Raw genomic sequence first — 144,179 nt, 5'->3', positions numbered from 1 at the left:
TTAGAAATTCGAGATTTTCGATTTTGGAGAATGAAACTCTCGTATGACTAAACGGTTAGTCTAGGTAGCCCTGGTAGGCAAATTGGGAGATATATAGCTAAGTGATGTCAGCAAATTAGGTTATAAGGAGCCTGTTGATTTGTTGTACCTGCATTTGCGGTCAGTGAAAAGCCGTAAGAAAAAATAGAAAATACCAGGAGATATTCTCAGAAGATTTTTTCATATTTATTTTGATGAGATTGCCAATAATAGATTGAGGTTATTAGATGCTTAGCTATTAGTGGCTTGATTGAAGACGTAAATTATCGGGTTTTGGAAGAAGTGATAATTAAGAGTAGATGTCTTTTACCTCGGAATTAGCAAATAGCTGCAAGAGGCTATGATAATTTCTAGGATTGATGCGCGATCAAGGAGTAAAGTAGACCATTGCAATATTAAGGTTAAGTGTGACGCTCTCCATTGTGATGCTTGAGGGTAAATGGTCCCGAGATTTTGATTGGACGATAATGATGTCACAAATTGAGTGGACGTTAGAGTCGAGGAACAAGTCTAAAGATTGCAAGTGAACCTGTGCTGCAATTGACTGGAAGTCAAAAGAGCCGATGGTCAAATGCGAGGAAAGTAATTAGATGATTTCTTTATGATTGGCATAAGATGGTGCCTTAAGGATTGAGCATGATTAAAATGAAATGTTATTACTCGGGGATTAATTCAAGCAAATTTGAGGATCAAATGATGATATAAAATGTTATTTGAGGATCACTTTGAAGAGTACGAGGACTTATTTGAGTTATGAGTATAGATATTAGTACTGTTAGATTTGGAAGACAACGTAAGATTTCAATTAATATTAAAAGTAAAGTTACGGAAGGAAGCTTTGGAGACAGACAGCATCTATTAATAAAGATTTCTGGAGAAAATAATTACATAACATGATTAGAAGATGATTGTGGTCAATTAGCAAAAACTTGAAGTTATATCAGGTGATGACTTAAGATGAGGCATAGCTAATTACGATGATATGTGTACCGACTTGGATAGAAGCTCCGGTTAAGACTCGTGGCCCAAGGACCGAGTTATGTGGTTAAGATTTGAAAGGTATGCATGGTTGACTAGTGAACATGTCTATGGGTTGGTGAGCATGGTCAGTCCAAGGGTTCGGATTTTGATATGCGCGTTGGTATTCACAAGTTTCGATCCTCTTTAGTTGTTTGATCAGTCAGGTGTTAATTTCAAGGATGGAATTTTGAGATTTAGGACATGTGGCAAATTTCGAGGACGAAATTTTTGTAAGGAGGGGAGAATGTAATACCCCATGTTCGTGTGAGCTGCCACGTAATTTCGATGGGTTTAGGATACCGAAAAATTAGTTTGATAGTAGTTATTAGTACCGAATCGACTGTAGGGAATTCCTCATAGTGAAATTATCTAAGGAAAATTATATGGACTCGACGAGCGTATCGAGATAGGATTTATGGTATCGAAAGAAATTGAATCGGAAATAATTTTTGGTACAGCTAAAATACAGCTGCCATTTAGGCTGAAAAACTGAATCATTGTAGGAGACTCCCAAAAAATTAATGGAACCCTAGGGGGGCTTCGGTTTTGCATAACAAACAACCCTTCAGTGGTTTTGGGATGAATCGGCAGCCCGGTAAGGTTATTGGGGCAAAAATATCTATATCAAGTAAAATTTAAGTTATTAATTGTGGATTTTCGATATTAAAATGCAAGTTTAATCAGTGTTTGAGGGCTTGGTTGCAATAAGAAAATTACCTAAGTGATGTTATGATAAAATTGGGGTTTAATATATAATTTCTCTTAATTTAAAGTGTAATAAATAGTTATATATATATATATGCATGTGCATATGAGCGTGAATGGCAGAGGCAGCTTCTGTGAATGGCCGAGATTTTTGGCTGAAAATTGGGAGATTGTGGCAGCGGGATTTAAGGTTATCGCAGCAGGATTTGTGGAGATTTTCATGGCCATGCCTCTGCAAATCTTCTGCAAACGGCGTGATTTTCGTGCTAAGAGAAGTGGCCAGAGGAGTTAAGGGTGGACGTTGCCTATAAATTGGCAGTGACTTTGGTTGGATGAGAAGCAACAAAGCAAAGCAAAGTAAGGGAAAGTAGAGATTGAGAGAGAGAACTTGGGCTAAGCTTGGCCGAGAGGAAGAAGATTGAGAAGGAAAGCTGCGCGGCCATGGCCGCAAGCAACCAACTTGCAACAGCCATCGCGACGAGCAGGGGAGGCCGACGAAGCAGCAGCACGGTGGCAGCGAGTAGCTTTAAGCTGCTGATCGGCCAAGGGGGTGGCTCACGGTGGCGCAAGGAGGCTCAAGGGGGCATGCAGCGGCGGCCGGGGAAGATAGGCGTAGCCATGGCAGCCATGGCCGCAACCGATTGCAGCGAGGAGCAACCAGCCGCGGCTACCAGCGGCGATGCGGCGGTCGCGGTCGTGTCCAAGGAGGCCGACAAAGGCGCCGTGGGCAGCGAGGGAGGCGGCAGCAAGTGGTACGGTGGCTGTGCGCGCTGGTACGTTACAGCAGAGGAAGAAGAGAATGAAGGGAAGAAGAAGAAGAAAGAAAGAAAGAAAAGAAAGGAGAAAAAAAAAAAAAAGAACAAAAGATGGAGTTGCAGGCGGGAGGAGGAAGAAGAAGGTGGAGAAGAAGAGGAGAAATAAAAGAAAAAAGAAAAAGAAATAGAAAAGAAAAGAAAATGGAAGAAAAAATAGGAAAAATAGAGGAAATGTGGAAAAAATTTATGAAAAATAGAAAATAGAGTTTTATGGTTATTTCGGATATTTTAGACAAGAAAATGATTCAGGCACGCATTTCGAGATCCAGGCACGCATACCGAGGAAGCCAAAGATGCTAAGTTAAGGTGAGTAAAATTTTCTAGAAAATTCTAAAAATTTAAGAATATTATTTTATGAATTTTCGTAGTGAAATATTTGAGAAAATATTTTAAAAATATTTAGTTTGGATTTATTGAGGAAAAATAGGAAGAAATAGAAAGAAAATTAAAGAAAATACCAGAAATTTATGAAAAAATAGGTTTTAATTTTTATTTAAATAATTATGGTGATTAGGATGCTTTGAGGCGTAAGTTGAAGTGACTTGTGCAAATTTTGAGGTTGGCACATAAATCGAGGTGATGTACGAGGCAAGGCACAGATATCGAAGTAGCCCGAGAAGCTTGAGAAGGTAAGTGGTATTTCCCAATTAAATTTAATTTTATAGAAAATGCTTGGTTTATATTCCTCGAAAATGTTTTCATCATATTGACATGCCCTGATATGTATCCATCACTTAGACTGCATACATGACATGACTATGAAATGCATAAATACACGTTGATATCATTGATCACTCGCATTTGAGGTCGTAGGGAGTACGAACTGGCACCGCTACTTTACCAAGGGTGCACCCATACACCTCGGCTTCGAAAGAAGGGGGCCGCAAAAATGGTAGGTAGCATGAGGGGTGCAGTTGACACCTATGAGGTAAGACATTGCATACACACATGATATAGCATTATGTACCCTTAGATTATTCATCATCTAACTTGGGTTTTGCCCATGGAATATTCAAACGTTCCAGGTGGAGATTGTAGCAGATTTCGAGGATAAATGAGGCATGAAATGGCACTTAGCAGGGTGTATGAAGATTGAAATGTATGTTATGTAACCCATGTATTCAAGTTCTGCCACTTTGAATTCTGAACGTTTTAAGGAATGATGAGTTTATTTATGATTAATGTTAAGATATCAGGTTTCGATCTTTGCTTCCGCATTTGATATGTATAGTGATTCTCTTTCGAGATTAATAGATGGAAATTTTGGGACGAGTTCGAGGTATGATGTGATTTAGAATTAAGTTTGAAAGAAAAAATTTATTGTCCCGGAATTGTCCCAAGTCATAACGCACCTGGGAAATGGGGCATTACAGCTGTGCTAGCGGAGTACCCGTAGTGCATGCATGTGTGTATCTTAGCTTCCGTTGTTTTCATTCTTGTGTATGCATGCCAGGGTGGTTTCTGTCTTGTGTTTCATTCTTTCTCCTTCCGTAGGCGCTCCCGTTTGAGTAATCTAGATGGTTGGTATATCCGGGCGGGGTGCTTACACCCACCATGTCCCAATCTACCCTATGGCCATAAGTCTAATGTACATAATAGAACATGCAAAATGCAACATACATTTATGAACCATACATACAACCCATTGCAAGGCCACCTCCCCATGGGTCCATCCCTTACCTCTTATCCTTTAAGCGTTTCAACATCTTTAACTTTCAAGACTTTCTTACTTTCCATCCCCCTTAAGACAAAATAGAAATTTTGATCATTAAAGCTTTCTTGAAAACTAGAAAAATAAAGAAACCATTTCTTTTTACTTGAAACTAACCAAGCTAAGAGCTTACCTCTTGCTCTATCTTTCTTCTTCTTCTCCATTCTTTCTTTCTTTCTCTCTTCAAATGGCCAAAGAAGACAAGCCTCTTTACACTTACCTATTTATGTTAACTCTCCCATCTTTCAAGAACCAATTCTAGCCTATGGATCTTTTTGGATTTAAGAGAATAAATCTTGACCCTTCACCAAAAGCACAATCCATGTGCTTTGATAAAAATAAATCTTGGCCATTCACTTCCTTTAGCATTTTAATCTCCACCATCCAAAATTACTCTTTAATTTAATTCACTATTATGTTGGCGATCCTTGCTACTTTTAAGACTAATTAGTGGCTCTTATATCACTTTCCAAATTTAAGAATAAATCTCATCCATTGAAATTTCATTTCTTTCTCATTTAAATTAATGAGACTATTTTCATCCATCATGCATATATATCTCTTGAAAGACATATTTCAATTTAATTTTTGGGAGACTAATTTCACCATGACAACTTGAGAGACATAATTCTTTTTTCATGGGCATTTATTTTATCTCTCCCATTTTCTACCATAAATCCATGACTAATTTCTTTTTCTTTTTGTATTTTTCTTTATGCAACATAATGATTACACTCACATGGGCCAAAAATGACCCATTTTCCTATTTTCTATTTGATTTATATAAATCATTCTCCAACTCATAAATTCACATATATATATATATATGCACTCATATTTTTAAATACATAATTTCTCTCAAATTTTCAAAATTTTGCCTAGTGTCACAATTCACCACTTACTTGGCTTTACCTCTTAAATCATAGCCCTCCATTCATTTCTCCATAAATGATCTCATCGCTTACCATAAATATGAGGAGAATTTCACATACATAAATATCTACACATTCTCCTTAAATTTCCATGGCAAAAATAAATCCTAATCCTAGGATTTTACTTAAGTTGGAAGAATGCATCATAGCCTTCCAATGAAGCACAATCCATGTGCCCTTGCAAGACACAATCCTATCCATCCATTTTGGAAGAATTAATCTCCTCCCTAAGAGAAAACACACCCTTAGACCATTTCAATCCACTTGACAATCCATGCCAAGTTGAAGGATTTTATCTCATCCTTTATATCACTTCCCATTTTCAAGAATAATCCTCCACCCTTGGATCATCTTGAATTTCTAGTTCATTTCCAATTAATTAAATCTCCATATTTTCAAGACATTAATGGTGACTAATTACTATTTTCTTTTGAATTTTTTTTAATTCACCATAATTATGCCTTTCAATAAATGGTTGAAAGACTAATATAATTTCTTTTGCATTTATTTAAATCTCTCCATTTTACTTGAATGAGACCTTACCAAGTGTCATCTCTAGACACTAACCTTAGATTCCAAGCTTCCATCTCAACCATCCAATTTTTCACTATCTTAATTCACCATTTTAGAGAAAAATAATTTCTTCTCACATAATAATAAATTACAATTACTTTCCCTCTCCAATAATTAAATTCCCTCATGAAATTTATACTCCCATTTACCAAAATGCCATTTGTGAATTATTAATACCATTTATCTCCACATAAATACAAAAATGAGAAATTAATTCACTTCCATACTTAATTCCACCTAGGAATTATTTCTAATTTACCAAATTACCCTTTATTGGACTTCACTATCCAAATTACTAAAATGCCACTCTCATAGGGCACCATTATTCTCAAAGATCTATCACCTTTTCAAGAGCATTTTTTGAAGTTTTTCACTTCTTTTTCCATTCTCCTAACACCAGAAACACTGGGTGTTACAACTCTCCCCTCTCTTCCCCCTCCCCTTCTCTACACTCCATTTTTCCCTGCCTCTATCACTAAAAATAAAAAATTAAAAGTTTTGTCCAATTTTTTTTATTGCAGTCTAGTCTTCATTTGGAAGAAACAAACATCACCAAGATTTGTAAGGTATTTTAATCTTTTTATTCATTTGAGAAAAAAATTAAAAATGTATGTTTGAAAGTGTAATAAAAAATAATATTTATAAACTTCAATACTTAAAAAATAAATTAGAAATTATTTTCATTATGAAAATTTAAAAATTAATTAAATTTAACTAGATTATAGACTATTTGGCTTTTGTAATTATTTATAAATAAATTAAAATTTTAATGTTATTTTAAAATGATAAGTACAAATATAATGTTATAAAAATTGTTATTGAGTTAGTTATTTAGTAAATATAATTTTAAAATTAGAAATACAAATATAATATTATAAAATTTAATAAAAAATTATTTTTTGGAGAAAAATTGAAAACTATGTATGTCTGAAAGTGTAATAAAAAATAATATTTATAAACTTCAATAGTTAAAAAATAAAATAAAAATTATTTTCTTTACGACGATTTAAAAACGAATTAGATTTAACTAAATTATAGACTATTTAGCTTTTGTAATTATTTATAGATTATAGCTGACACGGACAGTCACCCAGATAATCATTAAGAATGTGTATCTACGTCAATGACAACAAGAGATAATTGCATGGAAGAATCAGATGAATAACATGATATCCATAATATTAAAACAATCTACAACTACTATTAGACCGTCGACAAGCTCGTTGCGTAAAGACCTATTTTATGATGACAAGGGTAATGAGAGTAATGAGGAACAAAATGCAGGTATCAATAATGATGATTGCTAATTGTAACTGAATATTTATGATTACATTTCATTAACTGAATTAATCGACTTGAATTTCATATTCATTTTTGTTATCTTACATATTTATATGAATTTAAATTTAAAATATTTTAATTTAAATTTTTATCTCTAAATTAATTATTATATAAATAAATTTTCAATTTATGTTCAATTAATTAAAATAAATTGCTAATTATCAGAAATTTTATTTGTATATATTTATATTAAATAAATATAAAAATTTACATTTCAATTTTTATTTATATAATTTATATTTTTTATATATATTTTTATAATTTTTCTTTACATTTTAATTTTTATTTTTTTCTTGAATTAGCGACGGCAAAAAATTCTATTACTGATTCAACGACGGGAATAATTCCGTAACTAAATCCATCCGTTGCTAAATTCCATCTCTAAAATTTAGTGATAGCGATGAAATCTCTCCGCCACTAAATCTGTCGCTAAGTAAATTAATGGCGAAATTTAAAATTTTAGCAAACTAAAATAGATTTTTGGTAGTAAAAAAATCTACCACTACTCACCAGGAGGTGATCTTATGTTAATGATTGTAAGTCTCTCAGCTACCTGCCACCACCTCGCCCTAGAAAATACTAGTCAAAGTCTAATCAATATGTTATGAATTTCAATAGCATAGAAAAAATGATATTATTGTTATAATTATCTCATTCCCTCACATGAACGTACTTCTTTGGACTCATTAGTACTACTAGCCGCGATTTCTCTACTCGCTTATCCCTTTTGGTGGACTTATGGTTGGAAGTTATATCTTACGACAATACATTTCGTAGTAATTTAATTATTATATTTTAATTTTTGTTATTATAGTTATAAAACTTTAATTTGTGTTTAAAAAAATTGTATTTTTATATTTTTGTTAAATTTTACTAATAAAAAATTAATATGACATTCATTAATATAAATTTTAAAATTATTTGATTGTTAAATTTAAATTAATTTTAACATCAAATAGTTTTAAAGTTTATATTGGCCAAATTTATATTTTTATTTTTGTAATTTCATATTTTTTTCGTGTAGCTACCAAAAAATTTTGTTATTTTAATTACACTCTTAAACTTAATTTTTGACTCAATTTAACTGCTTGTACTTTGACATTTCTTTCTGTGTAGTAACTTGAACTTTTTATTATTTTAATTATACCTTTGAATATACATTTTTTAGTTAAATTCAATCCCATATTTTTATTTGTAAAACAAAAGGTAAAGTAAATTAATAACAAAGTATATATCATATTCTATTCACATCAATATATATAAGTTAAATTGACTAAAAAATACAAATCTAAGAGTATAATTGAAATAATAAAAAATTTAAATTGTTGTACGAAAAAAAAAATTAAATACAGAGATTAAATTGACTCAAAAATATAAGTTTAAGGATGTAATTAAAATAATAAAATATTCAAATGATCATATAAAAAAATAAAAATACAATAACAAAAAATATAGGTTCAGCCAATTTAGATTAATATATACCAAATCAAATTTTATTAATAAAATTTGATGAAAATAAAAAAACTAATAAAGTAATTCACCCTCTAAGAAAAAGTAGTGGGTTATTATCATGACGTGAATAGAGACGATAATTTGAATCAATATAATTTGAGTAAATATGATTGAAGCAACGAGTCCTGTCGAGATATTCTCAAATTTAACGAAGATAAAGTGGGAATATTCTTTTATCCGGTCAAACTTAGAAGATAAATTTGAGAGTTGTCATTTAAAATTGAAGAAGACAGTGTCGGCACCTCCCCAGACTTGAATACTATGGATACAGAGTTTTTTTTTTTTTTATCACGCTCCGTCATGGATGGTCCGTCGCTCAATCTTTTGATTTTTGATAAAGAAGATAAATTGTAGAAGGCTGCGCACCCAAAATATCGAAGCCGTGCACAACTAGTTGGGGGTGGCCGGCACAGAGTTTGTTTTGATCAGTATTTACGTGGAACTTATAATAACTACGTGTCTTCTATTGGCTCTTTACACGTCACTCATATTAGTTGGCTGACTAACTGCCACTGGCCAACTAAATTTGTTTGAAGTTGAATGTATATTTAATTAATTGAATATATAAATATTGGAAAAAATTATATTGATGGTGCGTTTGACATTACGCATCGGAACGTTCTTGATAACATTTTTTGTTCTACATATATTCATTAATTATTAATTATCCTTTATTTCAATATATAATAGTATATTGAATTTATATTTGTAAAAAAAATAAATTTAGGCCTGAAATCTTAACCCAATAAGTTAAATACCCCCCCCCCCCCCACCATCTCAATCAATCTTAATTTACCATGTCTTAGAAACTTGGGTCGGTCCATCTATATGTTTTTGATTTTTTTTTTTTTTTAAGAATCAGAGTCAAGTGGAGATATATTTTAATAAACCAATTCAAGTTACGATTGAATTTATCATCAGCATTTTTTGTTAGAATTAAAAGATAAAGTTCATAAAATTTAATGACTAATTTTAATTTTGATAGATTTGGGATAAATATTTTCTTTCAAATTTTAAGATATGATCTTAAAAAACAAGTTTTATCTCTTCAAATTCATAACGAGAATGATTAATAAGTAAAAAATTATTTCTAAACTACTATAAATAGAAAACAATCTCTCGTTCATAAGAAAAATTCTCAATTATGATCTCTACCTTACTTGCTCTATCTTTATTATTACTTCACATTTGTCTTAGTCATCGAAGAGGCTTTCTTAGTAAGCCTCTAAGGCAATTCTTACGATCCTTGTTTCTAGCTAGGTTCATTAGCTCGAAGTTCTACTAGTAGTTGATAAGGGTCAATATTTCCTATATCTTAATGAATTATATTCTTATTTTATTTTTATATTTATGCTTAAAGTAAATAATTATTCGTATTACATATTATTTTAGGATGAAGCAAGGAAGTTGGCTTCTACAATTAATTAGGGACATAATCGAAGACATTGGATTACCCATTTTTTATTGCTCAAATTCAAAGGCCAATTATGGAGTCTAGAGGATGTTTCAAGTGCACTTGGCCCAACTATCAAATGGAATCTAACCAAAGGCCCAAGACCAATCAAAGGCCCAACAAAACTCAATTTGTAAAAGACTTTTCTTTGTTTTGTATTTTTTTTATAAGTGATTTACCACCTAAAGTCTTTTGTATTCTTATGAGTAGTCCACCACCTAAAATCTTTGGTATTTTTTTGTCTTTTACCTAATTTTCTTCCATTAGTTAGGTGAATGTTTTGTGAGTGTCCATTAGATATAATTATGTTTAGTTAAATAATTGTGTGGTTTGTATTGCATTTTGTGGGCTATAAATAGCTCACTTGGGTGCATTTGTGAAGGATGTGGTTATTACTTGAATCAAAATTTAGTTTTGTTCTTAAAGTTTCTCTTAGAGAATTGCTCTTATTCTCTCTCTTGTTTTCTCTTGTAATCTTACTTCCTTCTTTTTTTCTTTTAAATTCTTATGTCATTTATTGTTACTTTATTATCTACCGCCTAAATGACCAGTTAATTTCTGCATTTAAATTTCTGCAATTTTAATTCTTGTCTTTTAATTATCCACCGCCTAAATGGTCGATTAGTTTCTGCAATTTTAATTCGTATCATTTAAATTCTGTTATTTAAATTACGCCATTTAAATTCTTGTTAATTAACTTTTAAATAGAAATTAGTAGCTAAATCTAATCTTGGGTTAAGGCAAGGACAGTGTCCAACGCCAATGATTCCCAAAGAAAGATGCGTTTTAAATGAGTAACATTAATTTAAATTTCAGTATGAGTGTGTTTTAATTATTAGAAAATCACTAAATTTGGATTGAAGCGTAAGCCTAACTTAGAGCTTTCATGTCACGCATGGGAGTTACTAGAACTGGAAACGCTATTATACCCAAATTTGGATGATTAATTTAGTTGTTTTGTATTTTAATTGTAATTGGATTTATGGTAGTTGCTTAAATTAGAATCTCACATATCATGTATGGGGATTGCTTAAACTATAACTATCACCATCTCTAATTGCATTTAGTAACAAACTCTCATATCTGAAATTAAATTAATGTTACTAACCTTGTCTGCTAAAATTTGGGAATCAACGGGTTGGTACTGAAATTGTCTTAACTCAAGTAATATCAAATTTTATATCCTCACATTAAGTATTTATTTCAACTTTTACCTTGCTTTATTTTCTAGTATCTGTTATCTAAAAATCATAAAAAAAATCTTGTTACTAATCCATCTAAATGTGTGTGCGTGTGTGACATTCTTTTTCTTTTGCCATAAATAAATCTCTCAGTAGACGACCTGAACTCATTCAGAAAGTATAAATTTAAATTTGAATTACAACTGCACTCGTATACTGACGAGTATAAACCTCTCACCTAAACAAACAAAAAAAAAAATATAAAATTTTTATTGTGTTTTGTTTTGTGTTTTAATTATAGGGTGAGAGTGCAGCCAGTAGTTTGAGCCAATTATTGTCACTAATAAAGTCACTTGAACAAGGGTAATGGGTATACCAACAAGATTACCCCTAAAGCGCTTGATAAATGACGAACGATCACTAAATCATACTAACTGAGGATATAGGCCCCCTTAGCCTTAATATTCATAGGACCCTTCAACCTCAATATTTACAAACCACCTTTGCCTTCATAATTTAAGTGAGAAAGGTGACATACTTTTACTTATTTCAATTACATTTAATCTATGAAAGTAGTGGACTTTTGATAACACTAGTACTCAAACATAATTGACATGTGTCAAGACATCTCTTAGCCTCAACCCACCATGTCAAGCCACCCTCGGTCTCAAATCGTCAAGCTATCTATGGCCTCGAGGATCCATTTGGGTCTGGCTCAGCCCACAAAGGAGGTCTTCCACATATTCGAAGACAAACTAATTCAACTTAGGATTTAATTACCTAATTCGACTAGTATTCTCACTTAGAATGAAGCAATAAGGTCAATCATGATTTAGAATTACTTCATAAAATCTAACAATTAATTAATCCTTATCTCAATAAATATGGGATAAATCCCTTTTCGTAAGGTTTAGGAATGTGATCTTCAAAGATAAGTCTAATCTCATTAAATTTATCTAGAATCATTATTCATATGACATCTAATAAGAAAACCTAATTTTAAGTAAAAAAATTATCTCAAACTACTATAAATAAAGAAGGATCTCCCTTATAGAAGAAGCATTTTCAATTATAACTCTATCTTAAGTGATTTATCTTTATTATCACTCTAAGTCTAACTTATATATCAAAATAGCTTTAGGAAGAAGCCCTGAGTAGTCTTTACAATCCTTGTTTTGCAAGTTTGGTAATCTAGAGGGTCTACCCTTGGTTCAAACCAGCTATCCCACACTCCAAACAAATATATTAATGGTTAATTTTTTATTTCATCAAATATTAACATAAATTCATAATAAAAAAAATTAAGATCAAATATTTAGACCGTCAAACGTTATCCATGTATTGACAAAATCATGCATGGTATTCATGGTGATATTAACTTTTTCTAAATATCTTAAATTATTGTTCTATTTTTAATATTAAAAATAAAATAAAATAACAACATACCAAATTTAGTGGTTGAATTGACATAGTTCGACAAATTAATTCACCGTTTCAGCCACAATTGATTAAAAAAATTAAAGGGTTTTTTGCAGTTCGATTTTTCACCTTGAACTGGGTTAGTTTCGAATTTGATCGATCAATCCAACCTTGTTTTTAGAAACCTAATATTGTAGAACAAAAGAAAAAAAAAGAAATATGTTTTTAAAATAAAATAATTTATTAGTAATTCTATGTGAATAAAAATTTAATAAAAGGACTTAAAATTGAAATAAAATACCTCCAAATAGAAATAAATAATAAAGTTATTAACATTTTAATATGATGTATTAAAAATTTATTTTTATGAAATAATAATATTAGTTTGAATTAATACTCTTAATCAAGTAAAATAAATAATATGCACTTAAATAATAAGAGTCATTATTGTTAAAATCAACAGAGTAACATATTAGATATTTGGTCAGTTTTAATTATCAATTTTGACTAAATAGTCAAGTTAACACTCGATGATTCCACATCCATATCGTCCTTTGGGTGAGCCACCGTCTTGTGACCTACTATATAAAAGATACCCACGCGCAGAAGCTGCAGACATGACTCTTTCACTTTGCCGTCACTTCCTTAATTTTCTCCCTCCCTCCATCACCATGGAGCTCTCCCTCCAAGCCCTGATTTTCATCTTCCTCCTCTCCTTGTCCCTCTATCTCCTCTTCCTCCACAGTGGTAAACCCAGATCAAGAATCCATGCTCCTGGCTTCAAACTATACCCACTTGTCGGAGTCCTGCCAGAATTTCTGCAAAACCGCCACCGGTTCCTCGACTGGACCACCGAAGTCCTCTCCCGCTGCCCCACCAACACCGCCTTCCTCCGCCGCCCCGGGAACATCAAAGGTGTCATCACCGCCAACCCCTTAATCGTCGAGCACATGCTCAAAACCAACTTCCACAACTACCCCAAAGGTCCCCGCTTCAGTTACCTCCTCCGCGACTTTCTTGGCGACGGCATTTTCAACGCCGACGGCGAAATCTGGAAGGTCCAGCGCAAAACCGCGAGCTATGAATTCAACACCAAATCCCTCCGGAACTTCGTTATGGACAGCGTGAAGGCCGAAATTCAGAACCGGCTAGTTCCGATTTTCCGCAAAGCCGCCCAAACGAATGGAGTTTTAGACATTCAAGATGTTTTGGAGCGATTTGCGTTTGATAATATATGCAAGGTAGCTTTCAACGTGGACCCCGGCTGTCTCGGCGGCGACGGCACCGCCGGCAGCGAGTTTATGGAAGCGTTCGAGGATGCCACGACGCTCAGCTCCGGGAGGTTTTTGTATGCCTTACCGTTCGCGCATCGCATCAAGAAGTACTTCAACGTGGGGTCGGAGAGGAAGCTGATGAAATCAATAGCCGTTGTTCACGAATTCGCGGATAAGATTATAAGGTCGAGAATCGAAGGGAAGGACGAGAGGAAAGACGAAGACTTGCTGTCCCGGTTCATCGGGGCCGTCGACGAGAGCTCGCCGGAGTTTCTCCGGGACATCGTCATAAGCTTCATCCTGGCCGGGAGGGATACGACATCGTCGGCCCTCACTTGGTTCTTCTGGATTCTATCCTCACGACCGGAGATAGAGAAAAACATTCTCGACGAACTCCAAGCCATTCGGCTTCGGAATTCGAAACCCCTTGGAGACACCTACAACTTCGACGAGCTCCGAGAAATGCATTATCTCCACGCCGCTATATCGGAGGCGATGCGGCTGTACCCGCCGGTGCCGGTCGACTCGAAGGCCTGCCAGATGGATGACGTCTTGCCGGATGGAACCTTGGTCAGGAAGGGTTGGTTTGTTTCGTACCACACATACGCCATGGGAAGGATGGAGAAGATATGGGGAAGTGACTGCCGGGAATTCAAGCCGGAAAGGTGGCTGGAAAACGGGATCTGTAAGCTGGAAAGTCCGTTCCGGTTCCCGGTTTTCCACGCCGGACCGAGAATCTGTCTGGGAAAAGACATGGCTTATATTCAGATGAAATCCATTGCGGCCTCTGTGATGGAGAGGTTCGAGATCGACGTACAGGAGAAGGACACCTGTCCCGAACCCTTGTTATCCTTGACTCTCAGGATGAAAGGTGGGCTGGGCGTGAAGGTGAAGGAGAGACGTGTGGCTTAACTTTTGTGTTAGTTTTATGGTTTGGGTTATGTCCGTCCATCTTGTGACACACTTTTATATTTAGATGGATGCAATAATTATGTATTATTTTTAATATTTTTGATAATAAATATTTTTAAAATATGATATATTTATTATCAATTAATAAAAATATTTAAATATCAAAATTAAAGTATAATTATTAGTTGGTTTTTACGTAGTATTTTACTTGAAAAGTATAGTGTTAAATTAATATCATAATATACCTTGTTTAGGATTTGTTAAAATAATTAAAATAAGATTAGAATATTTTTTGAATTAAGATATAAAATAATTAAAATAAAACTAAAAAAAATATTTTAAAATTTTTATTAAATTAAATTTTTTAAAATATATTGAAAGATATAATAGTTATTTTTTTTATCTGTAAAAATCAATAAATATTTATCTTGAAGAAGGGAGAGATAAACATATTTGTCAAAATCAAGATAAGACGTCACGTGACTTATTTTTTAATAACCGGCAGATAAGTTTAACAAACACATTGTAAATTATAAAATTTTAGAATATTTTTTATATCTTACTTTTTTTGATTTATATCTTAGTTAACAAATACCATCTTAAAAAGTAAGAATATGTAAAAGCAATTAAGCGTTTGTATTTGTGTTTAAACTTGTGTAATTTGTGGGATAGGTCAAGTAGACTTTTATTACAAGTTGGTAGTCACTGTATTAATATGTCGTATGTGAACCCTAAATGAGGATTCCCATTTTATTATTATTATTATTATTTCTTTCACCCCAACAAGCCAAAACCCAACTCCCAACCACTACCCGTACCTTCTCGATAGATAGAATGGCAATCTTCGCTTAGTTTAGTTGTACATAGATTTTGCTTTTTTTATATGGTTAAAACTTATTAAATTAAATTGAACAGAGTACGAGTTGAGTTGGGGTATGTGCATTCAGCCCTCGATCCGTACCCATCTCATTTTATGTAGAAAAATGATTTATGGTGAACCTAGCTAGTTATCCGATTGGGTCAACTAATTAATTTCGTTCGTTGGTTGGAATACATATTAAAAGTACTTTTATATATACTTTCAATTTAATTAATTGCGTCATAAAAGAATTCACAGCAATAGAGAACCCTCAAAGATTGAGAGACCAACTCCAATAATATCTATCTATGGTGCCAATTAAAACGTCTCAGGTTCTTCTTCTTCATTTTCTTTCATACTACTATTCTTTTTATTAAACATTTTTCACTTAGATGGTAAACATGTCGGTTTGATCATGCATGCTAGCGGTTTGTTTAATTTACTCAAAATATATATATATTTTTTTACTTGAGTTCTATCTTCTATAATTTTTTTATTTATTAAAATATTTAATGAAAGTTATGACATATTGTGATATTTATTATGTATAGAAATTATTTTGAAGTAAAAGATTTATTTTAAATGACAAGAAGGGCAGCAACATAGTCGATTTGCTCCGTACTGTGCACAGCGGCAACAATGCTAGCTGTTGCGCAGAACAACAATATTGTGTTGTGTTGCTATTGGAGCACAACAAAACGCTATTGTGTGTTGTATGTAGTAAATTCTTTCACAAGTGCATCCTTAGCTTATTTGTACATCTTTCAAAAAAGTTTTTAGTGAACCAATGAATATAAGGAGGCTTTTGAGGCATTAAAAGGATATTAAAGGAAATCAGGCTCAGTAACTGGGTAATCATTACTTAGCCACTTGGGAATGAGTGATACAATAGGTCTGTGTACTACGTTAGTCCATCGCGAACGGAGAGTCATAGTCTCGCTAAATCAAAATTTAAAGACTATTTCTCAAAATTTTTACTCGAACACTACTATTTATCTGTCAAGTCACTCTTTAAATTTTTGTGAAGTTTCAAATAACTCCCTACAATTAAAGAGTCATGTTTTCACTATAAAAAATTAGTATTTTAACAATAAAAAATTTCATCGCTAAAACATCAAAATTCGTCGCTAAAACTGACGTCACTAAAATTTAGCGACAGATATTTTTTAGTGACGAAATCAGCAATGAAGGTTATACCCGTCACTGATTAGTGATGGAATTAGCAATGGGGTTGACCCGTGGCTAAATTTGAATTATTTTATTTAATTTCTTTTTATTTTTTAGCAATGGGGTTGAGCCCGTCGCTAAATTTTAATTTTTTTATTTATTTATTTTTCATTTTTTAAAGACGAAGTATAGCCCGTCACTAAACTTTAATTTTTTTATTTAATTTTATTTTTATTTTTTAGTGATGAGTGTGTGCCCATCGCTAAATTTAATTTATTTATTTATTTATTTTATTTTTTAGTGACGAGTATGACCCGTCGCAAAATTTTAATTTTTTTATTTAATTTTTAGCGACGGGTGTGATCCCGTCGCTAATTCCATTATTAAATTCAACTGCAAAATTCAAAATTTAACGCTCGCCAGGCCCTGACCTCCTTGTGCGCCATATGGCTACGCTTCTGCTCGCCACGTGGCAACGATGGATTTTACTCCCCCAGCTATTATTTTCAAGTTTTTTATCGAATTCGAACCTCCAACCTCTCATTACCAAGTTTAACGCACGAGCCAGCCGATCTGGAAGCCTTCTTGTTTATTGTTATACATAAAATATATTTATAGTATTCTCTTTCAAATATTTTAGAATTATATTTATACACCAAAATTTCTTAAACTTATTTAATAATATTAATTTTAATATTTAATGTTAGTAAAGGGAGATGATTATTAATTTTAATTTTATTTCATTATTAATTCAAATAAAATTTATTAATTATTATATTAGTAGTGAAAAATTATGTTTTTATTTTAATTTTAATTTTTAATATATTTAAAAATTATTAATTTAATTTTTACTAATATTAATATTAGTAAAAATTATTATTATATGTTTAAAATTTTTAATTTTTACTTATCTTTTTTATTTTTTAGCGACGGGATTGGCCTCGTCTCTAAATTTTAATTAATTGATTTATTTTTTTTAATTTTTTAGCGACGAGTTGAACCCGTCGCTAAATTTGAATTATTTTATTTTATTTTTTTATTTTTTATATTTTAGCGACGGGTGTGACCCCGTTTCTAAATTTTAATTTTTTTATTTAATTTTTTTATATTTTAGAGAATTTGAATTTTTTTATTTTTTTTTATTTATTTATTTTTATTTTTTAGCGACGAGTGTGATCCCGTCGCTAAATTTTATTTATTTATTTATTTATTTTTTATTTTTTAGCGACGAATTACTCCCATCTATAAAAAATAAAAAAATTAAATAAAAAAATAAGATTTAGCGGCAGGGTCAACCTCATGGCTAAAAATTTAAAAAAATTAAATAAAAGAAATTAAAATTTAGCGACGGTTCATACCCCGTCGCTAAAAAATAAAAAAATTAAATAAAAAAATTAAAATTTAGCGACAAGATTTCCATCGCTAAATTTGGTGATGGGTATTCCATCGCTAATTCCGTCGCTAAATTAAAAAAAAATTAAAAAAATTAGCGATGGAATAATTCCGTCTCTAAATATAATTTTTCTTGTAGTGTTTGCTCCTTACATTTCTCCAACGGCTCTCTTTGGCTTCTGAAATTTGAAAAAATGCCTCCAGCGACTCTATGTTCAATCTGAGATTTGAAGAAAAGCAGCAGTAGCAAAAAAAAACAGCAACAACAGCAGCGGTGGCAGTGAGGAGCAGCAGTGGAGAAACGCGAAGAAGAAGGAGCAACGACGGCACGCGAAGAACAAGGAGCCGATAGCGACATGTGGAGAAGAAGGAGCAGCGGCGGTGCACGGAGAAGAAAGAGCAGCAGTCACCTGATCCACCTACCAGTGAAGACGTTTCCCTCCTCCAACAACGACTACGACGACAACGTATCCCTTCTCCTACAACGGCAACAACGGTGGCGACACTTCCCTCCTCCAGCAGCGGCGAGGGCTCCCTCTCCTTCTAAGTTTGCTCCCTTCTAAGTTTGCACCCATCTTCAACGCACAACCAGTTAGTTTTCTATTAATTAAATTAATAGTTAATTATTTAAATTTTATTATTTACATGGTAATTGAAATTTTTATCCACTGTTTTTGTTTTATTTGTTTATTTTTTAATATTAAGAAGTTCTTTATTATTTAAGATTTTTTTAATTATTAATTATTTATTGTCTTGCTTGATTTTAAGTTAAGATGTGTTTGGTTAACTAGAAGAATGCTTAGATTTTGTGTGTGCAAGTATTTTATTATTTTATGTATTTGATTATTTATTTTGTGTATATTTAATTATTGATTATATATACGTGTATCGCATTATTTTAATGTAATGTTTTGAAACTGATCCTAAAAATGGATGTTAAAGTTTCTCAATTAAATTATTTAATGTTGTATTTAAAATAGTAATTTATTGTATCACAATAAGAGTATCTAAATCTAATGAGGTAGTTTATTGTATTTAAAATAGTAATTATTTAATGTTGTATCTAAATCTAATATCATCTCATTTATTATTAAATTATCAAATAACTAATAAATTTTATAGTAATAAAAATTATAAGTGAGGTAAAATAAATAGAATTAAAATTTATTAATAAATAAGTGAGATAAGAAATATGATTAGAGCAAACACAATTTTTTAGGCAAAATCAAAATAAGGAATGAATTATTTATAATATAATAGGAAGTGAGATAGAGAACGTGGTTGGAGATGGACTCATTGAAGTATTACAAAAGCCAAAAAATGATATCCTTGTACCCAAAGGGTGGCATTGGCTTTTGTGATTTTTAGAAAACTGAGACTTTATTTTCAAGTTCATTCCTTTACTATTTTGACAAATCAGCTCCGAAGGCAAATGCTACAAAAGTCAGAACATTCCAAGAGACTCTCTAAATGGCTCATAGAATTGAGTGAATACAACCTATCTTTCCGGCCACAATAGCCCATCAAAGGTCAGGCCCTCGCAGACTTTATATTTGAATGCATGCACGAAAAATAGCCTAAAAATGTAGAAATACCTAAATGAAAATTGTTCATTTATGAGGCCCCAAGCTTGCAAGAAAGTGGATTCAAAATAGTATTAATATCTCATGAGCCAGAAATTTTGGAATACTCATTACGTTTGGCCCTCTTAAGTTCAAACAACATAGCAAATTATTAGTCTTTAATTGCATAAATGAACTTGGTAAGGAAGCTAGAAGTAGAAAAATTAATGGCCATAGTGATTCGCAGTTGGTAGTTCAACTGCTCAAGGTCTTTCAACTATTACAAATCAACAAATCACTAAACAGTTATGCTGATGCGTTATCCAAACTAGATCATCAAAAGAAACGATCTAAAGAATAGTGCATGTCGAAATCCTCCAAAGCCCTAGTATCCAAGAAATTGAAGTTCTTAACATCGACATTGTTGAAGATTAGATAACCCCGATTCAAAAATTCCTGATGACTATAGAAATCCCTACTAACACAGTGGCCAAGACAAATGAAGGTTTGAGGAGCACGGTTTACTCTAATTGATAGAGTATTATATAAAAGAGCCTTCACAATGCCTTTACTAAAATACTTGTGTCCTTAAGGAGGTGAATATGCCCTGACAAAAGTTTATGAAAGAATTTGTGGGAAACGTTTAGGATCAAGAGCATTGACCGCTAAAGTGCTCAAAGCAAGTTGCTATTAGCCAACATTAAAGTAGGATGCTTTGGAAAAAAAGTCAAAAGATATGATAAGTGTAAGAGGTATACCCAGTACAGTCTACACCCATATCTACCATTCAGAATACTTTTTAGCCAACCCCCTTTGCACAATTGTGATTGGATATCTTGGGTCCCTTCTAGTAAGTTACAAAACAACAAAAGTTGCTCCTCATAGCCATCGATTACTTCACAAAGTAGTGGAAGTAGAACCCTTGACCACCATCATTGACAAAATCAAAGTGGAATTAAAGGTATGGAATGACATAATATGCAAATTCGGTCTCCCTAAAATCATTAACACAGACCATGGAAAACAATTTAATTAAGGCATTTTGTGAAAATTTGGGAATACAATTTCCAATAACCTCAGTAGTCTACCCTCAGGCTGATGGGTAAGCTAAATTTATCAACAGAAAGATCCTACATACACTGAAAACTCGTCGAGAAAAGGCCAAGGGAGCTTAAGTAGATGAATTGTCCAGTATACATTGAGCATACATGACAACCAACAAAGTTTCCACTAACTAGACAATATTCAACCTAGTCTATGGAACAAAAGCACTCATTCTTGTAGAAATAGGGGCTAGATCCCCTCTCAATTCAATGAAGGAGCAAATTATGAAGCCTTATATGAAAACTTAAACTTGCTAGAAGAACACATAAATCAAGCATGCATTAGACTAGTTGCCTATCATAGAAGAGTGGTCAGTTACTACAATTTCGAAGTACAAAGCAAGCCACTCAAAGATGGGGCTCTAGTCCTAAGAAAGTCAATTATGACCAATGCCCTCAAATAAAAAAGGAAGTTTTGTGTCAATTGGGAAGACCCTTGTAGAATTCAAAGGATTATTAGGCCCAACACTTGTATACTATAAACACTCCATGGAAGTAAAATAAGCAAGACATGGAATATAAATCATTTTAAGTTGTATTTACCATCTAACGTATGATGTACTTTCAAATTGCCTAAACAAAAACTTTCACCCTATCATAGTTAATTTTTGTGGATTTTGTTTTTAAAAAAAAGGAATGTATAAAATATATCAAAAGAATGGTGAACAAATAAACTTAGAATTAGAAGTGACAAATGCGCAAGAGTAATCTACGGTTCACCAAGAAGACTAAAGGATAGGATGGACTCTAGTATGAGAAGTGTAAAATGTACGAGAATGATCTAGAGTCCACCATCCACAAAGACTTGAAGAATTGTTAAGACATGCAATAAGCTATGAATGAATAGTCTGGGGGTCATTGTATTGCACACAATATAAAGATGCAAAAAACTACTAAGACAAGCAATGAGCTACCTAAACTAGGGTATCAAAAGGGACACACTAAGACTCATTGTGATGCACACAGTATAAAGCTTGGAGAATTGTAGGACCAAAACCTTGAAGCCTATGGCTTAGGATCACTTTAGTCTCAATTGGAAAGAAAAGCATGCATGACCAACTGCTATCCAGGCAAACGACACAAAAAACCAACAAGTTTTCTCAAAGCAGTAGGAAGCAAGCCTAATACCCTTGTTCTAAGAGAATGCTAAGTGTAAGTATTGAGGCAAGTAACATTTCTAAGCTAAGAGGTTTACGATAAGCCTCTAAGTTGTGTTTTTGAATTAAATTTTGTTCTATAAAATACTAAAATGTTATGCCAAAAGGTAAAAAAAAAAAAATACAATAGACAAGAAAATGAACATTTTCATTCCATTGGAAAAAATGAGATGTACATCGCAAAAAAGAAAATAAAAGTACATCGAAAAAACAAAAGCCCCAAGGGCCTAAAAGGTTTTCGAAGTCATCAACTTGACAAGAATTAAGATAAGTCTCCAAACTCTTAGATGGTGTTTTTTTCGTGTTTTAGTTTTTAGTTTTGAATTCATTTTCAATTTTAAGTATTTATTTTAAAAATTTTAAAAATGCGTTCTTTTTGTTATTCTGAAAAACTATTTCTCAAAAAAGAAATCTGAAAAACACGTTTACTTTAGAATTTTGAGAAAAATTATTTTATGATATTTATTCAATGAACAGCCTAAACCAGCCACAAGAGCCGCCGCCAGCAATCGCCAGGGACCATCACCAGCTAGAGATTCCCACAATTAGAACCTACCATTAGAAATGTCAAGCCAATGGGGTTAACATACACAAAATTGAGCCAAATTTAACAGTTGAATTTTCATAAATCTAATTTTTAATTTTCAACCAAAACTGAAAAGAGCATGTCAGTCGCCACCATGGCCGATTGTTTTCGGCGATCAAAGGCAACCACTCGATACTCTCATCCCCATTGAACAACATACCAAAAAACTAGCAACATCCAACGGCTGAATCTCCATAGATAAAAGCTTAAACTTTTGGCCAAACCTAACACTCGCGTAAACACACTGGCAGTCGCCACCGGCCCTATGGTCGGTGGTTTCTGGCAATCAAATGAAACCACTTGACAGATTTATCCCCATCGATCAACATACCCAAAAACTAGCAAGATCCAACGGCCGAATCTCCATAGATCTAAGCTTAAAATGTTAGCCAAACCAACACTCGTGAATATATATACAGCAGTGGGAATAAACAGAGAGGAAGTCAATTTGGACAAAAAGGGCAGAGACGATGAAGAGATAGTGGCCAAAAATCATAGAAGATGCGGAGATGCAGTGGTTGTGGCGCTTCACAATGGTCGAGCGTAGTGGCAAAGGAAGTAGTGGCCCGGCCTCAGCAATGGTTATCGAGCGGCAATGGTGACATAGATGTGATGATTGGAAAGGCTTTGGCTATTAATGGCAGCGACAGTAGCTGGCCGCCTGGAGAATAGATAGGACAAGGAGATGGTAGAGTAGGTGGTGAGTGCATAGAGAGAGATAGAGTGAGAGGGTGTCTGTTTTTCACGTTTTGAGATTTTTCAGCATATTTTTACTTAAAACACTTGGGTTTCCTCTATAAAAAAATTTCTTATTTTCAAAAATGCATTTTTGAATACAACAAAGTAAACTCATTTTTACTATTTTAGAAAATTGAAAACTGAAAATAGCTTGAAAACAACAAAGAGAACAGGCCCTTAGTTTTAAATCGTAATGATGGTAATCCAGAGCATTGAAACACATAACTTTAAGGGTGTAGACCACCTCATCGAAAGACTACCCAAGCCTCTTTAACTCAAAGAAAAAGTAAGCCAAGTAAAAGTCATACTTGATGAAGCCACTTGCATATATCTCCTTCTTGTCAAAATAGTCCTGGGACAACCAATGCTCATGAATGGCTTCAACTCGAACCATTGAGTAATCCCATTCCAACCATTGCCCCACATTCTTAAGTTCTTCTTTTGAAGCTCCAACTCATGGGCGCAATTGGAGGTCATCTCCTTGGTTTGCTCATCTCTCTCCTAAATAAGAGCAAAATAAGACTTTTTTAACATCCTTGATAACTTTATTCCGCTTCTTATTTGCCCTCTTCAATTCTCAAACCTAGTCATAAAGTGCATGAATTTGCGTGGTATGGTTAGTGCTGATATCTGCCAACTACTCACAAAGATCCACATATCTCTTCCCCAACTCTTTAAGGTCCCTTTCTAGCCTTCGATAGAGAGAATGTTATCTTTGGGCCTCTTGGTTTCACCACTCCCTCTCTTTCTCCAAGCTCTCAATCTCCTCTTGAGTGGAGTGGTAGAAAGACCAGCCTTAGTCATTAGTGGTAGCTATCCTATGCACACTCTTAGTAAAGCCTAAAAAAACAAAAGTCAAGAAAAAAAAAAAAGAGAAATACCTACCAAAAAAATAAAATTAGGAAGAAAAAAATCCTTACCTCAACAATGTCTCTCTTGGGTTCTTATAAAACCATGGGAAAGTTTCCAAAACTTCTCTACTCATATTAGGGAAAGATGATGAAGTAGATAAGGCAAGCACCAATTCCCAAGTCTTTAACGAAGTTTGTGTTAATCATTCTAGGATAGACTTGGAAGAGATATCCCCTTAATTGTCGCCAATTGACAAGTAGAATCGAGTAAGAACTAGGAGGGATTTACATCAAGAAGGATATGAGGGGTATGTAGATGTCTCTCCTTCCCTAATGTCCTTCAATTCTTGCAATGAGGAGACCGAGGATGGTTACACTCTACACCACCCAAGTGGTAGTGCTCATTCAAAGTCGCCTGGTTAATAGCAATACAAAAGACATAGCTTTATTACCCTTGCCCCAACTAGGGTAGCACAGAAAATAAGGAACCCTACCAACCTAACAAAGAGCTAAAGAACTTTCAACAACTGCCACCTGAGAAGGGGCTGTGTGGGCTACTAAAAGATGAGATGGAGGAATACGAATCATGGAAGGATGAGAAGGATGGAGAGATGAAGAGTTCCTAATCTCCTCAACTCTAGTAAAAGAAGTAATTGTGTGTAGAGATAGATGGGGTTGTTTGTTTGTCGTAGTAACATGGAATGCCTTACACTTTCTTACCACATTGACTTCCATTATCTTGCACGGGACATCCTCAAAATTACTCATCTCTACAAACAAACGAAAAAAAGACATCAATAAACCAAATTATCATAGAAAATGAAGAAAATTGAAAAAATAAATGAAAAACACCCTCAATACAAGCATGCTCCTGCAAGAGTCTGGAGGTGTGCCAGCGAACCTCCTCCCTTCTCTTGCTCCTTTTCTTCCTTTACTCGCCATTGGAAGAAGAGTGTCAGCAAAAGAAAATGTGGAAGACTCAGAAGGGCCCTCAACAGAGTCTAAAGAAGAATTGCCTCCCTTTTTTGGAGAATTGACTAGCAAACTTTCCTCTATGATTGGAGATGCTGGAAAGGCAATAAAGAACTTAAAAGGGGAATCCATTGAAGGGTAAAAAACCCACACATTGGTTGATCCTCCACACTCGGTAAAAATAACTAAAAAGTTCTAGGGTGGCCACCACTCTCTTCTAATGGCATAAAATCGAGAAGGCCACCAACTAAGTCCATCCATTAGGATAAGGTTAGGTTGGAACTAGGAAATTTTCCCTCAAAAAGTTCATTTTGAATTTAAGAAAGACAAACCAAATACTAATTGCCAATAAAGCCTCATGGACTCCTATAAAGCCCTTATCAACTTAGGCAGCACAGGTATTCATTCCCCTAGGAAGTATTGTCTCATAATCATCTGGGAAGGGATACAACACACAATCCTACTACCACAAAATGAGACCTATTACTTATAATTAGTCATTTATGATATTTTACTCTTGTGATTATAGAGTTTTGATAATGAAAAATTTTCAAGGATTTGGTGCTTAACGGCATTCAAAATCAAATTCATTTTAACTCGACTTGAATTCAAAATAAATGAAGTTAAGTGATTTCAAAATTAAATGATTCTATTGGTTGAAATCTTAAATAAATTAGTTTAAGTAATCTTGAAATGGTTTCAAATGTTTGTGAATCAAATATCTAGCTTTTCTTTCAATCTGTCAACAAAGTAGTCATTTTATGGTGGCATCTGTCGACTAAGTACAAAAATCTGTCGACTATCAGAGTATTGAGATTTGATTCTATCAACATAAAGCCTTGGCTTTGTTGACTAACAGTAAGTCTATTTTTCAAGATTTTTTATTTTGCTCTTAAGTTGTTGACTATGTCATGTTGCTGTCAACTATCAGTATGTTTAATTTTTCAAATTTGAATATTTGCCTTGTTTTGTCAACTAAGCCTATTGCTTTGTCGACTAACAGATTGCTTTCAACAAATTTGTTGACAGATGGCTCTTATCTGTCGACTATGTCTCAAAATTGTATTTTATATCTGTCGACTAACTCATTTGTCTGTCGACAGTATGTTTCCTAGAAAGCTATAACGACTAGTTTTTTAATGCATTAAATGCTCGACCATCCACCCCAACGGCCTGATTTTTGGATTTTTCCACCATCAACTATAAATAAGTGGTTGAAGATACATTGAAGCTCTCTTAGAACATTCATTACCCAACTACCGAGCATTCAAGTTGTCATCATGCTTTAATGTTTTAATCTCTCTATTATTTTCTTATTGAGGCTTTGTTCCTAAGTGTTAATATTCATTCCAAGCCTCTTATTTTCTGTAGAGAGAACTTGTAACTAAGAGTCTTGACTCTCAGACTCTCTTATCTCTTTGTATTGTATTTTACCTAGCATGAGCTAGAGGGCCTACGGGTGTAGGAGGTTTGTATTTCTTCCTAGTCTTGGACTAAATGACCTACTTGGTTAAGTAAGGGGTTTTAATAGAATTGTTTACAAAATTCTTAGTGAGGAATTAAGATAGTGGACTAGGCTTGGAAAGCTGAATCACTATAAATTATTGTCTCTTGCTATTGTTTTAATTTTTCACTTCATTTAACACTACATATTGACATTCATTTTCAGTTTATCAAACTTCATTCAAAATCAATTTTTTCTTAAAACTCAAGTTAAAATTTTAAATAACCCAATTCACCCCCTATTGGGTTTTGGTGCCATTGTTATACGTTTATATCAATTAGTATTAGAGCCACGTTCTCACTATTTTCATTGGTTTAACAACCTAGGGACAAAGATCTTTTCAAATGGCACATTTTGCATCTACATCCCAAACTGAGGGTCAAAGCACCACTCGTCCCCCATATTTTGATAGAACTAATTATAACTATTGGAAAACAAGGAAGCAAATTTATTTAATGTAGGATTCAAGTTTGATGCAAGTTGTCCAAAAAAAAATAACACTGCTCGATATGGAGAAAATGGAGAACTGGACAAATGAAGAAAGGAAAGATATGAAAATCAATGAACATGCTAATTTGTGTGCTATCTCATGAAGAGTTCAATCGCATTTCTACATGCAAAACATCAAAAGAGATATGGGATAAGCTTAAGGTAACACATGAAGGCACCAATCGGGTAAAAGAGACCAAAATTAATCTTCTCATTCATGATTATGAATTATTTTTAATGAAAAAAATGAATCCATCAAGAATATGTATACTAGATTTAATGATATTGTTTCCACATTAGACTCTCTAGGAAAAACATACACTAATGGAGAAAAAGTTAGAAAAATCTTAAAAAGTTTACCGAGATCATGGGATCCAAAGGTCACTGCTATAACTGAGGCTAAAGATCTAGACACTCTTGCCTTTGATAATTTATTAAGCTCTCTAATGACACATGAAATATTGATGAAGATGAATGATGTAGATGAACAAAAGAAAAACAAAATGTAGAATTTAAGGTTGAAAATGAGGATAGAGATTCACAAGACAGTGAAAATGATGAATTTACCATGCTAGCTAGAAAATTTATGACGAAGAATAAATTTAATCAAAGAAGAAACTTTATGAGAGAAAATGATCAAAAGGAAACTAACCCATCTAATGAGTTTCGATGTTTTGAGTGTAAGAAAATAAGTATATATAAGGAATGATTGTTGTAACACCCCACCTTCTCAAGGTGTGCCACTATGCTAAGACTCAACATAAAAATATACATTCTCTTCATACAACACATTTCTTAACACCTCAAGTACCGTATTCCAAAGAAAATCCCCCAACATATCATTACAAATGAAATATTAATGAAGATGAATGATGTAGATGAACAAAAGAAAAATGTAGCATTTAAGGTTGAAAATGAGCATAGAGATTCACAAGACAGTGAAGATGATGAATTTGACATGTTAGCTAGAAAATTTAGAAAATTTATGAAGAAGGGTAAATTTAATCAAAGAAGAAACTTTAGGAGAGAAGAGGATCAAACAAAAACTAACCCATTTAATGAGCTTCGATGTTTTGAGTGTAAGAAAATAGGTCATATAAGTGATTAGTGGTTAATTTTGTAAAATTTTGTTATAATTATAACCCTTGTTTCGATTTTAAATTGGTTTAATTGAATAGTTATTTACAATATATATAAATATATATAATATATATCTATAATATATAATATAATATATAATATAATATATAAACATGATACATATATATATATATATATCCATATAAGTGCACCCCATGCGTGCATATCATATAATCATGCATAATATATAATATATTAATATCACATATGTTCATGCATGAAGCAGGGCTTGCTTGGAGGATAAAATCATTAAAATTGCAATTGAAGCCTAATTTAGAAGACCCAGCAAGGAAGGCCCACATTTAATTGCAAGTTGGAATGAAGAAATGGCCCAGCACATGCCCATTAAATTGAAGACCCAAGGCCTAGTGCATGTTTAAGGCCTAACTTGAGCAGTCCATAGAAGACATCATTTGGAGAAGACCCAATCATTTTTAATAAAGGCCCAAGCATTTTTAATCCTAATGAAGATCAAAAACCCAATTGTAGAATTTTTTTATTTTTAAATATTTGTTTTATGAGTGCTTTATTAGGTGTGTTTTTTTAGCTAAAATCCATTTAATTTTAAGTGTGTGAGTGCCCATTAGATATAATTATGTCTAGTTGAATAATTAAAATTGTATGATTTGTATTGCATTTTGTGGGCTATAAATAGCTCACTTGGTTGCACTTGTAAGGGTGATTATTATTCTTGAATCAAAACTTAGTTGTTTTCTTAAATTTTTACTTTGAGAATTGCTCTTATTCTCTCTTCTTTTCTCTATTATTTTCTCTTGTGATCGATCTTACTTTCTTTCTTTCTTCTTTTGAATTCTTATGTCATTTATTATTAATTTATTATCCACCGCCTAAATGGCTGGTTAATTTATGCCTTTAAATTCTTGCAATTTTAATTTTGTTATTTAATTATCCACCGCCTAAATGACCAGTTAGTTTATGCTATTTTAATTCCTGTCATTTAAATTTTGTTATTTAAATTACGTCATTTAAATTCTTGTCAATTAACTTTCAAATGGAGATGAGTAGCTAAAATCCAATCTTGGGTAAGGCAAGGACAATATCCAACGTCAATGATTCCCAAAGAAAGCTGCACTTTAAATGAGTGACATTAATTTAAATTTTCAGTATGAGTGTGTATTAATTATTGAGAAATCACTAGGTTTGGATTGGAGCGTAAGCCTAACTTAGAACTTTTATGCCACGCATGAGAGTTACTAGAATTGGAAATGCTATTATACTCAAACTCGGATGATTAATTTAGTTGTTTTGTGTATTAATTGTAATTGGATTTATGGTAGTTGCTTAAATTAGAATCCCGCATATCATGTATGGGGATTGCTTAAACTAAAACTATCATCATCTCTAATTGCATTTAATAATAAACCCTCATATCTGGAATTAAATTAATGTTGCTAAGCTTTTCTGCTAAAAATTGGGAATCAACGGGTTGGTGCTGAAATTGTCTTAACTCAAGTGCTATCCAATTTCATATTCTCACATTCAATATTTATTTCAACTTCTGCCTTGCTTTATTTCCTAATATCTGTTATCTAAAAAACTATAAAAAAATCTTGTTACCAATTCGTCCAAATACGTGTGTGTGTGTGACATTCTTTTTCTTTTGCCATAAATAAATCTCTTAGTGAACGACCTGGACTCATCCAGAAAATACAAATTTAAATTTGGACTACAACTGCACTCGTACACTGACGAGTATAAACCTCTCACCAAAATAAAGAAAAAAATATAAAAGTTTTATTGTGTTTTAATTGCAGGATGAGAGTGCAGCCAATAAGGAATGATTGTTGTAACACCCCGCCTTCTTAAGGCGTGTCACTATGCTGGGGCTCAACATAAAAATATATGTTCTCTTCATACAACACATTTCTTAACACCTTAAGTACTGTATACTAAAAAAAATCCCCCAACCTATCATTACAAATGTAGGACCTAAAATCGAAACCTGATATTGTATATAACCGAATTTACTTTAATGATTACATGGAAATCATACCATAATGACACATGAAATATTGATGAAGATGAATGATGTAGATGAACAAAAGAAAAACAAAAATGTAGCATTTAAGGTTGAAAATGAGGATAGAGATTCACAAGATAGTGAAGATGATGAATTTGCAATGTTAGCTAGAAAATATATGAAGAATGATAAATTTAATCAAAGAATAAACTTTAGAAGAGAAAAGGATCAAAAGGAAACTAACCCATTCAATGAGCTTCAATGTTTTGAGTGTAAGAAAATAGGAATATATAAGGAATGATTGTTGTAACACCCCGCCTTCTCAGGGCGTGTCACTATGCTGGGGCTCAACATAAAAATATACATTCTCTTCATATAACACATTTCTTAATGCCTCAAGTACCGTATTCCAAAGAAAATCCCCCAACATATCATTACAAATGCAGGAGTTAAAATCGAAACCTGATATGGTACATAACCGAATTTACTTTAATGATTACATGGAAATCGTACCATAATATAACATCATATCCTCAAACAAAATACATGGAGAACCATCTCTCGGATGAACAACTGTGCCTCAGATATAATCAAAAGATATCTCAAAGTAATATTGAATCATAACAATATTACATGATCGAATCTTAAACATCATTCGTAATACATAACATTCTTACATTTAACAAGACTAATCATCAATGAAACATAAGTTTATCAACATGACTAAAAACATATCTTGAATCCACATGAAAAAGAAAAATATAGGAATAACATGCCAATCCCATCGAACACGTCATATCGTGTTGTTACATCTCAACCACTCCCTTACCTTAGCTGCAAGTCCCAACTGGAACGTTTGAATGTTCCAGGGACAAAGTCTAATTGAAATATGACCCTTCTAGTGAGTGTTTAAATACAAATACATGAATGCATGATGCAACGACATGAACAAACATACGCCTTAGTGTAACTTCCCTGGCAAACTAGTCTAGCATGGAATCCTAGGCAGTAATCCCAACTTGCTTATGAGGTTTTCCTAACGTTGTTCCAACAATACCTTTGGGGAATTACGACTACACTATTAGGGCAACATCCCACCCCGACACAAATATTGATATGCCAATAATATCATGCCATGTGAAATAATCATGACTACTGATGCAACAATATATGTACATATATGATAAGATGTGCATAAATTACATATGCTTAAGCAACCATTATGCTCAATATGACAAAAACATAACATGCACAAGCTTTTGGGGAAAACCACTCATCTTAACTTAGCCTCTCAGGCTTCCTCGGTATGTGTGCCTTGCTTTGATTTTTTAGCCTCAACAATCCCTAGACATTATATTTATTCAAAAGAATATCAATATCTATTTTTCATAATTTCTTCATATTTTCTTCCTTATTTTCCCTCGATAATTCTAAAATAAATATCTGCTCAAACATTTTTTTCAATTTTTCAACACCAAAATTCATAAAATAGAATTATAAAAATATTAAAAAAAATCCAGAACTTACCCCTATCCCACGCGCCGATCATCTTCTCTAGCGTCAGCACCCCGATGATGCTGGCTTTCCATACCACCTTGACCTTCTCATCCAGTCGATCACCATGGTGCATTCCTTTGCTCAAAAAATGCACCGAAAGGTCATCAACCAACTGATTTAATGATCGACTCCGAGGACCACTTATTTTTTCGACAAACCCCATATCTTACTCGATCTCTCACCAAAATGCTCCAAATTCTCCAGAATGTTTCCTCAACACATGGGGAACAAAAGCCCCTTATTCACGGACCTCAATTCTTCCTCAAGCCTTCAAATTTTTTAGTCTAAACTTGAAGAAAATCCTTGGCCTCGGATGGCTATTTATAGCTAATTCTTGGCCGAAAAACGTCCAATCTAATTAAACCCTTTGTCCCTTTCATCATTTTAGCCATTTAATGGCCTTGGAGTGACCTGAAATAGCCAAGATTGCCTCAAGAACTCCCTCAATTTTTTTGGCAACCTCACAACCAAAAATCGAGTCAAATTGACCACTTTCGTGGCCGATTCTCATCTAAAGGCTGGCCATGATAGCCCTAAGCCTAGCCCTGTAGCCCCTACGACCCCTCTAGTAGCCTCCCACATCCAAAATCGATGATAGGAGAGGCGACAACCTTCCATGGCAATGTTCACACTGTCAGATTTTAAAAAATTGCACTTTAGCCCCCCAGCCTTTCGTAATTGCTTTTCAGCTCTTTCCATGAAGCCCCTGAACTTTATAAAATTTCCATTGGGACCTTCAAGTTACAAAATCTTCATTTATACCCCGAAGATTTAGAAATTATGTCATTTCGACCTCCCTTGAGCAATTTTAAGAAATTACACTTAGGCCCAAATGATGAATCAACCATAAATCCTTTTGTTTCACCCCGAAACCACTTAAGAGTTGCTCCATATACCAAATCAAAGTCTCCTCAGGGTTCCATTGATTTTTTGGAAGTCTCCTACAACAATTCAATTTTTCAGCCTGAATCACAACTGTACCGAAAACTGTCTTTGGTCCGATTTCTTTCGATGCCATAAATCTTGCTTTAAAATTCTCATCAATACCATATCATTTTTCTTAGATATATTGGTTCCAGGGTACTCCCTGTAATTGATTCGATCAATTTTTTAGGCTATTTACATACCAATCTTTCCCAAATTTATTTGAAAACTTTACTTACAGCTCAAGATAAATTACACTTGAGTCATTCGAAAATTCTCGAGTATTACAATTGCCCTCAATTAAAAAAGAATGATCGCAAGGAAAATAAGGTATAGAAAAAGGCCTTAGTCGTATGGAGTGAAGGAGAATTATCCTCAAGTGATGATTCTCAAGATGAAGAAGTGGCCAACGTTTGCTTCATGACTAAGTTTGAAGATGAGGTAAATTCTCAACCCTCAAATTCAATTTCAAAATTTACATTTGAAGAACTTCATGATGCATTCAATGAATTACTAGGTGAATATGAGCACATGAATATGAAAAGCACAGATTTAAAGAAGAAAATGAGCTTGCTAGAAATAGAAGTTAAAAACTTGAAATATGGTAAAGAAGTCTTAGAAAATGAAAGAAATACTTTGATTTGTGAAAATGAAAATCTTCTTAAAAAAAAAACAAAGACATGAAGGAATCTCTAGAAAAACTACTTGAAGGAAAGAAAAAAATTAGAAATGATCCTTGGTGCTCAAAGAAATTTTGGTAATAAGCAAGGAATTGGATTTGATCCATTCAATACAAGTTGAAGTAAAACAACTTTTATAAAAGCTTCAAATCAAAGATATATTCAAAGAAAACCATTTCACAAACCAAATTTCTCAACAAAAAAAAAAAGGCATTACATGCTATTATTGTAGTGGGAATGGTCATTCAATCAATAATTGTTTCATAAGAAATAATCCTCATAAATTCAAACAAGTTTGGATTCCTAAGGATGTAGTGTTTACTAAAAAGAATGGACCCAAGATGATATGGGTACCAAAGGGAACAACTTAAAGTATTTTTTTTTGTAGGTGGCTTTGGTTTCAAGTGATTCAGGGAGCAAATGGTTCCTTGATAGTGGGTGCTCAAAGCAAATGACGGGAGATCAAGAGCTTCTCAGCAATGTCATTCTCAAGGAATGAGGTAATGTTTACTATGGTGACAACTCTCAAGGTAAGATCATAGGTATGGGTTCTATCTCTTTTGAAAATCTTGTGTTAGATAATGTGTTTTTCATTGATGGTCTTAAACACAATTTGATTAGTATTAGTCAATTATGTGATATGAATTATGAAGTTTGTTTTGACGCTAATTCTTGCAAAGTTATATATTCTAAGACAAAAGACATGAAGCTAAAAGGGAATAGAGTAGGAAATGTCTATCTCACATTTTTAGAATCATTTTACAAAATTGTTTTATATCTAACACTTCTCAAAATACTTGGTTATGGCATAATAGATTAGGGCATGCTAGTATGAACTTGATCAACAAGTTAGTGAAACATAACCTTGTTAATGGTTTGCCAAAGCTAAAATTTGAAAGAGATCACATTTGTGGTACATGCATGAAAGATAAACAAATTGGGTTGTGTTCTCTTTACTTTTCAATTTTTAGTTTTGAGTTTTGAATTCATTTTCAGTTTTCTGTTTTGCTAGTCTATTTTTAAAAAATTGAAAACACATTCTCTTTGTCATTTTGAAAAACTATTTCTCAAAACAAAAAATTAGAAAACGCATTCTCTTTGAAATTTTGAAAATAATTTTTTAATGACATTTTATTTAATAAATTTGATTATTCAGTAAATTAGAAATATTTAATATTAATATATTATTAAGAATATATATACATTTTAAAGTTAATGAATTTTTTAATATTTTTTCCCATTACAATAATAAAATATGAATAAATAAATGTGTTTTGAGTTTAGAGTTTGTTTTGGATGAAAACACTCAAAACAACTTTTTTGTTGTTTTGAGTTTTCTTTACAATTTTTTTTAAAATATATTTTTAAAAACAGCAAAGAGAATGCGTTTTTATTATTTTAGAAAATTAAAAATTAAAAATAACTTAAAAACAATAAAGAGAACGCAGTTTTAATGTTTCATTCAAACCTACAAATGAAGTTTCAATATCTAAACCTCTAACATTACTTCACTTAGATCTATTTGGTCCAATGAGAAAGTCAAGTTTAGGAGGAAAACAACATGTTTTGATCATAGTAGATGATTATTCTAGATTCTCATGGATAATCTTTCTTGCTTCTAAAAATAAAACTTTTAAGTATTTTAAAATATTTAGTAAAAGAGTTCAAAACGAAAAGGGTTTTTGTATTTCAAAAATTAAAGGTGATCATGGAGGAGAATTTGAGAATGAATCTTTCTAACTATATTATGAAGAAAATTGTATAGATCATAGCTTCTCTTGTGCTAAGACCCCTCAACAAAATGGGGTAATAGAAAGAAAGAATAGATCCCTACAAGAAATGCTTAGAACAATTATTTGTGATAAAAATTTACCTAAATATTTTTGGACAGAAGCTGTAAATACCACTTGTCATGTATTAAATAAAGTCTCTATTAGACCCATTTTGAAGACGATCCCTTATGAATTATACAAATGAAGAAAACTTAATATAGGTCATTTCTATGTTTTTTGTAGTACTTGTTATATCCTTAACAATGGAAAAGAATCTTTAGGCAAATTTGATACCAAGAGTGATGAAGGTATATTTTTAGGATATTCATCCCAAAGTAAAGGCTATAAGGTATTCAATAAAATGACATCAGTTATAGAAGAGACAATTCAAGTAATAATTGATGACATAAATGTTGAAGTTCCAAAACTTAGAGAAGATTGTGAAAATGAGGTAACTTAAAATCTTGAAAAACATTCATTAGATCAAAATGAATCAAATACTCTAGACAATGATCTCTTTGAAAGAGAACAAGAGCATTAAGAAGAGAAAGAACTAACATTTCCAAGAGAAAGGAAATATGTCAAAGAAAATGAAATCATAGGAGATCCATTTATAGGCATTACAATTACATCATCCATTACAAATGAATGCCAATACATCACTTTCTTATCTCAATTTGAACCTAAAAATATCAAAGAAGCTTCAGGTGACGAAAACTAGATCATTGCCATGCAAGAAGAATTAAATCAATTTTAAAGAAGTAGAGTTTGAAAATTAGTTTCAAGACCAAAAGACTTTCCAACTATAGGCACAAAATGGGTATTTAGAAATAAAATGGATGAAAGTGGTATAGTCGTTAGAAATAAAACTAGACAAGTAGCTCAAGGATACAGTCAAGAAGAGAGTATTGACTATGATGAAACCTATGCCCGCATTGCTAGACTAGAAGCCATAAGAATGTTATTAGCATTTACTTGCTATAAAAACTTTAAACTATATCGAATGGATATTAAGAGTGCATTCTTAAATGGATATATTAATGAAGAAGTTTATGTGGAACAATCCCCTGGCTTTGAAAATCATAAGTATGAAGACCATGTGTTCAAACTTACCAAAGCTCTATATGGTCTAAAACAAGCCCCTAGGGCATGGTATGAAAGACTTAGCAAATTTCTCTTAGAGAAAGGATTCAAAAAAGGACAAATAGATACAACCCTATTTATTAGAAATCATGACAAGGATATTTTATTAGTTCAAATCTATGTAGATAATATCATATTTAGATCCACAAACAAATCTCTGTGTAATTAATTTGCAAATCTTATGCAAGGGGAATTTGAAATGCGCATGATGGTTGAATTAAAATATTTTCTAGGATTGCAAATAAAACAAGAAGGTGAGGGTATTTATATTTCTCAACAAAAATACATAAAAGATCTTCTTAAGAAATTTAATGTTCAACATTGCAAACCTATGGCTACACCTATGAGTGGTTTCTTAAGCCTAGACAAAGATGAGTTATGCAAGGTTGTAGATAACAAGCTTTATAGAAAGCATGATTGGATCATTACTCTATTTGACTACTAGTAGGCCTGGTATTATGTTTAGCGTTTGCTTATGCACTATGTTCCAATCTAATCCCAAAGAATCACATCTCAAAGCTGTGAGAAGAATCTTGAGATATCTAAAAGGATATTCAAACTTGGAACTATTTTATCCTAAATCCAACAAGTTTGATCTCATTGCCTATACTGACATTGATTATGATGGTTGTAAAATAGATAGAAAAAGCACAAGTGGGTCATGTCAATTTTTAGGACATTGTTTAGTGTCTTGGTCAAGTAGGAAGTAAAATATTGTTGTTCTATCATCTACTAAGGCTAAATATGTTGCAGCTAGTAGTTGTTGTGCTCAAATACTATGGATGAAATATCAATTAGAAGACTATGGTATAAGACTTCAAAATATCCCAATAAAATGTGATAGCATAAGTGCTATAACTCTAACAAAAAATATTGTATTTTATGCAAGAAGACCATGTTCAAAAAGGGGATATAAGTCTAGAATTTATTTATACTAGCCATCAAACAACTGATATCTTTACAAAGCCTCTTGACAAAGAAAATAAATTCGAATACTTTAGAAGTGAATTAGGTTTAATTATGACATGATGAATGATTTCTTTTTATTCAATGAGTATTTTTTGGAAATTGTCTCTTGATATATTTTGGTGGAAATTAAATTTGTTTGAATACTTTACAAGGCCAAACATCTAATCTGCCAACTAAATAAAATGATCTGTCGACAGAATGTATCTAGGGCAAAATTTATAAGTGATATGGGCACACCTTTGTCAATAAAAAGTCCCATCCTTGTCAACTAAATCACTACAACAAATTTTGCTATTAGTGATAATTTTTTAGTGATGCTGTGAATTTTCATCACAAAAAGAGTACTTTTTGTGACGATATAAACATTTTGTCACCAAAATTCGTGAACTGTTATTTTTTTGTGATGATTTTGAGATTTCGTCACAAAAAAACGTCATGCATAAATTGGCACCAACTTTTAGCGCCAACACCTGATTGCGGAAAATGATTTTGTGACATTTTTGTATTTGTAGGTGACGAAAAATAAAACATCATCATATTAATATTATATTGGGTGATGATATATTTGTGTCACAAATGAATAGATGATCATCTGTGACGCATTGGATATCGTCACAACTGTAAATAGTATTAGGTGACGTTAACTTTGGTCACCCATTGATAGTAATATTTTAGTTTGTTGTATAAGATGACGACTTTAAGAATGTCACTAATGAGTATTAGATTTGGGGACGATATGATATGTGTCACGTATATGAGTATTACAATCGGTGACAATTTTCTTTCTGTCATGTATGTAAGAATACTTATTTGTGACGCATTACATATTGTCACATGTGTGAATAGTATTAGGTGACATTACGTTTCGTCACCCCTTGTTATTAATATTTTAATTTGATGTATATTGTGACGATTTTAGAAATGTCACTAATTAGTATTACATTTGGTGATGATTTATTACGTCATGTATTCAAAAATATCTGTAATACCCCATGTTTAGATAAGGTTGCCACGTAATTTTAATAAGTTTAGAATACCGAAAAATTGGCTTGATAGCAGTTATAAGTACCGAATCGACTGCAGGGAATGCCTTGGAGTGAAATTGTCTAAGGAAAATGATATGGTTTCGATGAGCATTCCGAGATAGGATTTATGGTATCAAAAGAAATCAAATCGGGAACGAGTTTTGATACAGTTGCCATTTAGGCTGAAAAACTGAATCGTTGTAGGAGGCTCCCGAAAAATCAATGGAACCCTAGAGGGGCTCCGGTTTTACGTAACGAGCAACCCTTCAGTGGTTTCGGGATGAAACAATAGCCCGATGAGGACACTGGGGCGAATCGTCCTTTTTGGCTAAGTTTTGAGTTATTAATTTTGGATTTTTGGTATCGTAATGCAAATTAATTTGAGGTTTAAGGGTATAATTGCAATTAGGGAATTGCACAAGTGTAATTGAGATAAAATTTGACATTTAATGTGTAATTTTTCTTAGATTACAATTTATATATACATATATATATATGCATGTGCGCGTGGGTGCGTGGCCAGCTTCTGAGAAGCTTTAATGGCCCCGATTTTGGGCTGCAAATTGGAAGATAATGGCAGTAGGATTTGCGGAAGATAGTTACAGCTGGATTTAAGGGGATATGGCAGCCGAATTTGAGAGATTATGCAATTAATGTGATGTGTATATATATATATATACGCCCGTGGAGAGCCGCAATGGCTGCCTATAAATTGGCAATGACTTTGGTTGGATGAGAAGCAACAAAGCAAAGTGAGGGAGAGTAGAGATTGAGAGAGAGAACTTGGGCTAAGCTTGGCCAAGAAGAAGAAGATCGAGAGGGAAAGCTGGGCAGCCATAGCCGCAAGCAACCAGCTTGCAGCAGCCATCGCGACAAGTAGGGGAGGCCGACGGAGCAGCAGCGCGGTGGCATGGGGAAGCCATGGAGATGGCCGCGAGCTCATCGGTTGCAGCATGAGGCGACAACGACGGCGTGCGCTGGTGCGGTTGCGGCCGACCATGGCTGCCATGGAAATGGGCAGCGAGTAGGGAGGAGCTGCGGCTGCTGCTAGCTAACTGCACTCTCACCCTGCAATTAAAACACAATAAAAACAAATCATAATAAAACTTTTATATTTTTTTTTATTTTAGTGAGAGGTTTATACTCGCCAGTGTACGAGTGCAGTTGTAGTCCAAATTTAAATTTATATTTTTTGGATGAATCCAGGTCGTCCACTGAGAGATTTATTTGTGGCAAAAGAAAAAGAATGTCACACACACGCACACGTATTTGGACAAATTGGCAACAAGGTTTTTTATGGGTTTTTTTAGACAATAGATACTAGAAAATAAAGTAAGGCAGAAATTGAAATAAACATTAAACGTAAAAATATGAATTTAGATAGTGCTTGAGTTAAGACAATTTCAGTACCAACCCGTTGATTCCCAAATTTTAGCATAAAAGATTAGCAACATTAATTTAATTTCAAATATGAGGGTTTGTTATTAAATGCAATTAGAGATGATGATAGTTCTAGTTTAAGCAATCCCCATACATGATATGCGGGATTCTAATTTAAGCAACTACCATAAATCCAAATACAATTAATATACAAAACAACTAAATTAATCATCCGGGTTTGGGTATGATAGCGTTTACAGTTCTAGTAACTCTCATACATGGCATGAAAGCTCTAAGTTAGGCTTACGCTCTAATCCAAACCTAGTGATTTCTTAATAATTAAGACACACTCATACTAAAATTTAAATTAATGTTACTCATTTAAAGCGCAGCTTTCTTTGGGAATCATTGGCGTTGGACACTGTCCTTGCCTTAACCCAAGATTAGATTTATCTACTCATCTCCATTTATAAATTAATTGACAAGAATTTAAATGACATAATTTGAATAACAGAATTTAAATGACGGGAATTAAAATAGTAGAAACTAACCGGCCATTTAGGCGGTGAACATTTAAATGACAAGAATTAAAATTACAGAAATTTAAAGGCATAAACTAACCGGCCATTTAGGCGGTGAATAATTAAATGACAAGAATTAAAATTGCAGAAATTTAAAGGCATAAATTAACCGGCCATTTAGGCGGTGAATAATAAAGTAATAATAAATGACATAAGAATTTAAAAGAAGAAAGGAAGTAAGTAAGATCACAAGAGAGAATACTAAAGAAAAGGGGAAAGAACAAGAATAATTCTCAAAGAGAGAATTATAAGGAAACAACTAAACTTTTATTCAAGAATAATAATCACACTTACAAATGCAATCAAGTGAGCTATTTATAGGCCACAAGATGCAATACAAACCACACAATTTCAATTATTCAATTAGACATAATTATATCTAATGGGCACTCACACACTTAAAGTTAAATAGATTTTAGCTATAATACACACCTAATATTAAATGGATTTTACCTAAAATACATACCTAATAAAGCACTCATAAAGTTAAATGAATTTTAGCTATAATATCCACCTAATAGTTAAATGGATTTTAACTAAAAAACACACCTAATAAAGCTCTCACATAAAAAATAAAAATAGATTTCTATAAATTGGTTTTTAATCTTCATTAGGATTAAAAATAATCCTTGGGCCTTCTCCAAATAATATCTTCCATGGGTTGCTCAAATTGGGCCTTAATTCTTCATGGGCTTGAATTCTTCATGGACTTTAATTTTTCATGGGCTTGATTTCTTCATGGGTTTAATTTTTCATGGGCTTGATTTCTTCATGGGCTTGAATTCTTCATGGACTTGAAGTCTTCATGGCTACAAAAAAAAATAATTTAATGTTATTAATAAATTATATATCATATATATGTATTACACATGGCACATATATATATATTAGATTATATTATATATATTATATGCATGCATATAATGATGTATATGTATTATATATAATTTTATATATTATTATTATTTACTTTAGAACTTCATTTCATTCATCTTTCAATTTAAACTTGCATATAACTATAAAATATATATTAATATCTAATTTAAACCATTTTTATGATCAAAAGAAGGGTATAATTATAACAAAAGTTTTACAAAATTAACCACTAATCACTAGCGGCAGGGGTGGTGGCTGACGGGACGATGGTGTGTGCCGACGACGGCGGAGGGCCAAGCGGCGGCAGCCGTGGGCGATGCTGGTTCGGCCATGGAGGAAATAAGAAACAAAGGAAGGAGAAGGTGGGGAAGAAGAAGAAGAAGAAGAAGAAGAGAAAGAAGAAGGAGAAGAAAAGAAAGAAGAAAGAAAAGAAAAAGGAAAAGAAGAAATGAGGAAGAGAAAGGAGCTGGCATGGTGCTGCGCGCAGGAGGCGAGAGGAAGAAGAAGAGAGGAAGGAGGAGGGAAAAAAAGAAAAGGAAAGAAAAATGGAAAAGAAAAAGAAAAAGAAAGAAAAGGAAAATGAAAGAAAAAAATAGAGAAAATATGGAAAAAAAATTTGAAAAATAGGAAATAGAGTTTTATGGTTATCCTGGAGATTTTGGGCAAAAAAAATGCTTCGGGCACGTATTTTGGGAATATGGCACGCATACTGAGGAAGTCGGAGAGGCTAAGTCAAGGTAAGTAAAATTCCCTAAAAAATTTCAGAAATTCAAGAATATTATTTTATGAATTGTCGTAGTGAAATATTTGAGAAATATTTAGTTTGGATTTATTAGGAAGAAATAAAAAGAAAATTAAAGAAAATGCCAGAAATTATGGAAAAATAGGTTTTAATGTTTATTTAAATAATTATGGTGATTAGGATGCTTTAAGGCTTAAGTTGAAGTGACTTTTTAAATTTTGAGGTTGGCACGCAAATCGAGGCGATGCATGAGGCAAGGCACAAATATCGAGGTAGCCTGATAAGTTTGAGAAGGTAAGTTGTACTTCCCAATTAAAGTTAGTTTTAAGGAAAATGTTTGGTTGTAAGTGATTTATGTTTAAGAAACCCGATCCTCGAGAATGTTTTCATCATATTGACATGCCCTCATATGTATCCATCACGTAGACTGCATACATGACATGACTATGAAATGCATAAATACACGTTGATATCATTGATCACGCTCATTTGTGGTCGTAGGGAGTACGAACTAGCACCGCAATTTTACCAAGGGTGCACCATACACCCCCGGCTTCGAAAAAGATGGCCGCAAAAATGGTAAGTAGCATGAAGGGTGTAGTTGACACCTACGAGGAATGACATTGCATACACACATGACATAGCATTATGTACCCTTACTTAGATGATTCATCATCTAACTTGTGTTTTGCCCTTGGAATATTTAAACGTTCCAGATGGAGATTGTAGTAGATACGAGAATAAATGAGGCATGAAATGGCACTTAGCAGAGTATATGAAGAATAAAATGTATGTTGTGCAGCCCTTGTATTTAAGTTCTGCTACTTTAGATTCTAAACGTTTTGAGGAATGTTGATTTATATTCTTATGGTCAATGAAGATGTAAGAACTGATTTATGATTAATGTTAAGATATCAAGTTTCGATCATTGCTTCTACATTTGATGTGTATAGTGATTCTCTTTCAAGATAAAATGTATGGAAATTCTGGGACGAATTCGAGGAACGATGTGGTTTAGCTTTAGTGTTTGAAAGAAAAAAAATTATTGTCCCAGAATTGTCCCAATTTATAACGAGCCCAGAAAGCGGGGCGTTACAATATCTATTTGTGACACATTACATATCGTCATATTGGTGAATAGTATTAGGTGACGGTAAGTTTCATCACCCATTGTTAGTAATTTTTTAGGTTGATATATAAAGTGAAGACATTGGGTGACGATTTATTTGAGTCAAATATATGGAAGGATACATATTTGTGACACATTACAAATAGTCACATTTGTGAGTATCATTGGGTGATGTTGAGTTTCATCATCAATAGTTATTGATAATTTTTGTGTTGTGCACAAGTTAACAAAACATTAATTGTTACTATTACGTATCATACTAGGTGATGAAAAAATGCGTTATGTATGGTTATTAGTCAAATAATGAGTAATTAATTACTTGTTAATAAATAATTATTAATAATTTTTTGACTATTAATTCTAAATTTTAAACGAAATATTATTAAAATTTATTCTAAATAACATTTATATCATTTATTATTTTATACAATCTTAATATTTTTTAAATTTATTAGTATTCATGTTGAAGTTCTTGTCTTTTGTCTAAGACAGAAACAAGTGAGAAGAATAAACAATGACATATTGACAATAATATAATTTTATTTTAGAAAAGAAACTTTAAGTTGAATGACTAGGGCAATGTTTAAGTATCGATAAATGTATTTTTTTTGTTAGATTATATGCATTTATTGTATTTTATTTTCAAAATTAAAATAATTTTATTGGTGAATGATAAATATATTATGATTTAAATTATTTACTTAACTAATAAAATTATTCAAATGTTAAAAATAATATGTAATAAATGTATCTTATTTAAAAATAAGATTATTTTATTTTTATTTAGCATTTGAATTATATATATATATATATAAAGTTTTACATATTATATATATTGTCCAAAGAGCAACTACATATAGATTGAAATTTTGTTTTGTAACTGCATCCCATGTCTGCATGTCAGTATCCCATAGCTTCTTTAACTCATCTATTAAAGGTCGCAAGAACATATCTATGTCTTTCCCTGGTGTTTTTCGTCCAAGTATAAGCAATGAGAGAAATAAAAATAGCTCTTTCATGCACTTCCAAGGGGGCAAATTATATGGAACAATAATCACAGGCCACATGCTATAAGAAGTACTCATGTTACCAAAAGGGTTGAACCCATTCGTTGCTAAACCAAGTCGAACATTTCAGGTTTTATTTCCAAACTACTCATATTCTTTATCAAAATCCTTCCATACACTACAAGAAATTTAGGATATTGTGACAAAAATAATTGTGATGGATTAAATTGTCATGAAAAGTATCCTTTTGTGACAAAATTGTGACAAAATCGAATTTTCTCATGCAAAATTCAAAAAATGAGGAAAATTGTGACAAACAATATTTTGACATAATATTTTGTCATAATATAGTGAGGCAGATAATTTATAATGACAAAATAATTTTTGCCACAAAATTTTGTCACATCATGTTGGCACCAAATTTTTGGCACCAATCCAACTTACATAATATGACAAAATAATTTTGTCACAAAAAATTGTCACAATATTTAATCATATAAGATGTAATTACAAAACTTTTTAATTAGTCACAATAAGTAATAATTTTTATAACAAAAATAGTTTGTCGCAATATAGTATTATAAAAAAAAATATGACAAAAATATGTACGTCACAAGACATTCAATTTTTTGTGACAAAAATAATTTTATTGAATTTAATTTTTTCATAAAAATACGTCATATTAGGAATAAAAAATAATAATCAAATGACAAAAAAATTTAAAATATTTTGTCATAATAAAAAAATAGAAGACATGTAGTGACAAAAATATTTTGTTATAATATTTTGTCATAAAATATTTAGCTCCAATATTAATTTTGATGAATTCAATTTTTTCATAAAAAACACGTCCTACTAGGTATAATAAAATTATAATTTAGTGACTGAATAAAAATTTTCAAAATATTGCCACAATAGAAAAATAAGACATGAGTGACAAAAATATTTTTTTAAAATATTTTATCATAATGGGGCCAATATTAATTAAATATCTTGACAAATATATTTTGTCAAATATAATTTCAGTTACTATATTTTATCATAATATATATACATATATATCAATCAACCCCAACCATATTTTATCATAATTTCGTTGATGCAAATAAATTTTAACTAGACATGTTATTTTGTTGTTAGACTTTTGATTAAAAAATCACAATCACTTACACATTTATCAATTGTCAGTCCAACTAAATGAGACAAATTAAAATTGATGACAAGTCAAATCAATATATATCATAATAAATTAATTAACTCAATTTGATTGATTGCCCCTACCAATGACAAAACTAGTTAGGGAAAAAGATCTTGGATAATGAAATGGTTACAGATAAATATTTTATTTATGAATACATGAATTTATTATTTTCACAACAAAATTAAATGATCACAATAAAAATCTATGCTATAAAGTAATGTGGTCTCAAGACACCATCTTTTGTAAACCCAATATATGATTTAAGTGACAGTAAAATCTTATTATGTTACAACATGATATCTTGACTTCCAAACATGCCTTTCTTCTTTTACAACTATACACTGTTTTGTTTCTCATATATTACAACACAAATTGGATAAAGTTTAACAAAACACACTGAAAATGAATATCACTATACAGTCACTTCACTCTTTTTTTTTATCAAAGGTAAATATGTATAAATCAAAAAATGTACAAAATATCGATCGGCATACTCAGGAAAAACAAAGAAAAGATACAACTCTCAAAAAGATTGAGAAATTGCTCATAGAACAAAAAGATTGTCCAATTGCTCAAGAACGAACTAGCATATCCAAATGATCTATGAAGATCAAAAAGCTATCCAACCCGTGAGCAAAAACCCAAATGGACAAAACAGCATGCCAAATGAATTAGGCAGGAACAACTCAATTCAAAACCAAGCAAAATACCAATTGAACATAATAGTAAAAAAAATCTCCATTGTAAACCAAAATGGAATTTGCTAAGAAAATAACCTAACAACCACCATCCGCACAACACATTTGAATAATCAGCAACTGTACAACCGAACCACCACCAGCAACCTGCGTTTCTTCTGAAGATCGAAAATCCAGCATCCACCCATGCTTCTGCTTTTTCTTCCAATTAAACTAGAACAGAACATAATAGCTGTCCATCAGCTGTAAAATCGAAAATCCCAGGAAGCAAAAGAGACACCCTGCAAGTAATAAAAATTATTACTTATTGTGACTAAAAAGTTTTATAATTACATCTTATATGATTAAATATTGTGACAAAATTATTTTGTCATATTATGTAAGTTGGATTGGTGCCAAAAATTTGGTGCTAACATGATGTGACAAAATTTTGAAACAAAAATTATTTTCTCATTATAAATTATCTACCTCACTATATTACGTCAAAATGTTGTTTGTCACAATTTTCCTCATTTTTTGAATTTTGCATGAGAAAATTCGATTTTGTCACAAAAAGGATACTTTTCGTGACAAAATTTAATCCATCACAATTATTTTTGTCACAATATCCTAAATTTCTTGTAGTGCATGGAAGGATTTTGATTAAGAATATGAGTGGTTTGGAAATTAAACCCGAAATGTTCGACTTGGTTTAGCAACGGATGGTTTCAACCCTTTTGGTAACATGAGTACTTCTTATAGCATGTGGCCTGTGATTGTTGTTCCATACAATTTGCCCCCTTGGAAGTGCATGAAAGAGCCATTTTTATTCCTCTCATTGCTTATACCTGGACAAAAAACACCAGGGAAAAGCATAGATGTGTTCTTGCGACCTTTAATAGATGAGTTAAAAAAGCTATGGGATACTGGCATGCAAACATAGGATGCAGTTACAAAACAAAATTTCAATCTACATGCAGTTGCTCTTTGGACAATAAATGATTTCCCTGCCTATGGTGATATTTCTGGTTGGAGCATGAAAGGGTATTTGGCATGCCCTGTTTGTAACAAGGACACTTCATCACAAAGGTTAAGGAGTAAAATCTGCTACATGGACCATCGACGATTTCTTCCTCATGACCACATTTGGTGTCAAAGTAGGAAATTTGATGGGAAGCCTGAAAGAAGAGAAAAACCTCACTAATTTTTTGGCAATGAGTTGTTACAACAGTTAGAAGTGTTGCCAGATTGCAAGTTCGGAAAGCATCCAAATAACAAGAAAAGAAAGCGTACTCCTGAAGAATTGAATTGGACTAGAAAGCCTATTTTATTTGAGTTACCTTACTAGTCAAAACTAAAGTTAAGACATAATCTCGATGTTATGCACATTGAGAAAAATATTTGTGACAATATAGTAGGTACTTTGTTGAATATCGAGGGAAAGACCAAAGACACATTTAAGGGAAGGTTAGATTTGCAAGATTTGAAATCAAAAAGGAGTTACACTTGCAAAAACGCCCTGATGGGTCTTTTATGATGCCTCCAACATCTTACACGTTATCAAAGGAGGAGAGGAATGAATTTTGTGAATTTCTACAATCTGTGAAGTTCCCAGACGAGTATGCATCCAATATCTCAAGGTGTACAAATATTAGCGACGAAAAATTATCTGCATTAAAAAGCCATGATTGTCATGTCCTATTACAACGAGTACTCCCTATTGGAATTCGTAAATACTTATCAAAGGAAATTTGTACAACATTGGATGAGTTGGCCCATTTCGTCCAAATGATATGCTGCAAAACTTTGAAATGCAAAGATTTGGAGATTTTAAAAGAAGACATTGTCATAATTCTTTGCAAATTGCAAAGAATCTTTCCTCCAGCTTTTTTTGACATTTCAGTACATTTAGCAATTCATTTACCATTTGAAGCCATGCTTGGAGGACCTGTCCAATATAGGTGGATGTTTCCCATTGAAAGGTAATCTCATACTTATCATTCTTGTTTCAAACTTATAGCTCACCAACTTCAGTTCCATTGAATGACACCGTTAAATATTACTTATTAGGACTTTGGGTCGTTATAAGGGGTTTGTGCATAACAGAGCTCATCCAAAAGGATCAATTGCAGAAGCATACATTTCAACTGAATGTTTAACATTTTGCTCGATGTATTTGGCCGAGATTGAAACTAGGTTTAACGGATAAGAAAGGAATGATGACAAAGGTAAGGAAGATGATATAGATGGAATGTTAGTCTTCTCCCGTAATGTGCGCCCATTTAGAGCTTCAAAATATGATACATTGACACTTGAAGAATTTGAAAAGGTGCAATGATACATACTAAGTAACTGTGATGAAGTGGAACAATATTTTAAGTGAGTTCATTCGTATCTCTCTTTTTTTTTTTCTCTCTTATTTCCTTTACATGTGTTAAAAAGCATGATGTTCTAATTACTTACCCTCTTGGCTATGCAGTCAGCATAAAGATATGCTGAAACAACAAAGAAATACATGTTTAGAAGAAAAGCATCGATAGCAATTTCCAAAGTGGTTTAAAGAAAAAGTCAGTGAAAGCATTAACTTAAGTAATATAGTTATTTAATTTATATCTAAATATTAACTAATTATTTCTTTATGTTAATCTGGCAGATGACATCTTTTCGAAGTCAAGATCAATCTAAATTAACTGAGCAAATTTAAGCTCTTGCTTGTGGGCCTGATAATCGAGTGAGACGGTATAGTGGGTGCATTGTTAATGGTGTAAGATTCCACACAAAAGAGCATGAAACTAATCTTAGAAGCCAAAATAGTGGTGTGGTTGTTGGAGGGATGCATGAAGATGAAGAGATTGACTTTTATGGTGTTGTAACAGACATCATTGAGTTAAACTACATCAAAGATAATCGAGCCATATTATTCAAGTGTGATTGGTTTGATCTTGACAAGAAGAAGAAAGGAATCCATCACGATGGATGGTTAACAAGCATCAATGTTAGCAAGTATTGGTATAAAGATGACCCTTTTGTGATGGCATTGCAAGCAAAACAAGTTTTCTACTTGGTTGACTTAAAATTAGGAAAAGATTGGAGAGTGCCCCAGAACTTTAGCCACAAACACATATATGATGTTCCTGAGATGTCAAGTAGTGCAGTTGAGACAGAAGAACTTGCTAATGTTGAGAATGAGATCATTTACCAAGACATTGAAATATCTTAGAACAGTAGACATGTTCAACTAGAGGAAGAGGAAGACGGGCCACTAATAAGGAATGATGTAATCCCAGACATTGTTAATGCTGATTTCTTAGAGACAAGTATAGGAGCAAGACATGATGTAGACAATTTTCTTGATTATGGTGTGGAAGATGAAGAGATGGACATTTTTTCTCAAGAAAATGAAGAGACTGATTTTACTTCAACTGATAGTGATTCAGATCCAATGGAGTAAAAATGAACTTTTGTGATTTGTGTTCATAATAATGAACTTTTGCTAGATTTGGTAACAATTGTGCTTTTATGATTTGTACTCTTAATAAATATGATTTCTACTCTTAATGAATTGTATTTTGTAAAGTTAAAACTACTCTTACCTGATGCTTTTTGTAGGAAATCATGGCTCCAGGACTGACTGCAAAAAAAAGGTTGGTTAATGGACAATCACATTCAGCTAGTTCGAACCAAATGGCATCTACAACTCCAAGTGGTCAACATGTTGAGAAGATCGTTGCCTCGAATCAAACTAGTCAAAATGGGAGAGTGGAACTAGAATCTTCGCAAGAGAATACAGGTAATCCTTTTTGAAAATTAAAGTATGGATGACGAAAATATAATTTAATTTAAAATTTTAAAACAATGAGATTTAATGAATTTTTTCTTTGGTTAGTGATTGATTACTTGTTTGATATATATATATATATATAACTATCTCCTTTATTTTATATTATTATACAAGGCTTGCAAGATAATCAAAAAATAATTTAAAGTAATGAGGTCTAAAATATCATTTCTTTCATTGTGATATTGATTTTCATTTTGATGTCATGTTATGACAAACAAATTAAATACAGATTCTAACTCTTCCAAAAGAGTAAGAGGACCCACACAAGGTAAGGAACTTGAGAAACTACTCAAGGTGAATGGGAAAATGGTAATCAACATACCACTCGGAAAAGGAAGACCAGTTTGTGAGGTTCAGTCTGCAAAACTATCATCGGAGCTTGGAGTCATCTCTCGACAATTCATACCAATACTAGAAAAGTGGAAAAAATTTACTAAGGACGAGAAAAGGCATGCATTTGAAAGACTTGAAGTAAGTAATTGTTTTATATTGAAAGCTATTTTTGTTTAAACTATGTCACCTATGAAAATTAATTGTTTGCTACATGTTTTAATCATTTTAGACTAGGTTTCAAATTCAAATTGATGACGAATATGTGAAGAGCAGTGTTGAAAAGATTTTACAAAAGCTATCAAGAAACCAACGGTATAGACTCCACCAATGCTTTAAAAAGTATTCATCAGTGCAAGAAGCTCGTCGAAACAAGCCTACCAATTTTAACTTGAGTCAAGAAAATTGGGACAAATTATGTGACATGTGGAGTGATCCCAAATTCCAAGTATGTGATATTACATTTGATTCATTCTTATATATATATATATATATATCAAGACACATGTCACTAACTCTTTTAAATTAAATGTTCTACTTTATTATTTATACATATTGACTAAAATTATAGGAAAGATGTGCAAAGAATGCAAATAATCGCCAGATGGTACAATGGTCTCATAACCAAGGCTCAAGGGCATTTGTAGCAAGTCGTCACAAGATGGTAATATTTTTATTACACATATTTTGATAAGTTATTGGTCGTATTTCATTACTTACATTGTTTGAATATCAATAGTGCATGGATAATGAAGAGCCTAATAGGATAGAGTTTTTCAAGGCCACACACTACTCAACACAAAAGGGATGGACAACACCTACAATAGAAGAAGCTTATGTAAGATTAAATCATTCTCTCTTTATAACTAAAACTTTATATTGAGTATTTTAATTGATGTTGCTTTCTTCCTTCAATGTCTAGGACAAAATGGTTGAGTTGCAAAACCAACCCATAGATAGTGAGAACCCAATGTCTGTAGATGACATAGTGGATAGTGTACTAGGCACTAGGTGTGGATATGTTAAGGGACTTGGGTATGGACCTAAACCTAAATCATTTAAAGCTTCAGAAACAAGGACTTATGAGTTGGAGGAGAAGCTAAAGAAGACTCAAGATGAGCTACAAACTTGTCAAACAAAGTTTGAAACAACAATAACTCAATTAGAAGGGAAATTGGATACTATGATGAGCAAATACAGCCAATTACTAGAATTTTTGGTGAGTTCAGAGACCCAACTGCCTCCTTCGATTCTATCTCCTTTAACCCCAAATCAAGGTAAGAATAAAATAACTACTTTTCTATTTACTTCATTGTTAAATAAACTTTACATGTGTCCAACTTGATCAAATTTTCATCTTACATTGCATGTTTTTATCCTTCCAACACAATTACAAATGTGATTGATTTCAAGTTCAATGAATCGCACGCAAAATCAACTGAAGGGTTGGAGAGAAGAGGTTGAAGTACATTGTGGTGGTACTTATATTGTCACATTTGAACAAATTTTGTGAAATCTACTTCGTTAATTCATAACTTTTACTAAGATACTAATTAGATGTTAATTACTTCTATATTTTTAGATGTGTCTATTGGGATTTATTTTTTGTGACAGAGATTTGATCATCATATATCAATCCATTTTGCGTGTGTAATATGATTTTAGTATTTTTAATTTCAAATTTTGGATCAATTGATAGTGAGTATAATATTTGCCAAAGAAAACATTTACAGGTTTATACAATTTGCTACAAAAATAATTTTGTCACTTATTAGATTGTGCAATTTTGGGTGACAACTTGTTTTTGTCACCAAATTAACAAGTTTAATTTATGAATTTATGACAATTAAACTTTTGCCACCTATCTACGCATACATATTTGAGTGACATTTTATTTTTTGTCACTAAATAAAGATAATATATAATTGTATGAATTTAAGACATTTTTAAATTGTCACCAATTGGTTATCCTATTATTTGACAATTTTATTAACGTTACAAAAGTCATGCCTATAATGACGAAAAGGTCTATATGTGATAAACATTTTCTATTTTTTGTGGCAAAAAAAATTATAAATAAATATATTTGATAGGTGACAATATTTATGCGTCACCAATTAACATATCGACCCAACTTATTAGTGACAAAATCAATATTTGTGACGAAAAGTAGTTGCCTTTTGCAACGATTTTTTGTGTCACCAATTACATGATATTTTGTGACGTTTTAGTTTGTGTCACCAAATCAAACTTGATCAAACTATTTAGTGACGATTTTATCTGATAGTGACGAAATATAAAAAGACTATAGTGACAATATTACCATCACTGTTATCACAGTTTTTTAGTGACGATAGGAATTGTCGTAATAAGAAACCCTATCATAGTTGTTTTATGACGATTTGAACTCTAAGATGACGCAATTTTATTGGTTTTCATGGCAAAATTACGCGTCACTAAAGGAGATGCCTTCGGTGATAACAAAAATTTCGTCACCTTTTCTTTATGCATTTGTGACAAAATATAAAAACGTCACTAATTACTTTTCCCTACGGACCTAACGTGACGATGGCTGTGACGTCAAAAAATCGTCACCAATACAGTTTTGTGACGAAATTCTAATCATACGTGACGATTTTGTTTCGCCACTAATGACCAAATTTCCTGTAGTGAATCCTTTTTTATTCTTCAAATCGGTCGACAGAAGCCCTTCCTTTGTCGACTAAGTTGTCATTTATTCTTTGAGATAGTCAACAGAATCAAGTCTCTATCAACAGAAGGACCATTCGTTGTCTACTAAGTTGTTTCTCTTAAATTGAATCAATCGACATAAGCAAAGCATCTATCGACTAAGCCTATTTTATCATTCTGGTAATTAACAAAACCCATCTCTTTGTCGACTATATAGGTCAATCTATATATATAATGGGTGACCATCCAAATTCCAAGCCCTGTAACTCCTTTTAGTTTTAAATCTCTCTATCTATCTCATCTCTCTTCTCAATCTCTCTCATGCTCTCGGCTCTCTCTCTTTCTTTCTCTCTCTCTCAATCGAGTGTTAAATCAAATCCCAACTCATGCTATCTATATTGAAGATAATCCTATGGCTAGAATGAAGAACTTCAGCAAAGACAAGGGAAAAAAAAAGGAATCGACTTTTTCGAGCCAACCACCATCTCAACCTAGACCATTGGTGTAATACCCCATGTTTAGATAAGATTGCCACGTAACTTTAATAAGTTTAGAATACTGAAAAATTGAATTGATAGCAGTTATAAGTACCGAACGACTACAGGGAATGCCTCGGAATGAAATTGTCAAAGAAAAATTATATGGTTTCGATGAGCATTTTGAGATAGAATTTATGGTATCAAAAGAAATCGGATCGGGAATAGTTTTCGGTACAGCTAAAATATAGCTGTCATTTAGGCTGTAAAACCGAATTATCATAGGGGACTCCCGAAAAATCAACGGAATCCTAGGGGGGGCTCCGATTCTATGTAAGGATCAACTCTTCAGTGGTTTCGGGATCAATCGATGACCCGATGAGGACACTGGAGAAAAATCGTCCAAATCGAGTAACTTTAAAGTTATTAATTTTGGATTTTCAGTATTGAAATGCGAATTAATTTGAGGTTTAAGGGCATACTTGCAATAAGAGAATTATTCCAGTGAAATAGAGATGGAATTTGAGGTTAAATGTGTAATTTTTATTATTATATTATAATATATAATTATACATATATATTTATATATATGCAGCACGCAACAGCCATGCCCTCTATAATCTCCTCGATCTGCAAGCGTTATGGCAATTGGAGTGTCTTCTACGCAAATAGGTAGGGGCATGGCAGTGAGGGAGCGGCCAAGGAGCTTATAAATAGCAAGCAAATAGAGGTGAGGGAAGCAGGGAGTTTGAGAGAGCAAATGGCCAAGAGCTTACGGGAGAGAGAGAGAGAGAGGGGGGGGGGGAGAGAGAGCTAGCTTGTGGGAGCTTGATCGAGAGCTCGAGAGATGGCGAGACCAATGGCTAAAGCAGCCAAAGCTGGCCGTAATGGGCGGACAGCAACCATGGACACAAGTTGCGGCCATGGCAGCTCGAGCAGGCGGAGGACGTGGCAGCAAGCGACGCAGAGAAGTCCGATCGCGGCAAGGGGCCACGCGGCTGGCTGGTGGCAGCCGGAGGAGGCCGCGATGGCGGATGGCAGTGGCGGAGGTAGGCGGCGAGTGGCCGCAGTAATGGCACACAGTGGCTGTGCGCAGGGTGCGGAAGAAGAAGAAGAAGAAGAAGAAGAAGAAGAAGAAGAGAAGGAAAAGAAGAAAGAAAAAGAAAAAAAAAAAAAGGAATAAAAAGCTGGTCCGTGGAAGCATGGAAGAAGAAGGTGAATAGGAGAAGAAGAATAAAGAAAGGAAGAAAAAAAAAGAAAAGGAAAAGAAAAAGAAAAAGAAAGAAAAGAAAAGAAAGAAAATTGGGAAAAATATCAGAAAATCCCAAAAGTTCTAGAAAAATAGGAAATTATGTTTCAAAAATATCCCGGAGATTTTGGGGAGAAAAACGGTTCAGGCAAGCATTTCAAGGATATGACACGCATACCGAGAAAATCGAATATGCTAAGTTAAGGTGAGTAAAATTTCCTAGAAAATTTCAAAAATTCAAGAATATTATTTTATGAATTTTCATAGTTATTTGAGAAAATATTTCAAAAATATTTAGTTTAGATTTATTGAGGAAAAATAGGAAGAAATAGAGAAAAAAATTAAAGAAATTATGGAAAATAAGTTTTAATATTTATTTAAATAAATGTGGTGATTAAGATGCTTTGAGCTTTAAGTTGAAGTGACTTGTGCGAATTTTGAGGTCGGCACGCAAATCGAGGTAGCCCGATAAGCTTGAGAAGGTAAGTGGTACTTCCCAATTAAAGTTAGTTTTAAGAAAAATACTTGGTTTGTAAGTGAATTATGTTCATCGAAAATGTCTTCATCATATTGACATACTCTGATATGTACCCATCACGTAGACTACATACATGACATGACTATGAAATGCATAAATACACGTTGATATCATTGATCACTCAACATTGAGGCTGTAAGGAGTACGAACTAGCACCGCTGTTTTACTAAGGGTGCACCCATACACCCCAGTTTCGAAAAAGGTGGCCGCAAAAATGGTAGGTAGCATGAGGGGTGCAGTTGACACCTACGAGGAAAGACATTGCATTCATGCACGAAATATGTTTTTTGTACCCTTACTTAGATGATTCATCATCTAACTTGGGCTTTGCCCCTGGAATATTCAAACATTCCAAATGGAGATTGTAGCAGATACAAGGATGAATGAGGCATGAAATGGCACTTAGCAGAGTGCATAATAAATGAAATGTATGTAACATAGCCCCTATATTTAAGTTCTACTACTTTAGATTCTGAACGTTTTGAGGAACGTTGAAGATATAAGAATTTATTTATGATTAATGTTAAGATATCAGGTTTCGATCTTTGCTTCCGCATTTGATATATATAATGATTCTCTTTCGAGAAAAATATTTGGAGCTTCTGGGACGGATTCGAGGTATAATGTGATTTAGCTTTAGTGTTTGAAAGAAAAAAATTTATTGTCTCAAAATTGTCTCAAGTTATAACGCGCCTAGGAAAGTGGGGCGTTACAATTAGAACTTAGACCCCATACAAGGTACAAACCCTACTATGTTACCCCATATCTTTAGCATCTGATCGTCTCCCATACAGTCTATTATGATGTCTCGGTCGACGGGTCTCCCGTACCTTACTGAAAACCATCTCTCAACCCTCTACACATGGGTCCTTAGATCCAGATCTATTACTACGAACACTGAACTGGTAGTGCTGCCATGTTACTAGGGTTCCTTGTCCTGTCTCTGCAAGTCATATCGATTGCACCATTGTCGCCATACATCATCATTTTAATCATCTTCGGTCTCTCGCTTGATCAGATCCCTTGGATCCTTGATCTTATTTTTAAAGCCACTAAATGAACCTCGAAAATACTTATCATCTGATCCTAACTCATCAGCTAGGCTATTCCACATCAAACTAATCATTCATGATTCGATCATCCTTGATAACCATCAGTTATCCTATCTTTCATTGTAAGGATTTCAACTAATGACCTCAAATCAATAGTCTCTAAGTCTCCCGGATCCATAATCATGGTTACCGAGTCAACCTTATACCCGAATCATATAATTGGATCCTAACTTCAATAGCTAAGTTAATCTGACCAGTCATTCTATCGCTTAACAAGGTTAGATCCTCAAATCCATAACCTCTGAGACTTTAACCGTCAATCCCCAAATCTCCAAATAGGGATTTCTTTCTTTATGAACCATCAGTCTCTTTTCCCCCCAAGTCTCCACTTGGGGTTCCAACTAATTGGTTCAAACAATATCAGATCCCCTTAAGTCTCCAAGTTGTTATTCCCTAAATCTCCAAATACGGTTTAGCTTTGATACCAACTGTAATGCCCCGCTTTTCTCGAACGTTAAATAACTTAGGAATTTTGAGGTATATTTTTTTTTTCAAGATAAACTCAATATAAATCATTCCCCAACAATTCCGTTCTACCTTCTTAGCATACCAAAATAGTAATCGATAAGCTCATACAGGTAATCATCATAAATGCGGAAGCAATAATTGAAACCTAATATGGTACATACTGAATTCACTTTATTCATAACATGGGAAAATCGTACCATAGTTTAACGTCATGTAGTCAATACTTAAATACATTGAAACTCATTTATCAAAGATAACAACTAAATACCTCGAATAATAATACATAACGTACTTATATCTTACAAGTCTATTCCTTAACAAAACATAAGACTAAAGAATATACATCTCTTCATGATGAAGCAATAAAACGAAACCATATGTTGAATCCGTCGAACATGTCATCATGTGCCGTCACATCTCCACCATTTCCTTGCCTAGCTATAAGTCCTATCTGGAACGTTTGAATGTTCCAGGGGTATAACCCAATTAGAAGATGAATCTTCTAGTGAGGGTTTAAAAACATGATATATGAATGCATGATGCAATAACATGAACAATCATATGCCCTAGTGTAACTTCTCTGGCCCACCAACCCGTCACAGAAACCTAAGCAGAATTCCGACCTACTTTTAGGATAATCCTAACATTGTTCCATCATTTGCCCTTGGGCAATTACGACTACACTATCAGGGTGACATGCCATCCCGACACAAGTATCGATATGCTAATAATATCATGCTGAATGAAATATCATAACCATCGATGCAACAATATATGTACAGATATGACAAGATGTGCATAAAATACATATAACTTAGCCACTTTCATGATTATCATGATCAACATAGGCAAAATTTAACATGTACAAGCTTTTGGGAAAAACCACTCATCTGAGGCCCAAAATCCAATACGTCTCGAAAAATGTGCACCACCTCAATTTGTGTGCTCGACCTCAATTTTTGTGCCAAGATCAAAATTAACACAAGTTACTTCAGTTTAAGTCTCAAGCACCCTAATCATCATATTTATTTAAATAAGTATTAAAACCTATTTTTCCTCATAATTTCTTCATATTTCTCCATTTTTCTCTCTAATATTCCAAATAAATACTTTCTTAAATAAATTCTCCATTATCTTTTCACAACAATTCATAATATTATAAGAACTTTGAAAGAAAATTTCAGAACTTACCCCAAAACTTCGTTTGCACACATAATGAGGCTAGTCGTTGCGAAAATAGAGAGAGCCGAAAGGCAAACACTAAAACTTTGAACACAAACCCCCCTTTGTTTTATTTTTCTTTAGTTTTTGAGATTTTTTCAAATTTTTTTGGCAAGGGACGCCCCTCCACTCATGGGGCCTAGCAGGCAGATGCACTGGACACGCCAGTCTTCTTCCTCGTGCAAACCGTCAGCAACTACGTCCCGCCCTGGTTTTTTAGCGATATCTCCTTCGTTTGAGCTCTGTTCCGCCTCTCGTTTGAACCTACGCCTTCATCTCTTCTTCCTTTATAGAATTATAGCTTTGAATCACTCGATCGAGACATTTTTTGACTGCTCAAACCAATTTTTCGGCGAAGCCCATTTTTTCAACGAAGCTTCGTATCTCCCTTAACTCTCAAGGAAAATTGCTCAAATTTTTCAGAAATGATCCTCTGGACATGGGGAAAAAAAGCCCCTTATTTGTTTCCCTCAATTTTTCCTTGAACTCTCAGATCTGAGAGTTTAATTTTTCACACATTTCAGCCATCTCTTAAATCCTCTATTTATAGGCAACCCGGAACCTTGCCACGCTCATGGCTGGTCAATCCAACCTCTCTGAGGCTTCAACCTACCCCAAATTAGTTCAAAAACACCACCAAACACAGATTCAATGCATCAAAATTTTGGCCAAGAAACAACCAGAAATCATGCAAAATTGGTCACTTTCGTGGCCAATGTCAGCCTAAGCTTGACCCAAGAGCATCCTAAACCACTTTTGTAAGGGCCCACTCCCGAATGTGCCCGCTAGCATAGGACATTCGAAAGGAGGTCATCACAAGGATGATATAGAACAATACCTCATAATAAACCCACACATTTATCTATTTTCACGCAGCGGAATATCAATAACTTTCGTTACAAACCAATGTTGATACATCTAGGCTCTTAGGCCATACAAACCGAATATGAGGCTCTAATGTAAAACAACAATTTAAAATCTCATCAATCTACCTCACCAAAACGCAACTAGGATCTCCGAGTTGAGTGCCTCTGTACACCACTACCCTTGGGTTGTAGTCCCACTGGACTCGCCCTTAATGACTGCTTTACCTTTACCTGGAATGGCATAAGAAGATCAAGTGAGCCACAAGGCTCAGCAAGTTCTAGTACAAAGGAGCAGTATGAAGAAAGAGAAATCATGATGACACCGAGAGAAGTGTACAACGACTTCATATCAATATTCAATTATATGAGTCGGAAATCATATCTCATAGAATTATAAATTTCAAATTTTTGTTCATGTATAATCATACAAGTGCATACATCATAAGTATAAATCCCATAGGCTCATAAGCCACGATGCAAAATATGCGTTAATCATCATATCAGTAAATCAACACATAACGTATCGAGCACAACCTGCCGGGCTATGGCCACCTCGTCCCGCGTCAAGCGCTCCTAGGGTACCCTTTATTTCCGCGCAAAATAATAAGTGCGCTAAGAACATATATATATGAGCATCATGTACATGTATGCATCATGTATGCATTTACCAGCAATGTAAAATTTAAATTCTCGTTCTCAATATACATTTAATACCATTGAAGAATGTTATGGCAAAAATTGTTATTTTTCCACCATACAATCGCTCTAATACATTAAGTAAATGTTTAATTAATATTAATAAAAATTTTCGGATGGGTACTGTAGCGGGGTACTATACGGATACGGTATGGTACTGTAGCAAGATACTGTATGAATACGGTATCATACTATAGCGAGATACTATATGGTATTGTATCGAGATACTGTATAGGTACTGTATGGTACTGTATCGAGATACTGTATTGAGATACTGTATAGGTACTGTATCAAGATACTGTATAGGTACTATATTGAGATACTGTATAGGTACTGTATGGTACTGTATTGAGATACTGTATAGGTACTGTATTGAGATACTGTATAGGTACTATATGGTACTGTAGCATCCGAATTTTTTCACACATTAACTTGATATTTTTCCACAATTTCATGGGACATTCGGGTATAGACATTAATTATCCAGACATCATTCACATATAAGATATACCAATAAATACACTACAATGAGCAATGAAGGTGAACAAACTCCCATCATAATGGAGGTGAAAAATGCCATTCACAGAATAATATTGGGGTGAATCAAACCCCTTTTGAGACATCAAATAGACTCACAATATTTAGGAATTTTATACTATGTAGATAGAAAAAATTTAATAGAGATGCTACACATGGAAGGGGAGAAAAATAAAAGAAGAAGAATAAATGATACTTGCCTGAGATGAATAAATCAAGATGAAGCACCCGCACAGAAGCTCCAATTGCCACAGAAAATTTAACAGAATAGAAGCAGTAGAGAAGAAAAAGAATGCGTATTAGATGAGGAAGAAGAAGAAGAAGAAGAAGAAGAATAGAATAAGAAGAAGAAGAAGAAGTCGGGAGGGAGAAGAAGAAAAGGAGATAAAGAGGAAGAAAAAGAAGGTGTAAAAAAAGAAGTGAAAGAAGAAAGTAGGAGTAAAAGGAAAAAGAAGAAGTAAAAGGAGGAGTGAAAGAAGAAAGGAGAAGTAAAAAAGGGAGTGAAAAACAATAAAGAAGAAGTGAAAGAAAAGGTGAAAGAAGAAAAAGAAAGGGGGGTTGGGAAGTAATGATGCGTAGATGGTGGATGTTTTTTTTTTTTTTTTTTTTGTATTGGGCTTAAGCCCAAATAAATGGCCCATCTTCTATTTCCTTAAAGGCCCAAGCCCAACTCTTAGCCCATTTGCCTTAAATAAATTGAAGCCCAACTCATTATCCCATCCATTTAATTTAAACCCATACATACAAGCCCATAGATCTATTTCAACATTAAGAATCAAATTTGCTCAACTTATATAATAACTAAAATAAGTTAATATATCATTCTAAAATTCTAAACCCAATAATGGGTCGTTACAACTTTCCTTGAGTCTTTTACCACCGAATTCGATGATGGGAGGTGGTGGTGGAAGCTTGGTTGACCATGGAAGATTTCCCTTCGTGCAATTTTTATAAAATTGCACTTTGACCCTAGCCTCTTTTCATTTTGCACTTTGGTCCGTTCCTTAAAGCCCCTGAGCTTCCCAATAGTGTCATTACGACCCACAAGTTCCATACTTTCCATTGCATCCCCGAAGATTCTGAAAAAAGTCATTTCAACCTTGCTCAGGCAAAATTAAGAAATTTCACTTAGGCCCGAATCTACGTTTTGACCATAAACCCTTTTGTTTCTTCCCGAAACTACTGAAGGGTTGTTCTATACATACTAAATATGAACCTACTTGGGGTTCCGTTGACTTCCTGGAAATCTCCTATGACAATTTGATTTTTCAACCTAAATCATAGCTGTATTATTGCTATACCGAAACTCGTTTCTAATCTGATTTCTTTCAGTGTCATAAATCATACCTCGAGATGCTTGTCAATACCATATCATTTTCATTAGACATTTAGGCTCCAGGGCATCCCCTGCAGTCAATTCGGTCACTCACAATTGTACCAAAAATTATCTTATAGCCCAAATCTTCTAAAAATTTCATTTTCGCGCGCCCCAAGATAAATTACTCTTGAGCCCTTTGCAAATTCTCGAGTATTATATAAATCCTACCCTCGAATAAAAAATTAACCACCACCAAAATAAGAAGACCCTTCCCTATGAGAGTCTCCCAAAAAGGGTAAGTTAAAAAAATAATACTCTTCTCTTTGGGAGACCTTACGAAACCTATGAAGGTTAAGCCCAAAAACTAAAAAATAAAGCATAGGAGCCAAAGTAAAGGAGAAAGCCTCACAAAAATGGCCTAAGAGACACTCTAGGATATGAAAGGTCTCGAAGACCCTCCTGACAAGCTCCCACATAGGAGAGCTAAGAAACTCCAAGAGAGTTCATGAGGTCAGGGTAATCTCATGACAAAGATGTGTAAATCTACCTCTAAAGTCTTCTTTGAAAATTGTGTAATGGATGAAAATTATCCAAATCTAAATCGATCTCAAAATATCAAAGATGATTATCACAAATCTCTCAACTCAACTATAAAAAAGTAAATCCTCATTCTTCAAAGATAAAGCACTTTAATTAAGTCATTCAAGAGCTTTGCAATTTCTTCTACCATCTTTGTCATTTGTAACAAGTGTCACAACACATTACAAGAAAAATACTATTTAGCGACGAAATTAATGACGGAAAAAAATCCGTCACTAATTAGTGACGGGCCAGTGACAGATTTGCCGTCGTAAAAATTTAGCGATGGAAAAAGCCGTCGCAAATTTAGAGACAGAATTAGCAACCAAAAGACCCGTCACTAAATATTTTTTATATTTAACGACTGAATTAGCGACGACAAAAATTCGTCGCTAAAAATAAAGAACATAAAAATTAATATACAAATCTTTTAGCGACGATTAGTTCTGTAGCTAAAATTAAAAATTACCTTATAATTTTTAGCAACGAAAGAGATCTGTCGCTAAAAGACATTAAAATTAAAATTTAAGTTTAAATTTTTTAGGCGCGGATTAATTCCGTCGCTAAAAGATTTGAAAAAAATATAAATTAATATTAAAATATTATAGCAACGGAAAATTCTGTCGCTAAAAATGAAGACATAAAATTTAAATAAATCCCCTTTTAGTGACGAAACTGTTCCGTTGCTAAAATAAATTAAAATTTTAAATTAAAAATATAAAGTAATATGAAAATCTCTCGGTGATAAAATAAAAAATTTAAAAATTAAATTATAAATTTTAGCGCTATAATACAAAAAAAATTTAATAACAAAAAATTTAACTGAGTATAAAAAATTTTAGCAACAAAACAATTTCGTTGCTAAAATAGAAGAATATTGAAATTAAAATTAAAATCTTTTAGCGATAGAATAAAATTATATTTATTATAAATAACAACGGACATGAGTTCAATAGTAGAGTAGGAAGTGCCCATTAGCGGATACATATATTTTTAATTATAATATCATAGTCTAAATTATATATTTAATTAGCTAACTAAATTTTTTACTATGCTACACTCCAATTAATTGTATAATTGGGATGAATAATTTTTTATAATATTTTTAATTTTTTTAGTGAAAAATAAAGAAGCAAGATTGCAAAGTCCTTTTTACTACTATATTCTATCTATATTGTTTTACTCATCATTTGAACAATAATATAAAATTTTATTCTTTAATCAATATTTAATGAATGAAAGGATCTTGAAATTTATCTCAAATAGCACTTTTAAAGAGATGATTGTTCACTTTGCTTTCCTCTCAAGAGACTTGTCCGAGAATTTAACTTGTTAAAAATTATTTTTAGTTTAAAGAATATATATTATTATTTTTATTTATAACATAAAAACTATTGATTATTTAAAAAATAAAAGATTAATCTTTACCACCCATTTTATAATTAAGAATAAACTTGCATATTATTGAAAAATATCAATTGCTTGTTGAACCCTGTGAATTACGTGAAAGTTGAATACTCCAAATTCGAGATTTTATTTATTATTTATATATATTATTTTATATTTATTATTGAGTATAAAATATATTTTCTCTATAAATATATATTATTTATATTTTATGATGTTTTTAAAAATATTTGAAATATTTTTTTGAAATTTTTTTAAACCCCTTCCCATTTAGCGGCAGGAAGATGCCCGTCATTGTTTAGCGACGAGCATCTTCCTATCGCTAAATCCTCCCCTTCCCATTTAACAACAAGAAGATGCCCGTCGTTAAACCCCTGAAACCCCACGCGCTCGGGGCCATCCCCCTTTGAATTTCCCCCCCTCCCCCTTTGCACTCTTTGTCTCTCCCCTCTTCACTCTCTGACTTCCCTCTCTTCCCTCTTTTCTAACCCCCTCTGCACTCCGTTCTCTTCACCTTTAATGTTTTTTTTTTTTTTGTTGGTTAGTTTAGATGAAAAATATCCATATTATTCATATTTATTACATGTATATTATTATTTATTTTATATTTATATAGTTGCATGGTATGTATAAATATTATTGTGTATAGTGTATATATTATTGATGATTTAAACAAGATAAAAAAAAATAGAAATAAAAAATTATTATGTTAATTTTTTTTCAATGAAATATTAATTATACACAAAAATAAAATAAATATACAATTTATTTGTTAAAATTATTTTTAAGTAGTTATTTATTAAATATATTATAATAATTTTAAATAAAAATCTTAATATTTAAATTTTTATTAGTTCCCATTTGTATTTTAAAATAAGAAGTATAAATATAATGTTATAAATGTTGTTGTCGAGTTAGTTATTTAGTAAATATAATTTTAAAATTAAAAATATAAATATAATATTATAAATATTGTTAGTGAATTAGTTATTTTAATTAATTAAAATAAATTATTAATTATCAAAAATTTATATATATTTATATTAAATAAATATAAAATTTTACATTCAAAATTTAATTTATAATTTTTATATATTTTATTATTATTATTATTATTATTATATATACATTTTTTTTTTAATCAACGACGAGTTATCCCGTCACTGATTCCTTCGTTAAAAGTATTCATCGCTAAATTTTAGCGATGCATTTTTTAGCGACGAATAGATGCCTGTCATTAAATTCGTTGTTAAAAAATTTAGTAACGAATTTTGATATTTTAACGACAAAATTTTTCGTCACTAAAACATTGATCGTTTGTAACAACACTAAAAAAATGTAATTATAAACTCCTTTAAATGATATTTTAATTGTCACTAGAACTCATTTTTCTTGTTAGATTGTTGCGTTCTATTTTGTGAATGTTTAAATTCTCCTTGAGCTGAAGAGAAATGCGGCTTCAAATTGTTTCATTGGATTCAGATGAAGCATACATAGACTTGTAATTCCTATGATCAGCGAAGACTTTCGCCACTAGAATAAGATTAATCTATAATGGAGAGCTTCCGGCATCGATCTTTGAATGCATCTTATTTTGCACGCCCTTTTGAAACAATTGTTTCTTCGTACTTTTCTTGAAGATCTGAAGAGAAATTACAATCAAGAAACTTTCACTAATCCCTCCCAATTTTCATTGACATCACTCATGTCTTGGATTCGATTTTAGTATCACCATCGCCGGCAAATTCGACATCCCCCTCGCCATTGATTCCAGTCATCTCTTCCACTTTCTTATAAGCATAAAACCCGGCACAAATCACATAATACACCAGATTTATGGCTTGAATCCCAGTCACAAGCCAGTAATAGTTTTCCAGCCTTCCCCTATTCAGATTCCGGTCCGGCAGCCAATTCCTCTCCTTGCCGGAATATTCATGAACGAGTGACACCACCATCGTCCCCAAGTAGTTCCCCACCGAGATCGCCACCCAGTAGAGAGCCGTGCCGGTGCTTCTCATACTTTCCGGCGACTGATCATACAGAAACTCCATGCGCCCCACCGACGTGAAAACCTCGGCCACTCCATGGAGGCAGAACTGAGGAACCAACCAAAACACGCTGATGGGTATCACTGCCTTAGGCTCGTCGAGCAAATTGTGACTCGCTGCCACTGCTTTTCTCTTGATCTCGACGAGTCCGGCAACTACGGTGGCGAGGATGTTCACCGTAAAGCCAATTCCCATTCTCTGTAAGCATGTGATGCCGGTGGGATTGCCGGTGAATCGGCGAGCGAAGGGGACGAAGAGGCGGTCGTAGAGAACTAGGCCGATGGTGACGGTGAGGACGTTGAAGATGGTGAGGCTGGCCGGGGGGATTTGGAAGGAGCGGGAGAGGTGGCGATCCATGGAGCGAGCTTGGATGATGACGAAGCTGTGCTGGTGGGAAAGCGAGGTTACGAGGAGGATTCCGGCGGCCCAGATTGGCAGCATCCGGACGATGGATTTCAACTCCTCCACTCTGTGGACAGTGGCGAGCCTCCATAGATTTGGCGAGCTTGGATCCTTCTCGTCATCTTCGGTTACAATAGCAGCTCGATCAAGCCACCTTTGGTCATTAAAGCATGTCAGTGAAATGGAAAATATTTTCTTTCTTTTGAGAGAAATTAATAAAGCAAATATATTGTAAGATACCATTAAAATTTTTCCAAAAATTTGGAGAAAAGAAAAGAAAACAAAAATCTCAACTTAATTAGTTCATGTAATATCTTACTTGAACTGGTCTGTATGCAGCAGCCTGCCATTGCAAGAAATAGCAGCGTCAAGCTCCCTGCTTTCGTACAACTGGACTGAATCTGTTGGCGTGGCTTCTTTCCTCTTCTTCACAGCTGCGACAATCACCTGAACCAGTCTGATCAATGGACTCCCCCCTGCTTTCACTTTCCTGTAAAGAGGATACCCCAAAGCAAAAACCATTACAGAGACGGCCATGGCGATGGTCGGAATTCCCAGGCCGAGGCCCCATCCCACATTGTCTTGGATGTAAACCACCACTGTAAGAGAAGTCAGCGACGCCATTTCCATAAAAAAGTAGTACCAGTTGAAGAAATTCCATCCCCGAGCCTCAACCTTGTTGAAGATCATAATCCAAATTAATTAGAATTTGTCGGTTATATTTTTTATATTCTTAGTTAATTAGGTTTATCTAGCTAGACTTAAGTTTAGTTTATATATCGTTGTAACCAATCTTGATATCAGATTTTTTCTTTTTCTTTTTTTATATATTTTGTTCTTAGCTACAAACCTTTGTTTTGGTCATGTCGAATTGATCAGCGGCAAAGGTTACCACGCATGGACGGATGCCGCCGGAGCCCAGCGACGAAAGAAGCAAAGAGATGTAGAGAGGAGACAGCTGCAGGGTGGAGGCCTCCTTGCAGTTCACTTGAGTTGGGCATGGCGGAGGCCGGAGATTAGGCAGTGTCGCCGATATTGTGATGCTCACCAGTCCCTGCGGCGAAACGTCATCAAGCAAAAATTATCTAAATGGCATTGATTTTAGTGAAATTAATTATCAGAAGCATCACCAGTTCATATATGATACAGCCAACGAGGATGGTCAAGAAGCGTCCGGCGAAGGAGTCGGCGATGAGAGCTCCGATGAGGGGGGTGAAACCGGAGGTGGCAGCAAAGTAACTGAGAGTGTTGGAAGCCTTGACCATGGGCAGGTTGAGTTGTCCGGTCAGGTACGATATCAAGTTCGCATGCGAACCGCTCGATGCAAATCTATCGCATATCTCATTTGCTGAAACATGACAAATTGACAAATACAATCGACTTATATATATATATATATATCAGATAAACATTTTTATCCCATTATTTGAGGTAATTAAGTTATATATCAAACAGGTAAATTGATACCACCTTAATTCATTTTAAAAAATTTATAATTAAATTAATTGAGTAAATTTTAAAGTTTAATTAGACATGTAAGGCTATATATAAGTGTTGAAAGTTGAAGAAATATATCATCTAACTTCTCCTAAATTTTAGTCAATTAATTAGTCACTTATATTCATTATATATTTTATATTATGTAAAATCCTTATAACCATATCATATGTATTATGTACATCCCTCCTGCTAAATTTTTCAAATATTTTCTATTAAATTTGGGTAAATTTTACATATTACTTATATGAGATTTGTTTAAATTGTACTGATGAAGATGATGATGACTTGTGTGTTTTTAAAAAATTAATTTCTTTAAAATTCATAAAATGTCTTGTCTTTCCCACTCTCTACGTACGCTCTCTTATAAAACAAAAAACAAATAAATAAGGAAAGCAAATTTCGTTGAAAGTTGAAACCCACTGCATAAAGGATTCCATGATCAGAGAAAGGTAGGCAGAGTGTTCTGATCAAATTTGGGGTTCTTCAAATGATCTTTGACAAAATTCAAATCCAGAAATATCAGGTTCGAAACTTTTTGAACCGAGACCCAAGTTTTGGGTGTCGTCGGCAACTGTTTAGAGAGAGAAAGAAACCCAAAGATCTTTGAAAAGGTTCTTCAACTAGATCTAGGTTTTATATATTTGATGAATATCCTTTCGACTTCTTCTTCAAAAAGGTTCTTCAAACCCAAATATTTGGGTTCGAAACTTTTCAAACTGAGAACTAAGTTCTTCGAACTAAGATTTTTGGGCTCGCCAATGATGCTTCAGAGAAAGAGAGAGAGAGTTATCGTTGGGCATTCCTTTACCATTGTCTCCACAACCGACGCATCATCATCATCTATCTCCACCATTATCACATCGCACAGCCATCGCCATTGGTTGGAAATAGGGAAGAAACCCCATCGCTGACAAACGACGATGGGAAGAAACCCAAAAATCCCAAGAACACTAATGGGACGAACAACAATGGGAAGAAACCCAAAAATCCCAAGAACCCCATTGCATAGTGCGTAATAGAAAGAAACCCCATCGCCGACAACCGACAACTCATCACCAGTTGTCGACAGCATGGGACTCTGAAGAATTAAGAAATTGAGGATAAGCAAAGAGGAGAAAGAAAGGGTAGAGAAGAAGAGAGAGAAAGGGAGAAAATATATTTAAATATAAAGACAAAATAATCATTTTGGTTTGATCTGTTAATAGTAAATGAGACATACGCTATTTTTAAAAACACAATAATAATGGTTGATATGATTTAATCAAAACTATTGTGTGAAATTTATTCATTAAACTTATTTTTTACTAAATATTTTTTTCTATTCCACTCAATTTCCTCAAAATCAAATAAAAGATTTTTTTCTTTTTTCAATTATATAAAATTATATTTGATGTGCGATATTAATTAGTACCGTATAACAAAATATTTAATAAAAGGCTTTAATAAAATCTTGATGATAAAGCAAGTATGAATTGATCTCTAGACCTCAATTATCATTTGCTAAGTTCTCTGGATCTCAATTTGCTCTATAATAATTAAATTGAAATTGGGCCGGGGTTGAAAAATTTTAAACACCAATAACTTAAAAGATCTGAATAGATAATGATATTTTTTAAAATAGAGATTGAGAAATTTATTGAATTTTCCAAACTCAGCTAATGTGTCGATGTCTCATTAATAAATTAAATATCAATCAGTAAAATTTAAAATTTACTAAATTCCCAATAAATTTGAGAATTGATTAGGTTCCTCAACTTTATTTTATTTTTTTAAAAAAATAAAATTAGGATTGTTCCTCGAATGTCGTGATTAATAATATCCAACCATGGCCGGGACAACGGTGAAAATGCTAGGGAGACTGGTTGTTGGCAGACAATTTATTTATAAAACTATCAAGGATTAGATAAGCTTTCAATTCCCTAAGTTTTTATTTAGAATAATCTTAGAATCGTAATTGATGATATCGTCACAATCATAAGACGTCTTTTTATTGAAAGAAATTAAGGAGATAACACATCCTCTGATAAACATAACACATTATTGATTATACCTAATTTTATTCTTTTGTTTATAAAATAATATAAAAGTGTTGTGTTAAATATGATCATAATTAAAACAATAGAAGGTTGTTGTGTTAGATAGTTGACGGTTAATTAAATTTTTAATATGTGTGTGTTCTTTTAATGAGGTCTATTATTTGTCTCAAACTTGATGTTAGTATCAGTCTATGTAGTGTTTAAAGTCCGAATCACTAACCATTCACAAAGCAAATTTAGTGAAGCAACAATTAATATCACAGTGATAGGGGGGGAAGTTGATATCATCATAGAATTAAAAAACAAAAGACACTAAATAGAAAGAGAGACTTAAAATCCGAATTCACATTGGGAAAATCCATCCTTGGCATAAAACGAAAATGGAGTCAACTTGCATGTATGAGAGATCCCCTTATATATTCAACTAATATTTCTGGATCGTAATTCTGAAACTCGATTATCAAGGCATCTATGTGTGTGTGTGTGTGTGTGTGTGTGAATATATATATGGCAACTTGAGACGAAGAATGAACAATAATGAGCAACTCGAGAGCAATAAGAAGATGAAAACGCGAACTCACCGAGGATAAATGGCATTGTTTTGATCCCTCCGAGCCGCTGCTTCTTCTTCTTGCGGTTGTTGCTGTTTATAATCTCCTTCTCTTCTTCTCCATGAATATGATCATCAGTCATCTTCTTCTCCATCTTGCAGCAGGGCGAGAGAATATCAAAGCACTTGATGATCTTCTTCTTCTTCTTCTTCTTAATTCTCCATCTTCTTCTGGTCCATAAATGGCCCAACCCAGTGGCAGTGAGCGATATGAAAATGAAGAGAATCAGTGGGGCCTGGGAATTGACTTCATTGGTCCGTGACGCGTAGCCTTATGTCATCTGCGTTGTATTGAGATCTTAATTTGTTTTGCCTTGTCTCTTGTGATCTCTGTTTGAAGAAGTTAATCAGCCGGTGCTGATTTCAAAGGCCACTGCCAATTTTGGCTCGTTTTTATCGATCTATGATATATATGAGAATCTTCAGAAAGTTTCAAGTGAAAAAGGACAAAATATAATATATATATATATATATTGTAAAGAAATATCACTAGCTGGCAGCTGGGTTTCACCCTCTTTCACTTTTTGGTTTCACTCTTCTCTCATCACGTATTCAATTTACACTGATTCAGTACAGTAGACCAAAAATATACATATCCATCAATTTAGGTGCATATGCCAATTAAAAGAAGGATAGAGGAGAGAAAAACAGAAGAAAAGAAAAAGAAAGAAAAGAGATTTACAAACTAGGCCAACAACTTAGGGCAACAAGATGGGCTTCTAGCTAGGTGGAGAAGCGCCACCATACGGCGGCAAATGCGGTACCGGTGAGGGTGGAGGCTACACGGACTTCTTCTAGTTCTAGAGAAGGGTCGGAATTAGAGCAGATTTTTGGCGTCCCAATAAGGGTCGAAAATATTCTATTATAGTTAGGCTATTCAAATTAACTCTCATTCGAGCTTTTGACGGTTCATGCTTAATTCTAACTATACATTAAAGCCACTTTGAATTTTGTAAGATTTTATTCTTTAATAATCACCCCCATTCTTTCACTTCCATGTAAGGACGAATTGATTTATATCTTATCTTTGGAGACAAGGCTAAGTGAAGACCATAGTCTCAATAAGAAACATGGGCATTATATTCTATCAATTCTTTTATCTTACTATAGAAGATAAGGCTTTGTCTAGCGATAGAAGAATATTTTTTTAATTTTCTATTTAATAACTGAATCTCTCGTGAACAAATGGAAAACTCAATTTTTAATCTTTAACTTTATATTATAAATTAGAAAATATTGTTTTCTAACATTTTTAGAAATGATTACTATTATTTTTCAAAATCTAAAATATTATATTATATGAATAAAAATATTTTTAATCTGGACTACACTTGTTTTTTTTTTTTTTTGCGATCTGAGTTATAAAATATTTTAAATATTAATTCCTTAAATAAAGTGTATTCTTATAAAGATTTGTGAGAGACATTTAAACTATTTTATAGTTCGAACTGTAAAAAAGCAAGGGTAGTTCGAACTGAAAATAGGCAATCTCATAATATATTTAGTTATAAAATAAATATTTAAAATTAAAAAATATTTTCTATAGCTGAAGGTAAACATGGCCACGGTTCATGAACCGCCGGTTCCGGTTCATGAACCGCCGGTTCCGATTCAAGAAATCTTTGAACCTGAACCGAACCGCCCAAGGGCGGTTTGGGACGGTTTGGTTCCGGTTCCGGTTCGGTCAACGGTTCCGATTCCGGTTCAAACCGAATTTTTTTAATTTTTTTTAAATATTGTTGTATTCAATCCAACCTTGAGCGGGTGCTTTGTTTGCAAATGTCGGGCGAAAGTACCATATCCACCTCCTTGCTTGAATTTGTATACCTAATTACAATAATTACAAGATACATCAAATTTACCATCTCCTTTTGGTGTTTTCTTGAAATGAATTTTAAAAATATCAGAAGTAGAAATTTTTCCACCTCCCTTTTGTTGAGTTTCACTCTCTTGTGTTTGAAAATTTTGAGTTTCAAACTCAACATTTTCAACATTTTCAAAATTTCTACCTTCACTTGCCATTTTTTTGAAAAAAGTATGATAATAAAAAAATATAATAATGATAAAATAATATAGTAACAAGTAATAAATAATTAACAATATAATTGAATAAATTGATAAATAACAAAATGAGAAGATTGAAGAAATTGAAATTGAAATATTAAATGAGAGACAAAATTGAGAGAATAATAGCTTGAGACTTGAGAGAGAGAGAGAGAGAGAGAGAGAGAAAGTGTGAAAAATGAGTGGGGGAGGGAGGGGTATATATAGATAGGAATTATAAAATTAAAAAAAAATTAATAAAATTGGAATTGGACCGTTGGCTGCCAACGGTCCAATTTTGGACCGTTGGGGGGGGGGGGGGAGAGGTGCTGCACGGGGGGGGAGGGGGGGGTGGTGGGGGGGGGAGGGGGGTTGTTCCGGTTCCGCGGAACCGGAACCGGCAGTTCCGGTTCCGGTTCCGCGGAACCGGCGGTTCCGGTTCCCCGGAACCTTGAACCGGAACCGGACTGAATTTCGCCGGTTCAGTCAGGTTCCGGTTCCGGTTCCGGTTCCGCCGGTTCCGGGTCTGGTTCCGGCCGGTCCGATTCCGGTTCGAACCGCCGGTCCGGTTCAATTTTGGCCATGACTAGCTGATGGGCCCTAATATGGCTTAAAATTCTATAATGGATGTTATTTTTCTCCAAATTTTCAATTTTGTTGTTGATCATGGTTGCATTAAATAATAAGATATCCAATATTAGCAATGCGGCGAATCCATATTTTTATTCTTATATTTTTATATTTTTTTTATGTGATCACCTAAAATTTTTATTATTTTGATTATATCCTTATATCTATATTTTTAAATTAATTTAACTCTTATACTTTGACATTTTTCTCGTGCAGCATTACGAACTTTTCATTATTTCAATTGCACTCATTTACTAACATTTTCGAATCAATTTAACATTATACTTTGACTTATAAAAAAAAAGTTAAATTGACTTATCTTACTTAACTTCTTTTTTTGGTAAATTATATGAAACCCCCTACATTTATGGTCATGTGCAACTTACCCCATGTGTTTTCAATTGTATCAAAAAATCTCTTATACTTTCAAAATGTTGCAATCAGCCATAATCTATTGTTATTTTACATAATTTTGTGCATTCTACTGGTTGATTAATGCAAAATTATGTATTTTTTTGATATATTGAAATTCTATATGTAGAATTATATATTTTGTATGTAGATTATTGTACAAAATTATGTAAAATAACAAGATTGTGGCTGATTGCAACATTTTGAAAATGTGAGGGATTTTTTTTATGCAATCAAAAGCACATGGGGTAAGTTGCACATGACCCTAAATGTAGAGAAGTTTCATATAATCTACCAATTTTTTTAAAAAGTTAAAATATAAAGATTAAATTGAATAAAAAATGTAGGTAATTGAAACAATAAAAAGTTCATATTGCCACACAAAAAAAAATCAAAATATAGACATTAAATGGACTAAAAAATGCTGGTCTAATGGTATAATTAAAACAACAAAAAATTCAAATAACAACCAAAAAAAAGGTAAAATTATATGAATAAAAATATGAATCTAACCATTAGCAACACAAAACAAACACACTAGTGGTAAACTCGCATTATGCAATTTTATTTTTTTTTTTTTGTTCTTTATATTGTTTTTTGTTATTAGAAACAAAACTAATGCAGAAATTTTAAAAAAGAAAATAATTCAAATTGTTCAACTAATGAGGATTTTTATCATATATCTCTATGTAACATTCAACAATTAAAATTTCTCTTTGAAAGCATTATCTGAATAATTTTGTTTAAATTAATTTGGCTAATTAGAAAAGGTGTAACCCCAATAATTTTTTTCTTGTAGGGTTTTCATTTCTCACTTAATGCTACACTACAACATTACACGTAGTTTTATATGAAATTGTTTTCCCATTTTATTATTGAACTATATATATAATATGCTTCCGCTTCCACCCATCCTTTTTTTTTTTTTTTAAATGTTTGAACAGCACTTACATAGTCTTCTCACCACACTCTGATTTGATACGATCGAGACTCTAGCTCCACGCTTATCCTTTACTCTTTATATATGTTAAAATCCAATACATAAAACAGAGAAAAAGAAACAAAAGTTGCAGCAAAGCAAAGCAAAGGGAAATCAAAACAAATGAAAAGAATACAGAAGATGTGTATATAAACGAAAAAGAGGAACCTGAAATGGAATGGAATCGCAAGAGAGAGAGAGAGAGAGAGAGAGAGAGAGCATAGTAATAGCTTTTACCGAGGAGGTAAGGTAAGGTGAGGGGAGGGGAGCCGCAGATACTAGTGATATATGGAATGGGGAGAATTGAAAGTCACACCTGACATGATGATGATGATGAGGCTGATAAATTAAATGACAGATAAAAGAGTATGAATAAATTAATTAATGTGGATCCATTGATGTGTAGTGCATTTATGCAGCAAGAAGGTTGAAATGCGCGGGGTGGTCCCTCCCTCCCTCCCTCCCATTTTAATTAGTTTTTATTTTTGTGATTGAATCAAGTTTTGATCATTACAGACGATCCACTTGGATTATAATAATTTTGTTGAATCTAAATAAATTCGTATAAAAAAAAAAACTTGATTCTAATTAATTAGTTAAATTATACACATCTTACAACTTATGAGAGTGCATGAAAATAAATACAAAATCATGTGAACAAAATTTTTATGTTATCCGTATCAGATAACATAACATTTATCCAATATAAATAAAATCAAAATAGAGACGTGAGCCCCTGCATGGCTGCGTCTGATTGGTAACAGAACAAATCATATCATGTGAATTTGGAGATCTTCAAATTGCTGAATCAGTGACGTATTTATATATTAGTAGTAGTTGCCATGTCACCATGATTGTGATTTTGACCTTGACGATGCTTTGTTGCACGCGTGACAAATAGATAGTTTCGATTAAGAGATGAGTGATGGAGCCATTGCTGCGAACCCCACATCCATTGATTATCTATCATATAACACTTTGAATAAAAGGACCCGTTGCGTTAGATAGCCCAATTCGCAAAATAACCAAAACATCTTTACTTTTGATTTAACAAAAGATATTTCAACTTACAGCCAGCCAACTTTCCAATTCTACAGGCTGCAGCAGCACTATCATATCAAATCACTGTTCTTTATATATATATAAATTAATAAGAGAGGAGAATTTTTAAAAATATATAAAATATATTAGAGATGCATTTTATTTGTATGGCTAAGATAATTTTAAATGTATATATCAATGGCTGAGATTAATGGACACCTTCCCTCTCTATCTCTCCCCATCTCAGCTTTTACCTCTCATTTCTCTGTCTATCTTCTCTCTCTCTCTTCCTTTCTGTTCCTCTTCTTGAATTTTAAACATTTTGTTTCCTCTCTCAAATTTTGCCTTCATCAGAGCTCACTTTGACTGTGGATCACTCTGACCACTCTCACAGTTGTTCATTCCGGTCGCAACATCACTTCATCTGGGTTATTCATTGCAATAATTTTTTTTGTTTTTGCTTTTGTCTCTCCTCCTTTCTCTCTATTTTGGCTTATGGCTGTGTTTGGGAATGTCCCATTGTATTTTCAGTGTGTTGGGTTAGTTTTATTTGGAATGCTTGATAGTTAGTTTAAATATTTTATTTTTCCCATGAATACTTTCAATGTATTTAATCTTTCATCTAGGAACTGTTTAAAAGAAAGCGAAAGTTTAAATATGTTGAAAGTATTTATTTGGAGTTATTAAAAAAGAAAGTGAGGGTAATTTGTTTAGCTGATCTTTCTACAACAAAAAAACTAAATTCACACTCAAGAAAATATATTTAACATTTTATTATAAAAAAAATTATACCATTCAAATGTAATATATTTGTTATATGATTCTAAAAAGAAAATGACTGTTTTAATATTAATGTGTAATATGGCAAGAAAGTTTTTTTTTTTTTTTTGTACCTTTTTAAGGGAATATAATATTCTATATTATTTTTCAAAAAATTCTGGTGAATGTATATGTGTGTGTATTTAGTTGCCTTCATGAAATAATTATTCATTATTACTTATAAAATGACTTTGTTATTTATTGAATTTTCTTTTTTTTTTAGCATAAATTTATGTTTGGACTTTCCAAGTCATAAATGGCGAACTTCAAAATATTTATGATTATAACGGATTTTGATTTTGGTTTTAATTTCATTTCTATAAAATTGAACTCACTTAGGAAAGATAAGAGTTTAAATTTGGACATTGTTGTGCTCCGATTTTAATTTTATCATTTTAATGTGATTGTTAAAATACATCTATTCTAAACATTGGGTTGGCCTTTTTCTTTTTCTTAGATGTTTATATTTTTATTTCTTCTTCTCTTAATTGTAACTCGTTAAGTATTTTATATCTATGACAGTTATTTATTTAAATAAAATTTTAAATTTTATTATCCGATTTGGTAACAACTGATTTGGAAATAACATGTCATTGCTAATGAAATCCATGTTAACTTCTAGTATTGCTAATTTTTTTGTTTCTTGATGTCTAAAATTATATAACCAAACATTTTTAGCTTAAAGCACAACAATTTTAAACAATATCGCTATTTTTGGTCAAGTAAGTTTTTTTTTTCATATAAATTTAAGTACCTCTCTTATAATATAAGGCCTATTTTTTAAAAAAAAAAAACTTATCATATCTAATTTTCTTCTAATAAAATATTTTTTCCTTATACTTTATAGGTAGATGGAGACTTACACCAAACCGTAATATCAACTCCATTTACTAATTTTCTTATTTATGTGTATAAGATTTTATTTATCAATCTAAAATATTTGTATGTATAGGTTCAATTTCTTCAAGAAAGAAATTTAATGTTGTTATCCGCGATGAGCATGACCTTAATACTATTCGCATTCGTGAGGTAAGCCTAAAAGTCATTTGAACATTGGATATGTATTTTTTTATTATTTTAAAAATAATTTATAAATATATTCTACTTATTTTTTATAGACAAAGGAAAAAGACAAAGCAATATCAAAGAAAACAGAAAAAGCTATCCCTTCTGGCAAAGGAAAGGAAAATACACATCCCATGGTATAGTTTCTCAACAATTTTTAAAAATTTCTTTTTTGAATATTATATAAAAAAAATTATATAAATTTTTTTAGAAATTGCATAGTGTCATATACTCGTTTTTATGTACACTTTTTAAAAGTTTCTTTTTCAAATATTTATTCAAAATTCTTTTTATTGAGTGTAAAATATTTTTCTGAAGTATGTTAAAATAAGCATTTGCACAACATGCTAATGCATTTGTATGAACATTAATCTTAATTTTTAATATGTTTGTCTATTTATATGAACACATGTTGCATTTACAATATAGCATAATAAAAATATGAGAAAAGAAAACGAAAAAGGAAAAGAAGAAGGAACAAACATGTGATGAAAAGGAAACTACATAATATAATTTTTTTAATTTTTATTTTTCTTATAAGAAGTTCTTAAGGAAAGAAGAAAAGGACAAAAATAAAATTTAATATAACGAAAAGAACAAGAAGAGTGAAAATGAAAGTAGAAAATATTACAAGCTAATATTCACATTTTATGTACCCAATGATCTAATATTTACCTTTTCAACGTACATTTTGTAAAGAGATGATAGTATTTTTAAACCAACAAATGCATAGTGAGTTTGCAGTATTGTGTGCTTAATGTGTTTTTAAATTATTTTTTCCTCTCTTTTTAAATTTCATCAATACATGCATTGGTTCTTATGTGACTAACAACTCAACCAAGTGAAAAAGAAAAGTTAGTTAAAAGGAAGAAAAAATTCACGATGAAAAGGAAGCAAGAAAGAGGATAATCTTCACATTTTATGCACCTACTTGTATAATATTCTCATTTTAGGCATACAATGATAATGTGTTATCAAAAGCTGCATTGGCCCAACGTGCACGGTGAAAATGTGAAAAAAAATCAAAAGTTATGTTCTGCATACCAATTGAGACAACGCCAACGACAAGAACGAGAAAGATCAAAGAAATGTATTAAGCCAAGACAATCTTCTTTAACGACAATCTTTTTTAACACCAAATTGGTAAAAAACTGTGTTTAATTCTTAAAATAAATACTCTTACTATTATCACTTTATTATATAAATTTTAATTTATTCACAATCCATTTCTGTAGGCCTGCTCCTACAACCCCATCTAGAAATATTGGCGTGATCATCCGTGATAAACACAATCTTAATGTTATCCATGTTCGTGCGGTAAGTACAAAATCAAATCAAACATTATATGTATTTTATTTATATAAGATTATATAAAAAAATAATATTTTAAATATTTTATTTATATTTGTTAGGCAAAAAAAAAAAAGGTCAACCCAATGTCTAAAGGAAAAGAAAAGATAGCTCCTTCTGACAAGAGAATGTCAAATGCATGTCAAGTGGTATGAGTATATAAAATGAATTTGTTATTTTATGTTATTTTTGTAGAATGATTGTATTATGTTTTCCTGTAACTTACTATTATTTGTTTATGTTTTTCAAATTTATTTATTTTTATTTTGCATAGATACATGTGCATTTATAATGTATCATCCATAAGTTACTACTTACATGAAGAGAATAGGAAAAAAGAAATGAAGGAATAAAAACATATATAAAGAAAGGAAAAACTAAATAAGATAGGTTTTTAATTCTTATTTATTTTTTCAATGAAAAACAAAATGCATGAATAAAGAAAGAAATAAAGATAACACTATTAAAGGTATGAAACAAATAAAATATCTAGAAAACAAAATTAAGAGAAATGAAAGAAATAAGAAGATAGTTTCATTTTAAACACAAAATATTCACATATTTTGCACCAATGATAAAATATTTTCATTTTAGGCACAAAATGACAATATAATATCAAAAGCTACATTGGCCTAACGTGCACGGTGAGAGCGTGAAAAAAATGAAAAATCATACTTTGAATTTCAATGCTTACAATAAGAACAAGAGGAATTAGAAGAATGTGTTCAACTAAGACAACCTTTTTTAACACCAATTCGTCGCAATCGCACTCGCTTGGAGTGGAAAACAATAACTGGAGATTCTCATTCAGCACAAAAACGAACAATGGTTACCCATCATTCTACATGTTCGTTTTCTATGCTAAGCACATCTTTAGCTCCACAAAGGAATCGATAAACTACTGTATCTAATTTTGAAATACATACTTTTACTCATACTGTTTTGTTTTACAAAATTTTATTTATACACAAATATTCGTAGGTCTACTCTTATAAATCGATTTCTTCAAGAAGATCTAGTACTGATGATGAATTAGAAGATATGCTTATGAATACATCAATTGACACCCGGGCACACAAAGATTCTTGTCGCCATTATCTTGACAAGATGGATACATTAGGTCCTTATTGTTCAGCCTTATATTGGATTGATGAAAAATTGACAAAATCATCTATGTAAGTGTCCCTTATTCAGAACTTGCTATTTGGAAGGAAAGATTGGGCTACCTTTACTTATTACACCCCCTCAACCACTTCAGGCGCTGTATGATGAGAATAATAATCAATCAAAATTCTTTTGAAATTATACTCAAGTGTACAATGCAGCTAATGCTTTTACGAATCTTAGTGCTACATTGGATCCTAGAGTACTGGGCCCTGCATCATTCACAATTCAGAGAAAATTGCAACATCGAACAGGATCACCACAACCACAACCAGGGCAGGATGCGAGTTATGCTCAACTGTATATATATGGCCCTAATTCAGCTTTTAGAATTTCGTAATTATAGAAATCCTAACTTGAGAAAGGATGTTCTCAAAACTATTCAGGATAGTTTATTGCAAGTCAATGCATTAATAGATAAATTTCACCAGGCTCATGCCATTTTACATCAATTAGACTCGGCATAACACAATCTACCTACTCATCTTCATTACAATTCAACAATTGATCGATGTCGATATAACCTACCAACTGCATATGAGATTGCGATTGTAATACCAGATGATGGGACAAAGGTAAGTGGAATGAGAGATATTATCTTACATTTTCGAGGAAGTAATAAGTTGATGCAAATTAATGAATATCACCCAGCATACTTGACATTACATTATATTCTATTATTTTCATATGGTGAGCTTAGATGGGAATCTGAGTTGAAATTGTGAAACGTTCAGTATGATCGACATTCAACTGATCGACTTACTTAAATAGATTTTTATAATTATCGTTTGTTTGAATGACCCACAAAATATTCAACAATTTTGATAGGTGAGAAATTATTTTAAGAGTTTTTGGTAGATGCTTCAATTGAGCAAAATCGATTAACATACTACAAGCTTAATTAAGGGAAACTTCAGGTTGAGTTTTACTAAGAGTTGTCAAATATGGATCCAGATTATGTGCAACCTAGTCAAATTGGTCAAAGGTTTGTTTTGACATCTTCATTTACTGGTAGTCCTAGATATATGTTTGAAATCTTTCAAGATTCAATGGCTATCGCGGGATATAACCAACACCTAGATATTTTTTTTACCATGACTGCAAATCCCAATTGGCCAAAAATTACTTCAACATTATTACCACTTCAAAAACCTATTGATCGTCCTGATTTAATTACCTGTGTTTTTGAGTTAAAGAGAAAATGTTTGATGAATGAGATAAAAACAAATGAAGTGTTTGGAAATAAAGTTGCATATGTTTTTACAATTGAATTTCAAAAACGATGTCTCCCTCATATGCATGCACTTTTATTTCTCAAGGGTCTAAACAAAATTCGGACATGTGTTCAAGTAAACAAATTGGTCTGTGCAGAATTTTCAGACCCAAAAGATGATCCTATACTTTTTGAAACTATCAAATATTGTATGGTACATGGACCATGTAGTGCTCGAAATTCGCAAACACCATGTATGAAAAATGGTAGATGCACTAAGAGATACCCTCGAGCTTTCATAGAAACAACTATGGATCAAAATGGATACCCTATCTATCGTCGTCGCAATAATAGTCAAGTACTTACTGTAAGGGGGCAAGAAGTTGATAATAGGGATGTCGTACCATATAATGCATATCTTTCTAAACTTTTCAACTAGCATATAAATGTGGAAGTTTGTGCCGAAATGAGATGTGTCAAGTATATACATAGTACATTTATAAAGGTTATGACCGTATAATAATGGTGTTAGGAATGATAAATGAGATTCAATAATATCTCGATGCAAGGTATATTGAACCTCCAGAAGCTGCTTAGCGAATATTTGGTCATCATTTACATGCAAAGATGCCAACACTTATATTGACACTTTATTTACCTAGAATACATCACGTTGTTTTTAACCCAAAAGAGTCATTACAAACGATTCAATCTAGAACTAGTTAATAAATGTCAATTCTTACTGGCTTCTTTTCATATTGTGCTGGCAGTGAAAATGAATGTCCATTCACTTATTAAGAATTTCCACAACATTTTGTTTGGGTCAAGTCGAAAAAAAGATGGAAATCAAGAGAAATGGAATATGCAATTGGTAAAATGTACTTTTCTAGCCCTAATTGTGGTGAAATATTTTATATGTGTTTGTTACTAACCCTTGTCAAAGGACCAAAATCATTTCAGTCTTTACACACGGGCGATAATGTTGTGCATAATACACTAAATAAGCATGTGTTGCAAATGGGCTTTTAGAAGATGATGAAGAATGGATCCAATGCTTGAAAGAGGTTACAGTTATGAAAACTATATATCAATTGAGGAGATTGTTTAGTATTATTCTCACCCAGTGCTCTCCACTAAATCTATGTGCATAATGGAATCAATTCTCAACGCATATATGTGATAACCTTGCACATAATATTCATACATTGTTTGCCATTTCTAACCCAATTGAGGCTCAAATTGAAGATTATAGTCTCTATCTTTTGAATCAAATGCTTCATGAATCAAGCAAAAATTTAATTGACTTCCCACCCATGCCACAACCTACTGCAAATTGGAGTGCAGTAATTGGTAATCAATTAATATTTGAACATCAACAACTGTAGAGTGAGGCACAACAGACAAATCCACAAATTACTATTGATTGTCTCAACAATGGACAACGAAATGCTTCTAACACAATCACTTCTTCAATTTTTCAAAATAAATGAATTGTTTTCTTTTTGAATGGGGGTGCTGGAACAAATAAAACATTTTTGTACAATACGATTATATTAAAATGTCACAACCTTTGGCATATTGTTGTTACTGTGGCTTCATCTAAAAATGCATCATTGTTGCTGGTAGGAGGTTGCACTGCACATTCAACATTTTTCATTTCGTTAGATGTCTTGAAAAATTCAAATTATGGGCTTAGCAAACAATCATTACAATCTAAGTTATTTAGAGAAACAAAACTCATAATTTGGGATGAAGTTCCTATGCAACATAGACATTGTGTTGATGTGATTAATTGTACATTGAGGGATATTTGTGATAGTGAAAAGCCATTTGGGGGTATTACTGTTGTTCTTAGTAAAGATTGTCGACAAATTTTACTAATTATACCCGAAGGAGTTCGTGAGCAGATTTTGAATGGAAGCATATACATATCTTAACTTTGGATTTGAATATCCGCTTGAATTATGAAAGTCACGAAAATGCTAATTTTGTAATTTTTTTATGGAGGTAATACTACTTTAACTTTTTTTCTTATTATATAAATTATTTTAAATTAATAAATTGTGTTTACACTCTTAATTTTTATTGATTTCACTTTTTTTAGATTGGGACCAATCCTCAAGAAATCATTAACCTCTTATCAATAATACACAAATGTCAAGATTTAAATGAATTACTCTTTACAGTTTATCCACAGTTGAATGTGATAGAGATGTCAACTCCAACATTTTAACTAAACGCACAATTCTGTCTACGCGTAACGATAATGTCAATGGCATTAATACTATATCTTTTCAGAGAGATTATGTACTTATCTTGCAATAGATAAAATGTCTGAAGATAATGAAATTGATCCTACCATTATAAATAGATATCTTAATGAATATTTAAATTCATTGGATCTTCCTAAGTTGCCAACTTTTAAGTTAGAGTTGAAAGTGGATTGTCTTATAATATTGTTGAGAAACATTGCACCGAAAAATGGACTATGTAATGGTACAAGATTGATAACTACTAGGTGCGACACTCGCATAATTGAAGCTCAAATTTTAACTGAAGAAAAGTTTAATAATTTGGCCTTCATATCATGGATATATTTAACATCATCTTCTTCAAAAATGTTTTTTCAAATGACAAAACGTTAATTTTTAGTCCGATTAGCATATGTCTTAACCATTAATAAATCTCAAGGACAATCTGTTAAATTTGTTGGAGTTGATTTGCACATACTATTGTTTAGCCATGGGCAATTATATGTGGCATTGTCCAGATGTACATCCTTTGATCGTATAAGTATTCTCCTCCCTAAAGATAGTTTGGATTCTACTACAAATATTGTTTATCCTGAAATGTTGTAGTGTTCTATGTAGATTAAATCACGTTTTATCAAAAGGTAACCATGTAGATTTATTTTTATTGATTATATTTTTTTTTATAAAATTTTAATTTAATAATAATTTGAAATATGGACTTTTGTAGAATTGGATTGAAAAATCTATGTAGCTTAAGAAAAGAAATACAACTAGATTGCTTCGATGGGAATTTGATAAGGTAATTTCAATCTCAAAGTATTTTGATATGTATATTTCCAACAAATGTACTAATTTATATTTTTTTGTTTTTACAAATTATCATATTGTTGTGCATGTTCCGCATTGGGGACACACACAAGTTGATACAAAGACTTTTTAGAAAATAATGAGGAAAAAGTTTGGACAAACACATGTTTAAAAACGTGTTATTGACACGTCTTTTGTAAAGTATATATATTTTGGAAAGCTTTAATCCATTTTTTGTAAAGTTTTAACCAACTCTTTTGATATATGATAATATAATATTTATTTTTCTTATATAATTATAATTTGATGTCAATAGCACTAACTGGTGTGCATTTTAATTTTAATTTTTTTTAGATTACAGAGTACTGGTTGTTGTGCATTATTTAATATTTAATTTTTTTTATATTTGATTTGTTTAGAATTATAGAATACAGGCTGGTATTTTATTATAGAATACAAGCTGAAATTATAGAATACAGAGCACTTACTGATGTGCTTTATTATATAGATTAGTAATTTTTTTTCTTTTAATTATTAAACGTTAACAAATATACAATAACTTTAATTTTTATTTTTTGTTCAGTGTTTATAATTTTCTTTTTACTTACTCTTATATTTTAATTTGTAATATTAATGAATATTATAAATCTTATATGTTTGTTTCTTATTTAAATTTTGTAGAGCGTTTAATACAAGCAAAATTGTTACAAATTTTTCACAAATTTTAACATAATACGTATAAATTATAACTGTATTTTAATCATAATATTATTTACACTATATTTTTAAGCACGGGTATATGTTAGTATATATATATTTTAGTTACTTTGAAATTATAACATCTCATTTTTAAATTCTTAAATTCAGTGGCGTGCATGCATATTTCATGTACTACCAACTCATCTCATTTTTAAATTTAGGTCAATTATATTATTAGTTTTTATTATTTAAATTCATCATTACTTTTAATTTTTATCGCTCACATTTATTAAATTTTTATTTTTGTTTAATTTTTCATTAAATTCAGTTAACAAAACTAATGCAATATATGTATATATATATATTAAAATAAACATCAAAATTCCCTAATATTAAAATTAACCTAAACCAACAATCAAAATAATTTTGACATTCATGGTAATGCATGTAACAATTAGTTTTCATTTACAAAATTAAATGTTAAAATTGGAAGAAGAAGTGACTAAATTTTAATAAAAATCATAATTTAATGATTATAGTAACAAAAACTAAAGTGCAATAATTATAAAAAAACAAAAATATTATTTATACACTCAATTTTAACTCTTAGAATAATACTCATGCATTAATGTATTATATTATATTATATTATGTGACATATCAATATATATATATATAATACACTAGCATATAATGTTATTTTAAGTGTCAAAATTAAATGTTCAAGTAATATTTTTGCACAAAATATATTATAAAAAAATACTACTTAAATAACATTCAAGAGTGACATTTGATATAATACTTCTACGTTAATACATTATATTGTATGTTTAATTAATATAAATAAATAATACAGAAATATAAAATATCACATCACGTTCAAGCAACATTTTTGGAAACGTAAGGAGATCAAATATCATTCCTTTTTATTGTTTTTCTTCAAATTCATTAAAGACCGTTAAAATGTATTAATTTTACATTGCCGCCGAAAACTGCGCGTCAACTTTTAAACACCCAAAGATAATTTCTCTCTCCATACATGAAAAAGGTGAAAGGGTCAAAAAGACAGTAACCCTTCCCGGTTTGACTTCCATTTTAGGACAAAAGTATGAAATAAACATTTTGATTTTAAAATTAAATATATTATTATACTTTTAAAATAATAAAATAAATTATTATACAAATTTGATCATTACACTTTAAAATGATACAAAAAATTATTATGAGTCAAAATATCAACCCCAATGACTATCCTGACATTAAATTTAAAAATATAATAAATTATTTAAAATATAATAATTAAATTAAGTTGAAGCTGGACTAAAGTTATATTTAACTTTCTTAAAATTCAATAATCAAATTAGCCCTGAAATCAAAGTATAATAACTTATTAAAAAATTATATTCACAACCTACAAATTTGCTCTCCGTAGTCCACACCCCCACCAAATTTTTTAATAATTTTAAAATTCATATTTTACCACCACAATCCACTCTCTCCTCCAACCACCCCCGACCGTCGATCGCCGCCTCGCCTCTCTTTCTCTCCCACACCACATACACACAAACACATACATATATATATATATACACACATGAGGCGACCATGGCGACTGATCCACCGCCATCAAGGGACACACTCTTTTTCTATGCGACGGTGGGTCGACGATGGCAACCAACCCACCTTGGCAATGGTAATGGATCGACCGCCATATCGCACCAGGCCAGTGCCTAGTGCAATCGTGGCCACCACCATCATGACTGATGGCAGCCGCGATGCCGCCATCGTCGCTGAAAGGAACCCCCCGAACCCCGAGTTTGACGATTTCTCGAATCCCATCACCCCGATCATGATAGATCGACCACCATGGTTGACCCACCTTGGCAATGGTGATGGGTCGTCCACCATCATCGACCCACCTAACGATCGTCACACAAGGAAAGAGAGAAAGCAAAAGTGTGTGTGGGTGAGTTGGCCGCCATGGCTGACCCAACAATGGCAGTGGGTTGACAGTCATGGATGCCGCACGCGTGTGTATATATATATATATGTGTGTGTGTGTTTGTGTACATGTGTATATGGTGCGGGAGAAAGAGAGGCTAGGCAACGGCCAACAGTTGGGAGTGGTTAGAGGAGAGAGTGGATTGTGAGAATAAAATAAGAATTTTAAAATTATTAAAGAATTTGACCAGGGTGTGGGTTGTGGACTATGAATAGAATTTCCATAACTTATTTAGGATTTTACCAGACATTTTATATAAAAGTTATGCTCAGAAGTTAAAAAAACCCTTTCGAAGTACCAACTGATCCATAATTTTTGCAACTACCCATCTAATTTGAACACAAATTACGTTAAAATCATCAGCCCTTTCAATGCAATCAAACTGGAACAAAGCTTCCATTACTAGTGTTTATCCAAAGTACATCCAATAAAATATAGCAGCACAAAGCCACAGCCTCTAATTTGATGTTCCTAACCATTTAGACCCTAACCTTAAATGTAATCAGTCAAATAGATACAGTTGAGTCGAGGACCATTAGCATATCAAACTCAATAGGGGCAGATCGTCGTCACATTCACATAAGCAAGCAACATAGAAATCCGAGATTAAAAAATAAAAAGCCACCACAATAGCACTAGATTAATAATAGCAGTATCCTAACGTCGACAAATACCCAAAAAGGAAATCAGCAGAAACCAATATGGAAAGAGCATTTTTTAAGAGAGGTGCTTCAAACAAGTATCCTAAAACCAACAGAATTCTGAATAGGAGAAACTAACTTGTTTTTTCACTTCTGTTATACAGACATTTCCCATCTAATCAAAATCAACGATTTTGGGAGTAATCAAAGCTCAGAGGCTGCTGCTGAGAGTAAGGTACCTGCACAGCCAGTTCAAAAGCTCTTAAGATGAATTTATTAGATATTTAAGTTACTCAACTGAACATAAAATGAAATAATGCACGCATATACACATACAGGGATGAGGCATGAAATATATATATATATATATATATTTGAAGTTTGCTTCCATAACAAAGACATGAAATTGCTGATATAACCACCAAATTTCATATTAAAAGACATGACCATTTAAAAAAAGTGAAGCAAGTTATTAAAAAAAAAGGAAAGTGAATGCCAGCAAAAAAATAAATAAATAAATAAAGTTAAAGGCAGATTGGTCACACTAATGTTGTTAAGCAGATTTTAAGAAATTAAAAAAAAAAAAAAAAAAAAAAAGCATGGAATTGTTGACATAACAAGCATATTTTCTACCACCAAGGTGTTAGTCCAACGGTTCAGGAATTCTCCTATGTCCCCCAGATTTGGTGTTCTAACCTTAAACCTCTACTACTTGCAGGATGACCCAGACCATGACCCATGATGCCAAAAAGAGCGATGGATACAGGGCCTAATGTTGTGCTATACAGTGGGACTGGGGTGACGAGCTTGCCTTTCCTGCAATAGCTATGACTCAAACCAAACACTCCCTAACTAGGAAGGGCCCTCCTCATAGTCACACCTAAAGAGGGTTACTAGGCGCTGGTTGCCCCACCTTCCTCTCATTTCCCAGCCAAAAAAAAAAACATTTTCTTGAAAAAATACACTCAAAAAAAGAATACAAAACACTCTCCAGTATACTGGAGAATCAAAATCACTAGATTAATAATTTCAAGCAGAAAATTGAATAATGCCCATATATTTCAGGGCCATACTTGTCCCCAAAACCCAGAGTTTAAGGTAACAACAAAATGATGAAGCCTCACCTATGTTGATTACATATGGCATGCTTTTAGGAGCATGGAAACCTCTAAGGTACCTTATCATGTCAAACAGCAACTAGTTGGAACTTCCAACTGCCGGGACTTGAAGGACACATCCCCACAAAGGGGACTTGCATGCCCATCACCATAATGCATTTGAATGTGCAGCTCTTAAGACCCTGACCCACAACCAAATTCCAGAAAAATGAACACCAGATCTCTCTGAAGAATTGGCATCCTGAGACACCTGAAGATCTACTAGATAGGAACCCTTAACCTATATGCATGGGTAAGTCAACCTAAACTAGGCATTGGGTGTACCAGAAAATACAAATTCTGACGGAAGTGCGCCTCTGAGGAACTCGTTTGCCCAAATAAGTGCATATGTGATCAAACATTCAACAGGCACAACATATTGGCTTGCATGAGCATTTTGACTTTCACTAATTAAAAACTGCCTCAGCAGGTCATAGTCAATCATCCCACAGATTTGCACTAATTTGGAACAAGTTCCCATAGGAAACTCGTCATTCACATTACAAATAGCACATCATGCAGAGAACTGAAAGAATTGCGACACTTCAGCTACTAGTCTGGTCTCCAATTTGTCACAACAATGCAATAAAGTATTAATCTCTAAACTTGACAACTATAATTCAGCTAGTAATTATCCAACAAGATTGTCATAATATCAAAACTCTAATAAGCATTTTGTTTCCATAAGTGAAAACAATAGTAATTATTAATTCTGGAGAAGGGTGCAACAAACTAGGAAGTCCAGGAACAGTAATTTACCTGAAATACAGCACGTCTAAATTGATCATATGACTCTGCATACATCATGGTAGAAGTTGGCCATTGCATATAGACAGCATCCCTGGATGTCTGATTGAATCCTGTGGCACAGAAAGGGTTCATGATTGGGGTCCTGTAGCCAACGGAAGCTTGCGTTCTTAGCACCTGACCTAATTGGGGGAAACCATTATCATACTGCACAAATGGAGGCTGAAACTTCTGCATGTTATAATGTGCTGAGACAAAACTTTGGCTCGCAGGAGAAGTCTTGACATACCTGCATCAATTAAAGATGAATTCACCTGGTAATCTAGAGGTCCGTTTTTCTTCAGCATCCATAATGACAGATGCATAACATGAATGGGAATAGACCATGTCAAGACAGATATCCTGGAAACTATATGAACTGTGCCTATAACCAATAATGCATGGATTGCCAGAGCTTATATACTCATCTTAGTTAAAATTCCACAGCCATACACAAAATCTATTCCAGGTTGAAAATTTCTATATGTAATGCAAAATGATATGTTCTATGTTGATAACCACCTTAGTTTTTAAATAACCAATGAACCTTTTACAATAATGCTACAGGACAAATTAATTTCACTCACACGCAACTTTTCAACCAAACCCCTCAAGAAATAGAAAACCAAAGATATCAAAAAATCTGTTCAGCAAAATTGAATGCAATGCAATACTACCCCTGCTTTAAGAGTCACAGGCACTTAGTTCCCTGCCCTTCCCTGGCATGCCTTAAGGTGCTTATTGAAGACAAGAAAAACCAACCCAATTAGAGAATTGAAAGAGTTGGGACAATTATTGAAAAAAAATGTAAGATCTCAAGCAGAAAATGATGCATAAGAGACCATAAACTAAGCCATTCTGATTCAGATAGAGAAATGGATACTACTACCTTTCATAACTCCTATCATAATCTGGATCAGTACGGTCCTTCTCCCTATCCCTGAAAATGGCTACCCGATAAGAAGAAGTGCCAGCATCCCTGAGACTGGGAAGTTTCTCTAAATCAATCATGGAATTCTTGCATCCTTCGTTCTCATCTCCATTCAGACACATAGTTTTCCCATCCAATGGAGTGTGGGAGGTGGAATCTTCTGACTCAGGGCTACTAGGGCTACTGAAGATGCGAGCCCGTGCCCTGTCATACTCCTCCTTCCTTTCTTCCACAGTCCTCATAGAACTGCGTTTGGCCCCTATTTCACTGGCTTCATTAGAAGCTTTATTACACCTTGGCCTCATGACAATTTTAACTTGATCATGTTTGTCATTCTCTGACTGTTTAGCAAGTACATCTGATAAACAGACAGCAGGGTATCTGCTTTCTGCCAACTTTTTTACCACAATTCTATTACCCAGGCCATCTGAAACATTATCTTGCACCATAGTCTGCAGGCAATAATGTTGAGCAACACGATGTGCTGCAAGGCGAAGGTATGAAGTAGGGAAATGTTGGAACTCAAACTGCTGCTGATCAGAATTCTGCAAAAACTTCTGAATGTCGAGTTCCATCCGTAGAACTGAAAAAACAAAGAGATGGTATAGTTTACGTGTTAGTATATGTGAATAAAATAATGTGTATTCTACCAAAAGTGTGTAATACAAGAAAATATATATATATATAAGTATTTTGAGTTAATTACATTAATACCCCTTACTTATCTTATTTAACACTCCTCCTCAAGCTGGAGCATATATATTGAGCATGCCCAACTTAGTACAAATGTAATTCACACGAGAACCTCTAAGTGACTTGGTGAGTAAATCAATCAACTGATCATTGAAACCCACATGTGTTGTAAATACCTCCCTAGAGAGCATATTTTCTCTAACAAATTGGCAATCAATTTCAATATGCTTAGTTCTCTCATAAAACACAAGATTAAAAGCAATATGCATTGTAGCCTGATTGTCACAAATCAATTGCATAGACTTGATATGCGTAACTCCTTATTCCTTAATTAATTGTTTTAACCACATTAGCTCACATGTTACAGTCATTTCCCTATATTCAACTTCTGCATTGACCTGGCGATAACAGTTTGTTTCTTACATTTCCAAGAGATTAGGTTTTCACCCACAAATACACTGTATCCAGATGTGAATCGCCTGTCACTAGGTGATCCTACCCAATCAACATCCGTATATCTTACAATCTGACTGTATCCATAATTCTGACACAATACACCTAGACCAGAGGCGGCCTTAATATATCAAATAATATGAATCACTGCATCACAATGACGGTCACAAGGTGAATTCAAGAACTAACTTATCACACTCATAGCAAATGAAATATCAAAACATGTGACTATGAGGTAATTAGGTTTCCCAACCAGTCGACAATAGCGCCCAGGGTCAGAAAGAGGCTCCCCCTGTCCCAGTAATAGTCTGATATTCGGATCCATAAGGGTATCTATTGGCTTACATCCAAGCAACCATGTCTCCTCTATCATATCTAAGGCATACTTTCTTCGAGAAATATAGATGTCTTGCGTTGATCGAGCTACCACAATACCCAAAAAATATTTCAACGAATCCAAATCCTTAGTCTGAAATTATTGGTGAATATGTGCCTTCACTCAATGATACCAACATCATCATCCCCTGTAAGTACTATATCATCAACGTATACCACTAGAAGAATATGGCGGCCAAATTAAGAGCGATAATTGAGGAGAGTAGCAACGATACCCCTTCTAAAGACGTGAATAACCCAGAAAAACACATTTGACGAAACGAGCAGATAGCTTATCACGACCTGAGGCAAGATGGTGAACAAAGTAGGTACTCTCAATGATACAAGGAGGAAGAGAATATAAGGCAACCCGAGGAAAAAAAACAGAATGAGGAATCTAGTCATTAAGGACATAAGATGACACTAGGGTCATTAAGTAACATGCAGTTAAGACAGCATCATCCCAGTGTTGAAGCGGAACATGCATATGAAGAAGAAACGTCTAGGCAGTCTCAATTAAATGATGATTCTTTTGTTCAGCCACCCCATTTTGTTGTGGGGTTCTAGCACACAAAGTTTGGTGAAGAATCCCATTGGATGCTATATAGGAATTAAACGGTGAGGAAAAATATTCAAGAACATTATCACTACGGAAAACATGAATAGACACATTAAACTGAGTTCTAATTTCAGCACAAAAGGTAAGAAACAATTAAATAACACAATTCTGAAGGCAAGAAACATTTCTAAACGCGTTTTCATTAAATATAGCCATGTAATTCAAGAAAAATCATCAATAAAGGTTACAAAATAACGAAAATCGTCTTTTGAACTAACACGACTGGGACCCCACACATCCGAATGGACCACTGAAAAAGGAGAACTAACACGTTTATTGACTCTACTTGGGAAAGAACGATGACTATGTTTCCTCAAGTTGACAGGACTCACACTCTAAGGAAGAAATACTAGAGAGACTAGGAACCATCTTCTTGAGATTGGGTAGAGACAAGTGCCCTAGCCGACAATGGACCTGTAGTGGGGAAGCAGTCGTCGTGCACGCCACTGATGAAGCAGAGTGAGACAAATAATAGAGCCCGTAAGACTCAAGCCCCGTGCCAATCGCCCGTCCAGTTCTTTGATCCTACTTCTTCTAATTGCAAAAGAAATTACAGGAAACTAATTGTTCCCCGTAATTGTTTTTTGCAATGTGTTATGTGATAATTTTCTTTTTCCTCTAATCTATTTTGCAGTTAGAAGAAACTAATTTCAAAAGAAATTAATTGTTTTTTCTACAATAATATTAGTTGTTATTATAGGTTTGATTATTTGCCATTTATGATTTTATGAGTTTGCATCTACCTCCTTATAGGTACATATTGAAAAGAATAGTTTATAAGTATTTTATAAGCATTTTTTAATAAATATGCTCCTCATGTGCATGAGGCTCGCGCGTCACCTTGCTCCTAGGCCCCAAGCACTAGTTTGCACCCTAGTGCGCCTTGCGCCTTTGACAGCTATGATCTCAAGAGTGTTTTAGCACAATAAAAGTGTGTCCAGACTCTTTTGAAGGTCAGTTAGCTCATAGGGCAATTGTCCAGGAAATGAATACCTACATTGATGCAAGCTACAATCTCTGTTAACTTTCACCAATATGTGACAATTGTTTAGTCAAAGAACAACTTTTTCAAAGGCCAATTGGCACACTCTGGGAGGAGCTCTTTTCTGTAGGTTATAATCTGTAAAATAATAAAGCAGTATGCAGAACACGTGAAAGCAATACCAAAAATGAAATTAAAATCTAAGAACATCAAATGAATACAAATGTTTCTCAACTTATTTTAAGTCCAATTAGCACTCTGAACAATCATCCAGTCAACAAGCATCTACATACCCTAGCCAAAAAAAAAAAAAAGAGAGAGAAAGCACTTGTATTGACCTAAGCTACAATATCCACAGAATTTCACCAACAAGTACAAGGATGCACATGTCCTAGCACAGATCAAATGATGCTGAGCAGGCACCAAACCAATTAACTCCAGGTCAGAACTCTCCTAATTACACCATCATCCACACTCCCAACCCCATCTCAAGCACATTCATACTGGTATCTAACGTGTTGACTGTCCAACACAATAAAGATGAAAACATGGATGTTCTTGTACATATTATACCATTTTTTTATCATAGATGCAAATTCCATAAAATAATAATAGTAGTAATAGTTTCAGAATGATGTTGCAATATGCCAAGAGGTATCATTGCTAGCTGCTAAGTAATGTGAGACGAGCGATATTACAATATGTCAACATGCACAAAATGTCTAATAGGACAGTGCCCTCAAAATATTTAAGGGGGGAAAAACAAGGTGCAATAGGGGACTTAAGAAATTTGATCATGTGAGTACATATATACTTCATAAGAAGAGAAATAGTGTCTAATAGCACCATGGCCTCGAAATCAGGGGGGGAAAAGGTGCAATCTAGAACTTACAACAATTAGTTAGCTTGATGGAAAAGCTGTATTGTATAAAGAAATTGTAGTTCAAATCTAAACACATGCAGAAGTGCCTGTGATGAACAAGCAAGTCTACTACACCCTCCCAACACTTGATGGGGTCAACCTAAAAAGCAAAAATACAGAAATTGACACAGATATGGTCACAGACATCATAATTTCGAAATGCCATTCAAAAAAATTGTAATTTTATGCATCTGTATTCACCACTATTTTGATGGCATGCTGCAAATCTTACCTTCATTAGGCTGCAAATGTTTTATTTATCACAGAAAAAAAAAAGTAAGCTCTTTTTTCTTCTAAATTGGCATCAATGTGAATGAAAGAAAAAGAATGGATATTATAGTGTCCTCATTCAGATGCACCTTTCTTGCAACAAGCTATTTAACATCAATATGGGATGGAAAATCACAACAAAGATGACAGCGATAATGATTCCATCTAACTGTTCTACTGTTGCAAAGAGATACGCAAGCAATATTGCAGCATCTATTCCACAATGAGAACATAAGTGAGACTTACACTGCATTTAACATAAAAAATGAGTTATGCAGCCAACATGGTGTCTTCATTGTCACGACCTGAGGGCCTAATTGTAAATTTTTTGAATGTATTGGCAGTAGCCACTCGAGTTAGTTACCTGATGATTTACTCTTGTACCCCTCGGTATAGTTGTAACCACAGGGAAGAGCCTATATAAGGCTTAGTTGTGCGAGGATGGGGATTCATGTGTGAAGTAATACAGAATTCTTTCCCTCCTAATTCTTTCCCTCTCAATTCTCTCTCTAATTCTTTCAAACTCTCCATCCAAAACTCTCCTCTTTCTCTCGGTTCTTCTAAATACTCTGATATTTCAAGTCTCATCCAAGAGACTTGACATTCATGTCCACAGCAAAGACATTTAAAGAAAATCTCTTCAATGCCATTTTCTATAATCTTTCATTAGAAAAGGGGGGGGGGGGGGGGGGGGGGGGATGATTGTTATGAAATCATCCCTAGGTACATTCCTATCATCCCAGGCTCCCAAGGCTAGTGCTACAGATGAGCCAGTTTGATATGGGAATAATTTGAACCTGAACTATTTATATAAAGCTAACAAAGATACCCTTGCTAGATTAGTGAATAAGAAGTGGCAAGTGCAAAGCTTATACAAGGAAGATGGCCAGTCATTATTAAGAAACTGTGTGTTTGTCTGTATTGAATAGTGGTGAAATTCCCAATATCTAACCTCTAGCAATTTGTCATGTAGTGAATTGTGGTGAAGTCAATCAACATCTAACTTCAGGAAATTTTTCACTGCATAAGTCAGGGAGAATAAAATGAAGTCCTAGCTAATTGATTTGGATTTTCATAGCAATCTCCATGGAATTCTCTCACCGTCCAGTAATGGCATTTCTACTTTTCCTCTACAAATTGTGAGAGTATGTGTCTTGATATGACTCCAGTTCCAGACTTTCATAGTGAATTAGAGAGCTTTAATGATGCTCTAGAGTCTAGATTCTTCATATGAGTCCAGTTGTATCAAAAAGGGGGTATGGCAAAGGCTTTGTTTAAAGATAACAATAGCACATTTTGTTCCTTTTTTGGACATCTCATCATATAAACCACAAACCTTTGCAATTTACATCACCCATCATAACAAAGAAATAGGAAAAAGAATTTATTCTCTCTGCACATGCGTCCTTAGGGACATGAAAACAGAAGAACAAACCCTCAAGCTGGTACCACCTTTGCTATGAATACAGTTGTCTTTGAAACAATCTACTCATGTATTCCTATTCTTTTAACATCCAACCTAGTCAACCCCTCTTTAAATACTCGAAAGAGAATATGAAGACGATGTGAAAACTTTCATAAGATTGCTCAAATCTTTTGTGTGCTCGCGTGTTTTTTTTTTTTTTTGTGGGTGGGGGGGTTGATTTGGGAGCAGGCTGCATATCCAAATCCCATATGATATCTCATTAGACGCCATGAACCTCAGATCTAGCTATTATAATAACCACAGCTTGAAATCACAATTCTAAGCATATATCTCTCCAGATCTGAGATGGATATGAGTCCCTTGCAAAATGAACCCTAATTCCACGATAATCAAAGCCCTAGCGTAAACAGGATAACTAAAGTTTTCAGAGAAATCCAAGAGACACACCACACGAAAGAACGGGTGCAACTTAACCAAAATTTCAGAGAATTTCAACGGTCAAATCAAAATAAGGCAAAATTAGGGCAAAAAAAAAACAAAGAAGAAGAAGCAACGGATGAATTGGCGAGGAAACTAACTTGTAAGGCGGTGACGGGGGTTTTGGAGAGCCTCGATCAAGAAGGGATCCACCGTAGAGTACGCCTCGTTGCCTGCAGTTCCCGGAGGAGGAACAGAATCCATCTCGCCTCTTCTCTGTCTCTGTGTGTGCGTCTCTCTCTCTGTATATATATGTATGTATCGATCGGTTCTCTCACAAAAAAAAAAAAAAAACTCAAAGAAGTATCTTCTTCTCTCTCCTCCCGAGAGGGAAGGTTCAAGAAGAAGAAACCTTTTTCTCAGAGCATAAGAATACGAAAGACGACGACGACGACAAGTGAAAACCCTTTCTCGCTCTCTCTCCCTTCCCTTTTCTTATCCGCCAACCAAAGAGAGAAAAAGTTGGCTCCAATAAGGTTCGGTTTTATAAGCAAAGATCTTTGTCCCACGCCTCCAAAAGTCTACCCTGCCCCGGCGCTCCACCTCTTATTTTTATTATAATTTGGATTTGAATTTGGATTGGATTATTTTTATATTATGACCATAAATTCGCAATCGGACCATTGAGTAACCCAATAATTCGAAAATTATGAATGTCAAATTAGTCAATTAAATTTAAAATTGAATCATCATCCAATTTACCCTATTCTTTTTAGAAATGAACAAAATTTTAGTTTAATTAAAATAATCAAATCAAATAAATCGAAATCACTACTTCGATTCAATTTAAGTGAAGGGTTCTTTCAGTTTGATTTTTATTTTTGATAATTTTAGTTATTTTAATTTAATTTAATTTTTATATTAAAAAATTTAAAATAATTGAACTATCAAAATTGCTAACGATGTCATTTTTAACTCAAGAACTAAAGAAGAATAGAAAACATAAGAACAAAATAATCAAATCAAATAACTGACCCTTATATCTTCTCTTTCAGCTCTTCCCTTATAATTTGATTCGAGTCTCCCATCTCCAACCAATCTCAACCCTTCCAACTCCCCCCTTTTTCTTTGCTCCGACTGATAATTCGCGATCGATCCTAATCTAGAGACAGGAGTTTGTAATTCTTGTAGTTTTAATTTGTAATTATTCAAGTTAGGTTTTCAATTATTTTAGACTTTTAGAATGAATTTCTGATGATACATATATTATAATCAAATCAACAATGAGTGCATTCTGGTATAGTATCCTTCATATTTCAACGGTCAATCTCCTCATCAGTTATTTCCTTCCTAGATTGTATTGTTAATGTTGTCATAATTGGCATTATTTCTTACTTGGATTGGGTAATAGCTTTCCTTTGAGTTTGGCTCTCACTTTACTCTATATGGTGTACTCCTAGGTTATCCTTTTTCATGTATTGAACAAAAATGCAATGCCAATATGTATAAAAGCTTTATACCATATTGAATTTTGTTAGTGTACCATGTCTTTACTTGTGTAGGCATTTCAAATAGGAAAAAAGAAAGAAAGCAACAACATAAATTATACTCCTAATGAAATATAATTTCTAAGAGATATATTGTCTTTGGATATCTTCGCATAATTTGATCTGTTATCAAAAGATAGTTGTTTGTGTTGTATTTCTCTCACATTTTGCAAGCACATTACATTGCACCCCGAATTTCTCACATAACCATCTTAATTACTCGACTAGAATTTTAACTACTCAATTAATGTTGCATATTAATGAGTATGATGTAGTAATTATTCATATAGTTTTATGAATTATTTAACTAATATTACTTATTACTCAGGTAATAATAGTTCCAAAATCAACTTACTCTTTGTTCTAGAGATTAATTGACTAATATTGCCCATTAATCGAGTATTAATTGATAAATTACTCGCCTACAATCTCAATGATAGTCGAGTAATATTAGTTCAAAAATTAGCTCACTCTCTATTCTGAAAATTAATCTACTAATATTGTTTATTAGTCGAGTAATAATTGAATTACTCGCGTATAATCTCAAGGATAGTCGAGTATTAAATTGAGGATTTTTTAGCCCTTTTTTCGTTTCGAAAAATAATTAACTAATTCTTTTTGTTACTCGAGTAATATCTACAATTACTCGCATAACCTTATTGTTTACTCAAGTAATTATAAAACCTTACTCAAATAATTGAAAAGATTACTCGATTAAGGGAAAAGTTCACTCGATTAAATAGAATAATCAAAGTTTGAATTTAATTTTGTAATATTTGTAATCCTCTCTTATCTACAAATAACCTTATCATTTAGTTACACTAAGTTATATTGATCAAATTTAAGTATGGATATTTAATCTAGTATTCGAAACATGTTGATTAGGTTTTCTTCAGCATAAATTAAGTTGTATTTTTTTCTTTTTTGCTTGTCTACTTGCCTGAAATTAATCTAACAACAAAGACATTGATCAATGAATCAGTGATAATGGTTTTTAAGGATTATAATAATTTTTGACTTCTTCTGACAATCTAATACTTTCTTGATACAAAATGCCCTCAACATTGTCATTTTGCAATGTAAGTATAGTATTTTTAAAATTTCAAGTAATTTCATTAAATTTTTAATAATATTTGATTTCATATAAGTTATTTTAATATATGTTAATTAAAATTATATTTATTTTAAATGTCAAGATAAGAAAACACCAATCACACCACAGACAACCTTATCGATGACAATTCAAGACCTCCACCACTACTAGCACCAAGTCAAGCTCAAGCTGATATTTGTGCACTAGCAATACTACATCACTTGAAAAGGCAAAAAGAAAAGCAATTAAAAAAGATCAGAGATATAAAATCATTTAACAAAATTTATAAATTTTGAGAGTAAGATGAAAGAAAAATTCAATTATTGTTCTAAGAAGTTTCATTGTGATCCAAAAAAATAATTTGACTACTTCTTTAACAAATCATATGAGATCGTGTAAAAAACATCCTAGTGCTATTGAAATCCAACAAATGCAATTACAATTACAATTAACTTCAAAGGGGAGTGAGGGAAAGGGTGAGAATATGCATATGAGCTTGAATTTGGCAAGCTCTTGCTCAACCTCTAGCATGGAAAGGTATGGTTCTTGTCGTGAAGAAACTCTTAAAGAGAAAAACTATATTCTACTGTAACGAAAAAAATCAATGTCTTTCCTCCAATCATTTTCTCTTTTTAAATACAGTATTAATTAGACCCACTAAGTGCACAACCAATTGCACATTACCTAAAAAAGAGGAGAACATGCGAGAATGGAAGCCTAGAACAGCTGAAAAATGTCAACAACTAAACAGTAAATAAAATAATAAAACAAATCCTAAAAAATAGCACAACTATTCACTAGCACGTAACAATATGGGTGCACTTATTAATTGAAAATTTGATCAAATTCTTGATATAAAAGCTTTAACTCATCTGGTAACAATAGATAAGTTTCATTTCAAATTTGTGGAGCGTAAGGGATTTAGGCATTTTATTTTTGTCCTAAATTTCATATTCCCTATTGTTAGACTTTTCTCGTGATTGTTTTGAGCTATTTAATGAAGAAATGTTGAATTTGATGAATGAATTAAAAAATTTATGCCAAAAAGTTTGCGTAACCACTAACACATGGTTCTCAAATCAAATGATTAATTATATGTGTTTGATAACGCACTTCATTAACAATAATTAGAAGTTGAAGAAAAAAATCTTAGGGCCCATTTTCTTTGCATTTCAATTTTCAGTTTTGAGTTTTAAATTTATTTTTAATTTTCTATTTTGGCAGTCTATTTTCAAATAACTAAAAATGTATTTTGTTTATTATTCTGAAAAACTATTTCTCAAAACCAAAAACTAGAAAACGCGTTCAATTTTGAGAATAATTTTTTAATGACATTTTATTCAATAAATTTTATTATTCAGTAAATTATAACTATTTAATATTAATATATTATTAAAAAATATATACATTTTAAAGTTGGTGAATCTTGCAATATTTTTTTCCCGTTACAAGAATAAAATACAAATAAATAAATAAATTGACTTGGCAAAAAAATAGTCAAACTTTGAATCTCGATTTGTAAACAAACCGAGCTTAAACTTAATAAAGTTTAGTTCATTAGCTCGCAAGCTGGCTCGATTAAAGGTTCATGAGCAGGCCTGATAAGAAATTCACGATTAGATATAATAATATATGTGTGTATAATATAATAGATATATATTTTATAAATATATTATTTAACATACATACATATACATACTTATTATTATTATATCATTTATTTATTAAATTACATATTATTATTAATTCCCCCCCCCCCCCCACACACTTTTCTCTCCCTCTCTAGTCCTCTCTCTACCCAAGAAACCCACTATTTCCCCCTCAAGAAATCCACTCATTTGTTATCTTCATTTCTCTAATCTCTGTTTCCCTTCCTTGGCTGCTCATTACTCTTATTCTCCAGTCATTTTCTATTCACTGCCTTTCTCTCGTCGTCACCTCTCGCTGTCGCCTTTTCTTCTCCAGCCTTCTTCCGTTCCTTGCCTTCTTCTCGCTTCTTATCTTGTCACGTCTCTTCTTTTCCAGCCCTCTTCCCTTCGTCATCTTCATCTCACTATTGTTGTTGCCTCATCTCTCACCGTCGCCTCACCTCTCATTGTTGCCTTGCTTCTAGTCGCCTCTCCTCTTGTTGCCACCTTGCCTCTCACCATCTCGTCTTTTGCTATCGACTGACACAAGAAGAGAGATGGCGGTCGACAATGGCTCGCGGTGGTGATAGCGGTGGCGAGCGTGATTGAAGGTCGAGCCTTAAAGAGTAGAGAAGCAAAAAGAAAGAAAGAATAGTCAAACTTGGATATGAGGATGGAGAGTGTTTTCCGCGTTTTAGACTTTAAGAGCTTGTTTTGCCTAGAAACAACGAAAATGACATTTTAATGTTTTGAGTATTGCATACAAAAAAAAAAAAAATTTGTGTTTTGAAAAATGCATTTTTGAAAATGAATAAGTAAATGCGTTTTGAGTATTTTAGAAAACTGAAAATTAAAAACGGACTGAAAACAATAAAGAGAACATGAGCTTAAACTTTTATCCAATTTCTAGTCATAAAAGTGACGTTATTTCATTGGCAATTGAAAAATGTCTAATGGATTATAAACTTGATAAAGCTTTTACTTTGATGATTGATAACACTAGTTCAAATGATCTTGTGGTACATTTTAAGAAAAAAATTACAAAATAGGATTCTATCATTATGAATGGGCATTATCTTCATATGAGATGTGTGGCTTACATAATAAATTTAGTTGTGCAATATAGTTTGAAAAATATTAATGAATCAATAACAAGAGATAGGAATATACTAAGATATGTTAGACAATTACCAACTAGATTGAAGAAATTCAAAGAATGTGTAAAGTTGAAAAAAATTGAATGTGCCAGTTTGTTGTCTTCGGATGTTACAAACTAGTGGAACTTAGAATACTTCATGTTAGAAACTGCACAATAATTTGAGAGGGCTTTTAAGAGTTTTGATGAGCAAAATCTTTGTTTTAAGATAAATCTTGAAACATGTAATTGAAATAAGTCTTACCACAACTTTTTATTATTGGTGGGAGACCTAAGCCTGAGGATTGGACAAATGTTATAAAGTTTGCTACAATGTTGCAACACTTTTTTTAGTAGGTTTCAGGGTCATCATATGTCACTTCTAACACTATCTTTTACAATAATGGCAAAAGGGCAAACATTTTGAGGTGCATGAAACGACAAAAAAGATGAAAGATAAGTTTGACAAATATTGAGGGGATCCAAAAAAATGAACCACTTACGTTACATTGTTGTGGTGCTTGATCTTAGGCACAAATTAGATTTTATGGAATATGCATTTCAAGAATGTATTCGAGTGAAAAAAGGTGTTAGTGCAGTTTTGTCATTGAAGAATGTCATTTATACTTTATATGATGAGTATAAGCAAAACTCGGCACCTCAAGGTAAAGTAGGAGAGATGTCTCAAGTTTCTACTCCAAGTATTATGGAGAGTATTGGGAAAGAAAAACCTCAATACATGAGAATAAATATGCTTATTTCTCTTTACAAAAAGTATAAGTCTGCTAATGGTAGTGATTCTAGTGATGCCCATTCAAAAATTGAATAAGTATTTTAATGAAATGTGTGAAGAAAGTAAGAATGACTTCGACATTTTAAAATGGTGGAAACTAGAGCCAATTTGACCATGAAACCATCTAGGCAACCGCCTAAGGCCCCGCATTTACGAAAACCCCAAAATTTTACTATTTATATATATTTTTTATTTTTTAAATAATAAATATTTTATTAAAAAAAATTGAGTCTAAAATAAAAATCCAACTTTCAGTCCAAATTTCACATAGATACACGAACACTCTGCCCAACAATCAATTTATAATGTTTTGTCTTCCTCATTTTCTCTTTCCAATTTTTACATTTTGTCTTCCCATTATTCCTGATGTGTTCTGCAAAACAAGTGGACAAAGTGGATCAGGGAAAATAAACGAAAAAATCGAAGGAAAGAGATAGTGCCACGTGGCCATGCGTAGCCTACACCCCCGGTGACCCCTCCCCGGGGGTGCCCCTAACCTGCGCAACCATGTGCAACACGTTGCTAGCTACTCATCGGTGCAACCCTACACGTGCTCACGATTCGCATGCCATCACTCCCACGAGACCCGATCAAAACCACCTCCAAGTTACTCGCTGAAGAAATCAAGTCACCCAACACTTGGTTGCCTTTTCCATCGATATAAATAGATGAGTCATCCCCCCTTTCGGTATGCAATCTCTCACACTCACATTTTCTCCTTGCATTCAACTACTCTATACTTTCAATAGGCTAATTTAGGCATCGAAGGGTCTGCGCGGAGATCTTCACTCGCGTCCCTAATCGATCTCCTTTTTGCATAGGTCATCAATCACTCTCAACCTAGTTAGGAAAGTCATCCATCATTGTTGCTCCACTCAAGAGATTCATTCATCATTGTCGCTCCACCCCGAGAGAATCACCCATCGCCCGATGGAGTCATCCATTCTCCGATTGAGTCATTCATCTTCTGAGTGAGTCATCCATCGCTCGGATAAGCCACACATGAGTCATCCATCGGCGATTTCCCATCTAAAAATTTATTGTTGTGATCGTGCAACAACAGTTCCCAATTTTTACCCTTTTTTCTTGAATATCTCATAGATTTTAAGATTGTAAATTTATTTTTAATTATAAAATTTTTAATTGCAGCCCTAAAAAAAATTTCTCAATTACAAACTTCCAAACAAAAGCAATAACAATTATCATATGCTATTGTCCTTCTTGTTTCCATTGTTTCGAGCTGCCTGTGAAAACTGTATCACTATAAGATGAGTTTATCTTTTTTAATTTTTATTCTTTTACTTTGTGTTTCGGTGTAAATTAATTTTTCTTTATCTCTAGAATCTAATCTTCTTTATTTCAAAAGTGATCTTATTTATTTGCTCATCTTCTTTTGATCTCTCAGACATTATATTTTAATTGAAAATTCATTATCATTAAGAGATTATTATATTTTGTAGTTAATTGAACTTTAATTTTTTTCTTTTTTAATTTAATAAAATGATAGAATTTTCCCATACAAAGGTGTATTATTTATTTCTTTTTATAAAAAAAATTAATGCTAAGGCTCTCAAGTTGGTTGAGCCGGCTTTGGTGGAAAACTAATTATCATAGGTTTTCCATTCTTTCAAACTTTTTCAATTTTTTTTTTTTGTTTTTGTTTTGTCAATTTTTTAGTTTGTTTGGTTTTCCAGTTTTTTCGATTTCTTTTTTTTTCTTAGTTTTTTTTTTTACACAATTTCAATTTATTCCCCTTCAGCATTTTGATCGATTTAGTAAGTCACCCCTTAAGTTATCTCCAGCAAGTCTCCTGATTCCACTCTTTATTAAATTATAAATAATTCAATCTCTATTTTAATTTTATCTCAAAAATTGTGCCTACTCTATATTCTCTTCTCTATTTGACTCCCTATTTCATTTCTTTATTAATAAACTTTAATTTTATTATTTTTAAACACTTAATATACAAAATAAATAATCAAATACACAAATTAATCACTTACATATCAACAAAATAAATAATCAAATACACAAATTAATCACATACACATCAACAAAATAAATAATCAAATACACAAATTAATCACATACACATCAATAAAATTAATAATCAAATATACAAATTAATTACTGCACATATACAAAATAAATAATCACATACACATATACAAAATCAATAATTAAATACACAACTTAATAACCAAATAAACAAGATACAATATCAATCATATAATACAAAAAAATATACAAAATTAATCACAAATCACCGGGAAGATGTTGTGAAGAAGACTCCACGAGGAAGACGCCGAAACTGCTCGTTACTACTGCTGCTCGTGGCCGTTGCCGCCGAATCTGCTATTGTCGCCATTGCTCGTTGTTGTTGTTGTTCGTGGCCACAACTGCCAGATCTCTTACTGTCGCCATTGCCCTGCAACTCGTCTCCACCCTTCCTACATTTAGTTCTTTCTTCCCGCCTTGAGCAATTGGGGGGGGGGGGGGGGTGAAGGAGATGTCGCGAGAAGAATTCACTCGCCAACATTGATGAGGCATTTGAAGGTTGTCAAATTTTTAGCGAGAAAATATAACTATAGCGAGCTCTGCTAGAGCTCGTTTTCAGTAACATTCTCGCCATAAATAGCTTTGGCAAGCTAAAATTGGCACTGCTCTAGAGATAGCCATACTCTTCTAAATTTTTTGATTTGGATTTTATTTTATTAACTCTTCTCAAAATATTTATTCTCACATATAATATAAAATATTAAATAAAAAAATTAATGTGTTCGTAAAATAAAATCCTATTGCACGAATTTCTAAAACTCTTCCATCACTATATTAACATAAATAGATTCATCAAATGATATTTTATGTTTCTATTTTTAAATTTTTAAAAATTACATTAAAAATCAAATAATATATTTAGTTTTCGGTTCTCGAAAAGAAAAACTGAGCATAAAAATTTAAAAACTTAAACATAAAATTAATATATTGGACGTTAACCTTATCGTGACACACAAAAATATATTAAAGTCACAATTATGCTCATATTAGCCAGCCACTCAATTTAGACAATGTTTTCTTAAGTGGTGCCCAAACCAAAGGGTCATTGATTATGCCCACGTGTAAATAAGTCTAATCACAATTATATATAATTCCCAATTAAATGACTATTTGAAAAATAAGAACCACTAATAAGATGCATCATATAAAAAAAAAAATAAAAAATCAAATCATGTTGAATTGCTATTGATCATGATCTAGAGGCATGGCAAGTGAAGACATTCCAGTCTATAAACATTAACTTTAAATCGTTGATTATGTATATAAAATTAAGTAATTGGCGAAGAACCTATTGGATTAATAAGGTGACAATCATGTAGTATTTTTTGATTACTTTAATGAATATTAAATGTTAAAAATCAACAAATTAATCTTTATTTGTAGCACCTGCAACCAACGGCATACAAACTGGGAGGTTTTGAAAGTAGAGTGTCAGATAGTAAAACTAAACTGGGAATCCAATTTAGACTGAATCTGGAACAGAGGCCCGTAAAGGGATTCAAACATTTTACTAAATTTAACTTTGAGAGAGAGAGAGAGAGAGAGAGAGAGTTAAAAACTTGTTACAACCAATGATTAGGCAAATAAAAACGACGCCTGCTAAGGATGTAACCAGACCAGATTAGACAAAAACCCAATTCCAAAAGGCGGCGGGAAATCATTCTTCATCTCACAAAACACACAACAAATGGGATTATCACACTCCAAGGGAACAACGTTATACTCACATCAGTCAAGCCTCAAAAAAAATCAGTCAGCTTCAAATGAATGCTACATCCTCTGGCCCCGCTAGCACCACCTGCCATTCAGAATCCAAAACACCAAGAACATTCTGGTTTAAGGATGAAACGTGTTTAGATAATTATATCTTTTCCACTATTTTTGTGATCCCCTATTTCTATGTTTATGCATAAATGATATTTTTTGAATGATGACTGAATAGGCACAGTGCAGCTAGAGGTTTGGTTGAAGGAACAGTTACTAACTTTTCTGGCCCTTTAGATGGCAGATTAAACTTCTTTCAGGATGCATTTTACGAAAGATTTTATCGATGGACAAGAGAAGTAAATAGTAGCAACAGATAGAAGAGGAGGGCTCACATACATTACATTCAAAAGCATATCTCCTCGCAAGCATTATGGCTGCATTTCTATCTCGCTCCGATTCGAATGCTAATACAAACGATTGCCCTTTCCTCGCTTGCCAAAATAATGACTTGGCTGCAGAATTGCCACCACCTCTGAATCCACAAAGCTGGAGGAATAAAAGAGCATAATAAGAAAACGTTCCACATTAATACAAATCTTAAGCCCGTTAAACAGACATAATATGGGAATGTAAACCTTACGTTGCAGGAGAGACACTATTCTTTTGCCGTACAAAGAGACCCAAGATAGCCTTCATGAATGAGGGGACTTAAATATAGGCAATTAATTTGTTTGTAGAAAACTTCTTTCTGAATCAAATATTTTTTCTATGCTGTATATATTAAGGTAGGATGGGAGAGCCTCTTTGGCATGTCAAGAAAACCTTTAATTCCTAGAGAATCTTAAATAGGGCCAGTCCCTCGCTTTTTGACAGAAAAATGAATGGAGCTCTTACAAGACATGGCACCATACAGGGACACATAGCACTTGTAAAAGTTTCATTTATGTTGAAAGTTCTTCCTATATGAGGAATGACAATTACAAAATTTTAAATCCTATGAAGGAAAACATTGTTCACTTTACCACAATATGAAATATAGCAGAATGTCATCCTATGGGGGATACCAACCATGCCTCAAGAAATGTTCATATTTCTCTAGAGTCTCTTATTTGAAGAAAATATGCAGTATCCCAACAATTTAAATACCTGCATTGGTGTTGAATATGATTCTCTAGCCTTTGTAATCCATCCTTTAGAAAGTTTCATTCTCATCTTCCCCACTTGAAACAAGTGGACTGAGTTTGATGAATAATTTCGTCCATTCATCTGGGAAATAACTACCTGTAGAGCTATAATATTAGTAGGGAAAAATAAGTGTACAAGGTGATGCAATAAAATATGTTCTTCAGTTCTTGGGACATATGCAAGAATCAATAGATAAAGTACATTTGAAATGTATGAACAACCTTATTTTCTAAAACTAAAAGAAACGAGAATGTTCCACTAGTATTCATCATGACTCAACCAAGAACGCATAAAGACCACAAGAACTCACCAAGGGGATGGCTCTCAATTCTAAGTTCTGGGACAAATACATAGGTTCGGACATAACTTTTCAAATTATTTGCACAAGTGGTCAACCTCAAATTCTAACCTATGCTCTAACAATTGACAGACTGATGTAAATCACTGCACCAACTACCTGTCAAGAACATAAATCAAAGAACTGAACCAGCTGCTGGTAGAGACAAAAATATATAACTGGATTTTTTGTGCTTGTTCAAAAAATAACTTGGTATTTGTTAGACCTGTATTGGTGGCATCATCCGTCCAGCAGCCCAAGAATACATGTATTCATATCTTCAACGTGTTTTCAAGATTAACACTTTAAGTTCATGCAAGGATTCAAATAAATTATGGCAAGACTTGGTAGCAACAGTAAGGTTACTCCTTTGTGATGTCCTTTGTGATTGGAAGTCACCGGTTCAAATTATAGAAACAATCCTTATTTGCAAAAAAGCAAGGCAAGGGCTGGTACAAATATGACCTTTCCCTAACTCCCCAGAGCAGAAAGCCGGTGACTTTCTGCTTTGGGGACAATCAAATGGATTTAAGCACATGATCCCTTGTGTAGCAGAGACATTTTCCCCTTGCTGGTAGTAGGTGGAAAGCAGCATCGCATGCAAAGGAACAGTAGCATGCAGCTAGGAACAACTAATGATGAATGACACAAAAAAGAAGGATTCAACAAACTAGTAAACTACTGTCGTATAAAACCTAAACAACCAAGAAGGTGAGAAAGTTGAATGCGTGGATTTACTTCGTGTAATGATGAAGGTTTAAGTAGATCTTAGTTCACTAAGCTCTAATGCATGTCAAGAATAACCAAGCCAACACAAGAGACTAACATTAAAGAATGGAACGATGTGTAAATCATGGCCCATGATACTATTTTAATGAAGAAATGAAGTATCATACATTGAACTCAGTGTTAGGTTTCCGTAGAAGCGTATCCAAGTGATTGGCCAATCCTGCAGCTGTAGGGAACAACTAAACTAGATTACTGTCAATTTTCTGTAACATGAAAAAATAAGGCAGTACCAAACATGAAAGTAGTATTTAATAGCTAATGACAGTCATCTTAGACAATGGACAGGATAGGGAGAAAATCAAAGAAAAGAAAATTGAGATCCTTACAGGACTTAGTTCACATAAATCAGATCAACATTAATTCTACTCACCTGCAGCTATAGGGCCAGTAGTTGTCACAGCAACTTTTTGTCCGTTTGAGGCAATATCAACTTCCAAAAATCTTCCAACATCAAAGGGTTCTGGAGCATAAATTGATTTGTTCGCACCTGAAAATGTAAATACTCAAGCCAGTGACTAGGAAGCTAATGTTACATGGAGGGGGAAAAAAATATGTTCAGCACTTATATCTTCATTGTACCTTCAAGAATAAAACATGAGAACTGGCTAAGGTCCTTCTTAATGTCGGACATCAGATCATTCAACTAGAAAAAAGGCAATATTTGATGTGATATCCACTTAAGTACATAAAAGGCACTATGCCAGGATGTGTTGGGAGAAAGGCCCGGTTACGCCCTTGGTTCTGGTCATTCTAAAATCACAGGGTACCTCAGTACAACCCTTGTCACCCATGCATAGAGTCCTTTGATTCAATTTTTTATTCAAGGTGGGGTTCCTTACAGGCATGCACCAAGGACAGCATAGAAAACACACACACATGGAGAGAGAGAGAGAGAGCCAGAGACCCACGCTCCTTATGAGGAAAAGTCATGAGAAGCTGTTAGCTTCAAAGGTTACCTTTACGACAGTTGAGGTCACCTCATTGACAAACCATCAAGTCTGTGTAAGACCAATGCTTCTCCATACCAATCACCGAAGGAAGCACCTGACACCAACTGGTTCTTAATGGCATTACCATCATATGGATACGGGAGTACATTTCCTCTCTCTCTAGTAATATCACCTTTCCCAATGAAAAACCTGACGTCTTTGTACTTCTTCTACTCAGCTCTTCATCAACCATTTAAAACTCCTCCTCTTCAATAAACTTAATGTGGAATTTTCTCTTTTATGCAGACAGGAGGGATAATAAACCATTCAAAGCAATAGTAAGTTTTCCTTTGTGATTTGTGAACCGCAGCTTTTCTTGTCATCTAGAACTACAGTTAGTCTTTGGAAGTAAGTACATGACAGCTATTTGTTGACATTTCAAGGAGTGTGAATGCCATCAAAAGGTGCCGGATGAGAATTGAACATAAATACATTCTTGGGATTTGATTTTTATAAAGAAAAGGTAAACTGACGGATTTATGCCTACAATCCTGAAGGCTCTCCATTAAATTACACTGTATGTGCACCATAATCATCAGTTAGTGAATGTAGAAGATTAATAATTATGCGTGACATGCAATTTGTGCTACAAATGTTACAAGATTAAATATAGAAGTACTCCAATTTAAGGACATGAGAAAGCCCCAGCCATGACTCTGAGAAGGTGGACTGAATACCTGCAATAAACTCTCTTCTGCTACCTTCAGTTGGCATACGATACCATTGAATTGAGCATTTTGAAAGGTCTTGAGCTTCATCTACACAAGGTTGTATTCGCAAAGATGACCCTAGAGTTTCAGAACCAACAAACTCATATAAAGAGAATCCATTCTCCTCGGCCCTCTTGCTCATTGCCAGCTGCAAAAACAAGAATTGCAGCACAAACCTTGAGAACTGTAGAAGCCAAGTCTCTTATGTCTCCATTTCAGGTGTTAAGAATACAGAAAGAACAGGTTAGGAAAGGAGGGTGGAGCATAGAAGAGGGAAAATCAACAAAATAGCAAACAAAAAGTAAACCAGGTGTGAACATTTGCAGAAGACTATCCAAACAAATTAATATTGCAAAGAGCAAAAGCCAACTGGACAGCAAGAAAATATCATCTAGATCAACTAATTAAGCACTCAAGTTTTTTGGTGTGAAATATTTAGCCGGCGGGGTTCCACCTTGGTCTGTTCCCTCTAGATATTGGACCTATTTGAGCAGTGGCCTCTCTTTGCGGTGGGCAAATCTCAAAGAAAGTTCTGGTTTATGATTTTCTATAGCAGTCTATGGACAATTTGGTTAGAACGAATTTGTGTAGTATTTGAAGGAGCTGACAATTCTGGGTTGGATTTCTTCCACCTGATAATCATGAGGCTGGTGGAATGGATTAAGGGATTTGACTCAACTTTCCTTCAGTTAGATTATCCATGGGTTGGCGGGTTCTCACACCCTCAGTTAGATTATCCATTTTTCTTCTTCTGTCCACTCCCTGAACGCTCGTCTGGTAGGATTGTATTTTTTTCCATCTTTTGGCGATGTTCTGTTCTGGGGTGAATAGCTCTGTTTCCTGGGATCTGTTTTTTATGTTTTCTTGTAGCTTTTCTTCTTATAAATAAATCGCTGCCTTTCTATCAAAAAAAAAAAAAAGAAAGCACCCAAGTTTCTTGCCTCAGTGAATTCATGAACCTCTAATATGATAATGCAAAATTGCCAAAAACGAGCCTTATTATTGAAAATAAGCCATAATCACCAAGACAGTTCCCTTGCTCAGATACTCGGTACAATATTAGTGTAGTGAAGTTAAGTAAAACAACAGAAATATCAAAAATGAAATGAAAATAGTCTTCCAAGCAATTCTTCCCCCACCCCCTAATTTCCAACTTCTTTTACATGTTCCATCTCCTTTGACAATCAACTCCACCTCTAATGCCCTCACGAAAACAATCATTATTTTAACTACCAGCTCCATTTATCACCATCAATTTCTGGCATTCAATCATGTCCTGGCTTTTTGAATTTTCCCCTAGAAAAAGTAACGACGATACCATCCCACATCTGCCCGCTTCCTATTGATCCACTTGCATCCAGTTAAAGTAGAAATAAAGCATGAGATGACTCTTGCAACTTATCAAGCTTACCTCACGATTCATCCTTAGCCTCATCATATGGCATGGAATTTTCTTTACTACTGTATCATTCTCCTCTTAGCAACCTTTGTAGACTCATTGTCATCAACTTCCACATCCTTGACATGCACTTCATCCTACTCATTTTCTTCTTCAAGATGTGATAAGTGATTTCATATATTCATAGGTTTTCTTTTTCCTGTCTATATACTTCTTTGCTTATCATATAAATAATACATTACCCAAGCAGGTGGTTCATTGTCGATGGACAGTTACTGTACATGGCCAACCATTGATTCTTATTTTATGCCTATTTAAATTTCAACCATGGTATACTTCATACATTCTTTAGGGATAATTGGCTTTATGGAAAAAGCAAGCATGGAGAAGGATTTATGTACACACACACACACACACACACACACACACACACACACACACAGAGGATGTGGTTATAGTAAAAAGGATATGATGCAGTCACCAATCAAGACCCTGGCCCAAGGCCGACCCGACCAAGCCGGAACAGTAGCAACGAAACAGTAGCGGAACAGTATTTTAATACTTCATATGTTTTAGGATGTTAATTCTATTTCATGTTTGTTAGGGTTTTATTTCTATTAAGATCCTAGTTGGATTTTTTTTTACAAGTATTAGATGGATTAGTCAAACTCTATAAATATACCTAGAAGTTAGGGGTTGTAATCAGTTTTATTATTCAATAAATTCCAGCAAACCAGTTCGGTTTTTTCCAGCAAACAGTTTCGGTTCTTGCGCCTAGTTGAGAGTCCAGCTTTGGTCTTTGAAATTTGTTCTCTCAAGGGTACTTGAAACTTATTGTTTTAAGGGTTTCTTTGTGTGTTTTCTTTATACACGCGCTACCCGCTGTGTCAGGATATATTATTTATATTTTTTGATAGCAACACTTATGAAATAAAGAACCAAAAGGCATATACAAGAAGTACCACTAATCCAATATCTTTATACAAAAAAAAGGGCATCCCAATTCACAAAACTCCCCACTACTTAGGGTCGAACCTGTGACCTTCAAGTCGAGAAGGAGCAACCTTATAGTTGCTATTTAGGCTCACCCTCTATGAAAATATTCAAAATATTACAAATTTACTACTAGTTAAACATGAAGAACCATGCACTCCATAATACCAATAACATAACATCTTTGAACATACAAAATAAAAAGAAGATAACTAGTTCCTATTAGGCCTCACTTCTGTGTTTCTTATATCCCAACCTAAACTTATTATTGGGGATTCTTTCCCAAGCTAAGTTCTAAAAGTTCTATTTAGACACATGTTTGTATCAGGTACCCATCAAACATTGGTACAAAAAACCAAAAATCCATGCTCTCTAGCAAGGAACTGCTTTGAGTGGAAGCTCAAATCAAGAGAAAAAATAGGTTGATGCAGATGGCAGAAATTACAACTTATGATCACTACAAGTTTTGATAGCTTGCCATTGATTTGTAATATGAAAAAAAAAAGAGCAACAAAGACACTCCACAAAAAAAGAATGGAACTAGAAATTCTTCTTGATACTGAAAATTCATCACCCAAAAAGAAATTAGAATGTTGAAGCGCATGTAAAGCAACACCGGAACTCTTAATCATACCTGTGCATCTATTTTTCCAAACACATAAGAAATGTTGCATCTTGAGAACTTCAGCTTATAAGCATTTATCTTACAAGGAATAAATGTAGGCATTAAAACATACAAATCACTAACCTCTTTCTGAAGCTTGATATAAATGGTAGACTTTTCCCGAATCTGAAGTCGTAGCGCACGGAGCTCATGTTCCATGTCCATCACCTATTAAACACACCACATTTTCTCAAATTCCAAACAGGTGACTACTTCTCCCCAACTACTCATCACAAAAAGCTAAACATACAGGCAAAAATAATGAATTGGCATCAATGAGATAGCATTAATGGGGCGAATTTAGTCTACCCTAATTTACTCTATGTTGCCCAAACAATTGTTTGACACTTCAACCTTGAGCAAACAATTGTTTGATGCGTCAACCTAGATAGATCAAAGTTATGTATGAGAAAAACTACTGTCACTTATTGCTGAGGGATTCAGCTCGCAAAAGAGAGAAAACAAAGACATCAAGCAATAAATTGTGGACATCAAGCAATAAATTGTGGGCATCAAGTGGCATCTCGTAAAACACAGTAATTAACAAAAGTGGAAGTTCTCAAGAAGGAAATACTATGATACATGGATATATGCATATACAGAAATATACACATACTAATAATTAGTGAATCTTTTATTTTGTCTAAGATAAAGGAAAAAAGATGGGACTTTCTGAAATTAATTAGAAGCACTCACAGAAAACAAAGAAATGAATTCAATCTTTACATACCTTGCTGGGCTGATGCAACAATTTAATTCTTCTAGCTTCTTGAACCTCCTCCATTAGTTCCTTGAGCTCCTAGCATTATTGACAAACAATTCTAAGAAACAGGTATCCTCTTGAGAGAAGTTAATATTTGGCTTTACCTCATGAAATATAGCTCATCTAAAATGCAAGTTATCGAATGCTGCCAAAAAGCAATGTTAAACATGTAAAGAACTAAAGCATTAGTGTAAATAATGCAATTAAGACCCCTGAAGTTGAGCAGACTTCAGTAAGCTTGAAAGTTAATGTAGATAATCCAGGAACAGGAAAAAAGGTTCCAGTGAGATCTTTTAAAAAATCTAATTTGGCAATAGAAGTACGTGTTCTGTGAACAAACAGCAATATAGTACTTGAGAAGTCAATAACATCAACAAACAGCTGTGAACATAACTTAAAACAAGAAATTTAGTAAATGTTATGAATTATGGAACAGATATGAAACAAGCAACATGTGATAATTGCATCAACAGTTGTACAATTTAAGCAGTATTGTCTATGGAAGTTCTATACAAGAAACATAGTTTAATGAACTATCTACTGGGGGTGAGCCACCAAGTACTCCCACTATGATGCAGCATGTCAATTGTCAAAGAACTATCACAAGATGCATCAAGAACACAAGTGGTTTCTAAGCATTGTTAGTGAAGAACATCCAAAAAATGAAGAACTGAAACAAATGCTATCAGCTATTGTTAGTGAAGAACTAAAGATCAGCCTCTAGGAACTACGGAGTTAACCAATTCAACCCTAAACTTAGTGCTACTACATGAATCAAAATTATCAAATCATTGTTTTATCAAAAGCATATGACTCAATATTTAACAAGAGAGGTGTGAAGGAATTAGAGGACACCCAAATTTTCAGTGCACTACAAGTTTAGGAAACAAGAGAGTTCACTAAATGATTTTGCCTTGTTTTTGTAAACTGTCCAGGAGCATGTGAAGAAAATTAGTGATATAGAACAAGGAGGAGACACGAAAAGTCAATGAATTTCTTTAGAACAAAGATGGAAAGGGCAACAGGGAAAAGAGAAAAGAAAAGAAAAGAAAAGCTATTACACAATTATGCTCAGCAAGGGATCCCTCATAGTTCCTAGGAAACAAACATGTGCATTAATCTTTCTAGAACTACAATAAAATGAATATTTTCCATCCGCTAACTATACAGATGCACAGAATTCCAATTCCACTGTTGATGACTGGCTCTATCATCTCTTATTCTTAACCTTCTGATTTTCCCTATCTAAAATTAAAATATCATTGTTATATTTATGGCTTGTTCATGTGTGAGCCATGTTAATTAGTTGATCATATTTATGCTTTCTGTAATAGCAGAGCAGCAGTAGGATAAAAATCAATCAATCATGAATACCGCTTTACATTAAATTGTATAAACCAATAGTAACACCTGACACACAATCTGCCTAAATAAAAAACAAAAGATTAACGAAAACCACTAGATAATGATCAAGTTCTAACATATATTAAATTCTTAAAGGAAAAAGTTGTCACCTTTAGCAAATGAAAAGATAACTTATCTATTATCCATCAATTTTGCTATTCCAAACTTGAGGAACATTTCTTGAGGCCTAATTCCAAATTTAAGGTTTAATTCCTATCCTTAGCATCAAACTATCATCAAGATTTCTATTTACAAGGCAATCTTAGACGTTTTTCCCAATTCCAAATACAAAACCCATAACAATCTAAACTGGTCAATCAAAATGTGAAAAGGTAAGCTATGAAAGAAACAAGAATCTAGGCCCAACGGCATGACATAAAAAATACATACATAAATGTTATAGGATAATGTTGGGCGTTATCCTATAAGGAAGATGGGATTTTAGACATTTGCTGGCTACACAAATCTAGGCAGGTTCCTGGTGCAACAAGTAAAAGCAAACACTGCCAATCATAAAAAACATGGTTTCAACTCCAACAAAAGGTGGAATAGACAAATTAATGAATAATAATTAAGTCAGATATAACACTTGATAATGAGATTCTCAGGCAGCCACACCAACTTCAGGATTCTATCACATTCTGATTATAAGGCTTCTTCATTATTTGTTTCATCTCCTCATGGAACACTACTTATATACATCAGTTCAGGATCCAGAAGGCAATGTTTAACAGAATTCATAAATACATACAAGCATACATTATGTAAATATATAATACTGATATCCCAGATCACATTCAGAACCTGCTTTCCTGAGGTCTGCGAAATTCGTTCTTCTTCCTCAAGAGCCTCTCCAATTCTTTGCACTACTGCTCTGGCACTCTCAATCTCTGCACAAGCATAGGACCTTTCTTGGCTAACCAGTTTCTTAGCATCTTCAGAAGCCTGTAAAGAAACATGAGATTGAGTTTCTTCATAAACACAAGAGCACAATGCAAAGAATGAACAAATAAAAACTAAACTGGATAGGAAAATAATAGAAGAAATATTGATTTTGATTGCATCATTTAAAACTGCACAGTCAAACTTGAAGTAAATAAATTGATCGTAAATACACTCAGATGCATTTCTAGAAATATATACTAGGAAAAACACAATTTCATGGTTTCTCTAACCTTTAATCCTAAATATGTTTTGTAGCTCATTTCTATATATTACTAAGAGCAATATGTTTTAATCAAGAAAATATATGTTTGCATGTTTATGGCAAGCAATACAAAAATAATTTGAGATACATTCACACATGTAAACATTTTTTATCACTTCATCTCATGCACAAACAGAAGCTCAAGGATGTTCCCTCTAAATTCGAACTCTTTCCTCCAACCCTGTCATGTTATCATGCTATTATCCTATATGTGTGCATTGATTATTGAAGCCATTTCACAAAATTACAGGATAAACATGTGAAGAGGTATAATTTAGTTGGAATTCAATATTTCCTTTCATTTCATTAGTATTTTTTAGCATTATTAAAATTCCTAAAAACATAGACATATAACTGATATTAGATCACTACTTCATACCTACTATAAGAAAATTGAAGCCCTGGCCTCATACATCATTTGAGATCATATTCAATAAAAATCCCCACTTGCAGACCCCTCTCCCAAAAATATATAATATATCAATTCTTTTAATTCACCCCTTGCATGCCTCTTAAAACAAGGTGCTCAGCAATCTTACCAAACTTTGTCTTGATCTGAATCACATAGTTGGCTTCTAGTGTTTCTTAAACAATCGAACCAATTGGATCCTTCTTGATAACTAACTTTTACCTTTGTCCTTGACTTGCATTGTAAGATTGAAAACTGGATTTTTCAAACATGTACAGTTAATAAAATTTTGCTTAAAATGATCTTCAGTTCAAGAACAAAAATGTGATGAATGAGCATGTGAGTGTATTTTCTAGACATATTGCATCTGTTCCCAGAGGGTAGTTGGCTTAGCCAAAATTATGGCAACTTATGTAACACCCAGTGTTACAGGTGTTAAAAAAATGAGAAAGAAAGTGAGAAAAATTCCAAAAATGCCCGTGAGAAGGTGTTGGATCCTTGAGATTGAGAGTGCCCTATGAGAGAGGTATTTTGGTAATTTGGATAATGAAGTCCAATAAAGGGTAATTTGGTAAATTGAAAATAATTCCAAGATGGAATTAAGTGTGGAAGTGAATTAGTTCCTATTTTGCATTATGTGGAGATAAATGGGATTGAAAATTCACAAAGGGTATTTTAGTAATTTTGGAGAGAAATTCCATAAAGGAATTAAATATGAGAAAAAGGGGAAATTAATTATGGGAGTGGAAATAACTAATTTTTCCTAAATTGGTGTATTTATTTGGTGGTGCCACATGGATGGATAAGATTAAAGCTTGGAAGCCAAGTTGTGTCTTAGAGTGACACTTGGCATATTCTTGTTCAAGCAAAAATGGTGGCTTTTATTTAAATGGAAAAGAAAATAAGATGAGCCATTTTAGCCATGTGGGTGTAATGATCACTTGAATTAAAGAAAATTCCAAAAGAAAATGGGAAATTAGTCACCCATTAATGTTTGGAAAATGTGGGATTTAATTTATATGTAATATATGTATATATGTCTTTCAAGATGATAGCTTGAAAATAGTCCCATTTAAATAAATGAGAAAGAAATGGGAATTCAAGATAATCCAAGGGTGGAGGATTTGTCTTGAAAGTGGAATTAAATCCAATGAATGAAATTAAAACCTTCAAGTGGGCATGGATTTCCAAGTGGGTTTGTTAATCCAAGAGAAGAGATGAGGTGGAAGGTGGAGATTTAATCTCCAAAGAAATCCAAAGGTTGGGATCTAAGCTCTCCATAAGTCTTGGATTGTGCTTTCTTAAATGGTGGGGATTTGGTCTTGGAAAAGTGAAAGAAATCCTATGGTTGAGATTTAAGAAGACTAAGGCCATGGGTTGTGTTTCTTTCAATGGCTTGGATGTATTCTTGAAAGGTAAAGTGTATGGCCAAGATTTGTTCTTACAAAGCACATGGATTGTGCTTTTGGTAAAGGGCTAGGATTTAATCTCTTAAATCCATAAGATCCAAAGGCTAGAATTTGTTCTTGAATGATGGGAGAAATAATACAAATAAGCAAGTGTAAGGAAGACTTGTCTTCTTTGGCCATTTGAAAAGAGAATGAAAGAAGAGAGAAAGAAATGGAGGAGTCTTCCATTTTTTTTGCAAAAGAGAGGAAAATTTTCTCCCAAGAGAAGAAAGGAAAGAAGAAAGGTAAGGGAAGTATTATTTTTCTAACCATTAAAGGCTAGGTTTCCTTCCTTTTTCCTAATGCATTTCTTCTAAATCCATGGGATTTATTTTATTCAAGGTTCTTTCAAGGAGAAGAGTGGGAATAAAGCTAGAATGGGTTCAAGCTTCAAGGAATGGAGTTAAGGTAAGGGATAGCCCCATGGGATGGTGGCTTGCAAGTTGTAAGTATGATGCATGATTTCTATGTGTGCATTGGCATGTTGTTTGTGCTAGGACCTATGGCCATGAGGTTGAGTGGGGTAGGGTAGATTAAAGCCTCAAACCAAGGTGGTTGTGAGGATGTGGAAGCCCTAACCATGTTGCATACATGCATTGGCATCACATTTATTTTCATGTTCATACTATTGTCATTGCACCCTTATTGAGCTTAATAGCTCATGAGGTTTTTATCCTCACCATGTAGGTATCTCATGTGCAAGAAGGAAGGGATCTTGGAAGGTTAAGCATGCTTGATGAAATGAAGACCCTAAGGAACTCATGTAATTTAGCTTGGGTTTTGGAAGCCTAAGCATGTTGTAAATTACCTTTTATTTTGATGTATGATGTAGCAAATATATTGTAAGCTATATTCTTAATAAAGGGGGATTTAAGCATCAAGGGGTTGTGTAAGCTTGTTGCAATTTAGTGAATGATTGTTGTATGTTTTGGAAGCATAAAAAAAAAAAAAAAATATTGTTAAGCCTTATTTATGGAGAAATAAAGGTAAATTTGAAGAAAAGTGAGGTATTTTATTTATTTTAATTTCTGGAGAATTTGGGTATTTTTGGGGTGTTGGAAAGTGGAATTTTCAAAAAAAAAATGGGTGCTGAAAATCTTTTTGGGAGCAGCAGGTCGGGCAGCAGCTGGGGGCAGGCGTGCGCGCGCAGCAGGCGCGCGCGTGAGCGCACGGCCGCACAGGCGCGCGCGTGAGCGCACGGCCGCACAAGCCCGCGCGGGTGCGCGCGCGCGGCCGCTGCTGGGCCAGCCCGCGCAGCCGCGGGCCGCGGCTGCCCCAGGCAGCGAGCGGCCGCCCCAGGCAGCGCCCGGCCGGGCCCAGGGAGGGCCCAGCCGGCCGTGGGGCCCGCGCGCGAAAAAAAAAAAAAAAAGGGGGGGGGGAAATTCAAAAATTAAGGGAATAAAAAGGGAAATAATAGGGCCCAATTTTGGGAGACTTTGGGCTATAGAAAAATTATAAAAATCCCTGAAGGAGTCCCCGAGAAATGAAATAGCGGAAAATTTGGAGGATTTTTCTGAGTACGAGTTTTCCCCTTAGTCTAGCCTGGTGTTAAGACGCATCTTGAAGCCCTTGGGCGGTGTAGCGGGTTATTTCTTTATTCATAAGAAACTCGCGAGGTCCTAGGGTGTTTATGGATCCTGGGTAAGCGAAGGGCCAGACGAAGCCTAGTTCCCACCTAGGGCGTTTCGTCATGAAACATAGTCTACCCTTCAAATTCGGGCTTCGGGGCGAGGAATCCAGGAGATTATCGTCGGTAACACCCGCGAGTGGGACCGGGGCATTACAACTTATTTCCTTTATGTTGTAAATTTTAGATTTTAAAGAGAGTATTTTGGTATTTTATTTGGTCAACTACAGCTTTTTAGATAGCTTATAATCTATCCAAAAAAAAGCTGCCAGTTACCTACTTTTGAAACAAGCCGTTGAAAGAGCTTGCGAGCTAGGTAGCATATAAGTTCTTCCTACTTTGCCATACAGGTAACAAAAAAGTTTAAGCTCTTAAGGAGCTTATAAGCTCCCTTTGACCAGAAATAAGCTAAGCCAAACACCTCTCATACAACAGGATGTAAATGTTATAAAGTTTGTTATTTTGTTTGGTAAAGAATTAAATGAAAAAAAAAATGAGAATTATATACATTCAGTATAAAATGAAAAAAATAAAAAAAGGAAAAAAAGAAAGAAGAAACACACAAGGAAGGTATCATAACATGCATAATTAACAAAAAAGCTCGTCATTTATGTGATCACCATGAAATGCTACCTTCTTAAAGTTTACTCTATGAAAAGGGATAGCTGAGGGTTGCTTTCATTTTAACCTAAGCTTGTTTCTCATAGTTACATGCACCTCTTTTAATAAGTAAAAAGAATAAATACAAATCAAACAATTTTTTCAGCATTCCATTCAAAAAAGAAAATAAAAAAAGACAGCATACAAAAACAACTCTCCCTTGACTCTCACAAAATAGGGAGTCTTGAATCAGAGATACCATTTAGTAAATTTCATCAGGAAAAATGTACAAGACAAAATAATGGTGGAAGGGTATGCTGACGTACGCAAGAAAATTTATCAAAAGCAAATAAAATGATACTCTCAAAAAGGGATGTCAAGTTGAGCAGATTGAAATTAAATATATGACCTGAAAAAAAAAAGAAATTTGAATATTTGAGATTAAGTACTGTAAAAATATAGCATGGATAATGTTGTGATCATAGGAACATTTTCTTTTTGCTAGATAAACATTATTACTCTTTTGGACCTACCTATATGGACTTATTGATGGTATAAATAGGAAAATAACAAAACAGAAGTCATTTATATTTGAATGGACAACAGATTATGATGTATCAAAGATAAACCAAAAGCAGACCAGCAAGAAGAGAGAAGGAAACAAATTGAAGGTGAAACTGAAAATATTCAATTAGATAAATGCATCTGGAATTCATATGCCATTGATTGAAAGGATGACATGTACGGTTTGTTTCTTTTCTCTTTTTTTTTGTTTTTTTCCAGTTGGGGGTATATTTGGGTTTCAGTAGTAACCTAAATTAGACCACCCATTTGCACCCCGTACTTAAGAGTGGTTGGTGCTGCCATTCTCAAGAACAAGAACATTGTCACAACAACAAATACAATAAAACAGCTAAAGGAAGAAGAAGAAGAAGAGAGAGAGAGAACATTCAAGAGAGTTGCAAAATTTCATCACAACATATAACCTGCTTGAGAAAGTTGGCTAGCTTCTTCACTTCAAACTTCTCTTGAATTAACTCTCCTTCCTTTTGAGTCAGCTTTACAGCCAAAGCCTCGACCTGTAGAGAAGCATCTGTACTTCAGAGTTTTGGCAAACATTTATACAAGACATTATGTTTACAACCTGCAAACTAGAATGTCATCACATATCTCAGGATAATACAGCCCTAAGAAAATGAGTTCAGGTGCTCTTCTTTATTTGTGACCTGTAACTGCCAATAGAAAAGTGGGAGATGCTTGTAGAAAGTACCACCCATTGAAAGTGAAGGTGTTGTCCAGTCAATTAGTTATTGTATATGGCACTTCCTTCAAGCAATGACTGTGAAGTACCACATCATGCACAATGTGATCTGAATACAGATTAAAGGCAACCCCAAAGTTGCATTCTAAAACAATCTACCAAGTATGCATATATAAGATTTTTTATAAAGAAAAGAAGTTATGTATATTCCATAAGATATTACTTCAATGTCGAAACCCATGGTAATATACACAAAATTAAAAATATCAGCAGACAGCACTACATGACTGTTTTACTCCTGCCCACAGACAATAAAAGAAACCTTAGTACTAGTCAGAACGGTCTCAATGAAATTTGAGATTTAGGAATTAATAGAGTTGTGAAACCTAGACAGAAACCCACACCCGATGTCCACTTATAACTGGCACGCTATATGCCTTTCTGCTTGATTTAGTACTTAGTGGAATAACAATGTCTTTACTGCAATGACACATTGCAAGGAGTAGAAGCAACATGGAATCTTAAATAATGTGGGAACTGTCTAAACTTCTGAATAGTTCAAGTACGAAAAGCATTAAAAAAAACAAAAACAAAAAAGAAGTTCCAGGTCATTTGCAGATGTACTTAAAATGACATAGATCAAACATATGAGCAACAGAATGTAAGAAAAACTATTTGGTTCCAAATTTATGAGAAGTCAAATGGAACAGTTCACAACAATGGAACAGGTAAAAGACTAACCATAGAAATGGCTTTCTCCACATCTTCTTTATTTCTACCTGCCAATCTGCCTCTCAGAGATTCTAGTGCATCTCTGAGCTTCTTCAAAAGAACATGTCCCTCCAAAGAAGCCACCTCTCTAATTTTAGCCTAAATTCCAGGAAAAACTTGTTACAGTTTACTTGTCAATCTAATGCAAATAGAAAATGGTCGCCCTCAGTATGAGAGAATAATGATTCTAATTAAAGAAAGATCAGGTTATATGATTTAACACCCATTCATATAGTGAATAAATATGAATATATTCTTGCAGAAGAGAGAAAATGTATTAAGTTGACAAGGAAAATTGATCAAACCAGTTAATACCTCATCTGACAACTTGGCAGCAGCTGTTAAATTCTTGTCAAATTTACTAGCAAGATCACGAACAGAGAGACGCTTGTGCTGCTCTACTAGCTGTGCAGTCTCCTGCACAATCACCTCCTTCAAAGATGGACCCTGAGGATCCTCCTTTTCCTCATCAAAAATCTCGTAATCAGGTCCTATTCTATACTTTGGAAACCGATCAGAAGCAAAGCTCACATCAGCAGACACTGACATAATAGCTTCCATCTGCATCTGCTCCCCCAGTACTGGACTTACCTTTGTCATTTGTCCAGATTTTTATGTTCTGATCATCAGAAGCAACATAGAAAGGTTATTCCATTCGTTACCTCTTAAACAAAATCAAATAATATAATTTTAAGGTTCAGAGAGAAGAATTTATTATCTTTAATATGGATTAATCTTTCTCAATATAGCAAGCACATGACTTAGTAATTTCCATGAAACTAACAGCAAAAGAAATACCAGGATCGCATGGGAACAAGCTAGCAATGTTTTGGAGAATCAAGGTATTTATAAAAAGGTGACAATTTTTAGCTTAAAAAAAATGTCTCTGAAGGCATTCAGCTATTGGTCAACTACAGCTATTTGTAACTGATCTTTGCTGAAGAATCGCAGGTGTCCAATAGAACTGATTGCACCTATCAAGTTGTAAACCAAAGTGTTCCAGCCCAAATAAAAAATAAAAAAAAGGGTAAATTTGGATCAGAACTAAGTGCCAGAACAAAAGATATCTATCCAAAACATGCGAGGATGAAAAAGAAAAGGCCAGAGTAAGACCAGTCAGCCCAGAGATAAGCAACAGCCAAATGGAAGAATTCTGATTGTCCTTGACAGCTTAACAAGTGTGTTCTGTTCCCTACAACAACTAAATCCCCATTTTCAGATTTCAGTCAGATTGCACTACAGTTGCCCCCCCATTAGAACATTTATCAAATAAGATGATCAATAAGCGGCCACTAGATTTCTGCAAGATTGATATAAATAAAGCACAAAAATTGAAGAACGTGAAATTAGACGAATAAAAAATCAAGGGGAAGGCAAGCAGCAAACAACCAGAAAAATATTACATTTCCAATACAATCCAGCAACTAAAATAATCAAATAGGAAAGTTCACCTTCTTGAGAAAAGTATTTCTTAGTCCTTCATTCAGTCACCAATTACTGCTACTCTTTCACCTAGAATCCCAACCCACATTCCGAATTTCTCCACACAGAGAAGCATTTACCAGACATGATTCAAAAACTTAAGAAAGTATATCCATATATACAAATACATCTACATAATATATATACATATGTTTATACATCGCTATGACGCTTGACAACATCAGAGTCTCAAACATGCAGCAGGCAAGAAAAAGAAGGGCGAAAATCCAAATGGAAAAAATAAAACGAAAAGACCTAAAAGAACGAAGCCAATAAATATAAACCGGAACTTACAGATGAATAGGACAATGCAGATAAGGCTTCACGCGAGCATGGAGCGAGAATACATGGAAACAGATTCTTGAACCAGTTTTGAGGGAAGAAAGAGAGAGAACGAAACGAGCTGTTTGAAGAAGAGAAGAAGAAGAAGAAGAATCTGAGAGGTGTCTGCTTTTGTAAAAGCAAAGTGAACTGGAAAAAGCTCCTCCTTGCCCAAGCCACTGTCAAGTCTCTCTCTCTCACACACACACACAGACACAGAGAGCAAAGTCATGAGAAATTCTGGGGTCTAAGCCATGATTGTAAATCTGTTACAAAGCGATGGCTGAATGGTGAAAAAAGGGGGGAAAAAGCTGCTGCCAATTCACGCGCCGGCCCCACTCGGCCGGCATGGTCCCCACTGGCGGCCTGAGAATGCGGGATCAGCAGTGTCCAGAACGCTCGCGGCGGTGGCGCGTGGGATTGGCGTTTTCCCCTTGGCGCGCCTTGCTTTGCGGTTGAGCGGCGTCTGGAATTCCATTTTAACCCCCGTTTTGGCCTTATTTACGAAAGGCTCTGCCCCCTTGGGGCGTTACTTTTGGTTTTGGGCGGCCTAACCCAACGATCTACGAACAAACGACAAGTACGAGGTGGGCCAGGTGGGTTCACTAAACGACGCCGCACGAAGGGTATATTCGTGGCTGAGGATAGGGAAGGGGGAAGCTGTGCTTAATTAGGGAAAATTATGGTGGTTGTCTCCTCCTCCAAGTTGGTTGAATGAGTTAAACAAGAAGGGTTAAAATGCCAAAAGTGTCCCTGCTTGCTTCAACAAAAATATCACTACGTTTTTGTCCATTTGAAAGTTGACTTGTTTGTACGTCTGGTTTGGCAAAAAAAACAGGGAAATTTGACCTGACCGCCTTCAAAGACTACTCGAATCCTTGGATTATGACTTCAATTCAAAAAGTTGAGGTGGGATTGTTGTTAATTAAGCAAGCAAACTATACATAATAATAAGACATTAAAGATGAAAAAATTAATTAATTAATTGCTTTTTATTCTTAATTAGACACAGAAAAGTTTATTAAAAATAATTAATTAACCAAATATCTCAAAACTAACTTTACAGACTTCGTTTAAATTATCTAACTTTTTGATAATAAAAAAAAATACTATTTTTAAGAGGTTTCCTTATAATAATAGTTTTTTCTTTTGCCAATATACTACTTACTATGTGAGTAATATTTGATCACTAAAATGGAGTGCAAAGTGTATGTATGGTTATAATTCAATTTATTTATTAATATCTGAATTTTGGGAATTGGGATTGGGATTGCTTCTCCTGGAATTAATTAGATCTCTGGGCTCTTGCTTAATTAGCTTGTGATTCATCGTTTAAGAAAGATTGCACGGTAAAGGAAGGAAGTAGCGACTAATTAGTGTCCTCTCTAAATTATCTTCTAATTAAATATTAATTTAATCACCATTTTAATTATTGAAAATACATGACCAAACACCTGCAGCTCCAAGTTTCCCATCCAAGTGTTAATAATATCTGTAACCATTTGACGCTGTTAAAACACAAATAGCGGTGTTGCCTAGGGCAAGAGTGGTTGGTGATAACCACAACAATGGTTTGATTGTCCTAAAAAAATTGAAGTTTTATAAATATAAGAATATTTTAGTTTTTATGAAAATTATTAATAGAAAAAACTACAATATAATACTAAACCCAAATATACTTATTGTATTTTTTAATTATTAAAAATAGATTTTCAATTGTCTTAATTCTCAAAGATATCACGTTTAATTTTCTCAAAATATAATGGCAATTTAAATTAAAATTAAATACTACCAATGAAATTAAAAGTTCAATCTAAAAGGTTCAAAAAATGTAAAAAAATAAATTAAATAAACTGGTCCTCGTTTAATTGTTATCAGGAAACCTATCTAAAAAATTAATGTTACTTTTCAAAATAAATACTGCAGATGAAAAGAAATTTAAAAAAGTAATAGCTTTGAGATAATTTTGCAAAGTTAAAGGCTTGACAACGAAATTAATTGGACAAAATTTTGAGGATTTACCAAAATTTAATTTATTGAAAATTTTGTAAATTTGTATTGAATTTTAATAAATTTAATATTGAAATTTATTAAATTAGTAAAAATTTAACACCCTCCGGCTCTAATTAAGTTTAGAAAACCTACTCTCTTTTTCCCTGCTTAGTGTCGAGTGTCAACTACCCTCAAAACTTGGTACGTCGTGTCTTCTCCTCTGCCATAGCTTCAAATGATTTGTAGAGTGGAAGATTTGAGTTGATTTTTCATTTTTTTGAAAAATCTATTCCAGCCTCCCATGAAAAAATCTTTTATAGTAAAAGTAAAAAATGCCCATAACAAGTCAAGTGAAAAAATAAATTACTTAAAAAATTTGACCAATCAAATATCTCAGAAACTAAAATTTGAGTGAAAATTAGTCAATTTTCATGAAAACAATCAAATACACCCTAAGATTTATTAACATAACATTATTTTCGACTTTCAAGCCGACGCGTGTATTTCAATTCACTTCATTCTTAGTCGCCCTACTAACATAACATAATGTACTTGTATATATTTGTTGTTCATTTATTTGCGTGCATTTAAAAATTATATTCATAATAAAATAATTAATTTTTATAAAATAATTAATTTTAGTCTGAACTATAATTATTTTTTTTAAATTTGAGTTATGAAATGTTTTAAATGTCTTTAAAATATTTCATAACTCAAACTATAAAAAAAAGTACAGTGTGAATTAAAAGTAAATTTATTTATATTTTTATATTACATGAGTATAATAATATAATTATATTAAATATTATCTCCTTTGGGGTGGAAACAGACCTAACAAGGGAATGTGGGGACGAGAAGCATAGCCGGAAATGATGGGCGTATTAATTAAGATAATGTAACGGCTAAATGGGGACTGGGGATGGAGTGTTTGCTTTGAACTTAGGCATGGGGAGACAACTGGTAGGTAACATTGCAGCACTCTCAATTGCTCTTTAATCATTAATTAACAGTTGGGACATCTGGGCAACCCTTAATCTAAAGTTAGCCAAAGGCTTGGAATATTGGCACTTGGCAGTGGCAGATACTTATTAGACACCCGCCACAATTATCGCTAGCTCTTTCTTGGATTACAGTACGCAGTCTTTCTAATGAAATTTTTTAATACATCATTACATATAAAAGTAGCGTGACTTTGAAAATCTTCCTGAAATTAACGTTCTCTTCGTGAACTCAACAGTTGGGCAGAAAGAGATCCCACTTCCAGTGTGGTTAGAGTCGCATTGTTAGACACTGCAACAGTAACAGTTTTATGACACTAACTCCACTCCAGTCTCCGGCCAGCCCTGCTAAAAGCTCTTCTTGCTTGGCTGCCTGCTCAAGTGACCGAGTAAGTGTTGGTTAACTATCTTATGTATTACTATGACATGGCCAGCATTATTATTATTATTATTATTATTATTATTTATTAAGTAGGAGTTAGTCTACACAAGTATTAGCAAACATATGAACCGACCCATAATATTAGGGCCACAGAATGATGTCTTTGAACTTTCATACCACTAAGCAATCATACTACAAGCAGAAAATATTTATTCTTTAAGTATCAATTAATATGGTCTGAATGCTCAGGATATTCTTTACAAATAATTAATAATGACTAATTAAGACTATTTTATTTATTGAATTTGATTAGGAAATGAAGTTTATCCAACCTAATTGTAGGGGTGATAATTTTCTTTATTGGCACTAGAAATAGTCAAATTTTGTTTTTGAAGGAGAAGTCAACCCAAAAACTAAGTTTAATAATTATGATAATAAAAATTAAAATACAGGTACCAATTCGTTATAGAAGGCAAATTTGAAGATTAATAGTTATTATAAAAACAAAGATAAACTTAATTGCATTGTATAAAGAGTGAACAATTATTATAAAAACATATACACACACACACATTATTTTTTCTGGGACTCATGTATTAAAATTCATATCAACAGATACATTATATATTAACTGGGAATGAAATAAATGGGACCTATAAGGTAAGCGATGGATGGCAAACCTTTTGATGATGATGTGACGGCAGTCATGCAGGGCATGATCGTATTATTTTATGTATGTGCCTGGCCTTACTCCTTAGCATCCCAATGGCTTGGAAGAAAAGCTGCCCAACTTTTTGTTATTAATTTTGCAGCATGAATGATGATGTTGAAGCTGCAAGGATGTTGATTGATGAAATCCATCAACCCCAGTTGCTCCATTATTGTTGTTGCAATCCACCATCAATCTATTGATTACATGCACTAAGTCACTCCAAATTTTATTTTTTTCCTGCGATAATTCAATTATCCGATGTTTCAAGTGAGCTATGATCATTAGTGGTTATGATTATTTGATATTAAAATGGTTGTTCCTACCAGTTAAGTGTAAGTGAAGAAATAAATAATTGTAAAAGCAACGAAAAAAAATTCATTTTCAAAAGGTGATCATCTGGTAGATTATGTTTTGGTTTTTGTATGCACTTATACAAAGAGTATTAGTTATTTTAATAAATACTCTTTCTTGTATGATACATAGTTATTAAGGAACGGTCAAAAACAGGCACCCTCATGCTTTCTTCACAGAGTGAGAAATTTTATTTATCAAAAATATATATATCTTTCATCAATATTACTCATATTAGAAAGGAATACCTATCGACTTGACCCATAATCAAAGATAAAAACCACTAGCTAGCTTATGGTTATGATAATGTTTTCAAACAAGAATTAATTCTTTGAAGACATCATTTTTCTTTCTGGGGTTGAATTTTTGTGGTTTTTGTTCCCAAGAAAAGCAAAGAAAATTAATAGTAGTTGAGAGAGAGAGAGAGAGAGACCGGAGGGGGGGGGGGGCGCATGGTGTGGGGCTGGACTTTAGGGCAGATAAGAGGGTGCTTCTTTGCTTTTTGAGGGTGAAAGGAAAAGGGTTTGAGAAGGTTTGGGGAATGGAATGGAATGGTCAAGAAAGCATCACATGGGTAGGGTCCAACCCCAAGCTGCAGCTGTACATGTTTGAATGGCGCCAACTCTGCCCAACCCCCACGCAAAAAAGGCTCAGCCCCCTGGCCCTGGCCCTCTTGGTACCAGACCTTCCGGCCCCCTCTCTTGGAGTTAAGATGCCCCTTTCATGACCTTTTAACTAGCTATACACACACACACACATAACTTCATCTTCCCTAAAGATGATTAATGGTCATTTGCATTGGAAGAAAATCTATACCGGAGTTTGTGTAAGCTTGTCTATTGCATCCAAGATATGGGTGCCCTTCGCACAATGTATAATATGTTTTAATTTAGAAGTGTGTGTGAGAGAGTCTATACCAAAACTTGTGTGTAAGTTTGTCTTCAAACACTATGAGAATAAGAATATATTATGCATGTCAGTGTAGAGAAGACACTTTAGTGTAAACAAAAAAAACGATCTGATATTCTTATTATAATCTTAATTAAAAAAAAAAAAAGAATTTTATGTGACTTATTAAATGAAGATTTTCAGGCAATGACAATAATATTAGTTCAAAGAAAATTTGACCTTTAATTTGCGCCCAACATAAGTAACTGAGTATTAAATTGGTCTTATAATCTAATTCCATGGGTGAAGCAGGAACAGGAATTAATTTAATTGCTGGACTTACGTTGCACAGGAAAATCTCTAAATACTGATTTAATTGTTTAGTTTTGAGAAGAAGAAAATAAATCAAAGTGGGTTAGAATTAGGGTGCAAGTTAATGATTAAAATGATTACCTTCATGAATGATGAAAGAAAGGCTCCTTTGAGTGAGCCTTTAGTTTATCTTACTCTTTTATCTCCCACTGGGACATTAGGTAAAGTTTGGTGTCAGCAATGGCATCTTCTCAACTAAGTTTTAATCCTTACATTATTTTAATTAATTAATTAATTAATAGCCATAGATGGACTGTATCTGTAATTGATAGGAATATGTTACGGTTAATATTAATTAAAGGCATGACAGTGAAAATAATCGGATCTCATAGTTAAAAGGGTAACTCTCACAAAATTACTACATTAGATGGTGAACCCTCGTTGTTATGAAATAACAATAAAATAAATTTACCCCCACAGCTCAGTCTAAGTGACTCTAATGCTCTCATGGAGATACTGTAAATGCGGATGCTCTCGTGTTCGAAATCAAGAGAGTTCGAGTCTTGATTTACCTCCCTCCCATAATGTGGGGCTGCCGGGATAGGGGCACTTGTTCTGGACATTATCAGAATAATAAAATAAATTTTTATTTTTTAATATTAAAAAAACTCTGTCTACATTATTTCTTTCGTGCCTAACTTACTACCTAACTCAAATAAGATTGTGATGTGATTGGCAACGCAGTAAATGTTCAATGATATCCGTATGTTGTCTAAATTAATATTCACTAATATCTCTCATCAAATTAATTTTTATAGTAGTTAGATTAATCCCTCACCCTCGATAACAATAGGTTTCAATTATTATAAATCACGGGTCTTCATCATGGAGTGATTTTAGTCTTCTAGATTAGCTTTTAATACCACTTGTAATATCATGGGTTCTTATCTAAAAATGTTAATTAAAGTTGACTTAAGAATTTATTAGTTTAAATAATACATATTTAAATATTTTGAATCAACTGTCGACATAATTAAATCAGAGTGTGACAATCACACATGAGTTGGATAGAGATTTTTGGTGCGAACAAATAAAATTAAAAACATGGAAAGAACATTACTTTGGCGTTGAGACTTTTAAAGAGTAGTATTAAAGTTTGGTTGGAAAAAGCCTAAGCTAGCTAGCAGCCTCCGGTTGCCTTCAATTTAAGAATGATAAAAGGGACCATACGGACTGGACGTTGTTTATTAATTAATTAATTAATTAATTAATCAAAAAGTGCATCTCATAACCAGCACAACACAGGCCAAATCATATATGCCATTCTTATTCAAAATTTGGCCCAGCAGCAGCCTCTCTATTAGTTGTCAGTTTCACATGACTCCACAACATTTTACAAAAATTAAAGGCAAGATGGGTGTCTTTAAAAAGCTTTTTAGACATAAGAATATTATTGAAAATATAATAGTTTTGATATTTTTTACAATTATAAATTATTAAGACGGGCTATTTTGCTTTTAGTGAGCAGACTATCTTTCAGAGATAGAGATGGGTGAAAAATTGGTTCAAATTATCATATAAAATAGTCCTCCACATTGGCTTTACCCTTTGCACTCAGAAAACAACAGACAACCAACCAAGGAATTGTGTTCTTTTGGCCATACAACAACATTATATGATAGCAACATTATTGTATTCAATTCAAGCATGTCTATGGATATGGAGCAATGTAACTGTAGAGGGCAGGGATTCTTCTATTCCTTCTTTTATTATTATTATTATTATTATTATTATTATTATTATTATTATTATTAAGAGAAGCCCATTTCTAGCAAATGGGCCACAGTTATCTCCATGTGATGCGCCACTTTCTGGGCTCCTGTACCGGCTAACAGGCCCAAACCCATTTTTGAACTACCGGGACACCAATGCCCACTTGGGAGATATTTTGATAATGTTCAGTTGCTAAGGGTGACTGATTGAGTAAACGAATAAAAAAATTAAAAATTCTAGAAAACAAAATCGAAGATCATTTTTTACTTTTTTTTTATTGTCAAAAGTAGTGAACATAAAAACTAAGAATTGAAGGTGAAAGACCAAGTGACCAACCAAACGGAAAACGGGCCTCTTGGTTCACTAATGGCCCACTTCTGCCCCAAAACCTCCATTCCCTTACAGCGGGTTGGGCTGACCCAACATAGCCGATTGTCCTGGTACTTAGCTGGGTCGGGCCAAGCTACCCTAAGGCCATCAAAACGGGTCTAGTGTGAGATCCAAATGAGACCTTTAATTACCTCTATTTATTTATTTATTTTAATAATTTTTAAAAAGAGATTTATACTTATTTTTTTATTTTTACATTTATATTAGTATTAAATAGGATTAATTAGGACCCATTTAAATTCCTAACTATGCCCCATACATTTATTTATTTTTTTGTTGTTTATATATGTTATATGTATTTTCCATACCACTCTTTATGGGCCAGCCCAATCGCCCGAAGCCTAGAAGGTTCAGGCAACTTCGTCAAAAAAAGCTCATACATCACCAAAATTCGAAACTCGTAAAACGAGCTTCCGGCAAAACTCCTAGTGAGCTCTCAGCAATTGACCTATCGAGCTCTCAATAAAATTTCCAATTAGCTAGACCGATCAGCTTGTTGGCCTAAAAAAAATACCCAGCTCGCATAAGTGACAAAGTTGTTGAACAGGCAGAAGTAGGGCCCACTTATTTTATCTGAAATGAATCACACTATTCAAAATAAGGATCTCACTCTCGATTTTATGCAAATGATAAGGACTCTTTGTTTCCTATTATATTATCTTTATATTTCTATATTTTATTCAAATTGTAAAGGCCCCTCGTTATAAATAAGAGTCAAAGATATCACAAGGGGGTAAGGAGAATAATCAGATACCGCCACTCTGGAAGAATAATCAGAGTACGATCGTGGAGTAGGTATCGTTTTGGTTGAACTACGTGAAAATCGCATGTGTTCACTTATATCCGAGATCTTTGTTTTCTTTTTCTTGACATTTTTAGATTCACTCACTGCGATCCAAAATGAATCACACTCGGTTGAAATTGAACGTCGACAATATATAAAATAATATACAAAAAATAATAAAAAGTAACACAAATGTACATGCATAATAAATTAACAACTTCATATGAAAAAAATGCTATTGTTTAAAAAAAAATTCTTTATTATTTTTTTATTTCAGTTTTATTATATAAAAACTTATGGTATAATAATAAGTAATTAAATGTTATTTTTTATTTTTATTTTTTAAATAATAAAAATAAATTTAAAACCTTACAAAACAAACTGTGACAGTGTGACGTACAAGCACTTTTAAATAAAAATGAAATCCATGATTATAAATGATAAAACATATCATATTTAAAGTCCTTAAGTACACACAATTAGGCTATTAACAAAGAATGATTTTTTTATTATAAATAAAAAACCTAAAAATATAGACTTAAAAAATGGAAATTCACAATCATCCCTGTACATTAAATAAATTTATAAAATAGACATGAAATTGGCAAACCGATGCCGAAGCTCACAAATCAATTGAAAGCGGAAGCCCCAAGCCCAAGCCCAAGCCCAAGCCCATAGAGATCTACACTTCAAAAAGAAAAACGAAAAGAAAATATTATGTGAACTGACAGGCTGTTCACTTTAATTTAATTAATTTGTTTATTTATTTATTTTTTGGGATCATGCATATAATTCAGGTAAGCTACCCGCTTTCCGAGACAAAGACAGATGCTTAACCCCTACTTAAAGCAACGTAACTAAATCTAAAGATGGGATGAGAAACCTAACCAGAGGGTGGGGTTACATCCCAACCAGAGTTAGATGCACATAGTGAGTTGAGCTGGATACCTCAGATTTGGCTGGCAACTTCACATGCCCACTACCTTATCTCATGTGCTCTCCTGCCCCATTTTTGTCTCTTTTCTCCCTACTCCACGTCACAACCTGAGCCCCCTAAGGCGCGTGGCAAATGATAACTTGCCACCTGGCTAGACGGCAATGAATATGTCCAGGCACGGAGACAGTGTTCCCCACGCGCCGATTCTGCGGCTCTGTCGCGTGTCGAGATTTTGAGTGCAATCCAATGAAATATCTTCGTCGCGTTTCCATATTTATGATACATATGTTCGGAGTTAATTTACCCTCTTACCCCTTGTCTCCTTCGTAGTTCACAGCCGTTCACGCCTTGTGAAGTGACAATGTCGCCCTCTCTCACGTAAAATAAAACTTATTAGTTTTTTTTGTTAAATTAATTTATTAGTTGGGATTTGGAAGGTGCAACGAACCCTCGACCTAACGGAAAGGTTAAATTAAAATGTGTTATTGTAAAATAAATAGATCTACATTAATTAAAACTATCATATGAGAATTTAAAAATAAAACATGTCTTATAATTATTAATTAATTTAAAAGTGTTTTGACATTGCCTCCATTTGTCATTTGCAAAAAAAAAAAAAAAAAGGCTATAATTTGAAAAAAATTATTTAACAATATTACCGTAATTAATTACACTACTGCAGCAATAGTTCAATAATTCAGGAATTAACTTATATTTATTGTTTCAAATTTTAAACCTATTCTACTTATAAGATAAAGTAGACTCATGATGTCGAAAGACAAAAATACAATGACGCCATAACTACTAACTCATGTGTTAAGTTTATGTAATAGCATTGATATCGTATATCCAAAAATGAGTTCAATCGAGTGTTTAATAATTTTTAAAGTTTCATAAAAAAAATTAAGAAAAATATAATAATAGTGAACTTAAAATATGCAAGAAGATAGAAATTAAAATATGCAAATGACACAAAAATTTAGAATAGTTCAGTCAAAATCAACTTACATCTATTGCTCTAGCTCCCTATTTTAAAATCCACTATAAAACTTTGAAGTTATAAACTACGACTTTTTATACCAAGTATCTCTCAAGTTGGTTCTTCTATCACAATCCACTAAAAAAAAAAATTCAATAAAGATAATGAGAACAATCACTCTAAAAAACACATCTCTTTAAGATAATAAGGTAATATAAGACTTTTGAAAATAATTTACAATGAAAGAAATAGTCTTGATTGAAAACCATTATAAAACGAGAATGAATAATTTACAAGGGCACTTGAGAATGTAGAATGTGAAACTTTAAAACCCAAATGTTAATCTCTCTTTTAAGCTTCAAATTTTATTTTATTTATAGGTTTTGGGGTCCATTTTTTAAGAAACAGTCTTTAAAGATAAAAAATTAACATGTAGAGATTAAATATAATTAGTCATTAAAGTTTTTAAGACAAAATTAGGCGATAGATTTAAAAAGTTAGTTGACTAATTTTCAAATTTATAAATCGATCAACAGTTATTAAAACTTTTGACTAAAAATGATGCAATAATTGTTAATAGTAAGCGATCGAGAGCATGTCTAATAGATAGTCTATGGTTTTTAAGAATTAATTGATAGTTTTTATGATAGGTCGATAGTTTAAAAAAACTTGTTAATTATTTTAATTATAAAAAACTTTGTTAAAAATATAATACAATAATCAGTCCATAGGTAATATTATCCCATTGATAATTTTGACATTTAACTTCAAAATGAGTATTTTAAGACTATTTATTTAAATTTTTGTGAAACCAATACTAATCATCAAAATTAAGACAATACCACAGTCACGACGGCTCTTTCTTGTTAAAGAATATTTGTTTTGAGTCATATAGTTAATAGAATTGTGCTACATGTATTGACGGGATGACATGTCAGATGACTGAATCGGCTTTCATAGAACGGACTTCATCATCGATCATCAAGACGCCTCAAACGAGAAAAGCCTGGGCTTCGTTCGCAAATGAAGCTCGATAGGGCTTGCTGAATGAAGTCTAGAGCTTCATCCAAAGACGACAACAATAAGGTGATGAGATGCTACAACGGCGATTAGCGCGAGGCATTGTGGTGAGGCGACGATAGGATGCAACAAGACGACGATTGAGCAAGGTGCTGTAGCAAGGCGACGAGAGAATGCATCGATGATTGAAGAGGCGACGAGATGAATATGGCGATAAAGCGATGTGTGGTAGAGTTTGCTGAAAACGACCATGACAGAGGAGAGAGGAGACGATTAAGGGCAGGGGTGGTGAATCTACAAATTAGATGAGAGCATTTTTACCATTTAAAGCATTCAATCATCATCTCAGTAACCTAAGTATTTGTACAATTAACGATTTTCCTCTTGACAAGATTTCGATATCTTGACCTCACATTAATACATAATGTGAGACCCGTATCTATACCGGTCTTATTTTAATGTTATAAGAAAATAAATTTAAAATTAAAACACCAGAGGCAACAATAAAAACCGATGTAAAACAACTAAACTGACCATATATAGTGATGAGTGGGTACAATTCTTAAATTGTGGTTGCTGAACTCTCCAGCAGGTTTGATTCTGCCCTGCTAAGAAGTAAATTTCTTTTTCTCTATCTTAGAAAAAAAATAATTTTTCTCAAAAGCATTAATTAAATGTGAATGGATGCAAATACACAACACACACTTTTGCTATTATTTTAGACTAAACTCCGTCAAAAGAATCAAAGCGGTTGGTTTATAATTGCGCACTTTCGAGCGAGGGGGACATAAAAACACAATTTATTTGATGCCTAAGTAAGTTAATGTAGTTTAACTCTGTGGGTAAAGAAATAATTGAATAATTGTAATTTTAATTGTGTAGCCTCTTACCTTATGATGAGGTCAATTTCTTTTGGCTGAAAAAAAGTAGAAGATCTCATAATTCTTAACGTGAACAAATGAGATGATGCCTATAATGACGTAGGCCCTCAATTGCGTCGGTGCCACGTCATAGTACGTGGCATATTAAAATAAAGATTTTATTTTTAAACTAATTATAATTTAAAGATTATTAGTTCTTTTTAGATAACTAGAGATTACTAGTTAGTTAGTCAGTACTATAACGAATTATATTTAATTAACCTTATTTATTCAAAAATTAAATTTAACTATAATATAAAAATTACTAATATGACCCCAAAAAAAAAGATAAAGAATTTTTTACCCTATTGTAATAAACTTACCACATAATTATTAAGAAAATTTATTATATATTGCTTCCCCCATCTCCTTTATTAAAAAGAAATCTTTTTGATTAATTAAGTCATTAAGGTATATAAATTTTTTTAAAGGGTAAATTTCACAAATTACTTCTAAAGTTGAGTGAAATTGCATAAGCTCTCCTAATTATTTTTTAAAATGGCTAGGATATTTTTTTATAGTTTATTGAACATAAAAATTAACCATTTTACTTTTTAAATTATTTTTTTATTTGTCGTTCTCTTTATCCCCACTAAATCTTCATCTTACAATTAGGGTTTCTCTAAAAATCCATCAATAGCAATAGATTTTTGGACAAACTTACCTTGTGGTCATGGGTTTTTAGAGATCCATTTCTCCAAAAACCCATAACTCGGTTTAGGGTTTTTAGAGCTCAACGCGGGCCAAGGAGAGTGTGTGAGGGAGGGGAAAGAGAGTAGGGCCCACACTTTCCTTTTGATTTTATTTGTGTTAGGTAAATGTTATGTTACTCGATGCAAGATAACATAATAATTTCATTTAAAAAAAACACGATAAACCCAAACAATGAATTTCTAGAGAATTCAATCTCCAAAAACCCAAGCAATTGGCTTTCCAAGTTATGAACAAATTGATCTCTTCATTTGTGTTTTCTCTAGAAACTATAGTTAACAGATTATTGATAATTGTGAAGAGTTTCTTAGGTATAGATTTGTCAGAAGAGATGGTTGATGGTGAAGACTGTAGTAGATACAATGAAAAGTTGTTGAGACGGTGTTTATTGAAGAAATCTTTTTTTTTTTTTTTTTTCATTTTTCACGCAATTAGTTTCTTTAAATTTAGGTATTAATTGCCCACTAACAATATTAATTTATTATTTTATTTTTGGATAATTATAGTAAAGAGAGATGAAGGGCATTTTGGAGATTTTAAATAAATACAACCATTACATAACGCATGGTGAAAATGTTGTATCACAAATAAAGTCAAAGAATATCCATACTATTTTGGAAAATATAGTAGTAGTTTGTGTAATCTGTGGATGTGCTATTGCATAATTAATATTTGAGAGATGAACTTTAGGTCTGTTAGATTGGCCACATTTTTTTATGAAAAATTGTCATTTTTTACTTAAATTCTAAATTTTGACATGTTTGATTACCCATTTTGTTTTTTGAAAAATGATTTCCATCTTTTGATCACGTGACCCTATTTTGCCACTTTTGTTGTAATTCATTTTCTCCAGGAGGGTTAGATTTAATTTCCATGGAAATAGAAAACCACGTTGGCCACCATTGCCCACCATGTTGGCCTTTATCTTTCACCACCGGCAGTTGCAACTACCATCGACAATGGTAATAAATGGCAATGACAAGGGCAAAGACAGCGGGTGGCGAAAGCAGTGGACAGGGGCAATGACAGTGGCTAACGAAGGCAGTGAGCAGGGGCGATGGCAGTAGCAGCGGCGATAACAGTGGGCAGGGGTGATGACAATGGTCATATAACATCCCGCATCAAATAATAGGAATGACCAAAACAACCCTAATGAGCTTACATGAACTTCCCAGTGGGTCACCGCTTAATCTGTGAGTTCTTTGTCTACATTCAGCCCAAAAGGTATTCAGCTAGTATTGTTTCATTTCTTACTTATTCTTGATATATACTACAATTCTCTCTGCTCTTAAGATATTACATTCTCCCCTATTTGAGCACATAATGTCCTCGTCATGCAACTTTATAATTGGTCACAACTCTCTCTTTTGAAGGTTGCCATCTTAGAAACTTGCTAGAGCCCGCTTCTTATATAGGTCCTCAAGTCCCGGCACTATTCCCTGCCCTCATCGGACCGTCTTCACTAAGTGTCAGCTCTGATATCACCTATAACATCCCGCATCGAGTGATATGAAGGAGCAGAATAATTTACCCTGATGGCTTACGCGAACTTCTCAGGGGGTCATCCATCCGAGCTTCTCCAGCTCAAACACACTTAACCTGGGAGTTCTTTGCTTATATTTAGTCCAAAAGGTATTCAGATGGTGTTGTTTCCTTCCTTACTTATTTTCGATATATACTACAATTATTTCAACTCTTAGGGTATTACAGGTCAGTGGTTGAACGGCCATGGCGGCAGCGGTGATGGTTGTGGGCGACATCACCGGCGATAGCAGTGGGCAAGCGACGACGACCGTGGTTGAAGTTATTCGGCAAGTAGGTTGTTTTGATTATTTTGTGTATGTATATTTGATTTATTTTTTTGAATATGTGTATATTTAATTATTTTACATAGTTAATTATTAATTTATATATTTGATTATTGATTATCTACATGTGTATGTGATTATTTTCATGAAAAATAATTACGATCAAACATCGAAAATTAAAAAAATATAACAATTTCCAGATAAAAAATTAAGACAATCAAATATTTTTAATTAATATTTTTCTTATAATTTAATTCTAAACAATTTAATTGTCTATAAAGTATTTTGTTTCCATCCAAATTTCATACTTGTAATCGAAAGCACCTTTAGATCATCCAAAAGAAAACTTAATTGCTTATGTTATTAAATTAATATCTTTATAGAAACAACCATTAATATCTTTTATATAGTTAATTTTATTTTTTAGCCTTAAATATTTTAAAATATTATATAATAACTTAGAATTGATTATTCTGTTACTCATATTTTTACATTTAGCTTGAGTCACACGTTATATTTCTAAGAAAGAAAAATCTTTAAAATATTAGAGCATGCTCAGTCATAGAAAAAATATATTTTTTTGTTTTTTAATTTAATTATTTATTAAACAATTAAGTCTCTCATTATAAAATAAAAAACTAGGAGCTATTTTTTTCGTGTTTCAGTTTTCAGTTTTGAAATTATTTTCACTTTTTTGTTTTGAATATCTATTTTGAGATTGTTAAAAATATGTTTTTTTTTCTTTGTAGCATTTTTTGTATTATAGAAATTTTGAACATATTTGTGATGAAAATAATTAAAATGACTTTTTATTGTTTTGAGTTTTATTTATAATTTTTTTCTTCTTTTTAAACATACATTTTTAAAAATATAAAAATAAACACGTTTTAATTATTTTAAAAAACTAAAATAACTTGAAAATAGCAAAGAGAACAAAATCTTAGACTATTGTTTTCTTTCGTGTTTAAGTTTTGAATTCATTTTTAATTTTATATTTTAAAATTTTTAAAAATATGTTCTTTTTGTTATTATAAAAAACTGTTTCTTAAAATAGAGAAATTAAAAAACGTTTACTTTGGAATTTAAAAAAATATATTTTATAATATTTGATTCAATAAATTTGATTATTAAATAATAAAATTAACCCTTTTTGATAAAATTCTATTATTAAAATAAAATAATAAATTTGATTAATGAACTGGTAAAATATTATTATACATAATATGTATAATATACTTAATAATATATTATATTTTTAATTATAATATAGATATACTACATTTTTAAAATTTTAAGTAAATATATAATTTTATTTTTAAAATTTAAGATTTTGTTTTTCTCTTTTTTACTTTTTTTTTCTTTTATTTTTTCTTTTATTTTTTCTATTTTCTACCATGCCCTGTATCTTTTCCGTCGTCGACAACCATTGCCAGCTAGAGATTTATACAATTATAGTCTATTATTAGAAACACCAAACTAACACATACACAAAAATGAGCCAGAATGTACTATTAGTCACCACCGACCACCGTGGCCGATGGTTTCCAACAATTAGAGGCCTCTTTCATGTTACCGACTACCAGTGGGCATTATGGTTGTGGGTCTTCTTCTTCACTATTGTGATGTCTTCGGTAAGGGAATCAGGGTCATCGCCAACCAAAGGCTTTATGGCCATGAATGTTGCCTTTCGCTGTTAGCGGTTGTCAATTTTCTCCTCCGACACATCATCTCCAATCGCTACCTCTCAAGTGTTTCTGCCATGTTCGACCGGCCATTGCCTTATGCATCGCCATGGCTGTCGTTTCTTGCCCTCGCTATAGCAGTGGATGTTACTTTGCCATTAGCATCATCAAGCCATCATCGTTGGCTTCATGTGACAATCGGTGATGGAGGATGTAGGAGAAAAGAGGAGTCATCGACGACGATAATAGAGGAGAAATAAGAGAAGAGAGAAGAAAGAGAGATGGAAGATTTGTGTGAGATGTGGGGGGAAGAGGAGAGGGGTTATTTTTCGCATTTTGGTATTTTCAGTGTGTTTTGACTGAAACATGTTTTGGGTTTTTTTTATTTTCAAAAATATTAAACTAAACGTATTTTTAGTAATTTAAAAAATTAAAAACTAAAAATGAACTGAAAACACAATCTTAAATTGTGTTTTCTTTGCTGTTTTCAAGTCATTTTTAGTTTTCAATTTTCTAAAATAATGAGTGTTTTCATCAAAAATAAATTCAAAACTCAAAACACATTTATTTATTTATTCATATTTTATTATTATAATGAAAAAAATATTACAAAATTCATTAACTTTAAAATGTAGATATTTTTTTAATAATTTATAAATATTAAATATTTTTAATTTACTAAATAATCAAATTTATTGAATAAAATATCATTAAAAAATTATTTTTAAAATTTCAAAAAGAATGCGTTTTCTAATTTTTTATTTTAAAAAATAATTTTTCAAAATGACAAAAAAAAACGCGTTTTTAATTTTCTAAAAATAGACTACTAAAATAGAAAACTAAAAATAAATTCAAAACTCAAAACTAAAAATTAAAAAACAAAGAGAATATAGCCTTAATTTTTATTAATCCATCATTTGTAGCAACTTCTTAAGTAGATTTTCACGGTAAGTTCCTGTTATTTTTTTCTCGTGCATCAAAGCTAGTTTAACATACCTCACCTAGGTTTTGTAAGATATTAATCACTATGTTTCCAAAGACTATGTCCAAACTACCTGACATAACTTCCATGGGTCCATCATTTGTCGCAACTTCTTTTCATATATGTGATAAACCACTCAAATTTCTTATACAATAAGATAAGATAATCAAGCACAAAATCTTTTTAACATTTTGAGCAGGAGAGATGATCGACACTTGGAGGGCTAACCTGACCGCTTGGTGTTGGTGCTTTACTATATTTTTTAATTAATTAATGAATCTATTACAACTTAGTCAACTAGTCAATAAAATTATTTATTTAGATATTAAAATCACAGTGTAATAAATGTTTATTTGAAAACAAGTACATTTGTTTTTAATTACCTTTATGCCTTTATTAATTTAAAACTTATATATATCCGTATAACGCGGTATTTCTAGATTAATTTTGCTTAATTCAGACGACCTATCTGACGCAAGAATCGCTTTTTTCAATGATAGTATCATACAATATATTAAAAAATTAAAAAGAAGACGATTTTTTAATATAAAAATGTTAAATTTCCTAATATTATTGTTATATTGTTAATTTCGGGATTCCTTCAATGTTTATTGTCAGAGGGCATTCCCGTCATTTACGCGTTTAGATGTAAAAAAATTGCGAGTACCTTCGGCGAGCGTAGTCAAAGGGCATTTTCGTCATTCAACAAGGGGTATATTTGTCACTCGGCCGTATATTTATTTTCAAAAATTTAAAACTCCGCCAATCATTAAGAACAACGCCCATCTAGACCGTCGATTTCTGCCATCTGACGGCATCCAACGGCCGACAAAAAATAGGAGGGAAACAACCTGAACCGTCAGATTCACAGTTCACTCTTCACTTCTGTATATAATCCTCTCTAGGGTTCTCTCTCTTCCACACACTCTGCTGTCTGCTCTCTCTCTGTTGATCGAGTGGGAACTGTCGCTCGATCTATCCATCTTCGACTTTCCGATCTCGTCGTCTCTCTTTACCTTTGTGAGTTTTTTCCTTGGTTTTTTTGAAATTTTTTCTCTTAAGTGCTTTGATTCAGTTTATGCGAGTATTTCATATCGCTTTAGATCTTTGAATATCATATTTACTGCATTGCGTGGGCGTCATCTCTCGATATCACGTCCTACAATGGCTAGGGGTTGGATTCTCGTATAGCATGCTGCTGCATTGCACGGATATATGTGGTTTTTGGTAAATTGTTGTCTGAATTAGAGTTTGGGCGAGATCTATGTATGCATTTCTTTCTATCTTTACAGTTCCACTTGCATTTCTGGAATTCTATGGCTTTAGATCAACATACTTGATCGCGAGGATTTTTATGATCTGATATCCGGTTCAAAAGAAACATACCCAGTTTCTTTAATCTTCTGGATGACCATCTGTAATTCATTTGTTTCATTGAAATATTTTCAAGTTTTCCGATTTTAAGATTGGCCATTACATGGTCGCAAATTGTTCCCCTTGCTTTGAGTTTTTCCTTGTTTCCCTAGATCTGTTGGATATCTTTGGTTTCAGTGTCATGTCACATAATTTGATCAGTCTTTGTTGTATATCATTTTACATAATTCGGCCATTCATTTGGATCTTTCAAGCAAATTTGATGTATTTGCTATCCTTGCTAATAATTTCGGAGCTTTGCACACTGCAATCAGCATCTTCTCTGATTGACTAATTTGGGGGATACGAGTACTTTGCGCTTTTGGGTCGCTTTAAGGTTATTATATTCTTCTCTAAGGTTATCATTAATTATGATTTGTAGTTGGTTAGCGAGAGTTGTAAGCCATTGAATTGCTAGATTTTGTTATTGATTTTGAATTCAACATAAACAGAGGCTGAATATTTTGGTTCAATTGCGCTTTGTTTGTTCATTTGATGTTGTTTGCTGCTATGTATAATGTCTGGTTAATTTTATTGTATTTCACTTTTTAAATAAATCTTATTAGTTGAATAGTCTACATGAAATTCCTCAATATTCCAAGAATTATTGAGTGCTTGATTGTTGTCATCTTAGTTTTGGTAAATTGACTAATTCTCCTGTTGAATTTTCAGGAAAAAAAATGAGAGAAATCCTTCATGTTC

General features: G+C 33.2%; 5 protein-coding genes across 5 annotated transcripts in view; 2 read left to right on the top strand and 3 right to left on the bottom strand.

Annotated features, from left to right (window-relative positions):
* The first annotated feature begins 13,299 nt into the window (after positions 1 to 13,299).
* Positions 13,300 to 14,974, top strand: LOC127789603 (cytochrome P450 CYP94D108-like). Its single transcript, XM_052318538.1, has one exon. The coding sequence runs from the start codon at positions 13,319 to 13,321 to the stop codon at positions 14,885 to 14,887; it is 1,569 nt and encodes a 522-aa protein (XP_052174498.1). The 5' UTR covers positions 13,300 to 13,318; the 3' UTR covers positions 14,888 to 14,974.
* A 49,848-nt stretch (positions 14,975 to 64,822) lies between these two features.
* Positions 64,823 to 70,176, bottom strand: LOC127789570 (protein NRT1/ PTR FAMILY 3.1-like). The gene is made up of 5 exons (XM_052318492.1): positions 69,948 to 70,176; positions 66,961 to 67,178; positions 66,681 to 66,884; positions 66,150 to 66,505; positions 64,823 to 65,984 (listed from the first exon to the last, which is right to left on the bottom strand). The coding sequence occupies exons 1-5, from the start codon at positions 70,069 to 70,071 to the stop codon at positions 65,084 to 65,086; spliced, it is 1,803 nt and encodes a 600-aa protein (XP_052174452.1). The 5' UTR covers positions 70,072 to 70,176; the 3' UTR covers positions 64,823 to 65,083.
* Positions 70,177 to 87,057: 16,881 nt separating this feature from the next.
* Positions 87,058 to 96,647, bottom strand: LOC127790306 (uncharacterized). The gene is made up of 4 exons (XM_052319747.1): positions 96,285 to 96,647; positions 89,925 to 90,549; positions 89,009 to 89,285; positions 87,058 to 87,331 (listed from the first exon to the last, which is right to left on the bottom strand). The coding sequence occupies exons 1-4, from the start codon at positions 96,385 to 96,387 to the stop codon at positions 87,278 to 87,280; spliced, it is 1,059 nt and encodes a 352-aa protein (XP_052175707.1). The 5' UTR covers positions 96,388 to 96,647; the 3' UTR covers positions 87,058 to 87,277.
* Positions 96,648 to 105,742: 9,095 nt separating this feature from the next.
* Positions 105,743 to 124,703, bottom strand: LOC127791062 (stomatal closure-related actin-binding protein 1-like). The gene is made up of 13 exons (XM_052320805.1): positions 124,417 to 124,703; positions 122,956 to 123,259; positions 122,611 to 122,739; positions 121,595 to 121,687; positions 116,122 to 116,262; positions 113,881 to 113,949; positions 113,235 to 113,318; positions 110,062 to 110,242; positions 108,766 to 108,882; positions 108,503 to 108,561; positions 107,231 to 107,365; positions 106,481 to 106,630; positions 105,743 to 106,175 (listed from the first exon to the last, which is right to left on the bottom strand). Exons 2-13 carry the CDS (start codon positions 123,238 to 123,240, stop codon positions 106,137 to 106,139), a joined length of 1,482 nt encoding a protein of 493 aa, XP_052176765.1. The 5' UTR covers positions 123,241 to 123,259; positions 124,417 to 124,703; the 3' UTR covers positions 105,743 to 106,136.
* An 18,219-nt stretch (positions 124,704 to 142,922) lies between these two features.
* LOC127789886 (tubulin beta-1 chain) overlaps positions 142,923 to 144,179 on the top strand; it is a 4,711-nt gene continuing 3,454 nt past the window's right edge. The window contains exons 1-2 of the mRNA XM_052318950.1: positions 142,923 to 143,084; positions 144,150 to 144,179. The exon at positions 144,150 to 144,179 is cut by the window's right edge and continues 372 nt beyond it. Of these exons, the coding sequence (XP_052174910.1) occupies positions 144,158 to 144,179 (22 nt within the window). The 5' untranslated portion in view covers positions 142,923 to 143,084; positions 144,150 to 144,157. The remainder of the gene's footprint in view (positions 143,085 to 144,149) is intronic.

The sequence above is a fragment of the Diospyros lotus genome, chromosome 14 (genome assembly GCF_014633365.1).
Source record: "Diospyros lotus cultivar Yz01 chromosome 14, ASM1463336v1, whole genome shotgun sequence".
NCBI classification, from domain to species: Eukaryota; Viridiplantae; Streptophyta; class Magnoliopsida; order Ericales; family Ebenaceae; genus Diospyros; species Diospyros lotus.
This window is presented reverse-complemented; position numbering and strand designations above follow the sequence as displayed.

What these genes read in the sequence shown, in the direction of transcription:
- LOC127789603 (XM_052318538.1), top strand. Translation starts at nt 13,319, where the DNA reads ATGACTCTTTCACTTTGCCGTCACTTCCTTAATTTTCTCCCTCCCTCC.
- LOC127789570 (XM_052318492.1), bottom strand. Translation starts at nt 70,071, where the DNA reads ATGGAGAAGAAGATGACTGATGATCATATTCATGGAGAAGAAGAGAAG. An exon ending in GCTGTATCATATATGAACTG is followed by an intron (nt 66,885 to 66,960) that starts GTGATGCTTCTG and finishes GTTTCGCCGCAG; the next exon opens with GGACTGGTGAGCATCACAAT. An exon ending in TCGACATGACCAAAACAAAG is followed by an intron (nt 66,506 to 66,680) that starts GTTTGTAGCTAA and finishes ATCTTCAACAAG; the next exon opens with GTTGAGGCTCGGGGATGGAA.
- LOC127790306 (XM_052319747.1), bottom strand. Translation starts at nt 96,387, where the DNA reads ATGGATTCTGTTCCTCCTCCGGGAACTGCAGGCAACGAGGCGTACTCT. An exon ending in CCCCCGTCACCGCCTTACAA is followed by an intron (nt 90,550 to 96,284) that starts GTTAGTTTCCTC and finishes TTGTTTTTTCAG; the next exon opens with TTCTACGGATGGAACTCGAC. An exon ending in TATGATAGGAGTTATGAAAG is followed by an intron (nt 89,286 to 89,924) that starts GTAGTAGTATCC and finishes TAATTGATGCAG; the next exon opens with GTATGTCAAGACTTCTCCTG.
- LOC127791062 (XM_052320805.1), bottom strand. Translation starts at nt 123,240, where the DNA reads ATGACAAAGGTAAGTCCAGTACTGGGGGAGCAGATGCAGATGGAAGCT. An exon ending in TGGAGAAAGCCATTTCTATG is followed by an intron (nt 121,688 to 122,610) that starts GTTAGTCTTTTA and finishes GCTTCTCTACAG; the next exon opens with GTCGAGGCTTTGGCTGTAAA. An exon ending in CGCAGACCTCAGGAAAGCAG is followed by an intron (nt 113,950 to 116,121) that starts GTTCTGAATGTG and finishes CAATAATGCTAG; the next exon opens with GAGCTCAAGGAACTAATGGA.